At 42.9% G+C, this 144,179-nt stretch overlaps 1 protein-coding gene and 1 pseudogene across 2 annotated transcripts; both read left to right on the top strand.

Annotated features, from left to right (window-relative positions):
* The first annotated feature begins 5,599 nt into the window (after positions 1 to 5,599).
* On the top strand, positions 5,600 to 81,625 carry LOC133510144 (solute carrier family 2, facilitated glucose transporter member 9-like). 2 transcript variants are annotated; one of them, XM_061837870.1, is made up of 12 exons: positions 5,600 to 5,759; positions 6,463 to 6,561; positions 22,788 to 22,948; positions 28,649 to 28,773; positions 30,903 to 31,048; positions 34,875 to 35,007; positions 35,917 to 36,104; positions 39,242 to 39,352; positions 39,440 to 39,541; positions 55,709 to 55,784; positions 70,374 to 70,501; positions 81,008 to 81,625. In XM_061837870.1, the coding sequence occupies exons 1-12, from the start codon at positions 5,715 to 5,717 to the stop codon at positions 81,260 to 81,262; spliced, it is 1,569 nt and encodes a 522-aa protein (XP_061693854.1). In that variant the 5' UTR covers positions 5,600 to 5,714; the 3' UTR covers positions 81,263 to 81,625. The 2 variants fall into 2 exon arrangements, with proteins under 2 accessions (XP_061693854.1, XP_061693855.1); XM_061837871.1 differs by lacking the exon at positions 39,242 to 39,352.
* Positions 81,626 to 131,871: 50,246 nt separating this feature from the next.
* On the top strand, positions 131,872 to 131,990 carry LOC133510308 (5S ribosomal RNA; annotated as a pseudogene).
* The last annotated feature ends 12,189 nt before the right edge of the window (positions 131,991 to 144,179 follow it).

Below are 144,179 nucleotides of genomic sequence, written 5' to 3' on the forward strand. Positions count from 1 at the left end.
GGGTTACAAACTGTTCCTTGAGATGTTTAAAGCTTGGGAAATCTTTTTGTGTCCAAATCCGGCTTTAAACTTCTACACAACAGTATCTCGTAACTGTCTGGTGTGTTCCTTGGTCTTCATGATGCTCTCTGCATCACTCAACATTGGATAATTCAGAGATCCTCATTGAACTTCTGGAGTGAATTTGCTGCACGGAAAGTAAAGTTGCCAAATAATATTGCACGCCCCACTATTCAGTGTTTTGTTTAAAAAAATGATAAAATGTCCAATAAATTTCATCGCACTTCACGATTGTGTCCCAATTGTTGTTGATTCTTCACAAAAAAATTATAATTTCTTTGAAGCCTGAAATCTAATGAAAGATTGAAAAGTTCAAGGGAGCCGAATACTTTCACAAGGCACTGTTTCTGCGATTGGCTGGGAACCAGTTCAGGGTGTATCCCGCCTCCTGCCCATTGACAACACTCCCCACGACCCTTGTGAGGATAAGCGGCTAAGAAAATGGATGGATATACATACAGTGAAGAAAAGATCTATTTGAACACCCTGCTATATTGCAAGTTCTCCACCTTTGAAATCATGCAGAGCTCTGAAATTTTCATCATAGGTGCATGTCCACTGTGAGAGAGAGATAATCTAAAAAGAAAAATGCAGAAATCACAACGTATGATTTTTTTAAATGATTCATTTGTGTGATAAAGCTGCAAATAAGTATTTGAACACCTGTCTATCAGATTGAAATCTGACCCTCAGAGACCTGTTAGTCCGACTATAAAAGTCCACCTCCACTCCATGTATTATCCTGAATCAGATGCACGTGTGTCAGGTCGTTAGTTGCATAAAGACACCTGTCCACCCCATACAATCAGTAAAACTCGAACTTGTAACATGGCCAAGACCAAAGAGCTGTCCAAAGACACCAGAGACAAAATTGTACAACTCCACGTGGCTGGAAAGGGCTATGGAGAAATTATCAAGCAGCTTGGTGAAAAAAAATGTCCACTGTTGGAGCAATCATTAGAAAATGGAAGAAGCTAAACATGACGGTCAATCTCAATCGGAGTGGAGCCCCATAAAAGATATCACCTCGTGGGGTCTCAATGATCCTCTGAAAGGTGAGGAATCAGCCCAGGACTACACGATAGGACTTGGTCAATGACCTGAAAAGAGCTGGGACCACTGTTTCTGTCATGGTCCTGCCGGTCCCAGCCCTGTCCCCTACAAGCCTGCGTAGATTAGGAGGCGCAGACCCACGCTGATAATTAACCCCAGTATATATAAGACCCAGCGGACAGTCTGGCTTTACCAGATCGTTGCCATCCATGCCTCGTTCCCGCACTTCCTCGTTTCCTGATCCTGAACTCCTGTCCTCCAACCAACTCCGTAAACTTGACGCCCTTGAGACTGCTCCTCTCTCTGACTGATCTCCGGTGTACCGATCCCTGCTTTCCCGCTGACCTGCCTTCTACCCCTGACGTCCTGGTTACCCCTGCTGCAGTTGACTGTCTGCCTGATCCCCAACCTTGGAATGAATAAACGCTTTTCCCAAAGTGCCTCTGCGTCTCCGGAGTCCTGCATTTGGGTCCTCTCCCACACAGATGGGTCAGGACAGTTTCCAAGGTGACTGTTAGTAATACACTAAGACATCATGGTTGGAAATCATGCATGGCACGGAAGGTTCCCCTGCTTAAACCAGCACATGTCAAGGCCTGTCTTAAGTTTATGACCATTTGGATGATACAGAGGAGTCATGGGAGAAGGTTTTGTGGTCAGATGATGGAACTTTTTGGTTATAATTCCACGAACCGTGTTTGGAGGAAGACAAATGATGAGTTCCATCTCCAGAACACCATCGCTACAGTGAATCATGGGGGGGGGGGGGATGATAGAATCATGCTTTGGAGGTGTTTTTCAGCACATGGGACCGGATGACGGCACTGCACTGTATTAAGGAGAGGATGACCACGGCCATGTATTGTGAGATTTTGGGCAAAAACCTCTTTCCCTCAATCAGGGCATTGAAGATAGGGCGTGGCTGGCTCTTTCAACATGACAATGCCCCAAAAACACACAGCCAGGAAAACCAAGGAGTGACTCCGTAAGAAGCATATCAAGGTTCTGGCATGGCCGAGCCAGTCTCCAGACTCAAACCCAATAAAAAATCTTTGGAAAGAGCTGAAACTGTACTATGTATATTTATATAAATGTGTATTCTGTGCTTTTTACATACATACATACATACTTCCCAAACACGCCCTTCCAGGTCTCACTTTCATTGCCCACGTGGGCATTGAAGTCCCCCAGGAGAGTGATGGAGTCGCCAGAGGGGGCGCTCCCCAGCACTCCCTCTAAGGACTCCAAAAAGGGTGGGTACTCTGCACTGCTGTTTGGTGCATAAGCACAAATAAGAGTCAGGACCTGTCTCCCTACCTGCAAGCGGAGGGAGGGTACCCTTTCATCCACTGGGGTAAACACCAACGTAGAGGCCCCGAGCCAGGGGGCAATAAGTACACCCACACCTGCTCAGCGTCTCTCCCCAACTCCAGAGTGGAACAGAGTCCAACCCCTCTCAAGAGGAGTGGTCCCAGAGCCCAAGTGGTGGGTAGAGGCGAGTCCAACTATTCCTAGTTGGAACTTCTCAACCTCATGCAGCAACTCTGGCTCCTTCCCTGCCAAAGAGGTGGCATTCCATGTCTTTAGAGCTAGTTTCTGTCGCCGGGGATCGGATCGCCAAGGTCCCGACCTTTGGCCACCACCCAGCTCACATTGCACCTAACCCCGACGGCCCCTCTCACAGGTGGTGAGCCCATAGGAAGGGGGACCAATGTTACCCCTTTTGGGCCCCATGGGTGCAAGCCTGGCCACCAGCCGCTCACCTTCGAGGCCCACCTCCAGGCCTGGCTCCAGAGGGGGGCCCCGGTGACCCGCGTCCGGGCAAGGGAAAGCAAGATCCAATTTTTGCAGTCATCATAAGGGGTTTGGAGTTGTACTGTGTCTGGTCCCTCACCTAGGACCTGTGTGCCATGGGTGACCATACCAGGGGCATGAAGCCCCAGAAAAACTTAGCTCCTAGGATCATCGAGACACACAAACCCCTCCACCACGATAAGGTGATGGCTCAAGGAGGAGTAAAAAGTGTCCTTTTTACTCATTATGCATTAATTACACATATTTGGGGAATTTTCATTTAATTTGATGGATGACGGTAAGGTGAGTACAGTATATACAATATGTCATGGGGCGGACTGAACGAAAAATAGTTTGGGGCGGGTCATGGAAAGACTGGCCTATTTCACGCGCCGTAGAGAAACGGCCTGTCGGCAAGACAAATTTTAGTTGACCTGATGATTTGACTTAAAAAAAATAAAAATTAATGGTGCTCTTTTGGACCACAATTCTTGGATGAGTTAATAACCTCAAAAATGGATGAGTACAGTGTCCACAAAGCCAGGACACACCCATGAGAATTAAATGTGTGAGTACACACCTGAAATGCAACTTGAAACAATGAGCTACAATCCCAGAAAGAAAAAAAAAACGTGTTAAAAACATATATACGGTATATATATACACAGGGTGTCCTTAAAATAAATGCACACTTTAAAAGATTATGATCTAGATGTTTATTATAACTTGAATGTTTTATGTAGGACTAGATGTTTACATCCTTCTATTTTTGCCCATTTCGGCTCCGTGGGATGTTCAAATAAGTGATGGTTATCAGGTTATCAAGTGGGCTTCCTTCTGTCATCAAGTGCTTCGCTGATGGGCCCACGACACTCTCGAGAGGGTTCAGCAGTGAATCCCTAGGTCTCAGGTTCGCCCCCTCGGTGCCATCAATTCTCCTGAAGGTCCAATTGGGGTCTTTCTTCTTTATCCACAGCCACTGGCTGGCCTTTTCCACCGCCTTGGAGAGATCTCTGACTGCCTGCCGATGGGCCTTCCCCTGGATTCCCATTGAAAAGGGTGGCGTGCCCTCTCCAGATTGGGGATGAAATCCTTCGCCAAGTGGAGGAGTTCATGTATCTTGGGGTGTTGTTCATGAGTGAGGGAAAAATGGAACGGGAGATCGACAGAGGGATCGGTGCAGCGTCTGCAGTGATGCGGACTTTGTATCGGTCCGTTGTGGTGAAGAGGAGCTAAGTCGAAAGGCGAAGCTCTCAATTTACCAGTCGATCTACGTTCCTACCCTCACCTATGGGCATGGGCTGTGGGTCGTGACCGAAAGAACAAGGTCCCGGATACAAATGAGTTTCCTCCGCTGGGTGTCCGGGCTTTCTCTTAGAGATAGGGTGAGAAGCTCCGTCATCCAGGAGGGGCTCAGTGTCGAGCCACTACTCCATTGAGAAGAGCCAGATCAGGTGGCTGGGTCATCTGTTTCGGATGCTTCCTGGACGCCTCCCTGGTGAGGCATGTCCCACCAGAAAGAGACCCCGAGGAGGACACAGGACACGGTGGAGAGACCATGTTTCTCGGCTGGCTTGGCAAAGCCTCGGGATCCCTCTAGGAAGAGCTGGAAGAAGTGGCTGGGGAAAGGGACATCTGAGTATTCCTGCTGAAGCTACTTCCCCGCGACCCGACCCGGAAAACCGGTAGATAATGGATGGATGGATGGATGGAGGACTTTTTTTTTTTTTTTAACCCCTTATTCACCTCAGCCAGCCCTCTTGAAGGGCTCCTGCCAGATGTTCTTCAATCTCACATTTTGTTGTGTAAATTAATTGTAGAATAATGTGACTGATGTGCCAATGTATAAGATTTTCTGAATATAAAACTTGTTTCATTACAAAGTACTAAGGTAAAGTCAAAGGAATGTAATTCAGGGCTGGTGATTAATCAGGACTCAATGATCACTTAGTGAAGAACACACTGCCCTCCTTCATAACTGGAAAATGATTTACACATGACTGCTCTGTGATTGCATACACATTGTTGGATTAAGTCCCAAAATGCATTGTGAGTTTTCAGAATGTAATTTGTAGAAGAATAATGAGACTATACAGCTAAATTAATTTTTTTCAGATTGTTGTTGTAGAAACTCAAGTGATAGAAGTACAGTATGTAAAAATGGGCTCCCGGTGGCTTATGTACAGCCAAATTGTCAGAAGTACTTTAAATTATTCAAGATGAGATGAAATGTGTTTTATAGTTTTGACCCAGGATTTGGAGCACCCGAGTTTATCTTCCTAATACTGTATTTGCGTGTCACACAAAACTTACTCACTCCGCGGTTCACAGTGGTGCCCTGCTATAATCCCCCACACCCCAACTTCCCCATTAATGCTATTTTCCGAATCACATTGCATTTGTTTACGTGTGTCCTTGTACCATTTCTATTTTTTCTTTTCTTTGCTTGTCTGTCTTATTATGTTCAATTTTAATGGATTGTCATCCACTGTGCTATTCGTCTCACTTTTTGACCCCCTCTTTTGGCTTCTTCCTCCCCACTTGTTTGAATTCATTTACTCTTAATTGCTTCCCGCAGGTCTTTCAGTTGCGCCGTCACGCTGCAGTCTATCATGTGATGACACTGTTGGCTTGTTTGTGGGATTTTATGCATTTGCCCAGTGGAAGAGAGACCTGATCTGCTGCCTATAAACAGACTTAGTAGCTTTGCAGTTCAAAGCTAGTGTGACTTCTTCAACCATGCTCTTTCTTGAAGTCTAGAATGAAACTGATCTTTACGGTGTGGAAATTTAAAATAAATATCTTAAATGGCAGAAGAGTTTTTAATTCCACCATCTGGCAAAATAATTCCGGTAAGTCAACCTAGTTCCAGACCAGAAATGTAAGATGACAAAAATGGGTTTCCATTTCATGTTTAATGTATCGTTTGTGTGTTTGTGCTTTATTATTTTCAACACAAAAACATGTCTTTAACTGTGGCGAATGGGATTTTGTAGCGACATGGACATTCACCATTGTTGATATTGTGTACCAGTCGTTACTTTGTTGCAGTTTTAAAAAATGCAGCTATTTAATATCTTTTAATACATTATACTAAAAAACTATGTACTGTATTACATGGTTAAATTGCATTTTAACATTGTCAATATCATCTCACTCAGTACTATAGAATTCTGATACTCTAAATAAATTATTACAAAATTTTGATTTAGGTTTCATTTTGTTTAAAACCTACAGTTTATCTTAGTTTATGTTTTTTTAACAATAGGTTCGGTCGTTAGAATGATGAGAAAGTGCCAGTAGTTTACAATTACATTCTTTGGTAGCCCTGAGGAATGCGAATAATGCCAAGATATTTTGAGAACAAAATACTTTACTGTTTCCATTCCAAAATAAAACGAAGAGTATCTGAGCAGAAGTGATCCAGTATGTGAAGCACATGCCCAAGGGCAATGAGCTATCAGTATAGCAATATAGTGAAAACATTTGAACTCTGCTCTGCATATTAATTGGCTTATGACACTTTTCTGTTATTTTCTTTTCTTCCTCCCAAAGAGTCTTACAGGTTCACTGTTGGCTGTGGCTTTTCTTACTTCTTTTGGGAGCTCTATGCTTTATGGATACAATTTAGCTGTGGTCAACTCTCCTGCTATGGTAAGCAAACTACACTCCCCTCTTAAGTATTTGAACAATGGTTTTTTTGTTTTTTGCCAGAAATGCAAAACATTCTAGATTTGAGATCAAAAGAACAAACTTGACACACAACTTGAAACCCCTTGTGTTTAAAACCACCAACTTTTCCATGCGTAAATATCATTTGAATTATGTTTTTGGACCGAGTTGTATCCCGTTATTTTATACTTATTATTTAAAAGATAAATACTGCTAAATATCCATGCTCATACGTTTTATTTTTTTTTTTTTTGTCCGTGACGACTGCATTTATACTATTACATATGTAACCAACATAAAAAAAGATACCAGTCTATTAGGGCAAATCAAACAATTATAGAGCGGAAAGAAAAAATATAAATCTGGGTCATAGGACAAACGTTGGTAGAGGCCAACATATCACCACCAGCAGGTACGGGACAAAGAACAGGTACCTTCATGTGGTGTTCTGCGAGTGGCTCTCCTCCAGGAGAGTCTTACGAAGGCAGATCACATCTTACGAAGGCAGATCACATCACTCTGACTCGCGCGGGAGGTGCCCTTTTCCCTGTAACTTCGCTTCGATCATCTGTACCACCTGCCAACAGGTGTTCCACAGGACCTGCTCCGGCCAGACCCAATATTCAAAGGGACTTCAAGGCTTCGTTTGCAGTTTCTGTTCTGTTCTCCCCCGCTAGCCGAGGTGGCACAGGCTAGTCAAGCACCACTCTCCCTCCATGTCTACCACCCCGTCATCCTTTGCTCCCTACATTCTCTCGTCATCTTCTTCTACTTCTTCATCTTCTCTTCAGAGAACTATGGAACCTCCCACAAGCGAGTCTAGCGCTTCTGGGGACTGTCTTCAGACGCCTCGAAAAACTCAACAACAACACCAGCAGGTCACAAACACAAATGACGCATACACTTATCGATCAGGAACATGTGGCCTGATTACTATTGGCCATAGATCTTCAGAATAGGCAGATTTATCATTGGTGCATTGTCCTTTTTACAGATTACAGCAGTTTCAAGATGAGCATGTGTGACAGAAACAGGGCAAGCGTGTATTCAGTCACTGTATGTAAAGGTCTGGTTGTTGTGAGGAATGTGAACTGCATGGACAGACAGCACAGGATTTTATGTTGACATGTTTTTTCTTGGCTCAGTCAGATTGTGTGGAGGACCCCCTCCCTCCCTAAACAAACATAAAAAAAAAACAAATAAAACAGGACTATAACTACAATAACCCATCCATCTAATCTGAGGTTGGGTCATGGGGGCAGTGGCTTTATCAGGGATACCAGACTTCCCTCTCCCCAGCCACTTCATCCAGCTCTTCCGTGGAGATACCAAGACGTTCCCAGGCCAGTCGGGAGAAATAGTCTCTCCAGCGTGTCGTGGGTCGTCCAGTGGGTCTCCTTCTGGTGCCAATGCCTGTAATACAACACCAAGGAGGTGTCCGGGAGGCAACCGAATCAGGTGCCCAAGACACCTCCTCTGGCTCCTCTCAATGATGAGGAGGAGCAGCTCTCCTCTGAAGTCCTCTCGGATGACCGAGATTCTCACCCTCTCTCTAAGGGAGAGGAGCCCGGACCCCCTGTGTAGGAAACTCATTTTGGCCTCTTGTATCTGGGATCTTGTTCTTTCATTCATGACCCAGAATATGTGAATATGTATATGTGAATACAGGTGATGGTAGGAACATAAAGAGCTACACCTTTTGACTTAGCAACTACTTTACCACAATGAACCGAAACAAAAAGTGCATCATTGCAGGAGCTGCATGGATCCGCCAGTCGATGTTGTGTTCCATTCTTCCTTCACTCGTGAATAAAACCCCAACATACTTGAATTCCCCCACTTGGGGCATTATCTCATCCACACCCTGGGAAGGCACGCCCCAATTTTCCAACTAAGGACAATGGTCTCAGATTTGGTGGTGCTTCACACTGCTGTGAAAAGCTCCAGTGAGAGTTGGAGATCATGGGTTGATGAAGCCAACAGAGACACATTATCTGCAAGAAGCGGGTATGCAAAACTGAATCCTCTGAATGAGACCCACTCTATGCCTTGTTGTACCTACAACTTCTGTCCATAAAAGTTATGAACAGAATCGGTGACACAGGGCAGCCTTAATAGAGTCCAACCCTCACTGGAAATGAGTCTGACTTACTCAGATTTACTTATCAGTCCTCCTTACTCCCGAAGCACCCCCACAGGACACTGCTTTGGCAAAATATTTTTCTGACACCATAAGCAAGGACACAATCTTGTGTTTGTGGATTTTTATTACAAAAAGAAAGTCTTTGCAAAGGGAGGAAAAGGTACAAGCTTGCGAGTTATCACCCCTTTCTAAAGATAAGACCATAAGTCCTTTTGTTATATAAAATTGAGAGTCCGAGACAAAACAAGACAGTTATCTATATCCAGCAGTATTAACATGGAGGGGCCAGAAACAACATCACATGAGGAACAGCCTAATTGAGAAAACTAGAAGCCACAATGGGATAAAACTAAAGTTGAAGGTAGAACAAATAGAGCTAATATTCGGTATATATGTAAAACATAAATCTGACAAGACAGTTTCTCGCCTTTTATTTATCCAACCTAATCAATCCACGACTACATTAGCAGTAGATTTAATAATTTACTGATTAAAATCCAAATGTAAAAAATAGTCATCAAAACACTAAAAACAAAGCCAAACAAAGTAACTAATCATTAATGATCTAAAAGCAAAAGTGAAGCAAAGCAACTAAATACTAAACATTAATGGGCTAGAAGAAAGTAAAACAAAAAGTTTACTTTTTACTCAGGTATAAAAAAAATTAAACACCAAATTACATTATATCAACAAAACAACAACCTCACTGTCATCCAGAAAATCACACTGTTGGTTGAAGAAACTATCATAAGCGGGTCCTCATCAAGTATGTAGCTGATTCAGGATGAGAAAACTGGACAACGGTTGATATCATCCAGGCAGTCTATCTGAGGGAAGAGATAACGAAAATGCGCGGCAGAGATGGAATAGTGAAAACGTGCACCACGAACAAAGGCTGTCAATCATGCAAGAAACCAGAGATTTGATAAAAGGGACAAAACAGCACGACATGAAATGAAAGACAAACAATATGTCACAAGCCATAAGAGCAAAGCGATACAACCATGCTTGCCATCCAAATCCAGCCAACCACAGCAAATCAAGCAGGTCCTTGCATCCCACAATGTTACGAAGTGCCATGAGGTTCTTGATGGCACTAGCCATGATGCCTGCATCGCAAGCATTGTCAGGAATGTAGGTGATTCAAAAGAATATAAACACCACCCTGAAAAGCCAATAACATATCAAGCATAATGCGATTTTGGAGAGCCATTTCACGAATACCGTTAACTTCCATGCGTGAAGCCTCAAGAATGGACAGGGGTGTGTTGACAAAACTAGAAAATTGAAAATTTTGGGTCTCATACTGTAACATCAGTTTACCTGCTCCAATTTAAGAAAAAAGAGAGTATAACATCTGGGTGCTTGTACACCAAACCATGTGATCGGGGGGGACATCTGTGTCCCAGACCGGACCATGTTCCTTAAACTGGGTTTGTCTACAATGAACGGATTGAGACGTAGAGAACTAATGTATGAGTGCTTAATAGGAGTACACCGATATGACCGTTTTGGAATGAGCATAGTGTAGACACTGTGTCCACAAAGCCAGTAGATGCCCACAAACTGCAACATGCCCAACTGATTGGGTGCCGACATATAGGGCAAACAGGAGCCTGAGTAGAGTTCAGAGAGGAATTAGACATAAAAGGCATGCATGGGACAGATATAGATTGGCAATAAGACTTTGGGACATTTCCAACTAATACAGGCTGCCCATACAGAGTTTTGTCCATGGCAAAACAGCAGAATGCTACCCCGGGACATATGTGAATTGGGTTCAATAAAGGTACCCTACCTGAATCATTAGTGGGTTTTAAACCATTAAAATTGTATCCTACATAGATGTAGGGGTGAGGAGAACCTGATTGAATCAAGACAGTATGATTAAGTTTAAGAAGATCTACATGACTGTGTCGCAGACTAACAAAAGAAGCCAAGACACGAGTATAAAGTGATGATTCATTAGGGTATGGAGCAAGCACAATATGTGGATTTGTAGTTGCATGCGGCATGAAAAAACAAACAGCAGTTTAAATGATTTTGAAACTGTGCAACATGAAGGGCTTATTGAAACCAAAGATTCATGGTGTAGGAAGTTCAAGTATGAGAACCGAAAGAAATTGTAAGCAGCCAAGAAAGCTAATCATCGCTGTCACGTCTTGTGTCGATGATTGTGTCCACTGTCGAAGTGGGAGCATCAATAGTCATTTTACTCACAACAACCATGGCAAGAAATGTCAGCCCACTAAGAAAACGAATTGACGATTGCCTTCTCTTCTGCCGATTTATCCAAATGTGTGTGCGAGTGTGTGTGTGTGTGTGTGTCAGTTCAGGCAGAAGATTGCTCGTTGCAGGAATTTATTACCTAATTTCTGCTCCTCTACGACCTATTAACACATAATCATGTCATGATCCTGCCGCTTCAGCATGAGCTGTGCGGGTGCCCGCGCGGCTGTGCTGATTGGGAGGCGCACACCTGCTCCTCATGCGGGCTGATCATCCCCTGTATAGATGGGACCCGGTGACGACTGGTCCTCCGCCAGTTCGTTGAGCTTTATGTCCCGTTCCAGCACTCTCGTATTCCTGACTGAACCTGTGTGTACCGACCTCCATCCGTTCTCCGACCAACCTTGTAAGCCTGACTCCTTGACACTTCTGCCTGCGTTGTTTCCCCGTGTTCCGACTCCTGCCTGTCCGCTCATCTGTTCTCTTCGCCCGACGTCACAACTACCGCTGCTGCACCGGACTGCCTGCTCGATCCCCGAACTCTGCATACAATAAACGTTTCTCTTCTTGAACTACCTTGCGTCTTCCGAGTTCCTGCATTTGGGTCCTACCTCTCGTTCCGATGGGACGTGACAAATCAGTTGCAAGCACTGATTGCAGCTAAACGTGGATGGCAAAAGTATACCCTCTTTCATAGAGGTTACTCTGCCTTTATAGGCTGGCTTTTATGATCATGATGACCTTTATGGTCAATCACTGTAGAAGATGATGAGAGTGGAGGACTCAGGACCATCGGAGGCGTTGGGACTTTCACACAGTGTGATGCGTGAACCCGTGCAACCCTTTCAGCAACCTTCACCACAGTGTTGGTCACAAGGAGAACTTGAAAAGGGCCGAGTCAGCAGTGATGGCGCCACGTTCTCCACCAGATATTCATCAACACAAAGTCACAGGGTTTGGTGTCATACAAGGGTCACGCCCTCGGTAGTGCTGCATGGACTTTCCTGACATCAGGGACCAGGTTTGTTGAAGATGTGCAATACCTGATCATGTTGTCCTCGCAAAGGTGTATTCATTGGCAAGCATGGAGGATGCAGTTCAACATTCGGAGGGCCTGCTCACGACTCAATGCTCAGATTCAATGGACTGGGTCGCTGCTGAGTGTTAAGTGGTTCGGATTAGCATCAACACATCCAAATCTCAGACGATGATCCTCAGTTGGAAAAGGGTTGGGTGATCTCATCAGGTCAGAAATGAGCTCCTGCTTCAAGATTTAAAATATTTTAGGGTATTGTTCATGAGTGAGGGACAAATGTAAAGGGAGATCGACAGGCGTCGAAGTGCAGCGTCCACCATGATGTGGCCTTTGTGTTGGTCTGTTATGGTGAAGAAGGATCTAAACTGAGAGGCAAGGAAAGCAAGGAAGAGAAGCCAAAAAACATTGAGGGAAGGTGGTACAAAAAGCGGGAGTACAAGAGTTTCAAAATATTTAGTTTAAGAAAAGGCCACTAAACAAGGAAACACTTAAATAAACCTAAACCTGGAAACAAAACATCACTGGTGATTTAAGTGATGTACAGGAGTTGACAAGACCAGAAAAAAAAACCCAGTTCTTTTCTTCTGTTTAGTGGTAACTCTACTTTTACTCTGTTACAATGATACTGTACACAGTGCCTTGTATAAGTATTCGCCCCCCTTGAACTTTTCAACCTTTCGCCACATTTCAGGTTTCAAACAATAGCATATTTTTTTTTTTTTGTCAAAAATCAACAACAAGTGGGACACAATCATGAAGTGGAAGGAAATATATTATGTATTATATTTATTTAATATTTTTAAAAACGTTTTTATATTTTCATTTGTTTTGAACTTTTTTTAACAAATAAAAACCTGAAAAGTGGGGCGTGAAATATTATTTGCTCCCTTTACTTTCATTGCAGCAAACTCACTCCAGAAGTTCAGTGAGTATCTCTGAATGATTCAACGTTGACTGATGATGATAAAAAGAATCCACCTGTGTGTAATCAAGTCTCTGTATAAATGCACCTGCTCTGTGATAGTCTCAGGGTTCTGTTTAAAGTGCAGAGAGCATCATGAAGACCAAGGAACACACCAGGCAGGTCCGAGATCAGGCAGGTCCGAGATAGTATTGTGGAGAAGTTTGAAGCCGGATTTGGATACAAAAAGATTTCCAAAACTTTAAACATCTCAAGCAGGATTGTGCAATCAATCATATTGAATTGGAAGGAGTATCAGACCACTGCAAATCTACCGAGACCTGTCCGTCCCTCTAAACCTTCATCTCGAACAAGGAGAAGACTGATCAGAGATGCAGCCAAGAGCCCCATGATCATTCTGGATGAACTGCAGAGATCTACAGCTGAGGTGGGAGAGTCTGTCCATAGGACAACAATCAGTCATACACTGCAAAAATCTGGCCTTTATGGAAAAGTGGCAAGAAGAAAACCATTTCTCAAAGACTTCCATAAAAACCAAACCGTGAACGCACCATCCTCACTGTCAAACATGGTGGTGGCAGCCTCATGGTTTAGGCCTCCTTTTCTTCAGCAGGGACAGGGAAGATGGTTAAAATTGATGGGAAGATGAATGAACCAAAATACAGAACCATTCTGGAAGAAAACCTGTTGGAGTCTGCAAAAGACCTGAGACTGGGACGGAGATCTATCTTCCAACAGGACAATGATCCAAAACATAAAGCCAGATCTGCATTGGAATGGTTCACAAATAAACCTATCCAGGTGTTAGAATGGCCATGTCAAAGTCCAGACCTGAATCCAATCGAGAATCTGTGGGCAGAGCTGAAGACTGGTGTTCACAAATGCTCTCCATCTAACCTCACTGAGCTCGAGTTGTTTCGCAAGGAAGAATGGGCAAAACAGACATACTCTAAGCGACTTGCATCTGTAATTGCAGTAAAAGGTGGCGCTACAAAGTATTAATGCAAGGGGCCAAATAATGGCATGCCCCACTTTAAAAAAGTTTAAAATATCCAATAAAGTTCATTCAACACTGTATACCACTTGTTGATTCTTGACAAAAAATGTTGTTTGAAGCCTGAAATGTGGCGAAAGGTTGAAAAGTTCAAGGGGGCCAAATACTTACACAAGGCACTGTATATTGTAGCTTACTATTTCTATTATTATTCATATTTATTATTGTTACTTATTGCTTTTTTATTAACTATTTCCTATATGAGACTATGACTTCGACTTTTGCATTGAGCATTGTATACACAAACAACACAAATCAAACAACACAAGAAAATTACATGAGTTCTCACATTGTCTTGTATTGGGGGTTCATGGTGATTATTAACACTAGAATAACCAGCCTGGGTGACTGTTGTACCTACGTGGCCTGCCTTTAGATTGTCGTTACCATGACGTCAGTGGGGCACTACTCTTATTTACATTTTTGTCATGACAGCCGCTCCCCTTCCCTCCTCTCCCACCCCGCAGCTTTAAAATGTCAGCAGGAGGACCACTGTTCCTTCTAATTTTTCAATAATTCAAAACCCATTTCAGACATGAGTCCACCAGTAAAAGAGTCCGGGGTAAAATGTTCACCGCATATGACAGACTGCTGACCAGGGAATTCTCGAAATGAATGGGTTTTTCTTTGGCGTAAATACGAAAGGCTCCAGGCTCATGCTAGTCCCGCAACAGGATGTTTACCTGTCGTGAGGTCAGAGGTCAGCCACACAAAAGGAGGCATTTTTCAGACGCAGAAAACTAGGTCAAAGTTCGCGGACTTTAATTCATAAACATTTGGATTTTTGGGTAAAACATTGAAAAGGTTCTGCATTTTATAGTACAGTTGAACATATATTTTCGTCTAGAATGTTTGTGTTAGAAATCAGACATTCCATACTCTTTAAGAAGGACACCCTTCAAACTAGAATCATCTGAAATAGATGAATAGCGTAGCCTTTGAAGGATTGGTTAGCAGCTACAGTAAATATCTTTGGCTTGGAAGACTATTTCGAACTGCATGTATGTTTTTTACAAAAAAATTTTTGTTAAATATTTACGGTGTCCTGGAAGTGCAAAACCATATAACAAATTTTGAAACACTTTCAGAAAACATAAAAACACAAAATAAAACTAACATTTCACAAAATACAAAAACAATAGACAAAGGGACGTAACATTTTACGAAACAAAAACAAATGACAAAAACATAAGAACACAATGCTAAGATGAAATACAAACACAATAGACAAAACAACGTAACATTTTACGAAACAAAAACAAATGACAAAACACAAAAACATAAGAACACAATGCTAAGATGAAATACAAAAACAATAGACAAAACAACCTAACATTTTACGAAAGAAAAACAAAACAAGAAACACAAAAACCAAACAGGAAACGCAAAACCAAAACAGGCAACACTTTCACATTTCATGAAACAAAAAAACAAAATATGAAATACATTACAATTACGGACACTTGGAAGGCATAGGCCTATTTCACAGACATTCTTGGAAATCCTACGGCCAAGAGCTGTTTTCCTTCAACATGATTGGATTATGCATTGCAGCAAAGGTAAGCTATGGTACAGTTCAGAAAATATATTAAGTAAAAAACGGAACTAATAAGTGAAACAACCTGGAAAGGTGATGTGCTGTAGCATTGCTGAAGAGGACAAGAAGATAGGGTAGTAATAGTGTGCTTTATTGTGACATTTTGAGACACGATTGAGTCAAGGTGATGTTTTCCCCATTTTGCAGTCAACAGCAAAGCCGCTTGACGCGGTTTTACTCTTCATATGGTTGCCCTTTAGAGTGTTTGAATGGTATGGAACCTATAAGAGGACGAACTGCAGGAGACTTTTCAAAAGGAACATGCTGAACAATCTATGCGCTGTACCTGTACAGGATCTTGTTCTTTTCCTTTCGGCTTGTCCCATTAGGGCTCAACACAGTGCGTCACCTTTTTCCATGTGAGTGTATCTCCTCCATCTTCCTCTATCACAGCACTAGAGCTGTGATAGAGGAAGGAGTTCCTTCACAACATCCATCAACCTTCTCTTTGGACTTCCTCTTGCTATTTTCCATCCTCATCACCCTTCTACCAATATACTCAGTCTTTCGTTTGTGGACATGCCCAAACCATTGAAGTCTGCTCTCTCAAAAGTTGTCTTCAAAACATTTAACTCAGACTCTCCCTCTAATGAGCTCATTTCTAATCCTATCCAACCTGCTTACTCCGAGCGAGAACCTCAACATCTTCATTTCTGCCACCTCCAGTTCTGCTTCCTGTTGTGTCTTCAGTGTGCCACCGTCTCTAATCCGTACATCACGGCCGGTCTCACCACTGTTTCATAAACTGCCCTTCATCCTAGCAGAGACTCTTCTGTCACATAACACACCAGACACCATCCGCCAGCTGTTACAATGTGCTTGGACCCATTTCTTCACTTCCTTACCAAACTCACCATTGCTCTGGATTGTGTACCCCAAGTATTTGAAGTCGCCCTCTGTCGTTATCTCTTCTTTCCGGAGCTTCACTCTTCCTCCTCCACCTTTCTCATTCGCGCACATGTACTCTGCTTTACTACAGCTAATCTTCATTCCTCTCCTTTCCAGTGCATGCCTCCATCTTTCCAATTGTTTCTCCCCCTGCAAACATCAACGTTCTACCCTCATCTGTCAACCTATCCATTACACCACAGCAAACAGGAAGGGGCTCAGAGCTGATCCCTGATGGAATCCCTCCTCCACCTTAAATTCTTCTGTGACACCTACACCACACCTCACCACTGTTCTGCTGCCCTCATAGATGTCCTGTACTATTCTAATATATTTGTCCGTCACACTAGACTTATGCATGCAGTACCATAGTTCCTCTCTTGGTACTCTGTCATAAGCTGTCTATAGCTCCACAAAGACACAATATGTCCTAAGCATGAGGCAAGGGACTGGACCCAAATGCAGGACTTTGAGGCAACAACATTGTGTTGCGAGTGGTTTTATTGTAAACTGAGGTCATACACGGCAAAGAAGCACAAAAAGGGAGAGGCACAGAAAAACCCAAGGCTTAAAGGCGAGGTCCAAAAAATGTGAAAGAATGTCCGATGATTATTTTCCAAAACTTGGAAATGTGACAAGACTATAGGATCGCTGTGATGAAGGGATGAACTACACAAGGCTTGCGTACTCACACACGATAGTGGAGTATCCAATACACAATGAACTGGAAAATGTAGAACACACACTCAAGGCCTGTAATGCCTGGTCTAGTTAGTGTCCATGCAGTGCACGTGCGGGACTGCTGCCAGAGGCAGCCCCGCAGAGGGCACTGGGTTGGCCATGGGCCTGACACAATGTAGCTCCTTCCGACCTTCTCTGTACTTTTCCACTAGCGTCCTCAAGGAAAATAATGCATTTATGGTAGTTTTCTAGGTATGAAACCATACTGTTGTTCGCATTTCTGTTGTGAGTCTAGCCTCCACTACTCTTTCCCATAACTTCATTGTGTGACTCATCAACTTTATTCCGCTATATTTCCCACAGCTCTGCAAATCGCGTTTGTTCTTGAAAATGGGAACGAGCACCCTTTTCCTCCTTTCTTCAGGCATCCTACAAGACGCTTGCGTACTCACACACGATGTATACAGTGTCATACACAATGAACTGGCCCTGAAAGTGACAAACTCAAGGCTTATATGCCTTGTCTAATTGTGTCCATACGGCGCAGGTGTGGGGCTGCTGCCAGAGGCAGCTCCGCCCTGGGCAGTGGTTTGACCATGCCCCTGACATTGTACACCTCATAGTCCGCCAGACATATTCACTGGGAGACATGTCTGGACTACTACCAAGACTCACTGTTGTAACACATGCAGAATGTGGTTTGACTTTGTCTTGGTGAAATAAGCATGGGTGTCCATGAAAAAGAGGTTGCCTCGATGGTAGCATGTTTCTCCAAAACCTGCATGAACCTACAGATTAATGGTGCCTTCACAGATGTGTAAGTTACCCATGCCATTGGCACGACCATAGGGCCATAGTATCACAGAAGGTGTCCATATCAGTGCTGAATGTTCTTTTCGTCTTTGGCCCAGGGGCACGACGGCCACAATATCAACAAATAATTTAGAACGGCGTCTTGTCGGCCCACAGAACATACTAAAACGGTTAAATTAAAAGCCTATTAAAACATTTACACTGCATCTGATGGCAATGGTAGTTTTATAGTCGATGGTAGATCTTTGCTTTATCATCATCTTTCTGATATTGACAATATTATTCATATAACAGCAAAAATACACAAATACCAATGGATTATTATTATTATTTTTTAACTACTAATCGTTCTGCAAGAAAATATATGAAGGGGACTCCTGCTGTGCAGGTGGTGCTCCTGTAGAAATGATTCCACTTAGGGATGTTTGGGATGATTTTTGGATGCGATTTTGCATTGTATTTGTATAGAACTTTTATGTTATATGTAATGTGAAGAGGTGTTACCTGAGTGAATTCTTGTGATGAAATGACCCAGCATGACCATCTCAGGTGAACCACAACTTCTGCTAACTCCCAGGAATGAACCAGCAAAAAACACCAGAACTGCTGTTTTTACCCCTGTCCCTTTCCTGAAATTTCACCAAAAACATACAATACAAAAAGTAGTATGTGAAGAAAATACAGTAATTCAAAGCACCTAGCATTAAGAACCAACACATTTATAAAAAGTATTATAGTTTTGATCACTGATTTACAAATGAAGTTGGAATGTTGTGTTAAACAAAAACAGAATACATTGATTTGCAAATAACCCATTTTCATTGAATACACTAAAAACACAAGATGTTTCACATTCAAATTCATAAACTTTATTGTTTTTTGCAAATAGTCAGTAACTGAGAATTGTGTGGGTGCAACACATTCTGTCATGGGAGTGACCTCACCTGCTTCTCGTTGCACTGATTACGGTCTAGATATATTGCCACACACTCGGTCTGATCCTTCGCCAGATTGTTGTACTTTCATGTCTCATTCCTGCAACTCGATGCGCTTGTCCTTGATGCTATGTGTACCGAACCCTAACTTCATGACCTTGCGTCTCCACCTAGTGATTCTGACACTGCTACCTGTTTGGACTACCTGCCTGTGTTAGGGTTAGGGATTTTTGTGTGCTTTGTTTGTTGTGTGTTTGTGGCGTGAATGGGAATTGGCCTTGATCCGACCAAACAAGTCAGTATCTCATAGCCTATAAGGATAGTGATGGTTGTACGACATACTTGATCCGCAGTCTTCAATATGAAAGACCCTCCAATAGCACACCTTGACATCGACAAACAGGTATACGTTTTGCAACAGCACAGTGCATCCCTTGCTTGCAGTTGTCAACATTCATTCACGCGCACAGACAATGAATATAGAAGCTTTCCTTAGCCTTCTTGGTAAAGTGTATTCAGGGTTTCTGGAGAGAAGTGTCCATCTGGAAGATGAACCTTAGATTCAGGAAGAGCATTTTTTTTTCCCTGGCCATTGAACAGTAAACCAGCTTTATATCCTCACCAGTATCCTCAAGGGTGCATGAGAGTTTGCTTAATCAGTCTACATGTGCCTTCTGGACTTATATGACATACATCATTCCACTGTGTCACCTGAGTGGTCCTGTGGGTGGGGGCTCCAGGATTATGGCATATTGAAACCCCTCATAATGCCTTTTTGTTCCCAGTGCAAATTACGTCAAAGTGTAATTTGGACTGCTGGTAGTAAATTTTGTATTCTCAATTCATGGTAAGTTGGCTGGGATGAAAAGCAGCACCTCCAAATCTGAAGCAATGATCCTCAGTCGGAAAACAATGGAGTGCACTCTCTGGGTTTAACCTACTGTGGAAGAGTTCAAGTATGTTGGGGTCTTGTCACAAGTAAGGGAAGTATGAAGTGGCACCTGGATCAGGGCAGTGTCTGTATCAGTTTGTCAAAATAAAAAAGAAGCTGTGTGAAAAGGTAAAGCTTCCAATTTACCCATTGTTAAAAGCTGTGCACTCTGACTGAAAGAGTAAGATCATTGTTGCAAGCAGATGTTACCTGGATGCCTCCCTGGTGTGGTGTTCCGTGCACATCCCACCAGGAGAAGACCCTGGGGATGACCGGGAGAGACTATGTCTCCCGAATAGCCATTGATTGCCTCTGGATCCCCCAGGAAGGACTGGATGAAGTGGTTGGGGCGATATTTATTTACTTCACTTTATTTGAACACATAATTCTTTCTTTTTTTTCTTGCTCTTATTTTGAAATTGGCAATCCTAGTTTTTTAGGAAATGGTAAAGCAAACCATTGTGCTCATATGTCTGATTACTCGGGCAGAATTTGTAAGATCAGCACAATTTTTTAAGAAGTCTCACACACTATCACACCTAAGGGCAATTTGGAGTCCCCAATTAATGCATATTTTTGGAATGTTGGAGGGAAACTGGGGTACCTGGAGAAAACGGGTGCAGGCACAGAGAGAACAAGCAAACTTCACAGAGGCGGGGCTAGGATTTGAACTACGGTCTTCAGAACTGTGAGGGCAACACCCTAACCATTTACGGCATCATACCGCCATAAATAAAACAGTAGGTGAAGAAATAGTTGGCACAAAACATGCACGTTAAACGTTATTTACATTCTCCCAGCATGCTCACAAGCATGCTTTGCGGCGGTTCCAGTATGCTTTGCTGCACAAAGGACCTCCTCAGTGCATGCTGAAAGGATTTCAATAACATTTAAAGTGCATATTTTGTGCTGATTGAGGCAGGTGCGTGCCTTTGGGGACCGGCACACCCATGACAGGGACTGGCACGAAAATATGGCACATTGTGAAGAAAATAACTTGGATAGCAAAATCAACATCTATGCAGGGCTGTGAACGGTGTCCCATGAATGGGTAAGGGGACAGTGTACTTTGATTCAGCAATGGTTCGGATCATTAACAAGACTCATATAATGGATTATATTTGTGAATTTGTGAATTGTTAGTACACTGTAAATACATTCATTGAAAGAAATGACGGCATTCAAAACTGAACTAAATCTAACCTTCCGTATATTCGGCACTATAAGGCACACCTAAGAAATTTTAATTTTCTCAAAAGCAAACAGTGCGTCTTATAATACAGTGTGCCTTATCTATGGATCAGTACTGAGCCGCAACAGGTCTCGCAACTACGGTAAGCAGCAGCCGACTCAATTTTCCCCAGTCGAAGAAGTAGCGCACAGTAAAGGCTGGCATATATGACAGCGCGAAGCGTGCTGTTTCATTTCCATTTGTGCGTTAATGGAAAGACCCCAAAATGGCTCCTATTAAGAGACATGCTTATGACGCAGAGTTTAAACTCAAGGCGATCAGTCATGCAGTAGAACACGGGACTAGAGCAGTTGCGAGAGAATTTAACATTAAAGGTCAAGTGTCATCCCTATAAACGTTTTAAAACAGATTTAATGAAAAATACAGATAACATTATTCACTTCAATGTCCATGACAAACAACGCTGCCCGTGAGCGACAACGACACCATGGCCAAACCGCCTCCCCGACCGATCCACCTCCGTGGTGTGATAAATAACGCCACCCGCAAGCGACGACAACGGAGCGGTCAAACTGCCTCCCCATCCAATCCACCTCCGCGGCAGTCATGAGCCACTGCGGGCCGGCCCCGCGACATGCCATCGTATCCGCTGATCACGGCTTTGGTCAGGGTGGCACATCGACACATTTAGCACCCCTGACTTATGGATTACGTCCCCCAACACTATTATTTTTTTTAGTAGTACCAAGAGAATTTTCATGGCGGGAGTTACAAAGTCATATACGTCAAAATCATGTTTTATGGTGAAAAAAAAACAGATGGGTGCATACCGGCTGCCATTTTTTTTCATTAATAACATAAAAAAATTCATTAATTCATGCATTTCATGAGAGTGGCATTTTGGCAACGCTGACTCGGTTAATGACGATTTTGACGAGACGTAGCCGGGCATGTTGGGTGCCATATTCGCCCAACTGTTCAATTCGGAGACTGAAAAAGAATTTCAAAGGATTCATTGATGAGGAATGAACTGATAAAGTGAGTTTTATGTTTCTTTTGAGTGTTTACAGCTGAACAAATTTGGCCATATTGTGAATATTGACATTAACGTTTGAACAACGTTATTTCTTTGAATTATTTCAATGTTACTATATTGTGATTGCACTAACGTTTGGTTTACCGCAGCAGTATCAGACTATTTTTTATGTGTTTACTGAAACGAGGAAAAGTTCCACTCCTCTATGTGAAATAAATGTTGCGCTCCATGTTATACGTTGTTGTCATTAAAAGATAGTGTGTCACGAAAATACTATGTCACTGACTTTACCTGGGGAAAATAATAAAACAGCTGTTTATTCATTTTGGGAGTCAACGGAGTCATCAGAACGCTGGTTTGGAATCTATTAATAAAGTTTGATTGACTTATCTGACTGTTTTGTTGACATTCCCTTTAGCGAAGCTTCATCTAATGGCCTCATAATGTAACAGCCTCTACTGTGGCGTGTATTCTATGCGGTTTATAATCCGGTGTCCCTTATATATGAAATTTTTTTAAAATAGGCCATTCATTGAAGGTGCACCTTATAATGCGGTGCACCTTATAGTGCGGAAAATACCCCAATTTTACATTAATTACTTATTGACTTAGTAAGAAAAAACATTTTTTGGGGGGGGCTGGGATGGGCGAGTTCTGTGAATTCCTCTACTCAAGTAACTAAAAATGTCACCTTTATCATGTCATATTATTTATGAATTCTTGAGCTCATCTTACATCTTTTTTTCCTCAGTATATAAAGAACTTCTACAACAAAACAGCACTGAGCCGCAATCGAACTGGACTCAGCGGGGAGACCCTGACACTGATGTATTCGCTCACTGTGTCTGTATTTGCTATTGGTGGACTAATTGGTTCCTTAATTGTGGGAGTGCTGGTTTCTCGCTTTGGCAGGTAAGAATTTTTTCAAATACATATTGCAAAAAAGTCAAAACATTCAGATAAGCAGAATATTCAACCTAGGTTTAAGTACTAGCGGCACAGTGGCACAGCGGCTTAAAGCATTGGCCTCACAGTTCTGATGTCCGGGGTTCATTCCCGGCCCCACCTCTGTGGAGTTTGCATGTTCTCCCCGTTCCTGCGTGGGTTTTCCCTGGGTATTCCGGTTTCCTCTCGCATCCTAAAAACGTGCAACATTAGTTGGACACTCTAGATTGCCCCAAGGTGTGATTGTGAGTGAGACTGTTGTGTGTCTCTGTCTGCCCTACGATTAGCTGGCAACCAGTTCAGGGTGCACCCTGCCTCCTGCTCCTCCTCCCGCGACCCTTGTGAGGATGAGTGTCTAAGAAAATGGATGAATGGATGGTTTAAGGACTGTATATCAAAAGCCGTAAGCATGCACATTTCCCTATGCCAACTCGCGGTGTTCAAATGTAAGCCTCACTCCCCACCACCTAAAGAGCTGAAATACCTGGTCTGCCGCAAGTCTAAGCTGTGAGTATATCAGAGTAGTGCTGTCAACTGTAAATCAGTGGGGCTCTGTAGTTGCAGGACTGAGCGCTGACTTCGATTGTCACAACAGTTTCTTGAGAGGGGGATTGGGAAGAAACTCCAGCATGACCGTGTATGCAGATGGATAAATACTATCCATCCATTCTTTTATTCAACTTATCTGAAGTTGGGTTGAGGGGTAGGAGCTTTACCAGGGATACCCTGACTTCCCTCAACCCAGCCACTTCATCCAGCTCTTACAGGGGGGTCCCGAGGCATTCCCAGGACAGCCAAGAGATGTATCCTATCCGGATTGTCCTGGGCCAACCCCGGGGTCTCCTCCTGATGGGACGTGTCTGGAACAAATCACCAGTAAGGTGTCCGGTAGGCATCTGAATCAGATGCCTCAGGGACATCATCTGGCCCCTCTCAATGTGCAGGAGCAGTGGGTCTACTCTCAGCTCCTTCCGGATGACCGTGTTTCTCATCCTATCTCTAAGGGAAGAGCCCGGACACTCTGCAGACGAAACTCATGACTTGATTAATAGCAACATTTCACTGGTGTTTTGACAAATTTAATTGACTTCAGTGCAGGCATCATCGGTTCACTTCCGATTCAATGATACTGTGACTGTGAGTCTAAATGGTTGTCTGACTCTGTATGTCCCCTGCTCATGATGTATTTCACTTTTTATCCAAAGTCAGCACCACGCAAACCTGAACAGGATAAGCAGTGTAGAGAATGGATTAATGGATATTTTTGTATGAAGTAAAAATTCACAGCGATGAGTTACGATATTTGTCACTTCAAATCAATTTCTAGCCGTACTACATTTCCACCTGTTCTCTTGGATGTGTAATGTATCAACCTTTCTCCTACTCATCATGTCAACCAACTCCTGGGGTTTTCCAGTCATAGTCCCAACATTCAAAGTCCCTTCACTCATTTTTAGACTCTGTACGTTCTTCTTCTTCTGTCGAACATTCTGCTTTCCTCCTCTTTGTCTTCGACCTAAGAGAGCTGAATTCCTACCAACGTCCGGCATGTTAATGGTGCCAGGGTCGGATGTTGTTAACTCGGGCCATGACAAATCCGGTATGGGATTAGATAAACGCTTGTATTTGTTTGGCAACGTTTTAAGCAAGATACCATTCCTGATGCAACCCTCTGCATTAATCCGGGCTGCAGATTGCACTAGCTTGTGCCGCAAAGGGCTGCATTGAATGCTAACTATTGTAAAGTACCATATATTTGTTTCAATCATGTTGTCTTTGTAACATTTGTGACAGAGGAGTGCACAGATTAATCTGAAACAGATGTCCAACAGCCAAGAACCTTCTTTTGGACCTTCAAAAAAACCTTGAATTAGCAGATATTGACATCAGGAAAAAAATTGAGAAATGCACTCCGCCGCCATAGCCTGTCTGCACACGAGAGTTAAAAGAGAAATTCTGGAAGGAACTCGATGAAGTAGTTCTGAGCATCCAGACAGAGAGAGAGTTGTGGTTGGTGCAGATTGTAATGGACATGTTGGTGAATGAAAAAGGGGCAACGTAGAAGTGATGGGTAAGTACGGCATCCAGGAATGGAACTTTGAGGTATAGCAGGTGGTGGACTTTGCAAAAAGGATGGAAATAGCAGTAGTGAACACTTTTTTCCAAAAGAGGCAGGAACATATAGTGACCGACAAGAGCGGAGGTAGAAGCCCGCAGGTGGATTATATTCTGTGCAGGCAATGTAATCTGAAGGAGGTTACTAACTGCAAAATTGTGGTCGGGGACAGTGTAGAAAACACAGGAAGGTAGTGTGTAGGACGACTCTGGTGGTGGGTAGGAAAATTAATAAGACAAAGGTAGAGCACAGAACCAGGTGGTGGAAGCTGAGAAAGAAAGAATCCAGTATGGCCTTCTGGAAAGAGGACAGACAGGCTCTTGATGGACAGGAGACTGGACTACGACAGCTAAGGTGATCAGAGAGACAGGGAGGAGAGTACTTGTTGTGTCTTCTGGGAGGAAAGGGGAGAGGAGACCTGGTGGTGGAAGCCCAAGATACAGGAAGTCATACAAGGAAAGAGATTAGCGAGAATAAGTGGGACAGTGAGAGGACTGAGAAGAGGTGAAGAATAAATTGAGATGCGATGGAGGGCAAAGGTAGAGGTGGCGAAGGATAAACAAGAGGCATATGACAACATTTAAATTAAGTAGGACACAAAAGTAGGAGAAAAGGATCTCGACAGGTTGGCCAGGCAGAGGGATAAAGATGAGAAGCATGTGCAGCAGGTCAGGCTGATTAAGGATAGACATGGAAATGTGTTGTCTGGTGCTAGTAGTGTACTGAATAGTTGGAAAGAATACTTACTTGAGAAGTTGATGAATGAAGAAAATGAGAGAAAAAGAAGAGTAGAAGAGGCAAGTGTAATGGACCAGGAAGTGGCAATGATTAGCAAGGAGGAAGTTCGAAAGGCATCACAAAGAATGAAAAATGGAAAGGCAGTTTGTCCTGTTGACATACCTGTAGAGTTATGGAAGCAAGTGGGAGAGGTGGCTGTGGAGTTTTTTTTACCAACTTTTTCAACAGAATACTAGCTAGCGAAAAGATGGCTGAAGAATGGAGGAAAAGTGTGTTCCCATTTTTTAAGAACAAAGGGGGCTTGCAGAGCTGTTGCAACTATTGAGGAATAAAGTTGATGACCCACACAAAGAAGTTATGGGAAAGAGTAGTGGAGGATAGACTTAGGTCAGAAATCAGTATGTGAGAGCAACGGTATGGTTTCATGCCGAGAAATAGTATCACAGATGCATAATTTGCTTTGAGGACGCTTATTGAAAAGTACAGAGAAGGTCAGAAGGAGCTACATCGAGTCTCATCGTGACAGAGTACCAAGAGAGGAACTGTGGTACTGCATGCAGAAGTCTGGTGTGGCTGAGAACTATGTTAGACTAGAACAGGACATGTATGAGGGCAGCAGAACAGTGGTGAGATGTGCCAGAGGCGTAACAGCTTAATTTAAGGTGAAGGTGGGATTGCATCAGGGATCAGCTCTGATCCCCTTCCTGTTCGCTGTGGTCATGGATAAGCTGACAGATGAAGTTTGACCAGAATCCCTTTGGAACATGATGTTCGCAGATGACATTGTGATATGCAGTGAAAGCAGGGAGCAGGTGGAGGAACAACTAGAAAGACGGAGGCATGCACTGTAAAGGAGAGAAATGAAGATTAGCAAGTAAAACAGAATATACATGCGTGAATGAGAGGGTTAGAGGGGGAAGAGTGAGGCTAAAGGGAGAAAAGATAGCAAGAGGAAGATGAAAGAAAACGTTTCATGATGTTGTGAGAGAAGACATGAGGACAGTGGGTGTTAGAGAGGAAGATGCACGAGATAAGGTTAGATGGAAAAAGATAAAACGTTGTGGCGACCCCTTACGGGACAAGCTAAAAGGAAAAGAAGAAGAAGAAGGTTTCAGTGGTGATCCTGCCCCTTTATCCACACCTCGGTCTCAACCTTTACTCCCAACATAGTACCAGGTGGAAGCCAAATACACCTACAGCAAAGCTAAAAGCTAGGACCAGTGGCATGCACACTATTTTAATATCTCCGAGGAGTGAGGTTTTAATAATGTATGTTTACATAATGCAAGCTGGCATCCGTTACATATACCATTATGGCTGTCTTACACCGAGCGACTCAGCCAAAGTTTTGGGAACTGTTTTCATGGGTAGCTGCTCAGCCGGCCACTTGTTTTGCCACGAGTTAGTATTTGAAGTACAGTTGCACAAGGCAGTACCTCGCCAATCATAATGGACATAAGAATCGACTCGGTCGCAAAATGCATTTCCTGGTTTTCAGTGACCACCGTGTGGTCCCAATGACATACGGTGAAGAAAATAAGTATTTGAACACCCTGCAATATTGAAAGTTCTCCCACTTAGAAATCATGGAGGGTTCTGAAATTTTCATCGTAGGTGCATGTCCATTATGAGAGAGATAATATCAAAAGAAAAATCTCTGTCGCTGAGAAACACTGAGTTTCAACTCCCTCCAAAGATTTTCTATTGGGTTTAGGTCTGGAGACTTGCTAGGCCATGCCAGAACCTTGATATGCTTCTTACGGAGCCACTCCATGGTATTCTTGTCTGTGTGCTTCAGGTCGTTGTCATGTTGAAAGACCCAGCCACAACACATCTTCAATGCTCTGACTGAGGGAAAGAGGTTGTTCCCCAAAATCTCACAATACATGGCCCCGGTCATCCTCTCCTTTATAGAGTGCAGTCGTCCTGTCCCATGCGCAGAAAAACACCCCCAAAGCATGATGGTACCACCCCCATGCTTCACAGTTGGGATGGTGTTTGTGGGATGGAACTCATCATTCATCTTCCTCTAAACACAGTTCGTTGAATTATGACCAAAAAGTTCCATTTTGGTCTCATCTAACCACAAATGGTATTTACAGGTTTTGGAGAAACATATGCTGCCATCCAAGCAACATCTTTTTAATGGATGTCCCTGCTTGTTTTAGCAAGACAATGCCATACCACATTCTGCATGTCTTACAACAGCAAGGCTTTGTTGTAAAAGAGTGCAGCTACTTGACTGGTCTTCCTGCAGTCTAGACCTGTCTCCCATTGAAAATGTGTTGAGCATTTTGAAGTGTAAAATACAACAATGGAGACATGGACTGTTGAAGAGCTGAAACTGTACATCAAGCAAGAATGGGAAAGAATTCCGCCTACAAAGCTTCAACAATTAATGTCCTCAGTTCTCAAACATTTATTGAATGTTGTTAATAGGTATAATAATAAGGTGATGTAACACAGTGGTAAACATGACTGTCCCAGCTTTTTTGGAATGTATTGCAGACACAAAATTCTCAGCTAATGACTATTTGCTTAAAACAATAAAGTTTGTGAATTTGAACATGAAACATCTTATCTTTTTAATGTATTCAATTAAATGTAGGTTATTTCTAAATCATTCGATTCTGTTTTTGTTTAAACCAACATCCCGACTTCATTGAAATTCGGTTTGGAAATCAGTCTGATCAATACTTTTTCCAAATTACTTTGGAAGAGTAGTGTTTTAGTTCTTCATGATGTGTACTCTGAATTACTGTATTTTGTTCACATACTACTTTTTGTATTGTATGTTTTTTGTGTAATTTCAGAAAAGGCACAGTGGTAAAAACAACAGTTCTGGTGTTTTTTGCTGGTTCACTCATGGGATTTAGCAGAAGTTGTGGTTCACCTGAGATGGTCATACTGGGTCGTTTCATCTCAGGAATTCACTCAGGTATCACCTCTTCACACTACATACAACATAAAAATGCGATGCGAATACGATGAAAATTCATACTACAAACATCCCTAAGTGGAATCCTTTCTGCAGGAGCTCAACCTGCACAACACTTCATAAATTTTCTTGTGGAACAATTACCCTTATTTTCTGCTCTATAAAGCACACCGCATTATAAGGCGCACCTTCAATGAATGGCCTATTTTAAAACTTTTTTTCATATCTAAAGCGCAACACCACTATAAGGCACATAGAATAGATGCCACAGTAGAGGCTGGGGTTATGTTATGCAGCCATTAGATGGAGCTACGGTAAAGGGAATGTCGACAAAACAGTCAGATAAGTCATTCAAACTTTATTCATCGATTCCTGACAACTCTGTTCACTCCCCAAATAAATAAACAGCTTTTTATTATGTTCCCCGAGGTAAAGCCAGTGACATAGTATTTTCGTGACACACTCGCTCTTTTAACAACAGCAAGGTATAACATGTTGCGCAACATTTATTTCACATAGTAGAGTGGAACTTTTCCCCTATTCAGTAAACACGTAAAAAATAGTCTGATACTGTTTCGGTAAATCAAACGTTAGTGCAATCACAATATAGTAATACTTGAAATCAATTCAAAGCAATAACAATCTCGCAATAACTCAACATTGTTCAAAAGTTAATGTCCATATTCACAATAAGACCAACTTTGTTCAGCTGTAATCACACAAAATAAAGTTCAGTTTCATTCCTTTTGTCAATCCACCCGGAATGACGGCGAGCATTGAATTGGTGTGCTTCACTTGTTTTTTGATACCCTCAGTGACATGGGAGCCAATGGAGTCGTAGCTCAATAGAGACAGCTGTGTGAAAAAAGCCACTCTCTTCACTTAAATTTCTCTCAACCACTCAATCATCTTTTCTTCATCCATCCATCCATCCCTTCAAGTTAGCTTTGATGACAACGCTGCCTGGCCGGTTTTCTTTTGGCAATAACCATGGGTGGAAGTTTCTGGCCATTAGTCTGGCAGGCGAGTACTACAGCGCAGGATGACTGCTCATTCCCTGTTGTGTGAACATTAACTGTAGTGCTCCTTTTTTATCCAAATTGTGGTTTACAGGGATATCAAAGGTGACTGGAATCTTGCCCATGTTGATAATGTGTTCTGGACGGATCTTTATTTCAGCAGTCTTGCTTTTCAGCTTTTCTTGGTAGTCTTGAAACAGTAGTTTGTGTGCGGATGGAGAGATGACATCTTTTCAAAAACTGAACCACCCCACAAAGAAGGACCGCCTCTAAATTCATTGATGTTAAGTTTGCATGCTTCCGCTGTTGCCTTCATTCGAATAGCGATTGTACTGACACTTCTACTTGCTGCTTTCTGTTCAACAACCCAATGTTCGAGTTTGTCCTCCAACTGTAGCCATGTCGCTTTGTTGCCTTGGAAACTCTGTTTAGTCTTCTTTACTTGGCACAGATCCTCTTGTTGCTCCCTCCATTTCCACAGCAATGATTCGCTGTTAAATTCTCTCACTGCAGCTCTAGTTTCCTGCATGACTGATCGCCTTAAGTTTAAACTCTGCGTCATAAGGAATGCCTCGTAACAGGAGCCATTTTGGGGTCTTTACACAAACACAAAAATCGAAATGAAACGGCACGCTTCGCACAATCCTATATCCCGGCATGCACCGTGCGCTACTTCTTTTACAGGGGAAAATGGAGCCAGAGGCTACTTACCGTAGTTGCGAGACCTGTTGCGGCTCAATATTGATCCATATATAAGGCGCACTCGATTATAAGACACACTGTCTGCTTTGATAAAATGAAAGCCTCTTAGGTGCGCCTTATTGTGCAGAAAATACGGTCGTAGTTTTTCAAAATAATTAAGGGAATACACTGATATTTGTGTACTTTTACTGTTTGATGAATAATATTGTCAATAGCAGAAAGATAATGATGATAAAGCGAAGCTCTACCACCTACTATGAACCTACACTTGCCATCAGATGCAGTGTAAATGTTTTAATTGGCTCTTAATTTAACCGTCTTTGGTGATTTTACTCATGAGCTGAGCTGCTTTCCATGTACATTTTGTCTGGTCTTTAATTAAGTCATGTGTCTTTCTTTTTACAACAGGAATCTCTTTAAGTGTAGTTCCAATGTACCTTGGTGAGATAGCACCAAAGAACCTCAGGGGGTTTCTGGGTTTAGTGCCAAGCATCTTTATAGGCACAGGAGTCTTCGCTGCCCAAATCCTTGGACTACATGAACTATTAGGAAAGGTATGCGGTAAAACCATATCTCCTTGTTAACATTACCACTTGGATTGTGGAAGTGCCCTCAAGTGTGCTGGCACTTTCTGTCCCATGGGGATGCCAGGAGGCACACAGGATGATGCAGCATGACAGCATGTGTACCTGTTGGAGAAAATATTAATTGATGTATATGCTAACCCTATTCATGACAGTAATTTGGTTTCATCTCAGCCTCATGGACAAAATCGAACAATGTACCAAATAAACAGAGAACTAATCTTAGTCACAGTGCAAACAAAAAGCACAATATGTTACAAATAGATAAAACACCACTCCTACTATTAAAAGGGGAAAAAAATCAGGACTAATGGAATTAATACTATTTATAAGTTTCTGCTAGACATGCTTGGATGCTCAGCGTCAACTTCACAAGCAGCGGCCATTACTAAATATAGTCGTTGTAGGTAATCTTGTTTTTAATTTTAATTATTGTGAGTTGCTGTTTGTGTAAGTGTAGTTGCATACTTGTTCATTTGTTGACCCCTCTTTGAGCCATCACCTTACCTTGATGAAGTGGTTTGTGTGTCTCAATAATCCTAAGAGCTAAATTGTCAGGGGCTTCATGCTCCTGGTAGGGTCACTCACAGCAAAAATGTCCGAGGTGAATAACCAAACAAAGCATGGCTCAATAAACCTCTATCTTCTTCTTCTTTTTCTTTCGGCTTGTCCCGTTAGGGGTCGCCACAGCGTGTCATCTTTTCCATCTAAGCCTATCTCGTGCATCCTCCTCTCTAACACCCACTGTCCTCATGTCCTCCTTCACAACGTCCATCAACCTTTTCTTTGGTCTTCCTCTCACTCTTTTGCCTGGCAGCTCCATCCTCAGCACCCATCTACCAACATACTCACTCTCACCTCTGAACATGTCCAAACCATCGAAGTCTGCTCTCTCTAATCTTCTCTCCAAAACATCCAACTTTGGCTGTCCCTCTCATGACCACACTCGCACTCTCCATTCCTTTGTATTGTTAACCCAAAGTATTTGAAGTCGTCCACCTTCGCTATCTCTTCTCCCTGGAGCTTCACTCTTCTTCCTCCATCCCGCTCATTCACGCACATATTTTCTTTTTTACTTTGGCTAATCTTCATTCCTCTCCTTTCCAGTGCATACCTCTATCTTTCTTGGTGTTCTACTGCCTCTTCCCTGCTTTCACTGCAGATCACAATATCATCTGGAAACATCATGGTCAAGGGCGAATCCAGTCTAACCTCGTCTGTCAGCCTATCCATTACTACCGCAAACAGGAAGGGGATCAGCGTGGAACCCATATGCAGTCCCACCTCCACCTTAAATTCTTCTGACACACCAACAGTACTTCTCACTGCTGTTCTGTTGCCCTCATACATGTCCTGTACTATTCTAACATATTTCTCCACCACACCAAACTTGTGCATGCAGTACCACAGTTCCTCTGTTAGTACTCTGCCATAGGTTTTCTCTAGGTCTACAAAGATACAATGTAGTTCCTTCTGACCTTCTCTGTACTTTTCCTCCAGCATCCTCAAGGCAAATAGTGCATCTGTGGCACTCTTTCTAGGCATGAAACCATACTGTTGCTCGCAGATACTGACTTCTGTCCTGAGTCTAGCCTCCACTACTCTTTCCCATAACTTCATTGTGTGGCTCATCATCATCATTGCTCTGTAGTTTCCACAGTTCAGAACATCGCCTCTGTTCTTAAAAATGGGGACTAGCACACTTTTCCTCCATTCTTCTGGCATTTTCTCTCCTGGTAGTATTCTGTTGAATAAATCGGTCAAAAACTCCACAGCCACCTCACCAAACAAAAAAAAAAACCCAATGACCAGTCCAAAAATCAGATTTACTATACAGTGTTCTGTGCTTAAATTTCTTAGCCGGCAGACTGGAGTTGCAAATGTTTGGACACCAACTTGTGAAGGATACCCTCAAGCTGAAGAAGGAATTTATGGCCTGTGGGACTCCTGAAGCAGCTGATGGGTACTGGCTGGCCTAGCTGAATGCAGCTTTGGTCGTCACTGAAGCAAAAACCTGGGGATGGAGAAGTGTGGTGAGGCTAGAGAAAGATTCCAGATAGCTTCGAGGAAATTCTGGAAATTTGGTGACGAAGGAGGGGGAAGCAGTGCACCGTCAACACTGTGTATTGAGGATCGGTGCTGCTGACCTCAACTAGGGACGTTGTTCATCGGTGGTGAGAATACTTCAAAGGCCTTCTGAATTCCATGGACACACCATGAGAAAGCATAGTCTGGGTTCTCTGACAGGTTCTCCTATCTCTGGGGTTTGGGCCATGGGCTGGATGAGATTCGCCCAGAGTTCCTAAAAACTCTCGATGTTGTGAGGCTGTCCTGGTTGACACCCTTCAGCAACATCACGTGGATATCAGCGACAGTGCCTCTGGATTGGTAGATTTTGTTGTTGGTCCCCCTTTTTAAGCAGGGGGAGGGGGTGTTCCAACTATAGGGGGATCACACTCCTCAGCCTACCAGGGAAGGTCTATTCAGGGGTGCTGAGACAATGGTCCATTAGGAAGTTGAATCTCAGATTCAGCAATGTGGTTTTTGTCCTGGCGGTGAAACAGCGGACCAGGTCTACACCTTCAGCAGGGCCCTTGAGGATGCATGGGAACTCCCCAACCAGTATATATATGTTTTATCGACTTTGAGAAATACCTGATACAGTCTGTTTGGTGACTGGTGTGAGAGTTTGGTCTGCATTGATAGCAGATAGCAGAAGTCGGATTCATTTGAGAGTTGGACTCCACAAAGGCTGCCCTTTGTCACCTCTTCTGTTCATAACTTTTATGGAAACTGAATCATAGAGGGTCTCCGGTTTGCTGACCTTGGTATTACATGCTTTTTGCGAATAAATCTGGCTTCGTCAACCTGTGATCTCCAACTCCCACTGGAGCGGTTCGCACCAGAATGTGAAGGAGCTGGGATGAGAATCAGCACCTCCAAATCTGAGAGAATAGTGCTCAGTCGGAAAAGGGTGGTGTGCTATCTCCAGGTCAGGGCTGAGATGTCGCCCCAAGTGGAGGAGTTCAAGTATCTTGGGGTCTTGTTCACAAGCTCGACGTTCCGACCCTCACCTGTGGTCGCAAGCTGTGGGTCATGACCGAAAGAAGATTCCGAATACAAGCTGCAAAAATGTGTTTCCTTCAGGGTGTTTGGGCTCTCACTTAGAGATAGGGTGAGATGCTCAGTCATCCGGGAGGGGCTCAGCCACTGCTCCTCCAGATTAAGAGGAGCCAGATAAAGCGGTCGGAACATCTGATTCAGAAGCCTCCTGTACGCCTTCCTGGGAAGGTGTTCTGGCCAGGTCCCACCGAAAAGAGAGAAGTGGGAACACTTGGGGATCCCCCCAGAAGAGCTGGATGAAGTGGCTGGGAAAGGAGAAGACTGGGTTTCACTGCTAAAGCTCATGGCCCTGTCTTGGTCAGACATGGGCAGCACTACACGACATACTGTATATTCAGAGATCCCCATGTCCCATCTTCTATACAATTTCACCCTCACATGAGGCAATCCTCAAGGTCCTAATGGTGAACATCAAGGTACGCTTTCGGAGGGTTGCCGTATATAGAGACGACATCTCCCAAAAAAATCAAACATGCTCAACTTTATCTCTTGGCATCGTAGGGCTATTGTAGGGTCAAATCTATGGTCATGGATTATGTCTTTTTAATAGTTTTGTTGCACCCACTCTGGGAGCAAACTAATCCCTCTAATTTAATCTGATCCAGTAAGCAAAATCGTGACCATTTGAAATAAAATTGAGACTTTAACATGTACAAATTATTTTATACTGCAGGAGGAACACTGGCCTCTGTTTCTCTCTGTGGTGGTGGTACCTACATTTATCCAGTTACTTCTGTTGCCTTGGTTCCCAGAAAGCCCCAGATACCTCCTAATCGAGAAGCACAATGTCCATGCTACAATCACAGGTCAGAGGGATACATTCCCATACACTAAACATGCTGACAAGTGATTACAGTAAAAAAGTATTACTTTGCTCCAAGGGCTGAACCTTTGGTTTAAACATTTTCCTTGTAATATATGAAGAGTTCAGACGCAAAAGCAGATATAGCCACTTTTGTTGTTTCTCTAGATTCTTTGATGTACAGTATATATTTTATATATGATTTGATTATTTAATCTAGAGAAACAACAGAAATGGCTACATCTGCTTTTGCGTCTGAACTCTTCATATATTACAACGAAAATGTTTAAACCAAAGGTTCAGCCCTTCCAGCTAAATACTCCTTTGTTACTATAAACACTTCATCCATCCCAGCTGTCAACTGGCAGGAGCCAGGGTACACCCTGAACTGGTTGCCTGTCAATCGCAGGGCACATAGAGACAAACAGTCGCACTCACAATCACACCTAAGGGCAATTTAGAGTGTCCAATTAATGTTGCATGTTGTTGAGATGTGGGAGGAAACCGGAGTGCCCGGAGAAAACCCATGGAGGCACGGGGAGAACATGCAAACTCCACACAGGCGGGGCCAGGATTGAATCCGGGTTCTCAGAACTGTGAGGTCAACACTTGACCAGCTCAGCCACCGTATGAACTTTTCTGTTTGTCTCGATGTGCCCTGCGACTGGCTGGCAACCAGTTCAGGGTGTAGCCTGCTTCCTGCCTGTTGACAGCTGGGATAGGCTCAACTCTAAAATGGCCTTCTCCCACTAAATTGGTGGATATATTGTCCAATTGGACTAATAAATGGCTCATCCCAAATAATATGGCACATTTAAAGCTAAATTTTTACTTGGGATGTGTTCTGTGGTTTATTAATTTTTTTTGTTTGTTTGTGGTATTGTGTTATGATACCCCGTATCTGTTTCCCTAGCTCTGAAGTCGTACAGGGCCAATTGTAACATCCAGGCTGAGATTGAAGAGATGCAGGAAGAGCAACGTTCATTGTCATCTGTGAAGACATTGTCAGTGTGGAATCTGCTCCTTGATGATTCAGTTCGCTGGCAGGTCCTCAGTGTTGTGATCATCAACGTTGGCATGCAGCTCTCTGGCATTGATGCTGTAAGGATTTAAATGGACCCATGGATCTTTTCTTTTTTTTCTTAAGGGAACCAATCCCAAACGGCTAATTGGCAGTTAATTCTTGGAAATTCTACAATGTTTGGGGTTTAAAACTAGACTAAATTTCACTATATACTTATATAACTACCGGTCAGGTCCGCATCACCCCACGATTATGTACTGTATAGACTATAAGTTAGTGGTCAGACTCACATCTTAAAACCCCAATCACTTTTCATATTTACATAAATGAATGACAATCACAATGAAAATATTACTACTTTTCTTGTTTCCCAAAAAATATTCCAACATGAAAAATGTGAAAATAGGAAAATCTCTATTTAACCGTTGAGAGAATATGTTAGTATGTTTTAAGTGATATATTTTTAGATGCTCCTTCTATGTACAGAACATTTCTCATTGTAGTTTCAAATCACTTACTTTACTGAGGATCCCTCACCGTGCTTTGGCCACAGGTAGAATCCCGGGGCTGCTTCTTTTTTTAACGAAACTTTATGGAGATCTCAGTGAAGCGACAATTTGTACATGTGCAAAAGAAATGAGCATGAAGTGAAAATGGCGGTACTGTAGGATGAGTCAGAATGAAGTAAGATGCGTTTTATTCTTTGACTTGTTTTTATTCTAATGCAAATATTTGGTTTCAGGATTTGTTTCTGTCATTGGGATTCACATATCATTCTAAATACACACACACATCCGTAGTATGTATCAAAGTGATTTTTATATAAAGCAATGAAGCGGTAACTAAAGGCTTCAGCTCCTGCTCTAATTTAGGAGCATTCATAAATGACTGCCACATGTGTGTTTCTTTCGGCTTGTCCCTTTCGGGGTCGCCACAGCGTATCATCTCAGATGAACGCATATATATGTTTGGCACAATTTTTACGCCAGATGCCCTTCCTGACGCAACCCTTCTCAGTGAGTGGAGGCCCCATTGGGATACGAACCCACAACCCCTGGTTTACCAAACCAGTGCTCTCACCACTGAGCTACGAGGCCTCCAAATGTTGAATGAATGCCACATACAGTACCATAATTTCTCGAGTATAATTTGTCCTGAATTATGATGCGCACCGCCAACGTTGACCTAAAAAAATCAGGAAAACAGTTCTACCAATGTACAATGCGCACCACCAATTTGCGACTAGCCATATGCTCAAAATATTGCGAATTATCTGTATTTATATTTTGTTAGGTTTGTACTTGTATTGTTTTTCAAAAAACTGAAAAACAACCATTAATAATAATCATTGTGCATGTGCTGATGTAGCTGTACATAATCTTGGGACAGGCCACAGGACACGCTTGTCCTGGTCCCTGTAATTGTCAGAACAGAATCCGTCAACCAACTAAAATAAATGCTCAATGATGGCATATCATTTTATTAATACTCTTAAAAAATATTACAGTCTTAAATAAATATTTAACACTGTTTGACTTAAATATTTTTGGATTAAATATTTGTGCATAAAACATTTGTGCATAGTGAAGTTTATCCTCTACATTACACATCCTTGGCCAAGACTTCAAAAGCAACATCTGACTTATCTCGAATCTGAAAAATATCCATCATAGCTACCTTTGGTGATTGGTCCAGTTCTGTTGCCTCGAGAATTCATGAACAGTGATCCTATTTTGCTCCCACAGCATGTCATCCTCTGTGCCATCCATGGCGTTTGTGGGGATACATTTTTTGAATCCCAAGAGTTTTGGTTCCGCAGCTCAGCCTCTCTCCCACCTGACGTCATAGGAAACCTATGGCGTCAGGTAGCTATCAAAACAACGTGAGCTCAAACTACATAGAAACAAGGGTAATGTGCACATTTAAAAAAAAGCGACCATTTCAATTGTGTGCGCTCTCCTGTTTTTGGGTGCCCATGACGCTCGTATTATGTAGTTTGAGCTCACGTTTTTATACCCACCTGAAGCCATTGAGGCGAGCTATCATTGTTTCGGACTCATTGCAGATGCTCTACCAATTCCCTCGTCAATCTTGGATTCCATTCTTCCCTCACTTGTGAATAACACCCCAAGATAGTTGTACTCCTTCACTTGGGGCCTGATCTGTGGCGATGTGCACTGAGCACCTTACGGCCACAGCTCAGGTCGGCCGCCTCAGCAATGTAGGTGTGGAACATTGTCAACTCGAACATGGTGCATAGACACAAACAACAGTCAGGACACATCCTGATATCCGAAGGCAGATGGATGCTACGCTCATGTTCACTGGTGTGAAACTCTATGTACAGGTGCTGATCCAGCTGGCAATAAGTATACCCACACCTGCTCGTCGCAGGAGGCCTCAGAGCCCAAGTCATGTGCGGAGGCAACTGCAGCTATATCGAGTTGGAACATCTCAACCTCACACACCAGCTCAGGCTCCTTCCCTGCCAGAGAGGTGGCATTCCACATCCCTAGAGCCAGCTTCTGTAGCTGGAGGTCACATTGTCAAGGTCCCTGCCTTCGGCCACTGCCCAGCTCGTACTGGACCTGACCCCTATTGCCTCTCCCACAGGTAGTGAGCCCATGGGAAGGGGGACCCCTGTTACCCTTACGGACTGTGCCCAGTAGGGCCCCAAGGGTAGAAGTGAAGTGTTCAAGCCCCACCTCAGGGCCCAGCTCCAGATTCAGGGCAAGGGAAACTTCAATCCATTTATAGTTATCGTCTTTTTCCTGTGCTTTGTCTGGTCCCTCACCTCGGACCTGTTTGCCATGGGTGACTCTAGCAGGGGCGTGAAGTCCAGACAACTTATCTCCGAGCATCATTGGGAAACACAAACCCCACCACCATGACAAAGTGACAGCTTCCAAGAGGGGTCTCCGCAACTACTGAAATTTAAACCAACAAATGCCATCTTAAAATCTATATAGTCAGTCAATTTGCAAGAAAGTAAAACACTGAAACATGCATGTTGCAATGTAAATTCTCATAAAATTATGAAATCCCATCTAGACTCCTTTTATGGATCCCAAAAAGAGGGCATGTCAACTGAAAAGGAAGGCTCATGGTTAAGAACCAATTTTAATGGATAATCTAAACATCCACAAAAAAATATTAAAATGAAAAAATGCTGGGATTACAAATATATTCACACAAACCCCATGTTTCATTGTAGATCTGGTTCTACACCAATGACATATTTGAAAATGCGGGAATCCCTATGTCAGAGATCCCATACACGACAGCAGGCACAGGAGTTATAGAGATAATTGCTGGACTTATTGGGGTATGTTTAAATTTGTATGCAATTGAAACAAATTTGAAGCATTTAATTCACCGACAAGTCTTCATTAATGGCGTTCTTCTCTTGTAGTGTTTCACCATAGAGAAGCTGGGGAGGAGGCCTCTTTTGGTTGGAGGTTTCACCATGATGGGGATCTGCAGTGCTGGAATAACATTTACCCTAATTTTACAGGTGAGTGTTTCTATACTTTATGCAGCCCGAAGTGGAGCACAATTCCTGTGCATCGGTGGGCCGCTCCAAAGCCCGGATAAATGCAGAGGGTTGCGGCAGGAAGGGCATCCTGCGTAAAATTGCCAAACATATATGAGCGTTCATCAAACGTACACCATAACGGATAGGTCATGGCCTGGGATAACTACGCCTGCCCCTGGCACGGTTAATCTGCAAAGGGTAGGTAGAAATTCAGATATTGTATGTCAAAGACAAAAAGAGAAAAACAGCTTAGTCAGCATAAGAAGAAGAGGCATGCACAGACTCTACAACTATGTGTAGGGACTTTGAATGTTGGGACTATGACAGTAAAAGCTCAGTAGTTAGTTGACATGATGATAAGGAGAAAGGTTGATGTATTGTGAGAGCAAGTGGAAAGGGTGTCAGGCAAAAACCTTAGGAGCAGGGTTTAAACTATTTTATCATGGAGTAGATGGGAAGAGAAATTGAGTAGGGGTTATTTTAAAGGAAGAGCTGGGTAAGAATGTCTTGGAAGTAAAAAGAGTATCACATCGAGTAATGACGATGAAATTTGAAATTGAGGGTATTGTGTTTAATGTGATTAGCAGCTATGCCCCACAGGTAGGATGTGACCTCGAGTTGAAAGCGAAATTCTGGAAGGAACTAGACGAAGTAGTTCTGAGCATCCCAGAGAGAGAGAGTTGTGACTGGTGCAGATTTCAATAGACATGTTGGCAAAGGAAACAGGGGTGATGAAGAAGTGATGGCTAAGTACGGCATTCAGCAAAGGAACCTTGAGGGTCAGATGGCGGTGGACTTTGCAAAAAGGATGGAATTTGCAGTGGTGAACACTTATTTCCAGAAGAGACAGGAACATAGAGTGACCTACAAGAGTGGAGGTAGAAGCACGCAGGTGGATTATATATTGTGCAGACAATGTAATCTGAAGGACGTTACTGATTGTAAGGTAGTGGTGGGGGAGAGTGTAGCTCGACAGCATAGGGTAGTGGTGTGTAGGATGACTCTGGTAGTGGGTAGGAAGATTAAGAAGACAAAGGTAGAGCAGAGAATCAGGTGGTGGAAGTTAAAAATGGAAGAATGATGGATGGTCTTTCAGAAAGAGGTGAGAAATGCTGTAGCTGGACAGGAAGAGCTCCTGGAAGACTGCCAAGGTACTCAGAGAGGCAGGCAGGAGAGAACTTGGGGTGCCTTCTTGTAGGAAAGGCGAGAAGGAGACTCTGTGGTGGAACCCTAAAATATAGGAAGTCATCCAAGGAAAGAGATTAGCGAAGAAGAAGTGGGGCATGGAGAGGACTGAGTAGAGGCGGAAGGTATATTTTGAGTTGCGACTTAGGACACAGGTAGAGGTGGCGAAGGCTAAACAAGTGGCACATGACATGTACAGCAGGTTGGATATGAAAGAAGGAGAAAATGATCTCTCCAGTCTGGCCAGACAGAGGGATGGAGATGGGAAGGATGTGCATCGAGTAAAGGTTATAAAGGATAGCTATGGAAATATGTTGACTGGTGCTAGTAGTGTACTAAGTAGATGTAAAGAGTACTTTGAGAAATTAATGAATGAAGAAAATGAGAGAGAAAGTAGAGTGGAAGAGGCAAGCGTGAATGATCAGGAAGTGGCAATGATTAGTAAGGGAGAAGTTAGTAAGGCACTGAATAGAATGAAAAATGGAAAGGCATTTGGTCCTGGTGACAAACCTCTGGAGGTATGGAAGCAATTTGGAGAGGTGGCTGTGGAGTTTTTGACCAACTTATTCAATAAAATAGCGGGAGAGAAGATGCCAGAAGAATGGAGGAAAAGTGTGGTAGTCCCCATTTTTAAGAACAAAGGGGATGTTCAAAGCAGTGGAAACTAAAGAGGAATAAAGATGATGAGCCACACAATTAAGTTTTGAGAAAAATTAGACTCAGGAAAGAAGTATCTGCGAGCAACAGTATGGTTTCATGCCTAGAAAGTCCCACAGATGCATTATTTGCCTTGAGGATGCTCGTGGAAAAGTTTGAAAAGGTCAGAAGGAGCTACATTGTCTCTTTGTAGACCTAGAGAAAGCCTATGATCAGTTACCAAAAGTGGAACTGTGGTACTGCATGTGCAAATCTGGTGTGGCGGAGAAATATGTTAGAATAGTATGAGGGCAGCAGAACAGCAGTGAGATGTGCTGTAGGTGTGTCAGAAGAATTTAAGGTGGAGGTGTGACTGTATCAGGTATCCACGCTGATCCCCTTCCTGTTTGCGGTAGTAATGGATAGGTTGACAGATGAGGTTCGAGTGGAATCCCCTTGGACTATGACGTTCGCAGATGATATTGTGATCTGCAGTGACAGCAGGGAGCAGGCAAAGAACAATTAGAAAGATGGAGGCACGCACTGGAAGGAGAGGAATGAAGATTAGCCGAAGTAAAACAGAATATATGTGCACGAATATGAGGGGTGGAGGAGTAAGAGTGAAGCTCCAGGGAGAAGAGAAAGCGAGGGTGGATGACTTCAAATACTTGGGGTCAACAATACAGAGCAATGGAGAGTGTGGTAAGGAAGTGAAGAAACGGGTCCAAGTGGGATAGAAGAGTTGGCGTAAGGTGTCTGGTGTTCTATGTGACAGAAGAGTCTCCGCTAGGATGAAGGGCAAAGTTTATAAAACAGTGGTGAGGCCGGTCATGATGTACAGATTAGAGACAGTGGCACTGAAGAAACAACAGGAAGCAGAGCTGGAGATCGCAGAAATGAAGATGCTGAGGTTCTCGCTTGGAGTGAACAGGTTGGATAGGATTAGAATGGTTAGATGACACGCTGTGGTGACCCCTAACGGGACAAGCCGAAAGGAAAAGTCTTTGTGTCCTTTGGTAAAGTAGTCAATCAAACACAATTGACACGTGTTGTTAATTAGTCCAGATTTTAAATATGTAGATTACTCATCTCAAAATTTGAGGTTAGATATTTAATTAAAAAAAAAATAAATGAAGTAAAATATAGAATATATAAACATGTACATAAAGACACACACCCGCACACGCACACACAAAGTATATACAGAATCATTACTAAAATACCTTGAAGCTGATGAGACTGGAATTAGTTGAAATGCATACTTATTAACAAATCACAGTACTTCTCAGACAGATGATTGTGGTCTTTTCTTTCATTAAAAAAAGGGTACAGACAATTTACCTTTGCTCTGTGCACAAAGAAAAAACACTCACTATTGTGTAATCCCACAGGCTTAGTTATTACCCAGACTGCTTTGGGAAATCCAGCACAGCGTGTATTCAACCTTTGCTGTACACAAAGAAATATCAAATCTATGAAAGCATTGTGAATCAAAATGATCCTCACTAGGGTCATGAGTGTGCTGGAGCCTATCTCATGTAATTTTGGGTGAGAGGAGTGGTCTACCCCTGACTCGTTGCCAACTATTGCAGGTCACATACTGTATAAACAAACGGCAGTCTGCTCTCATATTCACAATTAGTGGACAATTTGTACTCTTCAATTAAACTACCATGCATGTTATGGGGATGTGGGAGGAAACTGGAGTACTCTGAGAAAACCCACACGAACATAGGGGAGAACATGAGAACTCCACACAGGTGAGGCCATACAGGGAAGAAAATAATTATTTGAACACCCTGCTATTTGGCAAGTTCTCCCACTTAGAAATCATGGACGGGTCTGAAATTTTCATCAGAGGTACATGCCCACAGTGAGAGAGATAATCTATAAAGAAAAATCCAGAAATCACAATGGAGGATTTTTTTAACAATTTATTTGTGTGCTACAGCTGCAAGTAAGTATTTGAACACATGAGAAAACCAATGTTAATTTTTGATAAAGTTGTTGTTTCCTGTAGTTGTTCAACCAGGTTTTTACACTCTGCAGGAGGGATTTTGGCCCACTCTTCCACACAGACCTTCTCTCGATTAGACAGGTTTCTGGGCTGTTGCTGAGAGACACGGAGTTTCAGCCTCTTCCAAACGTTTAACATTGGGTTTAGGTCTGGAGACTGGTGAGGCCACGCCAGAACCTTGATATGCTTCTTAAGGAGCCACTCCATGGTATTCCTGTCTGTGTGCTTCGGGACGTTGTCATGTTGAAAGACCCAGCCACAACTCATCTTCAGTGCTCTGACTGAGGGAAAGAGGTTGTTCCCCAAAATCTCCCAATACATGGCCGCGGTCATCCTCTCCTTAAAACAGTGCAGTCGTCCTGTCCCATGTGCAGAAAAACACCCCCGAAGCATGATGTTACCACCCCCATGCTTCACAGTAGGGATGGTGTTCTTGGGATGGGACTCATCATTTGTCTTCCTCCAAACTCGGTGAGTAGAATTATCACCAAAAGGTTCAATTTTGGTCTCATCTGATCACAAAACTTTCTCCCATGACTCCTCTGTATCATCCAAATGGTCATTGGCAAACTTAAGACAAGCCTTGACATGTGCTGGTTTAACAAGGGGAATCTTCCATGCCATGCATGATTTCAAACAGTGACATCTTAGTGTATTACCAACAGTCACCTTGGAAACGGCGCTCCCAGCTCTTTTCAGGTCATTGACCACGTCCTGCCGTGTAGTCCTCAGCTGATTCCTCACCTTTCTAAGGATCATTGAGACCCCACGAGGTGATATCTTGCATGGGGCTCCACTCCGATTGAGATTGACCGTCATTTTAGCTGATGCCATTTTCTAATTATTGCTCCCACAGTGGACCTTTTTTCACCAAGCTGCTTGGCAATTTCTCTGTAGCCCTTTCCAGCCATGTGGAGTTGTTTAATTTTGTCTTTGGTATCTTTGGACAGCTCTTTGGTCTTGGCCATGTTCCAAGTTCAAGTCTTACTGATTGTATGGGGTGGACAGGTGTCTTTATGCAGCTAACAACCTCACACAGGTGCATCTAATTCAGGATAATACATGGAGTGGAGGTGGACTTTTAAAGGCGGCCTAACAGGTCTTTGAGGGTCAGAATTCGAGCTGATAGACAGCTGTTCAAATACTTATTTGCAGCTATATCACACAAATAAATTGTTAAAAAATTATTGTGATTTCCAGATTTTTCTTTTTAGATTATCTCTTTCACAGTGGACATGCACATACAATGAAAATTTCAGACCCCTCCATGATTTTTAAGTGGGAGAAGTTGCAATAAAGCCGGGTGTTCAAATACTTATTTTCTTCATTGTGTTTGAACCTCGGTGCTCAGAACTTTGAGGCCAATATATCCATCATGCCACTGCACTGCAATTTAAAATGTTGGTTTTCATGACAGGTCGTTTTTATATGTTGAAATGTAGGGTGTCACAACTATGGACAAAATCATAATCACAATTAGTTTAATAATTCACATGTAAGGGGAAAAACAATACTGTACTAATTTTCAACAAACAATTAACAGTCTTGAGTCCAAAACGAATATCTAAATAAGAAAAAAAAACACTAATAATAGTTAGGTTTATGGTTTGGGTTTAGGTTGGGTCAATAAAAACAGGCTAACTGCATAAATATGCTGTTTTGTAGTGCAAACAAAAAATAACAGCTCAATGGCAACAAATATAGTTTAGACATTAAAGGCAATAATAATAATAAATAAAGGCCATGAGGCTCCAAACACCAACTTTTAATTTGAAAAGGAAGGGCCCGTCTCCATTACCTTGCCTGGCCATTTGACAGTTGTGCACAGTTACAAACTGCAAATACAGTCGTGAGTTCATGCTTTATTTATGCCTGGCATTTTTCACTGTGGTCACACCAGCCTCTGGTCAAAGTCAAGGCAGCTGCTACAATTGTTCATGCGAAGCCAGTGGTTTTCAAACTTTTTGGAGATCAACTTCCCCCCTCGTCCCCCGTTTCAAATTGACAATATTTTTCAGTGGTAGCACTGAAAATTTCACGGGGACCTGAACCAATTTGTGCCCCCCCCCCTCCCTGTCACTGTACTACGCATTAGGGCAGGGGTTTCAAACTCAATTTACCTTGGGGCCGCTGGAGGCAGCGTCCAGCTGAGGCTGGGCTGGAGAGCCGGTGCACATGCACTTGCGGCCAATTTCAATTAGAAATTTAAAAGAAAATTCAATCTTCTCAAAGACCTTTTTTTTTTTTTTAAGTTAAACACATTAATATAAACTAGGAGGTAGCACAGTGGTGCAACTGGTTAGACCATTGGCCTCACAATTCTGAGGTCCAGGATTCAAATTCCAGCCCAGCCTGTGTGGAGATTGCACATTTTCCCCGTGCCTGCGTGGGTTTTCTCCGGGCATTTCAGTTTCCTCCCACATCCCCAAAAACATGCATTAATTAGGGACTCTAAATTGGCCTTTGGTGTGGTTGTCAGTGCGACTGTTGTCTGTCTCTATGTCCCCTGGGATTGGCTGGTAACCAGTTTTGAATTTACCCCACCTCTTGCCTGGGATTGGTGCCAGCACCACCACGACCCTGGTGAGTTTAAGCGGCTTGGAAAATGAATGAATGAAAATAGACAAAGATCCTTGTGTCAACAAGTTGTGTACAAAACTACTTGTAAAACGCTACATCGCATCGTTGCTGTAATTTTAAGAAAAATATTTCTCTGCTTGCACGTGCCCGAAAGCCATATATCCCACCATGATTGGTTGGCTTTGCACACAACACTGTAAAAGTTCCATTCATGTAAAACTTGAGGGCTGCACTAACAAACTTTCATATTAAGGTGGGGGACACAAAACTAGGCCGCCAGTTTGAGACCAATGCATTAGGGTAACATGCTACTTCTGGGTTAACATTGTATAAGGGCCAACTTCAAAATAAAAGCCTCACATTAATAATACATTGTACATAGATGCCATTTGGACACGTATTGTAAAGGATTCATGGCTTGCATTGCCAGTGTGTGACCATAAAGCTTAGCATGAACATCCAGGCTTTCTTTTGCTGAGCCACTTCACCTCACAAGGGTCCATCCCAGCCAACTTCGGGCAGGAGACCAAGCACACTCTGAACTGGTTGCAAGCCAATCACTGAGCACATAGAGAAAACCAGGTTCCTAGTCTTTAAAGTGGTCATAAATCCTCTGTGTCTACTACGTCTTAATTCCTCTGATGCCTTGTGGCAGGTTGGCAGTAGCTCTCCTGAAGCTTACCTCGTTCCAAACTCTGAAGGCAGCTGGGCCTTCAGGAGCCTGTGGACTTCCCCTGTCAACCATGGCTTCTGGTTGGCCCTGATTGAGATGGTTCTGGAGACTGTGACGTCATCCATGCACTTCCACATGTAGTCAGTGACAGGCTCCATGTACTCCTGGAGATCTATGATTTTGTTTAGTGTCTGCCTGTTTGAACATTATTCAGCCTGTGGTGGCAAAACAGTCCTTGGGTGCCTCTGATGACCCCTCTGGCCACACCGTAAATTCTACTTGGCTGGTATGTCACCTTAACCAGTGGTCTGTATCCAGGCATTAGCATGAAAGTAGTGTGGTCTGAGGTTCCCAGGTGGGGGACGGGGAGGGCTTTGTAGGCTCCTTTGTGAGTTGTGCAAACCTTGACCAGGATTTTGTTCCTGTTGTGGGAAATTTAACATGTCCATCAAGTTGTGGGAATGTGGTCTTGGGGTTGGTATAGTTAAAATCCCCACCAAGATGAGAAAGGCATCAGGGCACAATGTCTGCTGGTCATTGATGAGCTGGTGGAGTCTGTACAGCACCTCGCTCCTGTTAGTTGAGCTGGGTGGGATGTAAATGGCCGCCAGCAGAGTCAGAATCAGCTATAATGCCCAAGTATGTAACAAAACAAAATGAATTTGTCTCTGGCAGTCGGTTCCACCCTGGTACGAGATTCATGTTATGTACTGAGAAGAAGAACCAACAACAACAAAAAACAAAATACATTCAATTAATAGAACTATTTCTTATAAGAGTCAGAGTTGTGCCAAGATGCAGATTCATCAAGCGTTTAGAGTAGTCTCAATGCGTCAACCCCTGACCTTATGTTACGGTGAAGAAAATAAATATTTGAACACCCTGCTATTGCAAGTGGTCCCACTTGGAAATCGTGGTATGGTCTGAAATTTTCATCATAGGTGTATGCCCACTGTGAGAGAGCTAATCTAAAAAGAAAATTCCAGAAATCACAATGTATGAATTTTTAACGGTTTATTTGTGTGATGCAGCTGAAAATAAGTATTTGAACACCTGTCTATCAGCTGGAATTGTGACCCTCAAAGACCTGTTAAGTCCACCTTTAAAAGTCCACCACCACTCCATGTATTATCATGAATCAGATGCACGTTTGTGAGGTCATTAGCTGCATAAAGCAAAGCAAAGGAAATTTATTTGTATCGCACATTTCATACACACTCAATGTGCTTTACGTGATTACAGGCATTTGAAAAATAAGAGATTAAAGATTTAAAATGGGATAAAATAATAAAAATGATGTAAAACATTTAAAAAAAAAAAAGACAAAACCGCATACAATGCAAGTAATATGATTAATATGCGGAAATATTTTAAAAAGCATGAGAAAAATGAGAGTTTCCAACCTGGATTTAAAAATATTCACACTTGGGGCTGACCTCACCTCTGTTGGCAACTTATTCCATTTATATGGAGCATAAATGCTGCTTCACCATGCTTTGGACTCTGCGCTCCAGTGTTTGAGCTGAGTCAGTCGATCTCAGAGCTCTACTGGGTTTGTATTCTGAGAGCATTTCTTTCATGTATTTAGAACCTAAATCATTTAGTGATTTATAGACCAGTAGCAGAACTTTGAAATCTATTCGAGAGCTGACTCAAAGCCAGTGCAAGGACTTGAGGATGGGCGTTATATACTCTGACCGGTTTGTTCTGGTCAGAACGCGAGCAGCAGCATTCTGAATGTGCTGCAGCTGTTTAATCCTCTTTTTAGGGAGTCCAGTCAGATGACCATTACAGTAGTCAAGTCTACTTGAGATAAAAGCATGGATGAAATTTTCCTGGTCTGGTTGACACATACAAGGCTTGACTCTTGATATGTTTTTCAGATGGTAGAAGGCAGTTTTTGTGATTGATTTGATACGATTGTTGAAAGTTAAGTTGGAATCAATCAGAACATCAAGGTTTTGGACTTGGTCTTTGGTTTTTAAAGACAGCGAGTCCAGATGTTTACTAACAGCAATTCTCTTTTCTTTATTGCCCAAATCAATTGTCTCAGTTTTTGTCGTGATTTAGTTGAAGAAAAATTTGGCTCATCCAGATAAATAATAATAATAATCCGGATAAATTTAAAGAGTTGTGTCAGGAAGGGCATCCGCCGTAAAACTGTGCCAAACACAAGGAGTGTTCATCAAATTAATCCCATACCGGATCGGTCATGGCCTGGGTTAACAACGTCCGCCCACGACACCATTAACCTGCACGGCATCAGTAGAAATTAAGATACTGTGGGTTGAAGACATAGAAGAGGAGGAAAGCAGGTTAGTCGACAGAAGAAGAGGAAGTCACAGAGCCTATAACTGAATGTAGGGACTTTGAATGTTGAGAATATGTTAGGAAAAGGTCAGGAGTTGGTTTACATGATGATGAGGAGAAAGGTTGATATATTCTGCATCCAAGAGACCAGGTGGAAAAGTAGTACGGCTAGAAGTTTAGGAGCAGGGTTTAAATTATGTTACCATGGAGTAGATGGGAAGTGAAATGGAGTAGGGGTCAGTTTAAAGAAAGAGCTGGCTAAGAACATCTTGGAAGTGAAAATAGTATCAGATAGAGTGATGAGGCTGAAATTTTAAATTGAGGGTGTTATGCAGAATGTGATTTGCGGCTATGCCCTACAGGTAGGATGTGACCGAGAGTTGAAAGAGAAATCCGGGAAGCAACTAGATGAAGTAGTTCTGAGCAGAGATTGAGATTGGTGGAGATTGTAATAGACATGTTGGTGAAGGAAAAAGGGGTGATGAAGAAGTGATTGGTAAGCAGGGCAACCAGGAAAGGAACTTTGAGGGACAGATGATGGTGGACTTTGCATAAAGGATGGAAATAAGCGTAGTGAACATTTTTTTCCAGAAGAGGCAGGAACATATAGTGACATTCAAGAGCGGAGGAAGAAGCACGCAGGTGGATTATATTCTATGCAGGCGATGTAATCTGAAGAAGGTTACTGACTGCAAAGTAGTGGTAGGGGAGAGTGTAGATCGACAACACAGGATGATGGTGTGTAGGATAACTCTGTTGGTGGGGAGGAAAATTAAGAAGACAAAGGTAGAGCAGAGAACCAGGTGGAGGAAGCTGAGAAAGGAAGAATACTGTGCGGCCTTCCGGAAAGAGGTGAGACAGGCGCTCAATAGACAGGAGGAGCTCCTATAAGACTGGACTGCTACAGCCAAGGCGATCAGAGAGACAGGCAGGAGAGTACGTGGTGTGTCTTCTGGTAGTAAAAGGGAGACGGAGACCTGGTTGTGGAACCCCAAAATACAGGAAGTCATACAAGGAAAGAGATTAGTAAAGAAGAATTGGGACAGTAAGAAGACTGAGGCGAGGTGAAAGGAGAACATTGAGATGCAACATAGGGCAAAGTTAGAGGGGGCGAAGGTTAAACAAGAGGCATATGACATGTACACCAAGTTGGACACGAAAGAAGGAGAAAAGGATCTCTACAGGGTGGCCAGACAGAGGGATATATATGGGAAGGATGTGCAGCAGGTAAGGGTGATTAAAGATAGAAATGGAAATGTGTTGGCTGATGCCAGTAGTGTGCTGAATGGATGGAAAGAATACTTTGAGAAATTGATGAATGAAGAAAATGAGAGAGAAGGAAGAGCAGAAGAGGCAAATGTGAAGGACCAGGAAGTGGCAATGATTAGCAAGTTTGAAAGGCACTACAAAGGATGATAAATGGAAAGGCAGTTGGTCCTGGTGACATTCCAGTGGCAGTATAGAAGCAGTTTGGAGAGGTAGTTGTGCAGTTTTTCCACCCAGTTATTCAACAAAATACTAGCGGGTGAGAAGATGCCTGAAGAATGGAGAAAAAGTGTACTATTTCCCATTTTTAAGAACAAAGTGGGCTTGCAGAGCTGTGACAACTATAGAGGAATAAAGTTGATGAGCCATACAATGAAATTATGAGAAATAGTAGTGGAGAGTAGACTCAGGTCAGAAGTCAGTATCTCCAAACAAACAGTATGGTTTCATTCCTAAAAAGAGTACCGAAGATGCATTATTTGTCTTGAGGATGTTAATTGACAAGGTCAGAAGGTACAAAGAGAGGAACTGTGGTACTACATGCGTAAGTACGGTGTGGCAGAGAAATATGTTAGAATAGTTCAGGACATGTATGAGGGTACCAGAACAGTGGTGAGGTCAACGCGTGCTTGAGCTGTCTGGCCAACAAGACCTCTTGCCTGCGACCTATGGGTGGGCTGCAGCCACTCACAATTCCCTCTCGCCCCTGGTCACACATTTCTCTAGACTTCGTTACAGGTCTACCCTGCTCCCAGGGAAACACAGTGGTACTCTCAGTCATCGATCGGTTTTCTAAGATGGTACACTTTTGACCAGCTGATAATATTCCGTCTGCCAAGCAGACTGCGCAACTACTACTAGACAAAGTCGTCCGCTATCATGGCCTGCCAGTGGATGTAGTGTTGGACAGAGGACCGCAATTTGTGTCTCGATTCTGGAAGGAGTTCTGCACCCTCATCGGGGCAAAAGTAAGTCTCACTTCAGGTCATCACCCGGAGTCCAATGGCCAAACAGAAAGAATAAATCAGGACCTGGAGACCAGTCTACGCTGTCTGTCATCGCATGATCACAGCACTTGGAGCCAGCACCTTGGATGGGTGGAATATGCCCACAACTGTCTTCCTTCCACTTCCACGGGTATGGCTCCGTTCCATATCGTTCATGGTTACCCTCCCTCACTGTTTCCATCTGTGGCCGCTGATTCCGTGGTGCCATCCGCATTGGCAGTGGTGACATGCTGCCAGCGGACCTTGAAAATAGCCCAAAAGACGCTACTACGCATGGGCAGCTCCTCCAAATTCACGGCAGACCTCAAGAGAAGAAGGGCACCAGTGTTCAACGTGGTACAACGTGTATGGCTGTCCACAAAGGATCTTCCGGTGCGGACGGAGTCACACAAGCGAGCTCCTTGGTTCGTCGGTCCCTTTCCTATCACCAAGATCATTAACCCTGTCACTGTTTCCTTGAAACTTCCCAGATCGATGAGGGTTCATCCCACGTTCCATGTAAGCCAGCTTCGACCAACTCATCCATCGCCATTAGTCCCCCCCAGTCAAACAACCCCCCCCAGACCCCCGGCATGATCGATGGAGGTCCGGTGTACTCGGTACGCCGACTTTTATCATCCCATCATAGAGGGAGGGGTGTTCAATACCTGATGGATTGGGAAGGGTATGGACCTGAAGAATGTTCCTGGATCCCGTCCCGTTTTATTGTTGACCCTAGCCTTATTGGAGACTTCCATGCATCCCATCCTGAGGCTCCTGGGTCGGCTGGAGCCGGATGTTAAGGGGGGGAGTGGGGGGGTACTGTCATGGTCCTGCCGGTCCCAGCCCTGGCGGTGCAGGTCCCCCTGCACATCTGCACATCATCGGGGTTAATTAACCCCAGTATATTTAGGACCCAGCGGACGGTCTGGCATTGCCAGATCGTTGCCATCCATGCTTCGTTCCCGCACTTCCTCGTTCCTGATCCTGAACCCCTGTGTACCGACCTCCGCCTGTCCTCTGACCAACCCCGTAAGGTTGACACTCTTGATACTGCTGCTTACTGTGACTGACTCTCCGGCTTACGACCTTGGAACGAATAAAGATCTTCCTTTAACTGCCTCCCTGTCTCCCGAGTCGTGCATTTGGGTCTGCCCTGGTGTTCTGATTTTGCCAGTCCTCAGTGTTAACTATTTTATCCTGTAAAAGGGAACATGAAAAAAAAATGCTTTGCGGCCATGAAAACTAATTGAGATTTAGAAATGCAATGACACATCTACCTAAATAATTGAAAAGTTTTGGTATTGGTATTTGTGATGCTGCTACTGTAACCCGAAGTCATGTCATGAGTCTTGCTACTGATGTGTTATTATTTCACTGTGTTTTAATGTATCCTGAAGCAGAGAACTTAAAAAAAATGAAAAAAACACACTTCAACATCTTTGTCATGACAGAGTAACAGACGAAATTCCCACCATGAAAACTAGGTGGCATTCATGGACGCTTCCACCCTCCAAGTAGTTGGCTATTGGAGTTGTTAATTGTATTGCATTATTCACACCTCGAAATGAACTTATTCTCAATTTTTTTGTTTATCAAAATGATGGACTGGTCTTACAGTACTTTGTAACAACACTTTAAATATACAGCTTTGCATACACAGGAACAATATGTACATATTTTTTTCATTTTTGGAATTAATGTGGGAAACATACTTTCCGTTTCAATACGGTTTTAAAAAGTCTTAAATAACTACAGATCAAATGGCAACTAAACTTTTATCCATCAATTATTGGGTGTGCAATCAATTTTAGACTTCATCATCACTACCATTATCATCATCATTATCGACTTTCGTAAAGGGCAACATTGTGCTAAATAACTTGTGTCATTTAACTGAAATTCACCAATCAGACTGCATAAGGATCGCACACAAACCCTTTGTGGACCAATCAAAGGGGCTCATTTTGGAGAATGAAAAAAAAAAAATCCATGAGTCTTTACAGACTCAGAAAAGAAAAGTTTTAGTGTAGTCTGAAATTATGACTGCTCATACATGGATATTTCAGATGACCTTTAACTTCAGGAAACACCTTGCTGTAGGGTACAGTAGTCTCTGTCTTTCTCTCTCGCTCTCTCTTGCATACATTCAGGCTATTCACCTATCCATCCATCCATCCATCCATCCATCCATTTTCTGAGTGGCTTTTTCTCACGAGTCACGGGAGTGCTGGTGTCTATCCCAGTTGTCGTCGGGCAGGAAGCAGGGTTGAGCTTGAACTGTTTGCCACCCAATTGAAGGGCACATGTAGACAGACAACAACAGTCACACTCACAATCACACCAATGGGCAATTTAGAGTCTCCAATTAATACATGTTTTTGAGATCTGGGAGAAAGTCGGGGTGCTTGTGGATTACATGCAAACTCCACACATCTGGGGCCAGGATTTGAACTCTCCATCAGAACTGTGAGGCCAACACTCTATCGCTGCTCCATCATGCCGCCACATGCAGGCTATCAATAATCAATTTGATATCCATGCTATAAAAAATGAAGTTACAACAACAACAAAATCAGAAGTCACAATTTAATCTATTTTAATAAAGACACCCATAAAAAAGAATGGCAGAATAACCAGAATGGCAAAGGCTCAGGCTATGATCAGCCCCGGGATGATCAAAGACATTCTGGAGTTTCCTGTAAGTACTGTGACAGTGAGAAGATGTCTATGTAAAGCTAATCTATTTACAAGAATCCCTGCAATGTCCCTTGGCTTAAAAAAAAAAAAAAAAAAAAAAAAAAAAAAAAAAGCCATGTCCAGAGGAGGCTACAATCTGCCAAAGAACACGGTAACTGGCCTAAAGAGAAATGGAGGAACGTTTTGTGGACCAATGTGAGTAAAATGGTTCTTTTTGGGTCCAGGGGTTGGAAACAGTTTGTGAGACGACCCCCAAACTCTGACTTTGAGCCACAGTACATAATGAAGACAGTGAAGCATGGTGGTGCAAGGATCATATTCTGAGCATGTTTTTCCTACTATTGTGTTGGGCCCATTTATCGCTTACCATGTATCATGGATCAGTTTACATATGTCAAATTACTTGAAAAGTTCAAGTTGCTTAATGCTAAAGAGGACATGCCCTTAAAATGGGTGTTTTAACAAGACAATGACCCTAAAACCAAGAGTAAACATGCAAAGTCTCGGTTCCAAACCAACACAGTTAATGTCACGGAGTGGGCAGACCAATTCCTGAACCCTAATCCAATCAAGATTTTGCGGTGTGACATCCAAAATTCTGTTTCTCGAACAAAACCAAGAAATATAAATTAATTGTGGAATGTCGTTAAGGCATCTTGGAGTGGAATAACAGCTGAAAGTTGCCACAAGTTGGTTGACGCCATGCCAAATAGATGTGAAGCAGTTATAAAAGAAAACTGTGGTCATAAAACGAAATATTAGCTTCGCGATTCAACGGATTGGTAAATCCAACAATCAAAATAGTTTTTTTTACACAATAATTTTGAGTTTGTAGTCAACGGCAGACTTTTTTTTAACACACCCCTTTCAACAAATTGCATTTAATGATTGCTGGGTCTTATTGGTTTTCTGACAATCTATTGCGCCTACCGGTAAGTTGTTCAACATCTAGGAATAAAAAATATTTTGATAATGTGGATTAATCCGTTTAGTCACAAAGGACTGTGTCATGATCCTATCGCTCCAGCCGGGCTGTGCGGGTGCCCGCGTGGTTGCGCTGATTGGGAGGCGCACACCTGCGCCTCATGCGGACTGATTAGCCTGTGTATTTCTATGACCCCGTTGACGACTGGTCGGCGCCAGTTCGTTGAGCTTCATCTCCCGTTCGAGTGCTCCGGTATCCCTGATCGACAACCCGTGTGTACCAACCTTCCCCTGTTCTCCGACCAACCTTGTAAGCCTGACTCCTTTGATACTTCTGCCTGCTTTGATCGTTCTCCTGTGTACCGACTCCTGCCTGCCCGGTCACCTGCTCTCTTCGCCCGACGTCCCAACTACCGCTGCTGCACCTGACTGCCTGCTCGATCCCGGACCACGATATAATAAACGTTTCTCCCTGAACTACCTTGCATCGTCAGATTCCTGCATTTAGGTCCTACTACCGTTCCGATGGGACTTGACAGACTTCTTTTATTTAAACACCGCTGAAATTATTTTGCTCTCAATATTTTATATAAGAAAAAATAGGATTTAAACTTCGATGTTTGTATTTTTTAAATCCACTGTAGATGTAAGTGTACAATGTCAGAAAGTCACAAAAAAAGTCCAACTGTGCAGAAAAACTCATGAATCACAGAAATTGCAAAATTCTACAACGTGTTCATGCTACATTAGTTTTCTATTATTTCGAGCCACACCCCTAGAAGAAATAATGGGTATCTTCCATTGTTTTTCCAACTGAGTCACAATCTATTTCTTTTGTTATCACCTGACATTTTTTTTTCTTTCTGCAGACACGTTTATCTTTCATACATTATGTGAGTGTTTGCTGTGTTGTCGGCATCATCGCTGGATTCTGTATCGGCCCAGGCAAGTTACTTTTCATCATATGTTGATTGACAAGTTTTGAACAAGAACACACATCCCTTTATTCAATTAGAGCCATATTCTTCCAACTGTATAAGAGGACAAGGCATGCTGGTGTGTGCTTTTCTGACAATGCAGATTTTGTCATTTGAAAAATGAGGTTCTGTGAGTGAGCCATAAGCACGTTTTAGTCATGACAATGAAGTGTATTCCAGCTGTGTGGAGGAAGTAACTTGGAGACCAAAGTTTGTTCTAATTATTTTCCATGAGAAGTGTCAGAGCTGCAAGCAACAGGTCAGATGATGCATTGCGTTTGAGAGAGGGAAGACCATTAAACTATGAACTATAATTGGAAGAATCTATTTCATTACAAAATCATAAAATGTATAAAGGCATCTTCTTAACATTAACCATTAAATAGGAAAAACAATTACTCGAATAAGGTCGAAACACCCCCTGCATCCTCTCGTCACCCTGCAAGGCACCACATGAAACACCAGATCGTCAAATAAACCATTGTCAACTCATGCTTAAATCTTAAATTTATTTATTTGACTGGCTAACCTCCTTGGGGGTGTCAATGCTCCGCAGCTTCCCATCAACAAAAACAAGAAGCAACAAAGAGAGGAGAAGTCATTTTTCAACCATCCCCTATGGCCACATACGCAAGGGACCCTAAACTGGAAGACAAAGAATACACAGTAAAATACATAAAGCTTGGGCAAAAGAAATAAATCAGTAAAATAAGAATATAAAATAAAATGGCAAACTTAACATATAGAAAGCAAAGATATTCAAAAACGAGGCTGCTTTCCATATGGTGTATTGTTCGTAACACTTCCAGTCTGTTGCATCGAAATTCCAGAGAAGTCTGCCCAGGGCCTGTTGTCCATAATCACAGTCCATACACCAGTCCAAGAGTTCAACTCCATACACACGGGAACCTGATCAGCTCCAGAACGAATTAAAAAAAAAAAAAAAATAAAAAAAAATATATATATATATATATATATATATATAAATATATATATATTCCAGCATTTTGCAACTAACTAAACATAGATGGCCAAACGGGTCTCCCAGAAAGGATTGGAGGAAGAGGACTTGGATGCACAGGGCAAACGCACTCAGGGCCTGGAAGCAAGGGGCGGCAAAATAATTTGACTGGACTGAACACCGGTAGAGAAAAACCCAAATCAGTCTCCAAGTCAGAATCAGGCAGCCGGTTGTTTAAATTCAGGTCTTCCTCATAATCCAAAAAATCAGAGTCCAGCAAAATATTTGGTAGTGAGCGGGTCATGGTCGGGAAATAATCATGACACCCGGGTGGTGCAGATGGCACAGTAGGCGAGGACAACAAGAAAGATCCCACTCTGATATGGGATACTTGGTCCTCAGGCTGGGAGCGCCAGGAGGCACAAGAGGCGGCATGTGCCGGTGACGCCACGTCTTCTCTGCTTGGTCCTGTTCTGGCCAGTTCGTTCTCTCATGAGCAAGCAGCTCAGGGGTGGCCACAAATGGAGGACTCCGAAACGAGGGCATGATATTGAGCGTGGTTTTATTCCAAACAAAGTTCGAATACCAATAACCAGTCCAAAATAGGTAAAGACGCGAGGCAATAGGCAAGATCCAAAAACATAAAGGAAGGTCCGATGACTATGAGGCAACAATTGACAGGTGAACGAAACATAATAAGACTAAGGAATAACAGATACGCTGTGACAAGTGGATAGTCTGCACAACAATAGTGAATTTCTGCACAGGAGCGGAGTATCCCAAAATGCAGTAATGCAAACGCAATGAACTGGCAAATGCCGATGACACATTCACAACTTAAATGCCTGGTCTAATTAGTGTCCAAAATGTAAGGCAGCTGTGTGACAGCTGTCAGAGATGGTACCGCCCAGGGCAGTTTGGCCATGCCCCTCACAGGAAGCACTGCCCACGGCAGTGGCTTGGCCATGCCCCTGACACGCACACAATTCCACGAAAATTAATCGATTGCGCAAAATATGAATTCAAAAAAAGACATTAACATTAACTTTCAATGTTTCCTGAAGTAACAATCTAAAGATGTTTGCCTGACGGCTTTTGATAATCTTAAATATGCAAGGCAAACGTCATCGAAGTGAGCGATAGCCCGGCGAGTTGATACATTTTCCAAATGATTCTTTTGAATAAATTCAGAAATGCCATGGAACTTTGTCAACATTTTTTTTTATTCTGCCTGACAGAATTGTGGGTGGTGAAAAAAGATGACTATATTTGCGAAAAAGTTGTACAGTACGAGTATGCGCTTGCGTATGACATTGGGTTTGTGATGAAAATACAGGAAGTAGAAAAAAAGAGAAAAAAAAGATTGACGTCATCGGGATGGGTTGCCAGGAAGATGCTACGTGATAGCCGGGGGGGGCTACTCCATTCCGCCACACAAAACAAGAGATCGGATGTGCGTCATAGCTCAAGATGGAGATCCCTCCCAGCCAATGTGATGCCAGGAAGATGCTCGGGTGGTGGCCAATGGGAGGGCAGCTCTATCGTGCCCCTTTCGAACCAAGATACTCTATAGGATGTTTACATTCAGTGGAATACAGCGCCATTTTTTGTTATTTCGTATCCTGAATTTCTATTGTAACTAAAGAAAAATTTTCCAGGGAAGCTTTTCGTAACCTGAATCTTTCATTAGTTGAGACTTTCGTAAGTAGCGGTATCACTTTACTTAATGGAGTAATCTATTATAAAGACATTCTTTTGATGGGTCTTCATGCTGTTCACTATCTTCGACAGATGCTACATGACCTTGATCTGTTTTCCCTTTAGAGGGGCTATGTTTCCGATTTTGGTCTTCTATCATTTCAATTATATGGGTCTTATAATCAAGATTTAACCACTCAATGAGGTCTCCTGTATTAGTTGACATTGTTCTTTAATGTGAATATGTATAATGTCGCTAGTCCGTGTTTTGAATTCTTTGTATAAAAAGTGCATGATCAGGGTATTGAACGGCAAGTAATTCTCATTTAGTTAAATTTAGTAGATTAAGTATTTTCCCTGATTATTTTCCTACTCAGCTCCTTGTTCGCAAAGAATAATATTATACCATGGACAAAAAAATGGCAGAAAATTGGGTTTCCTAAAGTACCTTTAACTGTAACCATCGTAATATTTGGATTTACACCTTTGACACCCTGGTCATAGGTTTCCGGGTTCAAGTGTGGGCGCTGGAGCACTGTCCTTACCGTTCTTGCTGACCTGGGTCCTTTTTGACGTTTTTACAAAAAAATTATAGTGTTTATGAAAGTCTGCAAACTTTGACCTAGATTCCTGTGTCTGAAAAATGTGTGTGGCTGACTCTGATGTCACTACAGGTAAACACATCGTACTGCAGATACAGTGACGAAAATACGGATTTGAACACCCTGCTATATTGCATGTTCTACTACTTGAAATTTTCATTGTAGCTGCATGTCCGCTGTGAGAGAGATAATCTAAAAAGAAAAATCCACAAATCACATTGTATGATTTTTTATTTGTGTGATACAGCTGCAAATACGTATTTGAACACCTGTCTATCTGCTAGAATTCTAACCCTCTAAGACCTGTAAGTCCACCTTTAAAAGTCCACCTCCACTCCATGTATTATCCTGAATCAGATGCACCTGTGTGAGGTCATTCGCTGCATAAAGACACTTGTCTACACCATACAATCAGAAAGACTCAAACTTAAGACCAAAGAGCAGTCCAAAGACACCAGAGACAAAATTATACACCTCCACATGGCTGGAAAGGGCTATGGAGAAATTGCCAAGCAGCTTGGTGAAAAAATGTCCACTGTAGGAGCAATCATTAGAAAATGGAAGAAGCTAAACACGACGGTCAATCTCAATCGGAGTGGAGCCCCATACAAGATATCACCTCGTGGGGTCTCAATGATGATGATGATGAAAGGTGAGGAATCAGCCAAGGACTACACAACAGGACTTGGTCAATGACCTGAAAAGAGCTGGGACCACCATTTCCAAGGTGACTGTTGGTAATACACCAAGACGTCATGGTTTGAAATCATGCATGGCACGGAAGGTTCCCCTGCTTAAACCAGCACATTTCAAGGCCTGTCTCAAGTTTGCCAATGACCATTTGAATGATACAGAGGAGTCATGGGAGAAAAGTCTGTGGTCAGATGAGACCAAAATGGAACTTTTTGGTGATAATTTCACTGACCGTGTTTGGAGGAAGACAAATGATGAGTTCCATCCCAAGAACACCATCCCTACTGTGAAGCATGGAGTGGTAGCATCGTGCTTTGGGGGTGTTTTTCTGCATATGGGACAGGACGACTGCACTGTATTAAGGAGAGGATGACCGCGGCCTTGTACTGTCAGATTTTGAGGAACAACCTCTTTCCCTCTGTCAGAGCATTGAAGATGGGTCGTGGCTGGGTCTTTCAACATGACAATGACTTGAAGCACACAGCCAGGAAAACCAAGGAGTGGCTCCGTAAGAAGCATATCAAAGTTCTGGCATGGCCTAGCCAGTCTCCAGACTTAAACCCAATAGAAAATCTTTGGAGGGAGCTGAAACTCTGTGTTTCTCAGCGACAGCCCAGAAACCTGTTTGATCTAGAGAGGATCTGTGTGGAGGAGTGGGCCAAAATCCCTCCTGCAGTCTGTGCAAGCCTGGTTAACAACTACAGGAAATGTTTGACCTCCGTAATTGCAAACAAAGGCTACCGTACCAAATATTAACATTGGTTTTCTCAAGTGTTAAAATATTTATTTGTTGCTGTATCACACAAATTGCTAAAAAATATCTCACAGTGGACATGTACCTAAGATGACAAGTTTGGACCCCTCCATGATTTCCAAGTGGGAGAACTTGCAATATAGCAGGGTGTTCAAATACTTATTTTCTTCACTGTTTCTCATACAAGCACAAGCAGATACATCGCGGTGTACAATGAGCGTCAGGGTGGTCACGTACCTATTTACTAAATACACGGCGTTTGCAAAATTTTAAAACAAGATCGAAAACTTCGTATATATATATTCGGGATATCGAAGCCTTTACTATTTATCAGTTTATGACTAACCAACCCAAACAAGAACTTCACAAATGCTTACCAGTCTTTGTTTCCGTGGCATATCCTGCTTGGCACTTTCTTCATGGCCAGCTATTTCGTCTGCGTTCGAATATGTATGGTGGCTAACTGGCTCAAATTGATAATCTTTAATGCCTTTACAGAGTTCGTATTCTTCACCGTCTTCATGGGAACATTCAGAATAGTGTTCATCGCTCGAAATATTGGAAAATTCATCATCATTCTGACAATGTATTCCAATCCTCGCCATTGTTGTAATCGGTTCTGACGTCATGTTCCTACTCGGCTGTTTCTGCTTCGTTTCCGTCTTTTTCTGGCGAATCCACCAATGTGCGATAATTTTTTGGCAGATAATAGAAAAATAAAAATAATTCCTTTGTAATGAATTTCAGATTAAAATTCTGCATAAAAAAATGCATAATATTTGCAAAAAGATGCATTGAGGACCTTCCATACACTTTAAAGACCCTCTGATGCTTCTCTCTCTTCTCCTTCGGTAACCTGAAGTGGTCCAGGGGCATCCTTTTTAGGTCCAAATTTTTGTGCGGCTTTGCCATCTGGCACTTTGACACAGTATGACAAATGGTACCAGCTTGGTGACTTTTTAACCTGGACTACTGTGCCAATGCTGCAAACAACTTCATGTAGACCTTCTTGGCATTTGTTGACAAAAACCTCCTCCTGAAAACGTTCACAAACACTTTGTCACACAGTTGCACTGTGTTCTTTTTATGTGTCTTGAGTCCCTCTTCAGAATCAGAGTCAGAATCATCTTTGTTGGCCAAATGTGTAACAACACACAAGGAATTTGACTCTGGTAGTCGGTGCTGGTACGACATTCACATCAATGCCCTACATCATGTTAAGCGTATACAAAGTGCCCTTACCCATTCGCAATTCCTGTTATGGACCAGTGCAATGACAATTGTGCAAAGGGAGCAGTTTAAAGTGATGAGTCATGGGATAGTATACAGAATATAACACTAATACTAATACTGATTCACTAGCAAGATATGAGGGTGTGTCCCAAAAATGGCACAAGGCAGAAAATGGTAGTTAGCTGATCAATAATTTAATGACTGAATATCCAGAAGGAAAAAACAGTTAGAATGCCCGCTAGAGTTGACTTGATTGATCGGTAGTGCCTTCCCATAGAAATGTGCTGGAAGAGAAGGTCGCCAGGATGTGGAGGGTCCGAAAGAATCCTGCCTGCTCTGGACCTAGTTCGAGTTCCGTGCAAGTCTTCAATAGTGGGTAGAGTGGTGCCAACAATCCGTTCAGCGGTTTTGATTGGAGGATCTAAAGAATCACATAGTGGATTGGTCATGGCCTGGGTTACCAACGTCCACCCCCGAAATCGTTAACCTGTACGCCATTGGTGGAAATTCAGCAACTGTGGGTCGAAGACATAGAAGAGGAGGAAAATGGCTACATCATCAGAAGAAGAGGAATGCACAGAGCCTACAACTGGTACAATTGGTTGAGATGATTAGGTTAATATATTGTGCATGCACAAGACCAGGTGGAAAGGTAGTAAGGCTAGAAGTTTAGGGGAAGGGTTATTTTACAATGGAGTATATGGTATTAGAAATGGAGTAAGGGTTATTTTAAAAGAAGAGCTGACTAAGAGTTTCTTGGAGGTAAAAAGAGTATCAGATCTAGTGATGAGGCTGAAACTTGAAATTGAGGCTGTTGTGTATAATCTGATTAGCGGCCATGCCCAGAGATAAGATGTGACCTAGAGTTGAAAGATAAATTCTGGACGGAACTAGATAAAATAGTTCTGATTATCCCAGATACAGAGAGAGTTTTGTTTGGTGCAGATTGTAATGGACATTTTGGTTAAGGAAACAGGGGTGATGAAGAAGTGATGGTAAGTACAGCATCCAGGAAAGGGTCTTTGATGATCTCTTAATGAGATGGTCGTGCAGAAAAACCTGGTAAATGTACCTGCTGAGTACCTCGACTTGTGAAAGGTTTCCATCCTTATGATTGCACGATTAACCTTATACCAGGAATGCCATGACCCAATGCCACACAATTTCACATCTCTCAACCTGAACAGAAAGCCCTTAAGGAATCTAATATATGATCTCCCTGTCTCTTGCCTCGGGTCTTATATGTCCTTCATCCTCTCCTGTGTGGTTTGGATTCTTCACAGTGAAGAAGGATAAGAGTCTCTGTTCATGTGTAGATTACAGTGGCCTTAATGAATTTACCTTTAAGAATAGGTACCCACTCCCACTTTCCATTGTTGGATACAGCTCCCATTTTTACGAAGCTTGACTCCCGCAACGCCTACCATCTGGTGAGAATCAGGAAGGGAGACAACAGCAAGACTTCATTTAACCCCCATTAGGTAACTTCAAGTCCATCCTGGAGAACGAGAAACTTCGAAGAGATCCAGCTAAGATCCAGAGTGTGGTCGACTAGTTTAAAATAAATTCTCCAATGTTTCCAAAGGGCTTGCCAATTTTTATCGGCAGTTTATTCACAGCTTCAGAAGTATGGCGAAACATCTGAACAGGCTTACGTCCTGTAGGGATTTGCGAGTTTGGACCCAATGCGTGTTCACGAGTCGAGGAAGATATGACCAATGATTAAAAAAAGTTAACAGAAAATGGATTGATTACAAAGAAATGTGCAGTACCGACATCCGGGTCTTATCTAGGTATCTGCCGCACACGAGACGTGTGTCTTCTAGCAGGATAGCCAAAAAGGAAGACAAAAGCTGCCCAGTCACACAAGGTTTTTATATGCATGGGTCCATGGTAAAAGTGGCTGCCCCCCCCCCCCCCCCCCCCCCCCGCAGTCTGATCCTGGGCCGGGATGGTAACTTTCCGCTCCTTATCTGGTGTCGTTCGTCTCCACGGCAACGCCCGGTAGGAGGATAGCGCCAGCCGGTTTTCTGCGTACAAAGATCAAGGACAACACAACACATCCTTGTCTGATTAGCAAATGGACAACACTTTATCTGTTGATTAACTGTATAAAATCATATTTCAGCAAATAATGAAAGTGCAATAAAAGTAAAATAGTCTTCAGTCCACAAAGATACCTTTTCGAGTGGATTTGAGACGCTGCTATGCCCTTAGACTCAATAAAGCTATTATTTACCCATGTGCCCATTTTGAGTCACCCCATCCTTAGTTGCAGTTCTGTGTGGAGGTGGATGCCTCTGGTTCAGTTCTAGGGGCAGTCCTGTTCCAGAGATCCCAGGTCAACCAGGGGCCTCTTCTCTGCAGCTTTTTCTCTCCTTGCTTAAGGTCTGACAAAGCAAAATTATGATGTTGGCCATAATTCTCATGCTGCAGGACTGGAGGCACTGGCGAGAGAGGGAAGCAGTTCGGATCCAAGTGTTCACGGACCTTGCCCATCTCCATTTGGCTCACAGACTGAACTCTTGCTGTCCCAAGACTCCACGAATCTTACTCGGAGGGCCATCCGCTAGAAACAATCGCATCCGCAGACCATATTGTGGGAAGACTCCGGTGGGAGGTAGAAAGACAGGTGACCGAGGCCTTGAAGGATATACAAGCCCTGGATAGATTCACGGATGGAAAGCTTTTTGTTCATGAGATGTACTGCGATGGGGGGACCAGTTCAAGTTGGCCTGTTATCCAGACTTCGGTCAGACCTGCTTTTTGTTGTCCCACAGGTGGAAGGATTTGTTGATGCCTGCCTGGCTTATGCCCACTCGAAGACCTCCCATCGGGTTTCCTCTATCCACTTTCTGTTCCTTCGCACCCATGGTAGCAAGCCTTTGACTTTATCACGGGTCTTCCTTTGTCCCGGGATCATCCTGTGATCCTCAACGTGGTGGACTGGTTTTCAAAGATGGCCCATTTTGTTGCCCTTCAGGGGTTGCTTTCCTCCGCGGAGATGGCCAAGCTGATTCTCCTAGCCTAGTTGTTACTCGAGTGTATCTTTCCTCTGTTGCTCCATCCAGCGCTCTACCAGCGATTTAGTTAAGTAGTTTGTCGTTATATGGATCGCTTTGTCCACATATTTTTGTTTGTACTATTTTGGCTGCCACTCGCGAGTTACGCGCACTTTGAATTGTTCCTATTTGTGCTTTTTTTTAATGCGTACTGTTGTCAGTGTATCTATTTCGGTTTGTAAAGCCACAGCTGCTCCTTGCAAATTACGTCCACGTTTAGTTCCCTTTTGTCATTGTATGCTCCGCGGAGACTCTTGTGAATGAATTGAGTGTACGCAACACTATCTCGTGACTGCCTTTTTGGGTCTTCTATTCCTTGTACACATAACATGAATGGGAGATTTGAGATGGGTCTATACCTTGCTAATATAAGGCGTCCAGCGCTCTGTTTTTTAGAAGCTTAAAAAGAACTACTTTAAGAGATTTCGGAAATGCGCCAGACCAAAGTGAAAAATGAATTATTTGCTGCAAATAAGCTAGCATTGACTTACTAATCATTTTGAAAAAGTCAAATGGTATTCAGTCAAGACAGCTAGTTGATGATTTCAGCTACAGTTTTTCGGTCAACTCTATCAAATTCTAATATGGAAAAAGCGTTTTCCCTGAGTGGCTTCAGACATATTATCATTTTATCATTTTACGGATTTGTGCTGATATTTAACCTGATGGATTGTATTTTTTCACTAAAATAACGGGCAAATTCATTGCATTTATCAGGAGTTCTGGAGCAATCTAATTCAGAAGGGGTTGTGAGCTTTTCACCCACAGCAAACAGTGCAAGTATTGTTGAAATTCTTACTGATGATTTCTGAAAAGTGTTCCTGGGTAGCCCTGACTAACTCTTGTTTAAGATTGCAAAGACTGTAGAGATTATAGTTAGTTTGGACTTTAGTTATTCTCGACTTACCTTCTGCTTTACTACACTTTAATTTAGAGCTCTTGACCATCATTGTGCTCCTCTGTCGTGTTCTAAGTCACCTCAATATGGTCTTGGTTGAAACAGGAGCCACAGCATTCATGACAGTTGAGATTTTCCAGATTAAATTGTCTAAAAGTTGATCAATTATCTCAGCATTTACGGTTTTTGGCACAGTTCCAGGCTCCATAAATTTGGTGTCTGTACTCTCTTTAATGTATCTTTTCATAATATACATTGCGGCAGTCTGAAGTTTTGGAAGAATCTGTAATTCAAAAATTACACACAAAAAAAAATCCCCAGAAATAGCCACACCCTCAATGTCAATTAATAGAATTTCAACATCCTTAGAGATGACCAGGTATGTGATGTTACCTTAAGTGTGAGTTGGACTCTCAATATGTTGGGAAAAGTCAAACGTGTCCCGTAGAGTAGTTTTTAGAGTAGTAGTTTAGAGTAGGCGCGGTGGCGAATCCGTTTCCAGGGCGACGTGAACGAGAGTCAGCAGAGAGTCAGTCAAAACGGACACGTGGGGGTGTCTCGGGAGTAGGTCAGTTCCAACTGCCGCGTGAGCTCTGCTCGGAAAAAGCCAAAACCTCGACGTGAGACTGGCGAGGAGGCGGGTCAGTTTCCACAGCTACGTGCGCTTGGTGAGGTGGCGAGTCCACTCCCACTGCGATGTGCACTTGGCAAGGGGGCGAGTCCGTTCCCACTGCAGCGTGCGCTTGACGAGGGGGTGGGTCTGTTTCCACGGCGACGTGAACGAGAGTAGGCAGAGAGTCAGTCGAAACTGACACGTGGGCGTGTCTCGGGAGCGGGTCAGTTCCAACTGCCACGTGAACCTGCGTCAGCAGCGAGTCCGTCGCAGTTGTGACGTCAGCGTAGCTCGGCTGGTTCGCCAATCCTTGCCGGACCTGGGCCGTGAGAGCCGCCAATTCGGTGCTCTGCCGCTCTATCTCCGCCCGCATTTCGCGGTAGAAAGCATCGCGATTTGGCGGCTCCTCCTCCCTCTGGGCTGGAAGGTTCGCCACAAGCTGCGGGTCTGCCGGTTTCACCGTTGCCGGCGAGGAGTGGGAGGACGAGGACGGAGTCTTTGTTGCCGCGCCGCGGGAGGTACATGGGAGCGCCCAACCTGGACGTCTCCTCTGGCCGCCACGCGGAGGTCCCAGGTAGATGGCCAAGCGGGTTCCCTCAAACGTATTGGTGTACTTGTACCCACCCGGAGAAGACGCTCGGGTGCTGGAAACGCGGGGAGGTGAAACAAACTGACTGGGATGAAAGATCGGACGAGCAGATTCATAATCAGAATAATCGGAGTCGTACTCCGGCAGCCGGTCATACAAATCATGGTCCTCCTCATATTCAGAAAAGTCAGAGTCCAGAAGAAAATGAGGAGCCGGACGGGTCGTGGTCGGGACGTATTCATACCTCGGTGGCGGAGCGTAAGACACGGAAGCGGAGGACGTCAAGGAGCCTACCCGGATCAGACAGGCTTGGTCCTCCGACAGACGGTCTACCTTGCGTCGGTCCCGGCGACGCCGGGTCTTTCCTGCTGCGTCCTGTGTTGGCCAGTTCGTTCTGTCACGTCCCATCGGAACGGGAGTAGGACCCAAATGCAGGACTCGGACGATGCAAGGTAGTTCGGGGAGATACGTTTATTATTTCGTGGTCTGGGATTGGGCAGGCAGTCAAATGCAGCAGCGGTAGTTGGGACGTCGGGCGAAGACAAAAGGTGAGCGGGCAAGCAGGAGTCGGTACACAGGAGAACGATCAAAGCAGGCAGAAGTATCAAAGGAGTCAGGCTTACAAGGTTGGTCGGAGAACAGGCGAAGGTCGGTACACACGGGTTGTCGATCAGGGATACCGGAGCACTTGAACGGGACATGAAGCTCAACAAACTGGCGCCAGACTAGTCGTCATTGGGGTCATATATATATGCCGGATAATCAGCCCGCATGAGGCGCAGGTGTGCGCCTCCCAATCAGCGCAACCGCACTGGCACCCGCACAGCCCGGGCTGGAGCGGCAGGATCATGACATATTCGAACCTACGGGTGGGGGGAACCATCAGCTCAAACGCCAGCGTGAGCCAGCCAGTTAAGTGTCCCCCAGGGGTGGGTCATGAATGCCGTTCATGTGCCAGGGGTGGCGGAGTGTCCAAAGGGTGGGGCCGGTGAAGAGCCCTTGCATCCAGAGGGTGATTGGTGTTTTTTGAACATACTCTTCTTTCAGTTGGTTTGATGTCTTGAACTGGGGTCCCCACAGATCAGTGTGTCTTACATCTGTGCATGGTCAGACATGCAAGGGAGCTGGTGGTGGAGAGTTGATTCAGATGGTGAGGAAAGACGGCAGGCACAAACGTATTGTGAGTGTCTTCTAGGAACATCTGGCAGAATTCCCTCTCCGAAGGAGTATCAACTCCCACCTCTGGCAGAACTTCACAGACGTCTTGGGGGAGGCAGGGGACATTCAGTGCAAGTGGGGCATGTTTTGCACCTCTATTGTCAAGACGGCCGACCTGTACTTGAGGGTGCATGGGTGTTCCCCTTAACAGTCAACACATGTTTTGTGGAATTAGAGAAGGCATTTTACAGTGTCCCTCGGGACGTCCTGTTCAGGGTCTTTCTGAACTATTGGATATTTAACCCCCTGATACGAGCTGTTTGGTCCCTGTATGACTGGTCTTAAAGTTTGGTCCGCATTTCTGTCAGTAAATCACACTCGTTTCCCTTGAGGGTTGGACTCCACCAAGGCTGGAGGAGTTCAAATATCTTGGGCTCTTGTTCAGGAGTGAGCAAGTAATTGAACCGGAGATGGTCAGGTGGATTCGTGTCGCTTTCTGCAGTGATTCAGACTTTGTATTGGTCTGTTGTGTTAAAGAAAGCACTAAGGGAAAAGGCGAAGTTCTCTATTTACCGGTCGATCTACTTTCCTACCCTGACCTATGGTCAAGCTGTGGGTCATGACTAAAAGAACAAGATACCACATACAAGCGGCCAAAATGAGTTTCCCCCGCAAGGTAAGGTAAGAATCTTTGTCATCTGGCAGCAGCTCAGAGTAGATCCGCTGCAGCTCTGCATTAGAGAAACCAGATGAGGTGGCGCAAGCATCTGTTTAGGATGCATCCTGGATTCCTCCCTGGTGAAGTGTTCCGGGCATGTCCCACTGGGAGGAGACTCCAGGGGTGCCTCAGGACACACTGGAGAGACTTTCGGCTTGCTTGGGAATGCCTCAGGATCCCCTCGGAGGAATTGGAGGAGGTGGCTAGGGAAAGGGAAGTCTGGGTGTCCCTGATGAAGCTACCTTCCCTGCGACTCGACCCTGAGAAGTGGTAGACAATGGATGAATGGATGGATGTTGATATCACAGACTGAAAATTGAGCGACTGCCACAAGATTCTTGTCTGATGTTAGCTAAACTACGTGTCCTGAAGTAATAAAGTCTGTTTCCAAGGTTTTGGAGACATTTGCAATCAACAGACTGTCTATTATGCATTGGTCACATGGTCATAAATGTTCCATACTGATGTTGAGGATAGGATCATCCAGTTTCTCTTTTGCCCAATGTCATTGAAGAAAAGTGCATACTGGCACTGGACTGAAGAAGGCACAGAGATCATCAGGGGTTGGGGTGACAGATGGCAAGTTTGGTACACCTCCTCAATGAGCAGTCTCTGGACTTCCTGACTGAAGTTACAGGCCCATGACTTGAACTCGGGTAAGTGGAAGACAATGGATGGATGGATAATTATAACTGATTATTTGTAATTGTGTCGAATAGAGAGTGTTGCAAACAAAGGTGCTCACTTCTTAACTATTCATTTAGTTTTGGGAGGGCTGATTTATGCTGGATGTCAAAGTGAAAGTGCAACATCAGGCTGGTTTTACCCGTACCCAAAAATCTGTGAAACTGAAAAGGTGAAAAAGAGTTGAAATATCTCCTTAATTCAAGAGTCAATTGTTCCTGCAATTCACTTCACACTTATCTTTTTCATGCATTTAAATGACTTTCATGAGTCTCAAAAATCGTACCTATTCCAGTATTTCCACACATAATCAGTTCTCAGTGAATTATTAATTTTTGTGTCTGCGTTTATTCCCTGTTTACATACAGTGGTGAGTTTGTCAGAAGTCTGGTCAGGAAATGTGTGGAGAAAAATTTGGAAAGGACTTGCATGTGAATAGTACATGGCTCAAAATCTGGCTGTGATGTCGGGAAACCTGTAAAATGTATAAATGTTGCCCACATAATAATGTCTCAAAATGTGTTATAGTGTGTTTTGTAAGAGTTGTATGAGTTATAGGTATTTGAAAGCCCACAAATATTAAAGACTCTAGATGTTGTGGGAATGTCTTGGCTATACAGTACTGCCCAGCAATGTAGCTAGAACATCAAGGATAATGCCTCTGCATGGGTACCCACTTTTTAGAGGTGGAACTGGAATATATGTTAACTACAGTTTTCCTGCTCAGTCTATTCTGTTGTTCTGGGAAGAAACCCTCTCGGAAGTCCTAGTCAGCTTATATGTCTTTTTTAGTTTGATTTGTTAATTTCAAACAAATATTTTGTATAGTTTGCAAATATATTTATATTGACGATGAAATATGTGATTCCCAGTGCATGTGTTTCTCTCTTGCAGCGGGTGTTCCCTTCTTGGTTACAGCAGAGCTTTTTAAACAATCCCACCGCCCGGCTGCCTACATTGTGGGAGGATCGCTCAACTGGCTTTCCAACTTTACTGTAGGCTTTGTCTTTCCTTTCTTACAGGTGAAAACACTGAAATAACATCCACAGTAACAAAAATATTAGTTGAAGAAAGAGTGAATCAAAATACGTACTAAGTAGAAAAGAAAAAAAATTGGATCCATGGATGAAGTAAAATTATTTGATGAAAGAAAACATTAATTATTTGACATTATCATTGTAATAGCCATCTGTCAATCCATTTGGCTTATCCGAACTCATGCCGTAGGTCCAGTAACCTAAGAGACAAGCCCTAACTTCCCACTCCTCAGCCACTTTGTCCACCTCATAAAAGAGAATGTAGAGGCGTTCCCAGGACAGGAAGACAATATAGTCTCTCTAGCATGTCCTGTATGGAAGTAAATGTGTGCCACCAGGATTTGAGTTAAAATTGCCACAGAAAATTTTATGTTGTAAAATTCACATTGTTATTTTAAAGTAATCATATTTTCAATAGCTGTGTTTCTGTTTAACTTTTCAATGTTAACACATTCACCAATATAAAAAAATTCAACCTTTAAAATTCAAATGCGATATTTTCAGTCTCCTGAGATTCAACAGGCTACAATTCGCTTTCTGAATTTCAACTTGCTACTATTCAGTGTTAAGAAGGCAGGGTTACTTCAGGTCAGAACCAACACCCTGTAGCCAGTAGAATTTCACACAGCGAATTGTAGCCAGTTGAATCTCAGGAGAGAATATCAGATATCAGAGTATCGCGTTTGAATTTTCAAGGTTGAATTTTTTTATATGCCGAATTTGTTAATATTGAAAAGAGAAACTGAAAAACAGCTATTGAAAATATGATCACTTTGAAAATGTGAATTTTACAATGTAAAAATGTTCACTGCCACACATAAAATTTTCCAAAGGTATTTAAATCCTGGTGGGACTATTTTACTTCCATAGTCCTGGATCTTCCCTGCAATCTTGTCTCGGTGGAATGTGCTTGTATCACCTCACCAAAAAGGTGTTGAGGAGGTATCCTAACTAGATTCCCAAGCCACCTCTTCTGCTGTTCTCAATGTGGAGTAGTAGAGCCTCTATTCCAACCTATGTCTTAGGGAATGCACACACCCTATGAAGGAAAACCATTAGGACTGTGTGTGTCTCATTCTTCATTATTCATATCCATCCATCCATTCATCCATTTTCTTAGCCACTTACCTTTAAAATTCAAACGCGATATTTTCAGTCTCCTGAGATTCAACAGGCTACAATTCGCTGTTCTAATTTCAACTGGCTACTATTGGGTGTTAAGAAGGCAGGTTTACTTCAGGTAAGAAGCAACACCAAGCCAATTACGAGTTACGCGTTCTTATTATGTGACGTCACGTGACTAAAAAGCATACAGATACTTGAATTCCTTTAGTAATTATAAGACCCCAAGAGCTTCAAACGAGATGATACCAGATGATGCAAGAGCTTTGTAACCATAGCAGTACAAACAATGTAAAAATTGTAAAATATCAGTGAAAGCAGTGGAAAGAAAACTGAAAAAAAACACTTCAAATACTTATCTTTTATTCATTAGTCTTTCGTCACTAGGGTCACGGATGTGCTGGAGCCCATTCCGGCGAAAGTATCTTTGGGTGAATACACACTGAACTGGTCGTCAGGCAATCAAAATCAAAATCTTTATTAATATATATCCATCCAGCCAGCCATTTTCTTAGCCGCTTATCCTCACAAGGGTCATGGGGACAGTGGAGCCTATCCCAGCTGTCAACGAGCAGGAAGCAGGGTACACTCTGAACGTGTTGCCAGCCACGACCAGGGCACATAGACACCAGAGAACAGTCGCAGTCACAATCACACCCATTGGAAATTTAGAGTATCCAATTAATGTTGCATATTTTTAGGATGTGGGAAAAAAACAGAGTTACTAAATAAAACCCATGCTGGCACGGGAAGAACATCCAAACACCACAAAGGTGAGGCTGAGATTGAACCCTGAAACTCAGAACTGTAAGAACAATGCTTTACAGCTGCGTGTTGCCAAAGCAATATAGATATAAATATATATAAAAACGCACACAACAAGGAAATACATATACACACGGCGGCACGGTGGCTCGGCTGGTAGAGCATTGTAATCACAGTTCTGAGGTCCCGGGTTCAATCCTGGTCTGTGTGGAGTTTGCATGTTCTCCCCGTGCCTGCATGGGTTTCCTCCAGGCACTCCGGTTTCCTCCCACATCCCAAAAACATGCAACATTAAATGGATCCTCAATGGGTGTGATTGTGAGAGATAATCTAAAAAGAAAAATCCAGAAATCACTTTGCAACGTATGATTTTTTTAAATGATTCATTTGTGTGATACAGCTGCAAATACGTATTTGAACACTTGTCTATCAGCTAGAATTCTAACCCTCAAAGACCTGTAAGTCCACCTTTAAAAGTCCACATCCACTCCATATATTATCCTGAATCAGGTGCACCTGTGTGAGGCCATTCACTGCATAAAGACACCTGTTTACCCCATACAATCAGTAAGACTCAAACTTTTAACATGGTCAAGACCAAAGAGCTGTCCAAAGACACCAGAGACAAAACTTCACTTAGCTGGTAAGAGCTACGGAGAAATTGCCAAGCAGCTTTGTGAAAAAAGGTCCACTGTGGGAGCAATCATTAGAAAATGGAAGAAGCTAAACACGACGGTCAATCTCAATCGGAGTGGAGCCCCATGCAAGATATCACCTCGTGGGGTGTCAATGATCCTTAGAAAGGTGAGGAATCAGCTGAGGACTACACGGCAGGACGTGGTCAATGACCTGAAAAGAGCTGGGAGCGCCGTTTCCAAGGTGACTGTTGGTAATACACTAAGACGTCACTGTTTGAAATCATGCATGGCATGGAAGATTCCCTGCTTAAACCAGCACATGTCAAGGCCTGTCTTAAGTTTGCCAATGACCATTTGGATGATACAGAGGAGTCATGGGAGAAAGTTTTGTGATCAGATGAGACCAAAATTGAACCTTTTGGTGATAATTCTACTCACCGAGTTTGGAGGAAGACAAATGATGAGTCCCATCCCAAGAACACCATCCCTACTGTGAAGCATGGGGGTGGTAACATCATGCTTCGGGGGTGTTTTTCTGCACATGGGACAGGACGACTGCACTGTTTTAAGGAGAGGATAACCGAGGCCATGTATTGTGAGATTTTGGGGAACAACCTCTTTCCCTCAGTCAGAGCATTGACGATGGGTCGTGGCTGGGTCTTTCAACATGACAACGACCCGAAACACATAGCCAAGAATACCAAGGAGTGGCTCCGTAAGAAGCATATCAACGTTCTGGCGTGGCCTAGCCAGTCTCCAGACTTAAACCCAATAGAAAATCTTTGGAGGGAGCTGAAACTCTGTGTTTCTCAGCGACAGCCCAGAAACCTGTTTGATCTAGAGAGGATCTGTGTGGAGGAGTGGGCCAAAATCCCTCCTGCAGTCTGTCCAAACCTGTGCAAACAAAGGCTAATGTACCAAATATTAACATTGGTTTTCTCAGGTATTCAAATACTTATTTGCAGCGGTATCACACAAATAAATCGTTAAAAAAATCATACATTGTAATTTCTGGATTTTCTTTTTAGATTAGCTCTCTCACAGTGGACATGCAGCTACGATGAAAATTTCAGACCCCTCCATGATTTCTAAGTGGGAAAACTTGCAGTATTGCAGGGTGTTCAAATAATTATTTTTTTCTCTGTATATATATATATATATATATAATATATATATATATATATATATATATATATGTGTACTTTGTACTTCCTTGAAAATAAATTTGACCAGCCTTGTTTTTTCAACTTCTTGTTAATTTAATGCGAATTTGATAATTATCATGAACACATTGAAAAGTGCTGGATATCAGCTCTTAAATCAAACGTATGAGCTATTGTTATTGTCATCATTATGATGAATAAATGTGCTCTTGCTTATACAAGGCTGTCACGAGCAAGCAGCATGGGGGAGGACCCAAATTCAGGACTCTAAGGTGAGGAAGTAGTTTTACAAGGGTACTTTAATTCAGGCAGAAATCGGTACACAGGTAGCAGCCCAAAAAGGCAAAAGCACAAAAAACACGTGGCAAAAGGCAAGTTCCCAAAAACATGAAATGAGGGTCAGGTAATGGCAAGGAAAAAACACGAGGACTGCAAACTGCGAGGCCAAGGTGACCTGCTGCTCTCTAAGCTGAAGAGAAAGGGCAGCAAGTTTTCTGTGCGCTCGAAGGACAAAATTCTGCTGCATCCATGTCTTGCCAGTTCACGGCTCCCGCAGTGCAGAACATCTCGGTTTGACCAGCAATATGGCGCCATGCAAACTGTGACATCACGTGCACGAGCTCTGTAAAGGCTCGAGAAAGCCACAGTATGGACCTTTCCAACTGGCGATCTGAAGCTGCACCCCCTTAACTACAGTTGCCATGTCCCACAAGATTCCAAAATGGCAAGTGAACAGAACAAGTTTAAAGTCGATTCTCTGTTGCGTATTCCAGATAATATTGTGGTATGCTTTTGCCAAATGCGAGCAGCAGGAAGGGCATTTGGCGTAAAAGTGTGCCAAACATATATGAGCGTTCATCAAACAAATTCCATAACGGATTGGTAGTAGCCCGGGCTAACTACACCCGCCCCTGGCACTGTTAATCTGCAAGGCATGGGTAGAAAGTCAGATAATTTAGGTCAAAGACAAAAATGAGGAAAGCGGCTGCGTCGACAGAAGAAGAGGGATGCACAACCCTACAACTGTGTCTAGGGACTTAGAATTTTGAGTCTATGACAGGAAAAGCTCAGGAGTTAGTTGACATAATGATTAGGAGAAGGGTTGATGTATTGTGCATCCAAGAGAGCAAGTGGAAAGGGAGTAAGGCTAGAATCTTGGGAGCAGGGTTTAAATTATTTTACCATGGAGTAGATGGGAAGAGAAATAGAGTAGGGGTTATTTCAAAGGAAGAGCTGGCTAAGAATGTTTTGGAGGTGAAAAGAGTATTAGATCGAGTGATGACACTGAAATTTGAAATTGAGTGTATTGTGTATAATGGGATAAAGCGGCTATGCCCCATAGGTAGGATGTGACCTCGAGTTGAAAGAGAAATTCTCGAAGGAACGAGGCGAAGTAAGCCTGAGCATCCTAGCGAGATAGAGAGAGAGAGTTGTGATTGGTGCAGATTTCAATGGACATTTTGGCACAGGAAACAGGGGCGATGAAGAAGTGAGGGGTAAGTACGGCATTCAGAAAAGGAACTTTGAGGGTCAGATGGTGGTGGATTAGCAGTGGTGAACACTTATTTTCAGAAGAGACAGTAGCAGTAGAAGCATGCAGGTGGATTATATATTGTGGAGACGATGTTGATTGATGTTGATGATATTCAAAAGAGCTAAAGTCACTCAGTATAATTTCTTTACAATGAAATAATGATTTAAAAATAACAGCAATACCACCACCTTTTTTTCCCTGTCCGACCCTTGTTCATAAAATTTAAATCTGTTGGTGTTGCCTCATTTAAAATTGTACTACAGCTACTTTCTGTAAACCATATTTAATTTAATAATGAAAATTCCAGACCATAGGTTGTAATGATGTCATTGATTAACATTGATTTGTTACCCAATGACCTGATATTAAGAAGACGCAGGAACATAGAGTGACCTACAAGAGTGGAAGAAGAAGCACACAGGTGGATTATATTTTGTGCAGATGATGGAGGAGGAGGTTATCCATTGTAAAGTAGTGGTGGAGGAGAGTGTAGCTCGACAACATAGGATGGTGGTGTGTAGGATGACTCTGGTAGCGGGTAGGAAGATTAAGAAGTCAAAGGTAGACCAGAGAATCAGATCGTGGAAGTTGAGAAAGGAAGAATGTTGTGTGGCCTTTCAGAAAGAGGTAAGACAGGCTCTAGATGGACAGGAAGAGCTCCTGGAAGACTGGAATACTACTGCCAAGGTACTCAGAGAGGGAGGCAGGAGAGTACTTGGGGTGCCTTCTGTTAGGAAAGTGGAGAAGGAGACTTGGTGGTGGAACCCCAAAATCCAGGAAGTCATCCAAGGAAAGAGTGAAATGTTGGCGATCGATGCAAAAAAGTTTGACGCCTCACAAACTTCATATTGAAGTCCAACAAGGATAAAATAGTGGAATCGTACTATACATGTAAAGCAGGGTGAGTGTTTTTTACTTGGAAAGATCATGAGTAATAACATTGTTGTCTTTATAAGTGAGTTAGGTTTGATTTGCTACAATGGTGATTAACTCAGTCAGTACCGTAGTCACCAGATGAAAAAGTTTGACATGGTTCGTAACTGAACCCTGTGCTCTGTCTTAAAAGTCTGATGTGATACAAAGGCAAAGAGACATTTCTCTTCCATGACATCGCGCATTTACGTATCACTAACCCGACTCTTCGGCATAAAACATTACAAACTTCATTCAGTGGGTCGGTCATACACTAACAAAGTGAAAGTTCTTCTCCTGCAATGTTTAAAGCACTTCAAACATACAGCTCTGTTTGTTGATATTGTTCACCTCTAGTTGTACATGCGGTCTTCCGCAAGCCTTAATCTATCATAGACACTTCGTCAACTGTGTGTTGGGCTTTAGAAAATGAATTAACCGTGCTTCTTGTAACCTAGCAGGATATCTTTCACCAGAATTCCACGTTCCCCAAGCACATCTGAGGACTATTTTCTTCGTAATATTAATTTGTCCAAGCGCACGCTACTGACAACCAGTATTGCTTGTGGGACAACTTGGTGGCAGGGACGTGTCAAGCCAGGGGTTAAGACAATGGTGGCAATCTGATTGGCTATTATTGTACAAGTGATTGACAGGTCAGAAAGGTCCATTGTCAGTGCGGTCGCCACACAGTACAGAGGCGTACCATGCTCCCACCTGGACCATCTTAGTGAGTAACAGGAAGTGTAGTTGCCTCACCGTCTGTCATGGTCCTGCCGATTCAGCCCTGGCTGTGCGGGTCCCTGCACACCTGCACTGATTAGGAGGCGCACACCTGCGCCTCATAGGCAGTGATTAACCCCTGTATTTATAGGACCCAGCGGACGATCTGTCTTTGCCAGATCGTTGCCACCCATGCCTCGTTCCCACACTCCTGCATTCCTGACGCCAACCTCCCGTGTACCGACCAACACCTGTTTCCTGACTAACCCCGTAAGCCTGTCACTTAGTCTGTTCCTGCTGTTTGTGCTGACTGACTCCCCGGTTACCGACTTTGGAACGAATAAAGACTTTCTTCTAACTGCCTTCCTGTCCACCGAGGCGTGCATTTAGGGTCGAGTCCTGGTTATGACAGAACGATCTGGCCAAGACATGTACCCAGCCAACTTCAAAGCTATCTGCCGCTTGTTACAATTCCAGGGCAGAAGCCTGGCTGAGCAGGAAGCTGCCCTCCAGGCAACAAACCAAAGGATCCTTGAGATCTGTGCCCGGCTGGAGCCATGGCTAGCCTCTCAGGCTAGCGCCACTACTACCATGCCAACGGCGGCCACTCCGGCTTCTATCCCTGCCCAGCTCGCTCAGACTACCCCGCCAGCCGCGGAGATTTAGCGTACCATAGTAACACCTCTCTCCCGACCTGAATGTTTCTCTGGCGACTCAGGGAACGTCAGACCCTTGCTCACTCAGTGTGACCTCCACTTCGAGCAACAGGCTTCCGCCTTCCCGACTGACCGCGCACTGATCGCCTTTGTCATCTCCCACAAGAGGGGAAGAGCGGAGGCATGGGCCACGGCTGAGTGAAGTCGCAACTCTGAAACGTGTCACGCCATGATGCAGGTGTTTCAGTACTCCGTGCCAGAGAAGGTTCTGCTGTGTTGTTAAATTATGACAAAAATTCAACAATGAAATATTCAAATATAAAGTGGCACTTTGACACGTGCCATACTTTGTTTGCATAAAATTATCCTGCTGGGGCAGCACGCAGAAAGCATGTCAAGAGCTACTTTCCAGAGTCTAAGTTAGTCAACAGAAAATCTATTTGGACCCAACAAGGTGAATGGAATTCAGATAGCTTTGCTGGTGCTTTAAGCAATTGTGAGAAATGGAAAGCCATTCACAGTTGGGGCGTTTGCCAAAACATTCAGACTTGATATTTCCAGTAAACATTTTGACAACTTCTCATGAAGACATGCCTTTGTCAGCAGGAACTGTTCACCATCATACCATAAAGATAGCAAATCAAATTGAGTTACGTTCATGATTAATGTTTGCAAGTCTCAACACCTGCATGAAGCTTAATCTAACGACGTATGAAGCACCAGAAGTTGAATTTATGGTAAGAGGTACTTTTGTCATCATTGGTTAGCAACAGTATAACAATTTTACTTAAAATAATTCAAAGAATAATTGTACTGTAAAACTGCTGGTCTTACATACATGTGCAAATACACCCGTATTTAGTTTTTAAAATATTGTATGGCTCTTTTGAAGTCACATTTTAAAATATTTGGCATTTAAGCCTCTGTCCATCGAAAAGGTTCCCAACCCCTGGCCTAGGGTGTACTGGTGCCAAGTACATATATGGACACCATTGTACTTGAACATGATCCTACCTTATGGACAATCAATGATAACCAGACCCATCAAGTAGATAAACACCACTCAGGTTCAAATTGTGAGGAGTGGGTGCATTCCTTACAATCATGCCCTTGCGGCTCTTACTGTCATTTCACATAAGCAGAAAGAGGGAAGTCCCAGTTGGAACACTCTCCACCACTCTCTCATAAAAGGTGGATACTCTAAGCTTCTGTTGGGCACAAAAAACACTCAGCACCTATCCCTCCCAAATGAGGGCATGGAGGAAGGCTACTCACTTGTCCACTGGGGTGAACCCTAAGGTACAGACAATGAGTAAGTTGACAAGTAGTATGCTCACAACTGTTAAGTCTCTCTACCCATGGGCAACTCCAAATAGAAGCAAGTCCAACCGCTCTCAAAAAGGTTGGTCCAACTATTTCTTCCCAGAAACTCTCTAGTTAGAGAGGTATGTAGTAGTTGTTCGACAACAGCTATGGCTCCTTCACTGCAAGAGAGGTGATTTTTAACATCCCTCGAGCCAGCTTCTGTAGCCAGGGAGCGGACCATAAAAGCCTTTGACTATTACTGAATTACAACTGAATGTTATCGACAATGTATGAAAAAGTTGTTTAATATTTGCTGATTTTGAAGCTTGAAAAGGTCAAGTCTGGAGTCCAGTAAGTCCTCAAAAATTCGGCATGCTCTTTCTTTCATTGCCTCTTTCTTAGTTGCTACAGCATGCAAGTCATCAAGAGTGAATAGGGGGATATCAGTCATCCTCTCATCAGTCCTGTGTTCTAGTCACATTTTTCCTTCTTCGTAGTGCTACCAAACCTGGCCGTGGTTGGTAAACACAGAACTGTTTCAATGACTGCTGTCCAAAAATGCCTCAACAGCTCCTTTGGCAGGCTGTAGTTTGTCAGCAGCTCCAGGAAATACATCCTCTGCTGGGCCATTTTTAGGATAGTATTGAAGTTGTCCTCTCGGTTTAGGTCTTGAAGATTATAGTTCCCAGGAACCTGAGGCTCTCAAAGGTTGACACAGGACTATTTGAAATATCAGGGGTGGTGGTGGTGATGATTTTTTTTCCATGTCTGCAATCATCTCAAAGACAACTACAGATTGAACTGGCTGAACCACAGTACCAGCCGCTCAACTTCTCGTTGATATGCAGTCTCATCTACACCATCAATTGGACTGAGTTGTTGTCTACAAACTTCAGAATCCAGTTCCAATAGTTCAAGCAGAAAGAGAAGAGCAGTGGAGTGGAGGGCCTAGGTACTAATGGTGTGTGTGGATGAGGCTGTTTCCTCGAGCCTTGGCTGCTGTGCTTTGCATGTCTGGAAGCAGTAAATCCAGTGATAGATAACAGGAGGTATGCTGAGCTGTAGGATTTCGGGGATGATGGTGTTGAATGCAGGGTTGGAGTCCATAAACAGGATCCTAGAATACATCAGTGCATCATTGAGGTGTTACAGGATGAAGTGGAAACCCATTCAGACAAAGTACCAGGGGGAATGAATGAATCATCACACTTCTCCATCAAGGTTAGTACAGTAGTCAGTCGTTAACATATTCTCATCACATTTGAGAGACTGGATTTCCCTAAGAGGTTGGACTTAAACTCAACAAAAAATCATTATCTTGCAATGTGGCTAAGAATAGGCAGCTCTGAATCAGTGTTGCTGGTTGACTCCAACACACCCGTGTCCACTCTAAACTTGCAATAACGCTGAAACATGTATTCACAAACACACACACACACAGGAAGGGGACTGAAGTCACCCCGCAGAGGCACCAGACCTGACAATTTGTTTCAGACAAGTCAATTTCATGATTTTTGTAATGACAATTGTATAGTTTTGAGTACCCTGATTTACCAAATTACTTACATCTCACTGCTAAACCTTCCATAGCATTACTTTGCAACCCAAGTTTTTTTGTTTGTAATTAACTTAGTGTAATTATAACTCAGTTTTCTGTCTCATCCAATTATTAGATGTCAGCTGGGTCTTACTGCTACTTGGTCTTCGCCAGCATTTGTCTGTCAGTGGCTGTTTATGTCTACACAATCATACCAGAGACCAAAAACAAGACGTTCATGGAGATAAGTCGATTGTTCTCCAAGAAGGAGCCCGTTCTAGAGACCCGGTGCCTTCTACTGGTGGATCAGCGGAAGCTGAAGAAGATTAATGGCTATGGAGGCCTGGAACATCATTCACTAGCATTTGAGAGTTCTTCCTCTGTATCTTAACAAAGATTTAAAGTTTTACTCAGACTCTAGATAGACTCTACTACTTGTGGAATGCTCTTTATACTGAATTAGATTTTTGCTGCAAAAATATGATTGGGGCAAACATCCTTAGCTTTTAAAACTGACGCTACACTATGCATAGAATTGAACCTCTGATTTATTGCTTTCCTGAAATAGACCTCGGCTTCTGTGACATTGAATGTGTGCAATATAAATCTAGAAACAAATTAATACCTTTAATAAATATTCTATATGACACATTTCAACCTAAACCAGTTATGTGGGACCCAGTTATAGTGTTATTGATGTGACACTATTTGACGTGTTTTTATGCAATTATACAGTATATCTTAATATGATCTTATTTGTTGAATTTTAATACATCTTGGTATTGAATCCATATATTAAAACATGTGAATTTGTTTTCAAGTTTTGGAAGAATCCAAGATGAAATTGTTTAACAGTGCTACTCATTTTGTCTCGCAATTTAAAATATGTGGAAGGATTTTATTGTTTTTAATTATACTAATTAACTACCCCCACCCCAAAAAAACTTTGTCATATACTACATAAAAAAGTCTGTATTACCTGAAAGTAGAATATTGCTAAAGTAATCTTTTTTAAAATGATCTCTCTATGGCTCCATGTTATGCCTGAATTTTACAATTATTTTTATTATCCATCCATCAATTTTCTGAGCCACTTATCCTTACAATTGTTGTGGGAGTGGTGGATTGTAGCCTCCTGGCAGCAATCTGCAGGCAGGAGGCAGGGTACACCCTGAACTGGCTGCCAGACAATGGATCAATCTGTGAAAATGATTGACAGCTCCCTTTTGACCAATCAGTGAGCGTCATTTTCTGAACTTCGCCCTTGCTATCCACATCCAGGATCTTATACCCACAAACAAAGAGAGAGTGTTTTTACTTTACGCCTCTGAATTGTGAGTGTATAGTTCTGCTTATATTCGAATCGGAAATGTGGTGCTTCGATGTGGCTGGGGAACGTGTAATGGAGACGAGCACTCTCCAGAGAGATTAGTGGGAGCATATCTTGTGCACTTTCCCACCCCAAAGCGTAATTTAGATAAATGCAAATGGTGGATTAAGGCTTGTGGCTAACCTCACGACCAGCTGAACTTCCACCCATCCATCCCTTTTCTTGCCGCTTATCCTCACTAGGGTCGTGGGGTGTGCTGGAGCTTATCCCAGCTGTCAAGGGGCAGGTACACCCTGAACTGGCTGCCAGCCAATTGCAGGGCACATAGAGAAACTGCCAGACTCACAATCACACTTAGAGGCAATTTAGAGTCTCCAATTAATGTTGCATGTTTTTGGGACGTGGGAGGAAACCGTAGAGCCCGGAGAAAACCCACGCAGGTACTCCACACACAGGTCCTCGGAACTGTGAGGCCAACGCTTTACCAGCTGAGCCACCGTGCCGCCCCAGCTGAACGTATCGAAGTTGAATCAGCACAAAGCCGTCTGTTCCAAGGTAAGTTACTCAGTTACTCGGTGTAGCAGTTATAAAGTACAATTATGATTAACCTCTCCTGGAATGTGACAAGGGGCTTGGACTACAAATTGACAAAGACCAATATTATTCATTATTTATTTCATTATTTTAACCTGTAGTTCATATCTGTCTGACAAAGAATCAATTTTCTTTTCCTCCTTTCTGTTGGTCCAGCTACAACTACTTCACTCATCTGCAGTGGTTTGATTTTGGACCCTATAGGTTTATTCCACTGCTGTGGCAGAGACCTGCAGCTTTGCTCACACAGCATGTGAGAAAAGTTATGGAGTTTGAGGCCTTGTAGAGTTTTAATCAAACCAATAATAGGGGAGCACACCAACACACACCCAACGGCCAACACATTGCAGAAACTTTAACTAGTGTATCTGTTTGGAAAACCTTGACATTATGAATATATCCCTGTTGAAAGTAATTCAGGTTTTACTGGTCCTGAGAACTGTCAGGCAGACACGCTAATCAGTCGTGCCACCTCAACCAGCCAAATTGTTTTCACAAGACATAGGAAACCTGGTTTATATCATCTGACACTCCATAAAACTGGTTGCACATCTCATTACTTGCACAGCATTGTGGGAGGGGGGGCTCATTGATGACTGTTAAACAATGGGACCCAATAAACATGACTCCCCTCCTTTCCACCCGTAGTGGGGGGGGGGGGGGTCGAAACATCCTACATGAAAGCCTGAGTTTGTATCAAACCTCCTGGAATATTATAAATGTATGCCTTGATTTCAGTATTGTTAGTATGTCAGTTTAAAGGTTAGGCTACGAGAATTTTGGAACCCAAACAGTTTGAAATGTGTCAAATAATTTGTTGATTTGTCATGACTAAAGTTTTGACCAGTCAATCGCAGAGGTTGTGTTGGTTGAACTCATGACCGTGTGACAACCCAGCCCACAAAAAAAGTCTTTCATTCATCCCGTCCCTTGATTGATAAACAATTATAATTGATGACATCTGAATTTTTCAACACTGGTCACACATTTGCAAACAACAGTGCTAAAAGGTAACTGCGGCTGATTCTGATTCAAACTACGCTAAGTATATCAAAACGAGCTCGTCAGTGAGTTGCCTCCAATTTAATTAATCTGTTTCCTTAAACTTAAGGAATGCGAGGAGTATTTTACCATTTCACACTAACTGATGAACATTTGGAAATGAGCTTGAGGCTGGCTGTAAGAATCTGCTGTACAGACAATATTCATCCCCAAATGATTCACTTCAGTGCAAGTCATTGGAGTAAAGTCAGGTAATTACAAAAAAATGAACATTATTAATCAGGTTGTGTTGTGCAAGATTTGCTCGTGTGGTGGGGGATGCAAGGTACAGTACATTAACATAAAATACATTGGTGCTGAGTTGTGTCAGCAGCCCAGAATTTTAGTTCATTGGTATTTCTCTGACCTGGTCGTGACCCCCCCGCCACCCAAAAAATGACAGGTAGATCACAGTAAGTTAGCTGGTTGAGAAATAGATCTTGGAGCAAAAAGTTTGGCCACCTATGGATTAGACAATTACTTTATTTGCTTGATCCATAAATAAAAGTACAAAGTTGGAGTATTTTTGAATAATGTGATGGGATTTTTAAACCCATTCTCTTTATAGTTCAAATTATTGATTAAATTCCAGTCAATGGCCATGGTCTTCTCCAATTCCCCTGTCCTTTAGACATGCTCCCTGGATATTTAACCCTTGGCTTCTGCCTTTTTTTATTCTCTTGGCTCTTTGTTCCTGGCACTCTGTTCCTTCTGGCAAACATCTTCAGCTACAGGGCTGCTTCAGCTAGATCTCACCACTACATTTTCTTTTTTCAAACCCCACGGTTCGGAAACCTGGGATGGTGACTCCGATTCTTGGCTTCAACTTGTCCACTGCTAGTTAATCAGAGAAGCTGCTGTTAAAAATGCAAGTTACGCTTAGAGCCAAGTGTAAGCTTTCTGATTTAGCAGCAGGCTCATAAAAAAGGAGAGGGATAAACATCATTCTCCCACTGAACACATGAAGAACAACTCCCATTTTTCCCATTTTCACCTGTTTTAGTTTTCTTTTTTCATCCTTTATCCTCAGCTGGAGCTGTTTTTTATTCCTCTTGAGATGCTCAGAGGCAATGAAGACATGTGTGGCTGGTCAGGGCTATACGAGAATGGCAGTCTCTCCTGCATCCAGGACTGATAAGTGTAGTTGTTTGTCTATATGCCTGGGTTGAAGCCTTTCTTCTTTGTCTCCTTGCCTCTGACAGTCAATCAAGTGTCCCCTAAAAGTGTGAAAGCTCCTCTTTCACTGGCTCCTCCAGACCAATCAGTCAATGGCAGTGTCATCATTAATTTCAAGGGTTTTCATGGCCTCTCTTGTAGGCATCCTTAAACTGGAGTTTGGGACTGCCAATGTTCTTTGTGTCAGTTCAAAGTAGATCCTTTGGAATTCTTCTGTCCTCCATACGCACTACATGGCCAAGCCAGCGGAGATGCCTCTGCTTAAGCAAACTGTAAATGCTGGGAACCATGGCTCTGTCCAGTATGCTGATGCTTGTCACCTTATCTTGTCAGGTGATGCCAGGATGTGGCGGAGACAGTGCATGTGGAAGGTACTAAGATTGTGCTCAGGTACTTAAAGTCGTGACCAACTTCCAGTGCTTGGTTGGTGATTTTGGGTGGAGAGCCTGGATCCTGCCCCATGACTTGTGTTTTCTTACAACTCACTGTCAACCCAAAGGCCTTGAATGTCTGGCTGAGGTGGTACATAAGCAATTCAAGCTCATCCACTGTATGGGTCTTGATTGCTGTGTCATCCGCAAAAAGAGACCACAAAGGCATTTCTGCTGGACCTTGAATTTGGCCCTAAGCAGGAGAGGTTATAGAGTTTGTCATCTAATCTAGTTTGACGATAGATGCCCTCGGTGGCTGATCCGAAGGTGTGCATCAGGGGGACAGTGAAAAATCTCTCGGATCATCCAGGGTTTTTGGTTGGGGAAAATCCGAGTATCTACTGTATGTAGTTTTTGATATAAGACAGAACAGTATCTGTGTTCTTGAAGATTCTGGTGTTTAAATTCCCAATCAGTGCCTGAAAAACAGTCCTGCAGCTGAGAGGTGCATTCTCAGGCCATGTTGTAAATGTCTTTGTTTGAGGCCTTGTTTGTGTTTATGGGGGTGATGTATGTGGGCATAAGAGTGACGCAAACATGATTGGATCTAGCAAGATTGGGGAGGGGTGTGGCCCTGTATGCATGTTTAATGTTGGAGTAAACATGGTCGAGGGGGATTTGTCTCCTCTGGTGTACACCTCACATACTGGATGAAAATCTTTAAACACACTTGATTGAAGTCACCAGCAACAATAAATACACTGCTGAGGTGGGTGAGCTGCTGTTTGTTTACAGTTGCGAGGGGACGGCTAAGTTCTGTGCTAACATTAGCATCCAGTGGGATATAGACAACTACCATAATGACAACCACTATCTCCCTCTGTAGAATAAATGGTCTGCATGAGACTACAAGGAACTCTAAGTCAGAAGAGTAGTGGGTGTCGATGATCCTGCTATTAGAACACTAGTCGTTGTGCACATAAATACAAAGTCCTCCTCCTCTGCTTTTACCGGAGACTTTGATTCTGTCCAGTCAATGTAGCGTACAGTCCGGTAGTAAAACTGCAGCATCTGAGATTTGCGTATGTAACCACGTCTCTATGATGAAAATAAGACTGCAGTTCCGGACAAAACTGCTTTGAACTAATTGTAATTCCAATTCATCCATTTTGCGGGGAATGGATCTTGCATTGATCACAAAGATGCTTGGTAGCGGTGGTCTGTGAGGTTGCTTCCTTACCTTAGCACCCAGGCCCGAAAGACATCCTCACTTTTGTTTATGCTCTCCGCACCTTCTCCGTCACTTGCTGGGTAGACCGGCTATCCACGGAGATCCAGGGGGTGTCGCAATGTCCTCCGGAACATTGTTTTTCTTTTGATATTCGTTTGTGATTGATAAAATTATGCTTCAGTCCCAGATCAATGAGGTCCTGGAAGCTATAGGTGAACGTTGCAAAAATCCACAAATAGCGCCAAAGTAATGAAAAAGAAAGAACCAGTGCACACTGCCATCCTAAAGTTGACTTTGATCCAGGCTTACTGTAGACTCAGCTGGTTCTGTTCACTGGGGCTACTTTTATAGGCAGTGTCTCACCACTCTGGTCGCTGCGGGTGAGCTTGATGCATGGTAGGCTGGGACATTTGATGAGAACCACATCAAGTTGGTGACAGTACTTGGACCCGGGGTGTCTCTGGGAGACTCAGTGTTACAGCAGAGTTCCATCACATGCTATCCATTTTCATTCATGTGTCCAACACCGAAGGGATGCAGACAGGACGGCCAAGCTGTGTTACATCATTACATGATGATCGTAATCATCATCATGTTTTGATTTTAAACCATTATTTTAAGTATGAATCAGAACCTACTCCTACAACAGCAATATGGCTGCTCATGTACAAGTCACTATTGACATTATTATTACCATCCATCCACTCATCTTCAATCATTTATCCATGGTCCACACAGAACCCGCCTAACTTTTTTTTTGTGCTGTGGGAGTTGAAACTTCTTCTGAGAGGGGATTTTGCCAGACAGTCCCACCAGACAATCAAAATGTCGGACTGGCATCTTCCTAACAGTCAGAGCCTACTCACCAGAAGGTGGTTATCTGTTAATACCTCCGCCGAGCATCCAAGACATGCGGTCGCAAATCTGATGACACAACCACAAAGTCGATCATCAAACTGTGGTCAAGGGTGTTCTGGTGCCAAGTGCACATGTAGACACCCTTGTGCTTGAACATGGTATACGTTATTTACAATCCGTGATAAGTATGGGAGTCCCAATAAGACCCACTCTCCAGAACTCTCTCTAAAGACTCCAAAAAATGCGGGTAGTCTGAGCTGTTGTTTGTTGCATAGGCACACACAACAGTCACTAACCGTCCCCCAACTGAAGGCGCAGGGAGGCTCCCAAAAGCAAGGAGCACCCAAAAAGTTTTATAACCGCTGCTCTATATTCAAAAGTTTGCCCCTTTCTGCATTTGGTTTATCCAAAATACAACTACTGTATCAGCTCTATTTTCACTATTTGCTTTTCGGCCAAAGTCTCTATCTCCTGTGACGACTGGAGTTCCACTCAAGTCCACGTCCCATCATACACATACATTTTGTGATCCTGCTCTCTTTGCACCTCCAAATTACGGAAAATGATATTTTATTGTCTCAGTACTTGGACAACAATAAAATTTAATCTAATATATGGGTACAGTCTTCTTCTTCTTTTCCTTTCGGCTTGTCCCGTTAGGGGTCGCCACAGCGTGTCATCTTTTGCCATCTTAGCCTATCTCCTGCATCTTCCTCTCTAACCCCAACTGCCCTCATGTCTTCCCTCACCACATCCATAAACCTTCTCTTTGGTCTTCCTCTCGCTCTTTTGCCTGGGAGCGCCATCCTCAGCATCCTTCTACCAATATACTCACTCTCTCGCCTCTGAACATGTCCAAACCATCGAAGTCTGCTCTCTCGAATCTTGTCTCCAAAACATCCAGCTTTGGCCGTCCCTCAAATGAGCTCATGAGCGAGAACCTCAACATCTTCATTTCTGCCACCTCCAGTTCAGCTTCCTGTTGTTTCTTCAGTGCCACCGTCTCTAATCCGTACATCATGGCCGGCCTCACCACTGTTTTGTAAACTTTGCCCTTCATCCTAGCAGACACTCTTCTGTCACATAACACACCAGACACCTTTCGCCAGCTGTTCCAACCTGCTTGGAGCCGTTTCTTCACTTCCTTACCACACTCACCATTGCTCTGGATTGTTGACCCTAAATATTTGAAGTCGTCCACCCTCACTATTTCTTCTCCCTGTAGCCTCACTCTTCCCCTTCCACTTTTCTCATTCACGCACATATATTCTGTTTTACTTCGGCTAATCTTCATTCCTCTCCTTTCCAGTGCATGTCTCCATCTTTCCAATTGTTCCTCTGCATGCTCCCTGCTTTCACTGCATATGACAATATCATCTGCGAACATCATGGTCCAAGGGGATTCCAGTCTAACCTCATCTGTCAGCCTATCCATTACCACTGCAAACAGGAAGGGGCTCAGAGCTGATCCCTGATGCAGTCCCACCTCCACCTTAAATTCCTCTGTCACACCTAAGGCACACCTCACCATTGTTCTGCTACCATCATACATGTCCTGTACTATTTTAACATACTTCTCTGCCACACCAGACTTACGCATGCAGTACCACAGTTCCTCTCTTGGTACTCTGTCATTGGCTTTCTCTAGATCCACAAAGACACAATGTAGCTCCTTCTGACCTTCTCTGTACTTTTCCACGAGCATCCTCAAGGCAAATAATGCATCTGTGGTACTCTTTCTAGGCATGAAACCATACTGTTGCTCGCAGATACTTACTTCTGTCCTGAGTCTAGCCTCCACTACTCTTTCCCATAACTTCATTGTGTGGCTCATCAACTTTATTCCTCTATAGTTCCCACAGCTCTGAACATCCCCTTTGTTCTTAAAAATGGGAACTAGAACACATTTCCTCCATTCTTCAGGCATCTTTTCGCCCGCTAGTATTCTGTTGAATAAGTTGGTCAAAAACTCCACAGCCATCTCTCCAAATTGCTTCCATACCTCTACCGGTATGTCATCAGGACCAACTGCCTTTCCATTTTTCATCCTTTGTAGTGCCTTTCTGACTTCCCCCTTAGTAATCATTTCCACTTCCTGGTCCTTCACTCTTGCCTCTTCAACTCTTCCTTCTCTCTCATTTTCTTCATTCATCAACTTCTCAAAGTATTCTTTCCATCTATTTAGTACACTACCGGCACCAGTCAACACATTTCCATCTCTATCCTTAATCACCCTTACCTGCTGCACATCCTTCCCATCTCTATCCCTCTGTCTGGCCAACCTGTAGAGATCCTTTTCTCCTTCTTTCGTGTCCAACCTGGTGTACATGTCTTCATATGCCTCTTGTTTAGCCTTTGCCACCTCTACCTTTGCCCTACGTCGCATCTCGATGTACTCCTTTCGCCTCTCCTCAGTCCTCTCAGTATGCCACTTCTTCTTCGCTAATCTCTTTCCTTGTATGACTCCCTGTATTTTGGGGTTCCACCACCAAGTCTCCTTCTCCCCTTTCCTACCAGATGACACACCAAGTACTCTCCTGCCTGTCTCTCTGATCACCTTGGCTGTCGTCGTCCAGTCTTCCGGGATCTTCGGTTGTCCATCGAGAGCCTGTCTCACCTCTTTCCGGAAGGCCGCACAACATTCTTCCTTTCTCAGCTTCCACCACATGGTTCTCTGCTCTACCTTTGTCTTCTTAATCTTCCTACCCACCACCAGAATCATCCTACATACTACCATCCTATGCTGTCGAGCTACACTCTCCCCTACCACTACTTTACAGTCAGTAACCTCCTTCAGATTACATCGTCTGCACAAAATATAATCTACCTGCGTGGTTCTACCTCCGCTCTTGTAGGCCACTATATGTTCCTCCCTCTTCTGGAAATAAGTGTTCACTACAGCCATCTCCATCCTTTTTGCAAAGTCCACCACCATCTGCCCTTCAAAGTTCCTTTCATGGATGCCGTACTTACCCATCACTTCTTCATCGCCCCTGTTTCCTTTACCAATATGTCCATTACAATCTGCACCAATCACAACTCTCTCGCTGTCTGGGATGCTCAGAACTACTTCATCTAGTTCCTTCCAGAATTTCTCTTTCAACTCTAGGTCACATCCTACCTGTGGTGCATAGCCGCTAACCACATTATACATAACACCCTCAATTTCAAATTTTAGTCTCATCACTCGATCTGATACTCTTTTCACCTCCAAGACATTCTTAGCCAGCTCTTCCTTTAAAATAACTCAATTTCTTTTCCCATCTACTCCGTGGTAGAATAATTTAAACCCTGCTCCCAAACTTCTAGCCTTACTACCTTTCCACCTGCTCTCTTGGATGCACAGAATATCAACCTTTCTCCTAATCATCATGTCAACTAACTCCTGTGCTTTTCCTGTCATAGTCCCAACATTCAAAGTCCCTACACTCAGTTGTAGGCTCTGTGCATTCCTCTTTTTCTTCTGACGCTGGATCCGGTTTCCTCCTCTTCTTTGTCTTCGACCCACAGTAGCTGAATTTCCACCGACGCCCTGCAGGTTAGCAGTGCCGGGGGCGGGCGTTGTTAACCCAGGCCACGACCGATCCGGTATGGGATTCTTTAGATGAACGCTCATATTTGTTTGGCACAGTTTTTACGCCGGATGCCCTTCCTGACGCAACCCTCTGCATTTATCCGGGCTTGGGACCGGCCTACAGATTGCACTGGTTTGTGCCCCCATAGGGCTGCATTAATATATGGGTACAGTAATCTACTATATCAGTCATATGTCCATTTAAACAGAAGAAGATGACAGTATGTAGCTTTTTAATGACGCCTCAAGTTGTGAACCTCTTGCAGAAGCAATGGGATGGTGAGACGCAGTCTTTCATGGGACTTCATCTACTCATCACCACAGGGAGGAAAAAAACTCACTGTAAAATATGGTGCAAGGCAAAAAGCAAAACAAAGCACCACAACAAAATTTGAAAACAGAAAAAAAAAATGTGGGTTTCTGTAGATGATGGGAAGAGGGGTCTAAAACTTTCATCGTAGGTGCATATCCACAGTGAGAGAGATAATCTAAAAAAGAATAATCCAGAAATCCAAAAATCCGTGAGGTCGTGCTGCATAAAGACCCCTGTCCACCCCATACAATCAGTAAGACTTGTAACATGGCCAAGACCAAAGACCTGTCCAAAGACACCAGAGACTAAATTGTACAACTCCACATGGCTGTCAAGGGCTACGGAGAAAATTTCAAGCAGCTTGGTGAAAAAAGGTCCACTGTCAGAGCAATCATTAGAAAATGGAAGAAGCTGAACATGACAGTCAATCTCAATCAGAGTGGAGCCCCATGCAAGATATCACTTCATGGGGCTTCAATGATCCTTCCAAAGGTGAGGAATCAGCCCAGGACTACAAGACAGGACTTGGTCAATGACCTGAAAAGAGCTGGGACCACCGTTTCCAAGGTGACTGTTGGAAATACACTCAGACATCATGGTTTGACAGCAAATGTCAAGACCCTTCCTAAGTTTGCCAATGACTATTTGGATGATACAGAGGAGTCGTGGGAGAAAGTTTTGTGGTCAGATGAGACCAAAATTGAACTTTTTGGTGATAATTCCACTAACTGTGTTTGGAGGAACACAAATGATGAGTTCCATCCCAAGAACACCATCCCGGACTGTGAAGCATGGGGGTGGTAGCATCATGCTTTGGGGGTGTTTTTCTGCACATGGGACAGGACCACTGCACTGTATTAAGGAGAGGATGACCACGGTTATGTATTGTGAGATTTTGGGGAACAACCTCTTTCCCTCAAGTCAGAGCATTGAAGTTGGGTTGTGGCTGGGTCTTTCAACATGACAATGACTCGAAACACACAGCCAGAAAAACCAAGGAGTGGCTCCGTAAGAAGCATATAATGGTTCTGGTGTGACCTAGCCAGGCTCCAGACCTAAACCCAATACAAAATCTTTGGAGGGAGCTGAACCTCAGTGTTTCTCAGGATTTTTCTTTTTAGATTATTTCTCTCACAGTGGACATGCACCTATTATGATAATTTCAGACCCCTCCATGATTTCTAAGTAGGAGCTCTTGCAATATAGCAGGGTGTTCAAATACTTATTTTCTTCACTGTATGTTGACCAAAAAGATAGGAAGATGCCAAAGTACTAAGAACTGGGACAAGAAACAAAGAACTAATTCTAAAATATATTGCTTGACCAAGCGTTCGGCGGTCACAGATTCATAGTCAAGTCAGTGTGGCTGAGTTTCTGCGCCCGTGGCGGCATATAAGGAGGAGGTGGACCCCAGCTATGTTGCTTTTAGGGGTATGTTCAAAGTTGCCGCAGTACTCGATGAACACTATTGAGACGTTGTTGGCTGGGCGACGCGCACATCGACACATTTCATCCGGGGATCTTTTGTTACGTTATGACAGAGACCGATTACGTGGTCCGCCCCACACTATTATTTTTTTTAGTAGCTGTATGCATCAACACATTTCATACGCGGATCTTTTGCTACGTCATGAGAGAGACCGCTTAAGTGGTCCGCCCCAAACATTTTTTTTTATTTTTTTTTTGGGCGCTGTATACACACCTACCTGTTATTTGGAACCCACGAAGCTCTCGTCCTCTGCACACGTGCAATCCATTTTTCACAACAAACAGGGTCTCTTTCAAACTTATGAAGGGTAATTCCATTCTCCCAAGTGTTTAAGCAATGTCCAGCAATGCAACGAGCCGGCATTTTGGCTAACACGAAGGTACAACGAGCTACTTTCCGGAAGTAAAACTAATGGAAACAAACGAGTCCACTAGGGGTCGCCTCTGTCCTGTATGTCACTTCCTACTTCTCGAAAACAAATCCCTCGAGAGGATTTTCATGGCGGGAGTTACAAAAAGCTGTACACATCAAAATTATGTTTTGTGGTGAAAAAACACATGGGACCATATTGACTGTGGGGTTTTCATTCATAATATACCAAAAATCATCCGTTTGACAACACTTGAGCTTTAAAGCCCAAGTGTCATCCCTATAAACATTCTAAAATAATGGTTTAGGTCCTACCTGGAGGAAAGGAGCTACTTTGTGACCATTGGAGGTGCTAAGTGTCAGCAAATGCCAATGAACTATAGGGTCCCTCAAGGGTCAGTTGTTGGACCTCTCCTGTTCAGCCTGTATATGCTACCGTTGGGTCAAATTCTTCAAAACTTCAATTTTGACTAGCATAGCTATGCAGATGACCCACAGTTATATTTAGCAGTGTCTCCATATGACTACAGTTCAATTGAGGTATTGTGCGACTGTCTAAATCAGATAAACAACTGGATGTGCCAAAATGTTCTTCAACTAAATCACAACAAAACTGAGACAATTGTTTTTGACAGTAAAGAAAAGAGAATTGCTGTTAGTAAACACCTGTACTCTCTATATTAAAAAAAAAAGGACCAAATCCGAAACCTTGGTATTCTGATTGACTCAATCACAAAAACGGCCTTCTATCATCTGAAAAACATATCTAGAGTGAAGTCTTGTATGTGTGTGTACTGCAATCCTGAAGTCCTGGCACTGGCTTCCAGTCAGCTTTAGAATATATTTTAAAGTTCTGCTACTGGTCTATGAATCACTCAATGATTTAGGTCCTGAATACATGAAAGAAATGCTCACAGAATACAAACCCAGTACAGCTCTGAGATCGACTGACTCGGGTCAAATAGTGGTGCACAGAGTCCAAAGCAAACATGGTGAAGGAGCATTTAGCTATTATGTTGCACACAAATGGAATAAGTTGCCAACAGAGGTGAGGTCAGCTCCAAGTGTGAATGTTTTTAAATCCAGGTTGAAAACTGTTCTTTTTCCGCATGCTTTTTAGAATATATCCACTTTTTGATCATATTACTTGCACTCTATGTGGTTTTAATTCTTTTTTTAAATATTTTTTTTGTCGTTCTTATTGTTTTAATGCCATTTTAAATGTTTTATCTCTGTGTTTTCAAATACCTTTAATCATGTAAAGCACATTGAGTTATCTCGTGTTTGAAATACGCTAAACAAATAAATTTGCTTTACTTTTCTCTTCTGGAAAAACAATGTTCACTTCTGGCATTTTAATCATTTTTGCAAAGTTCACAACAATCTGCCCCTCAAAGTTCCTTTCCTGGATGCCATACTTACCCATCATTTCTTCATCACCCCTATTTCCTTCACCAACCCGTCCATTACAATCTGCACCACTCTCAACTCTTTATGTCTAGCATGTTCAGAACTACTTTCCATATTTTCTCTTTCAACTCGAGGTCACATTCTACCTGTGGTGCATCGCCGCTAATCACATAATACGGGACACCTACAATTTCAGATTTCAGCCTCATCACTCAATCTGATACTCTTTTCCAATCCAAGACATTGCTAGCCAGTTCTTCCTTTAAAATAACCCTGACTCCATTTTTATTTCTATCTAGTCCATGGTAAAATAATTTAAACCCTGCTCCTAAACATCTGGCCTTACTGCCTTTCAACCTGCTCTCTTGAATGCACAATATATCAACCTTTCTCCTCATCATCATGTCACCCAACTCCTGAATTTTTCCTGTCAAAGTCCCAACATTCAAAGTCCCTACACTCAGTTGTAGACTCTGTGAATTCCTCTTCTTCTTCTGCTAATGAATCCACTTTCCTCCTCTTATTTGTCTTCGACCCAGAGTAGCTGAATTTCCACTGATGCCCTTTCAGGTTAATTGTGCCTGGGGTGGGCACTGTAACCCAAGCCACGACCAATCCGGTATGGGATTCTTTCAATGAACTTATTTGCTTGGCACAGTTTTACACTAGATGCCCTTCCTGACGCAACCCTTTGCATTTATCTGGGCTTGGGACCCGTTTACAAATTGCACTGGCTTGCGCCCCCATAGGGCTGCATTGATGGATTGCTATATATATATATATATATATATATATATATATATATATATTGTATGTAAATAGGCAGCAAGGTGGGGCAGCTTTTTCGCATTGGCCCTACAGTTCTGATGACCCAGATTCAATCCCGGCCCTGCCTGTGTGGAGTTTGCATGTTCTTCCCATGCCTGGGTGGGTTTTTTCCAGGTACTCTGGTTTCCTCTGACATCCCAAAAACATGCAACATTAATTGGACACTCTAAATTGCCCCTAGGTGTGATTGTGAGTGTGGCTGTGTGTCTCAATGTGCCCTGCGAATGGCTGGCAACCAGTTCAGAATGTACCCCGCCTCCTGCCCGTTGACACCTGGGATAGGCTCCAGCACTTCCCGCAACCCTTGTGAGAATAAGCAGCAAAGAAAATTGATGGTTGGATATATATATAATATATATATATAGATTGTTTTTGTTGTTTTTGATAATTGTGCAAACTGTTGCAGACTCCTCTCGCAGTTAGAGCAGTTTGAAATGATATTTGAAATAGAATAATCTCATGGAGTGACTATTTTGCAAATGGCACAGAGACTTCAAGATATGTATGCAGTTTAAAGTGACGAGTAGTTACATAATATGGGTTGATGTCAATTGTGCAAATTGTGCCGATATCTCTAGAGCAAATAAGCGGCCAGTATTGGTTAACAGATATACAAGTAGTCTGTCATTTGCCCGACAGAGACAACAATGTCAACAAAAAAAATTCCCCATGTTGCAATGAAATGATAAGATTCCTTTTAAGGATTTAATGGGAAGATGGAAGGAGCTGTTCGAATGTCTGTTAGTTTTCTCTCATATTGAAGCGCCTACATGAGAGAAGGAACTGGAAGAAGTGATGATGACCAGGATGTGGCGAATCCAAGAGATTTTGGGGTAGTCTTAGTTATGGCATCCAAGACGGATGTGTGTTTCTTTATTTGGACTTTTGAGGCATCTTGTAACCTCATGCCCCGGGAACATGTAATGTCATACAGCACATTTTGATCAAGTTAACTGCTCCTATGCTCCCACAGCCAGTGATAGCCCATCTGGCATGGTGGATGATTCTCCCTGACGGTAGGGAAGCCTGGCCCAGTCATCGACAACCCCAAGGGCTCAATGTAGCCCTACCACATTACACCGATGGACAAATGTTTCTACAATATATTGTATTAATTGGCAGAACATAATTCTTTTTTTTTTTCTTTTTTAGCCTGCAAGAAGCATTTGGCCTTCCTTGCGGCTGTTGGCTTGGAGTTTATCATTTGTCTAAAATCTTTCTCCATAAAAAAATACATAAAAAACAAAATGAAAAAATAGCTTCATCTTAAAGGTCAATGCAGCCTTATGGGGGACACAAGACAGTGCAAACTGTAAACCCAGATAAATGTAGAGGATTGCGTCAGGAAGGGTATTCATCTTAAAATTTTCAAAACAAATATGAGTGTTAATTTGAATCATCCCATACTGGATCGGTCATGACCCGGGTTAAAAACTCTGCCCCCGGGACCGTTAACCCTGCAGGGCGCTGGTGGAAATTCAGCTACTGTGGGTTAAAGATGAAGGAGAGGAGGATAGTGGGTTGTTTGGCAGAAAGAAAAGGGGAAAGCACAGAGCCTACCACTGAGTGTGGGGACTATACATTTTGGGACAATGACAGGATAATCTCAGTAGTTGGTTGACATGACGATTGGGAGAAAGGTTGATATATTGTGCATCCAAAAGAGCAGGTGGAAATGTAGTAAGGCAAGAAGTTTAGGGGCAGGGTTTAAATTATTTTATCATGGAGTAGGTGGGAATAGAAATGGAGTAGGAGTTATTTTAAAGGAAGAGTTAGATAAGAATCTCTTTGAGGTGAAAAGAGTATCAGATAGAGTGATAAGTGATGAATTTGAAATTGATGGTGTTATGTCTAATGTGCCCCTAAGGTATGATTTGACCTAGAAAGATGTGACCTGGAAAGAACTAGAAGTAGTTCTGAGCATCCCAGACACAGCAAGAGTTGTGGTTAGGTCAGATTTTAATGGGCATGTTCGTGATGGAAAAGGGGGTGATGAAAAATTTTTGAGTATTTCTGGCATCCAGAAAAGGAACTGTGAGGGACACATCGTGGTAGACTTTGTTAAAAGCATGGAAATGGCAGTCGTGAAAGGTAGCATCATATGGTGACCTACAAGAGCAGATGTAGAAGCAAGCAGGTAGATTAAATTTTGTCAAGACGATGTATTCTGAAAGAGGTTACTGACTGCAATGATGGAGAGAGTTTAGATCAGGGGCGGGAAAATATTTTGGTTCAGGGGCCACATTGACTTTTAAATTTGAAAGGGGGCCAAGTCACAAGCAGATCCTTATATCCATCCATCTATTTTCTTAGCTGCTTATCCTCACAAGGGTCACGGGGAGTGCTGGAGCCTATCCCAGCACTCAACGGGCAGGGGGTGGGGTACACCCTGAACTGGTTGCCAGTCAATTACATGGCACATCAAGACAAACAGCTGCACTCACAATCACTCCTAGGGGCAATTTAGAGTGTCCAATTAATGTTGCATGTTTTTGGGATCTGGGAGGAAACCGGAGTGCCCGGAGAAAAACCACACAGGCACGGGGAGACCATGAAAACTCCACACAGGCGGGTCCGGGATTGAACCTGAAACCTCAGAACTGTGAGGCCAACGCTTTCAAGCACCAACTCCGTGCAGCCAGATTCTTACATATGAAAAATAAAATAACTCATTGTAGTGTTAATGCTTGGATTTACTTATAATGGGAACTGTGTTATTTTGTTGATTATTCTTTTTTTTTTTTTTGCCAGTGCATCAAAGTCTGGTGCTAGTTTTGTGGTGGCAATCCTAAAACAGCAACTGGCAAGTTGCAGGAAGATCACCTATCCACAACGAAAAAAAAAAAACAGCTTAATTGCACCCATTCCTTGAAAATGTACACCGTAAGAGATACAGTTGCATCAACTTGAACCAATAAATGAAATATTAGTGTTAAAGCAGTAACTTGGTGCAGAATTGACATTGACACAACCATACTGTAATTTTGATCTAAAGAACGAAAAAAGGTGACCACATTATGCAACTGTTTACAAAAAGCTCTGGGTGATAGTAGGCGGAGAGAATCACTTACATGCATGACATCACCCATGCAGAGCCTCAAACCAGCTCACGGTCAGGACTACAAGGAAACAGAAAGTTCTCACTTTGAATTGGAAATATTATATAAGATAAATATCTTAAATTTTTCAGTGAGACAGTCCTTTACCTCCATGACAGAGGTTATGACAGCCCACGTCGAGATGACCCACAATGCATTGCACACTTAACACGCCAATAGAACTGTAGTTTTTATGTGTAAATAATAAAAAAATACTTAAAAATAGACATTTTACAAATCAAAATAAAAATAGTGTGGTGATAGTAAAATTGTGCATTGCTTTACACTTTTAAGGTACTGCTCCATCACTATGCATACAAATCCCTGTCTCGGCATGCTATTTATCTCTGCAGCTTATGTGTCGATGAATGTTAAGGCGATGATCCTTCTAATTGTCAGGATACCCTCATGTTTTAATGAGAGACATTATAAACCCATTAGTAATTGGATTCTAGTTACATTGTTCACTTCACTTATTTCAAAATTACTGCCCAGCATTCACTGTTGTGTTTTCTTCTCTTTGTTCTACCCTTGGTGGTTGAAGTCTTCAGAACAGAAGCAGTGTAGAAACAGAATAGCCAAATTCATTCAATGAATCACTGGACCTGCCACCTGGTGGAACCAGGAGTATCACAGCACAACCTGGTGGAACCAGTCAAAATTACAGACAAAGTCCAATGAATGTAGCCATGATTTTGGTACGATTCTGGTAATTCTGTACCAATATTTTTGGGGCCCAATTGAATTGGTCAACGGGCTGTACTTTGCCCACCCCTGAGCTTGACAGCATAGGATGGTGGTGTGTTGGATGACTATGGTGGTGGGGAGAAAGGTTAATAAGACAAAGGTGGAGCCAAGAACCATATGGTGGAAGCTGAGAAAGGAAGAGTGTTGTGTGGCATTTTGGAAAGAGGTGAGGTAAGCTATTGATGAACAGGAGGAGCTCCCCAAAGAGTGGACAATAGCCAATATAATGAGAGAGACAGGCAGGAGAGTACTTGGTGTGTCTTCTGGTCAGAAAGAGGAGAGGGAGATTTGGTGGTGGAATTACAGGAAGTAATACAAGGAAAGAGTTTAGCAAAAAAAGAACTGGGACACAAAGAGGAAAAAGCAAAATACTGATATGCAATGTAGAGCAAAGTTAGGTGTGACAAAGGCTAAACAAGTGGCCATATGAGGACATGTACTCGTACGTTAGCTTGGACACTAATGAAGGAGAGAAAGATCTCTACAGGTTGGGCAAACATGAATAGAGATGGGAAGGATAGGCAGCAGTTTAGGGTGATTAAGGATAGAGATAGAAATGTGTTGACTGGTGACACTAGTGTTCTCGATAGATGGAAAAAATGCTTTGGGGAGTTGATGTCATGTCCCATCGGAACGAGAGTAGGACCCTAATGCAGGAACTCGGAAGACGCAAGGTAGTTCAAGAAGAGACGCGTTTATTATATGCCGAGGTCGGGGATCGAGCAGGCAGTCCGGTGCAGCAGCGGTAGTTGGGACGTCAGGCGAAGAGAGTAGGTGAGCGGGCAGGCAGAAGAATCAAAGGAGTCAGGCTTACAAGGTTGGTCGGAGAACATGCGAAGGTCGATACACACAGGGATACCGGAACACACGAACGGGACATGAAGATCATCCGAACTGGCCCGGCCAGTTGTCATCGCGGTCATATAAATCCACAGCATAATCAGGCTGCATGAGGCGCAGGTGTGCACCTTCCAATCAGCGCACCTGTGCGGACATCCGCACAGCTCGTGGTGAAGCGGCAGGATCATGACAGTACCCCCTCCCCCTCAAAGGCACGGCTCCCAGACGTGCCTAAACGAAAAAACAGACAATAAGGGGTGGGTGGAAGGGGTGTCCGGAGGAGGGCACGCCCCCCCCCCCCCCGAACCCCAAACACAAGGCGTCCGGGTGGACAGGTCAGGAGGACGACCCGGACGCCAAGCACCAGGGTCCCCAAGGGGCGATTCGGGCAGACGACCTCCGTGAGGAACCAAACGGCGAAGCAGGAACCAGAACGAGGCAGGCCACTGCTCCGGACGAGAACCTCCCACGCCGTCGTTGCAAGATGACCAGGGATTGGTCGCCTCCGAGGCTTGGTCAGTAGGCAGCCGTGGATTGGTCACCAACGAGGCCAGGTCATGAAGCGACTGGGAGCCATCTGGAGCGAATAGGATGATGGAGAGAAGGACCAGAGCAATGACCGCCAGCATCCCGAAGTCTCTCCAGCTCCAGGGTGCCTCCACAGAACTCCCCAGCTCCTCCTGGACAGGAACGTTAGAAGGCGGCGACACCATCGCCCCCTCCTGGACAGGAACGTGAGAAGGCGGCGACACCATCGCCCCCTCCTGGACGGGAACGTGAGAAGGCGGCGACACCATTGCCCCCTCCTGGAGAGGAACGTGAGAAGGCGGCGACACCATCGCCCCCTCCTGGACAGGAACAGGAGAAGGCGGCGACACCATCACCCCCTCCTGGACGGCAACGTGAGAAGGCGGCGACACCATGAACCCCTCCTGGACAGCAACGTGAGAAGGCAACGTCAGTGTCACCATCGCCCCCTCCTGGACAGCAACGTGAGAAGGCAGCGACACCATCGCCCCCTCCTGGACAGCAACGTGAGAAGTTAGTGTCACCGTTGCCACCTCCTGGACGGGAACGTATAGGCGTGCTCGTCGCCGACAGAGTAGGACTGTGGAGCGTCCGCGGGATGGTCACCGATGAAGCAGGAGTGTGGAGCGTCCGCGGGCCGGTCGCCATTGGTACTCCAGAGCACGGACGAGAAGCGGCTGTGGAGACGTCGCCACCTCCTGGACAGCAACGTGTGGCGGCATCGGGTCGGTCCCCACTGCCACGTGAGCTTGCAGTGCATCCGTTGAAACAGCAACGTGGGCGTGCCGCGGTGGCGAATCCGTTTCCAGGGCAACGTGAACGAGAGTCGGCAGAGAGTCAGTCGAAACTGACACGTGGGCGTGTCTCGGGAGTGGGTCAGTTCCGACTGTCGCGTGAACTCTGCTTGGAACAGCCAAAACCTCGACGTGGGAATGGCGAGGAGGCGGGTCAGTTTCCACACCTACATGCGCTTGGCGAGGTGGCGAGCTCGTACCCACTGCGACGTGCACTTGAGGTGGCGAGTCCGTTCCCACTGCGGCGTGCACTTGGCAAGGGGGCGAGTCGGTTTCCACGGCAACGTGAACCTGAGCAGGCAGAGATTCAGTCGAAACTGACACGTGAGCGTGTCTCGGGAGCGGGTCAGTTCCAACTGCCACGTGAACCTGCATCAGCAGCGAGTCCGTCGCCGTTGCGACGTCAGAGTAGCTCGGCTGGTTCGCCAATTCTTGCCGGACCTGGGCCGTGAGAGCCGCCAATTCGGCGGTCTGCCGCTCTAAATTGAGAGAGAAGGAAGAGTAGAAGAGGCAAGTGTAAAAGACCAGGAAGTGGCAATGATTCGTAAGGGGGACGTTAGGAAGGCACTACAAAGGATGAAAAATGGAAAAGCAGTTCATCCTTATGACATACCAGTGGATGGATAGAACCATTTTGCTGAAGTGCCTGTGAAGTTTTTGACCAACTTGTTCCACGGAATACTACTGGCTGCCTGAGAAGTGTAGGAAAAGTACAGTATGCCAGGTCCCATTTTTAAGAACAAAGGCAATGTGCAGAGCTGCGGGAACTTTAGAGCAATAAAGTTGATGAGCCGCACATTAAAGTCATTGGAAAGATGAATGGAGGCTAGATTCAGGACAGAAGTGAGTATTTATGAGAAACACTTTGGTTTATGTTATGAGAAAGGCCTGGCCACTGCCAAGAGGTCATCTCTGACACTTGTCATCATCATAGGCCGACACAAGTATAGAATAGCTGTCATCTCTGGCAGACAGAGACCTTTCAGATATTTCCTGAGTCTAAATAAGAGAAGGTCAATAGCAAGACTATACAATAGATCTGAGATCTGCCATCCATAGGAGACAGGTCCTAAGGGAGTGACCAGAAAAAAAAATATGGCTCCAGAAAACCTATATGATGTACAAAAATAATAGATTTAGGTTTCCCTTGCACAGACGAGCCCCTCTGAAGACAGGCCTGGAGATGGGTCGCGAAAGACAACTGCCTGATAGCTGGGCCTGCTGTCATGAGGGCCGGAAGATTGGGAGAATACTTCAAACACCTCCTCAATTCCACCAACATGCCTTCCCATGAGGAAACAGAGTCTGGGGTCTCTGAGCCCAAATGGGTAACATGAGTCCCCCTTCCGATAGTTTCACCACTTGTAGGAGAGACCATAGGGCCGGATGTAGTGTGAGCTGGGCAGTGGTTGAAGGGGTGGGGGGCATTTTGGCAATCCAATACCCATCGGCAGGGATGTGGAATGTCACCTCTCTGGTGGGGAAGGAGCCCTAGCTGGTTTGTGAGGTTGAGTATTTTCAACTAGATATAGTCTGGCTGTCCTAAATATGTCTTGGCCTCTGGTACGACTCCTCTTGAGAGGGGGTGGATTATGCTACTATGGAGTTGCCCATGGTGAGAGGCGTCAAGTGATGTGGATGTACGTATTGCTCTCTAGTTCGGCGCATGTACATAAAGGTTTACCTGGTGGACAAGAGGGTAGCCTCCCTCCACCTTCAGGTGAAGGGACGGGTCCTGACTGGCTTTAGAGCTTTGCAGCAAACAGAAGTCCACCTTGGAGGGAATGCTGGAATGCACGATCACTGGGGACTCCATCGTTATGATGGCTGTCGTCAATGCTCACGTGGGTAATGACAGTAAAACCTACAAGGGCATGATTGGGAAGAATGGCCCGCTCTACTAGAACCCAAGCCATGTTCTGTTACTGGACTTTTGTGCTCATCACAGATTGTCCATAATGAACACTGTGTTCAAGCATGGGTGTCCACATATGCACTTAGCACCAGAACACCCTTTGTTGCCATTAGGTGACGTCAACTGATCACCACGTGGTGGTGAGTTGTCTCCGATGGTGGGTGGGGGAAGATGCCCATCACACCGCGCAGGCCCAAACATATTCTGAGTGAGGATCTGCTTCGAATGTCTGGCAGAATCTCCTGGCAGTAGGATTTTCACCTCCCACATCCGGCAGAACTTCATCTATGTGTCTAGGAAGGCAGGTATAGCACTGAGTCCAAGTGGGAGTCCAACCAGAACTGTGGTTATTAGGTAGTTAGTGCCTGTCATGACAGTAATCCCTGAACCTGTTGGTGGAGACCAGGGGTGTCTGGAATGTATACCAATCACATTCATCTTTGCAGGAAAGGAGAGAACCATGACAATACAGGACATTGTAGCAAACCTGTCATGTCTTATTGACCACACAAAAGTCAGCAGGTTTAATTTGTCAAGGGGTAATTTTTGGGATGGAGCCATCTCAATGGAGAAAACATCATGTTTCCTTGATTGCTAATAAAAATAACGCGCTAAAGCACTTTATCACTACCGTCCCTGTCTCTTCCTGTCGGATAAGACTCTATGGTTCTTCCCCTTTCCGAGTTGTGTCACTTATTATTTGTTGCAGTTGTTTATTTTCTGAAATGTTGCGTGGTTTAGCTTTCGCGCAGTGCGGATCGGGACGGTCTTGCTGAGAAAGGCCATGGGATTTCCAAAAATATATGTGAAATAGGCCCTTCCCTTTCTGGACAATTAGAAAATTTGGACAATTAGCGTAGCACAGAAAATCATTGGCTGCCATCTCTGTGTGGCAGACATCCTCCTCTATTTGCCTCAGCACAGCTCTGAACATTATTCAGGACACTACACAACTTTTTGAGCTTCAGCCATTTTTTCTGAGAGCATCACCACCTTGATCTCTCGCCGGGTGATAAATGCAAAGGCACATTGATTTGAACATCATGAGTAATTCATTGTATGCATTCCATTTTAAACATCGGTTATTATTTATTTTTGTTCCTAAATTGCTTTTATGTATGCACTGACACAGGAGAAGCTCTCCAATTTCATTATCCACAGTATAATGACAATAAATGGCATTCATTCATCATTCATTCATTAATTCTTGATGATGCCTATGTAAATACCCAGGCACTTTCCTACTACAGGCTATAAGTATTATATGACAATTTCTGACAACCTAGCCATTTTATTCTTTCCGTGTTAGGTCATCTGGCCACAGAGACACGTGGTTACATATGGTAGATGTTTCCCAGTCACATAAATGAACCAGGATGAAATGGCTACAAATTAGCAGGGAAATTCTTTATCGCCACAGAAGCTGTGACTGATGCACATTCTATTTCATAGCTTTGTACACACAAACGCGCACACACATGCATGCGCACACACGCATGCACACACACACATTATATGACACAATAATGGGCTTCCATTTTTTCTCTGATCATCCTAATCAGTCTTCGAAATGCATTTTCCACCGCGCTCCTTTATGCAGTTGCATACATTTCAGTGAAGTGAATGGTAAATGTGATTAAGTATTGTTGCATGAATATAGTTTATAATAACAAGCAAATAATGTAACACTGTAGGAATGTGGCGGCAAGGTGGAGCAACTGTTTAGAGCGTCTGTCTCAAAGTTCTGAAGACTGGGGTTTCAATCCTGCCCCAACCTGTGTGGAGTTTTCATGTTCTCCCTGTTCCAGCATGAGTTTTCTCCAGGCATTCTGGTTTCCTCCCACATCCCCAAAACATTAATTGGAGACTCTAAATTGCCCTTGGGCTCCAGTACTCCCACGACCCTTGTGAGGAGAAGCGGGTCAAATAATGAATGGATGGAAATATTCGTAAGGGACAGCATGTTGGTTTGAATATCTTGTCTTGAGCATACTTTGTGAGAAAGTGTTCTTGTCCTTCTTCTATTCCAACATAACTTTTCTTGAGTGTGCAAGTTGTTCTTGTTGAGTGTGCATAGTGACATGCTTGGATAAGTTTGGTGTGGAAACCAGACAGCACAGGACGCAGACCTCCACTTCTTCAAACTGGTTTAGGGTAATCTAAAACAATATTGGCAAGCCAGGAGTTTTCTCCTTGGACCGCTGACCTCATAAATCTTCTATTGATATGTAGACACAATTGTGTGAAATAGTCAATCACCCATTGGAGATACATCACAATTGTAAATGTTTTTTTTACCCATTAGTTAACAAAGTCAAGAGAGCTTAGGGTATTAAATTGATTGGAATCGTTGGTCCTTTTTAAAATTTTAATCACTGCTCTCTTTCCCTAAGGACATGAGCCAAGACGCAAATACATTAATATAGAGGGCCAATAAGCATCTGTGTTTATTCCAGAGCTGAATTTCTCAGTTACTCACATTTATCCTCCCACATAATTAAAGTCACATGTTAATTGGTGCCTGTTATTCCTCAGGGTCGATGCATGCCATTTTCCACACTGGCTTTGATGTGTGTAGTTTAAGTGGAAATGTAAGGTGGTTTTGAAGGTCTGAAATTAATGATTAACAAATTAATAGCCCCTTTACTAAATTGAGGCATAGGGGACTTTTTTGGTACTTAGTTGTACTGCGCACATGGATTATGATCTCGCTCAAGTTTGTCACCACAATTATTTTTTTTATCTGCATAGGACGGCAGAAAAAAAAAAAACATTTTACAGCCTAAATTTCTTTATTAGTCCTTAGTGATTGAGATATTCTAGCTGTACACAGCAAAAGTAATGTTCAGCAATACACTGTAATTATTGAAGAAGCATTTTGGAAAGTCATAAAACATAACCAGAGGATCTATAGTGGTTGAATTTAACCCCTACTGTCTGGAGAGAATTGACACAATTTTTATTTAATTTTATCACATCCTAACTTTATCTTACCTAACCCAAAACTTCAAATTGCCATTAAATGGTGTAACTGTGCAGCTAACCATGCATTTTTTTTAAACAAATACACTTCCTTCCATGTGCGTGCTAGTGTGTTATGGCGGGCGATCAAATATAATTTATGTACAGAGTTCCAAATCGATGTTTGATCTGTGTTAAAATATTAAATATAAGATGGATAAACAGCGTTTCATGGAAAATTACAAGAAAAATGTCTGCTATCTCGTTAATAGTATTACTTTACTATTTTACAATGTATACAGTATTTCACTAGTCCTCTAAATTCTAACAACAACAATAATAACAATAAAACCATATCAAAATTATTCATTAGTTGATATATGTACAGGAAATAGAACAGTTTGATTGCTGTCTTGCTTTTTCTATTGTTCCTCTTCCTTTTTTGTGTGTCATTAATCTTAATATTCCATCCACTCATCCATTTTATTTGCTGCTTATCCTCACTAGGTTCGCGGGGAGTGCTGTAGCCTACACCCTGAACTAGTTGCCAGCCAATCGCAGTAATCGTAATATTCAATTTTAGAAATGATTTGTTTATAGGCTATTTTTCGTCCTGTCTACTGTTGTACCTGTCCTTGTCCAAGGTATCATATTCTGCTCAGCCTCGCCTCACTACATTGTCAGTCAGTCATTCAAAGATTTATTTACCTACAGTAGCACCTTACTTACCTAAGGAGCCCGACATAGTGCTTCATTAAAATAACTATAAAGGAGAGGAATGCATTAAGTCCACCAACCCGGAGTCTCTGGGCACCTCCGGAACCCAACACCCAAGTGTAAAATTAGTTGTAGTTTACAAAGATGAAATACAAAATACTGCTGCTGACACATGACTGAGGACAGTCCAGTGAGTCATCTGCACAAAACACAGCCACTAGAGGCCACTAACGATGCATTCAATCAATCTGTTTCTGGATATAGTTTAAAATTCAAGCCTCGGGGATCTTGGGTGAGTGAATGGTGCAGAAGTCTCAGTATAAGTTAATTGAAGTTACATTTTTCTTTCAGTGGCCCTTCCACACTCTTAGACTGCTTCTCAGTGACTCTCTCTTTGATTACACCATTAATCCTCCATCAGCTCATGATCTTCTTTCACCCAAGCACTCATCTATGCACTCTTCTTTTACTGGAGAAAATGACACAGACTTGTCATTGCTCGCGTCATTTACGATTCTTGAAAACCAGAAACAACAAATAACCAATACACAGCTCAATACACAAAGTAGCCTAGTGAGTCTGAGCCTTGATTGTCTTGGGCCTTTATATGCAACATGGGCAGTTTACTTTGAAACTTATTTGAAGTCATTGTAACTCACTGTGGTTCATTGTATACTAGACCCTCACCTTAACAAGAACCAGCACTTCGCAACTACCTGAAATGATGGATCACACACAGCACTCAAAAGAAAAACCTGAGTGTCTGCCACTACGTATAACAATACAACCATTTCCCAGTTGTAACTCATGTTTTTGGTCGTTGCTAACCCTGTGAATGGCCTTTATAGCCATAAATATACAAAACACTGCAGTAGCAAGGTTACCAGGTGCTACCCATCCATCCATCCATCCATCCATTTTCTTTACCGCTTATCCTCACAAGAGAGTGCTGGAACCTATCCCAGCTGTCAACCGGCAGAAGGCGGGGGGACACCCTGAACTGGTTGCCAGCCAATCGCAGGGCACAAAGAGACAAACAGCCGCACTCACAATCACACCAAGGGGCAATTTAGAGTGTCCAATTAATGTTGCATGTTTTGGGATGTGGGAGGAAACAGGAGTGTCTGGAGAAAACCCACGTAATCATGGGGAGAACATGCAAAATCCACACAGGCAGGTTCGGGAATGAACCGGGGACCTCAGAAGATTGAGACCAACGCTTTCCAGCTGATCCACTGTGCTACCTCAGGTGCTGCCATAATTGACCACTCCGTGGATGTTGCGCAATCCGCGTAACTGACCAATCAGAAGCCAGAGATCTGGATAATCTCAGACTCAAATCTCAGACAACGCTGGCTGGATGGTCCAGTATAGCTTCTGTTGGCGTTTTATCGCGTATTTGGGTTCTTTAACAAAAGATATGGTTAGGAGGTGTAGTCAGGGATAATAGTGACGACAGGTATCCTGAAAGGCTAGTTGGTGGAGTTCAATTCGTACCCTTTCCAAAACCGAAGACCCAGTACGAAAAATGTCTTTGATGGATCAAACTTTGTGTAAGACCGCATCATCAACTGAATCCATCTAAAATCAAACAGAACAGAAGACCGAGTACAAAAAATGTCTTTGATGGATAAAACTTTGAGGAAGACCGCATGATCAACTGAATCCATCAACCGGAACAGATATGTTTGCACGAAGGTAAGTCCTATGTTTGATTTTCAATACATGTCTCATCTAAATGAATTAGCAGTTCTTCGCTTGCATAATTTAGCTATGTGTGAATGATTGTCACACTTGATCTGTGTTGAGCGATATTTTGCGATGATCTGACTGCACAAACGTGTCCCATTGTTCGCGGCTAATTAGCTAAGCTAAACCGGACTAGCAGTCCTAAAAGCCTTTGACGTGCACCGAGACACCAAGACTGAAGGAAGGATGTTTGAGGACACTAAAGTAGTGATTGTCATACTCGGTTGGGACTTGCGTAGGTTCGGCACTAATTCAAGAATAATTATTGAGGGGAGAGCGTGACGTTACACAAAGAAAACGAGAGAAACAACTCGTAAATCAAGCCTCGCCATCTTTTCCTTCATACAGTGGTTGACAAACGGCTATACAGATACATATACATATTCTGCACACAAGTGTGATATGTAACACGAAAATTGGAAACTGTCAATGACGAATTCGTCTTTGGGTTATAATATATTATATTATGTGGCTTCTTGGTCTTCCTCTGACTCTGGAAAGATCTCGCGCTAATATCATAATGGTTTCTCCGTCGATATGCATGTAAATACCATTGAAATACCGCTCGCTGAAATACTTGAAGCCCTGCTGTATGCTTTTCAACAATATTTCACTGTTAGCTAAGAATGCGAGTGAGAAATCAGCCGGTAAATCGGACAGTTTCGCTCTATTCCTTTCTTGCTGCGCCGATATTTTTGCCAATTGTTTGTCTGATGTCAGCGCACGTGGCGTGATGTCACTTCAGGAGGCGTGGTTAAGTGCCCTGTACGGAGGGGTCAATTTGCATTATTGGGTGAGTCAGCAGATCGATTGAGTCTCTATGCGTTGATATAATGTATTCCAGGCTAGTATGCGTACTGTAGTCGTCAGAGTCAACCTGCAAGTCTTGTTGCTTCAATAAACAAAACTAAAATGAAACAGGTCAAGTACATGCGGATATAGTATTTGATGTTGTCAATTGGGACAAGTGTAGTGAACCAGTCAGTCCTTGGATTGGGCATTTCTTTGGTGTTGGAATAGTTTCACTGTGCCTCCATAAATTATCTCTGAGGTCATGAAGACTTACAAGATGTATGTAACCTAATTACAAATGTGCATCTTGCTCGAGACTCCAGTTTACTCAAACATATCTATTTTATAGCTACAGCAACAATAAAAAAAAACAGTATAAATTATTTATATTTTTTCTGGACCATACTGAATTTATGAAGAAAAATGAAAAGCAAAAACCCTTCACAGAAAAAGGGTGTGGTGATGAGATAATCAGGATACAGCCTAAAAAATCGAATTTCCCCTGACAATCATAATGAAAAAAAAATGACCAGGCTGCCACTACATTTCTCTCCAGAAGCAAAGGTTTTAATCACTTTATTTAAAAAAAAAAGAATAATTAGATATCTATTGTTAATTGACACAAATCATTGGTAATAATCATTAGGTTCTCAATGTTGACAATATCTGGCTGACCCCAAAGGCTAAGAAACCAAGTGGTTAAGAATGCTCCTTTTCCTTTTTTCCCCCAGCACTCACATCTGATGTGCTCTCAAACAAGGCACCATGCAATTCTTTCATCATGTGCGTTGCTATGTTCACTTTAGCTATTGATTAAATTAATCCATCCATTATCTGTACTGCTTATTCTCACTAGCGTCATCAGGGTCCTCAAGCCCATCTCAGGTGACTCTGGCCCAGAGGCAGAGTAGATCCTGAATTGCTCACCACCCAAACTGAGGCACAACCATAGATAAAAAAACATTCACACTCACATTCACACCTACTGGCAATTTAGTCTTCAATTAACCTACTTAATCTACCACAAGTGAAGTACCTGGAGAAAGCCCAGACAGGTACACGGAGAACATGCAAACTCCACACAGGGGTGGGGGGGATTTAAACCCAGGCCGTCAGAACTGTAAGGCAGAAACAGTCGTCCACCGAAATGCAGTTACTGAAAAAATACTGAAGAAATTTAAACAATCCTTGAGGGATGTAAAGAAGGCCTTGAATCTCACTTAATAGCATTATAATTCTGGCACACCAACAAATGAGCCATTAATGATTTCACACTCCAACCCACTGGTGTCAACTCAATGGCAGGGGTCCAGATCCGGCCTGCCAAATGCTTTTTTTTGGCTGGCGAAGACAAATCATGTGTATCAACTTCCATGATTTTATTTCCAATCTGTGCCAGATTTCAAATTGTCGTGTCATAAATGATAACCTTGAGATATGACCAGCATTTTCTGGGTTACTAAGCAACAATCGGTGAAAAACCCATTACCCTTGATTTCTGATTCCAAAACTAGTTCATAAATTTTATGTGTCGGTATGATGAGGCAGTTAAAGATTTTTATGATTTCAGTCATAACGGCCCTCTGGACGAAACCGTAACTACAATGTGGGCTGTGAAAAACTGTAGTTTGACACCCCTAACCAGTCATGCCACTGTGCCCCCAGAGTTTCTTATGTGCAACTTTGTTTTCCAGGGAGCATGTTTTCAGTTTATGATACGCTTACTAAAAAAAAAAAAAAAAAAACACACACACACACACACAATCAATGTTAATAGCGTTATCCTTGAAGCATGGCTTAAAACTATATATAAAGTGTCTTGAATTTCCTTGGAAGAATGAACAACCACTGTCCAAAACTTGAGTTTTCTGCTTTTTTTTTTTTTACCAGCCATAAATATATACTAGCTTCATTTCTTCCCTCCGGGGTGTGTTTTATAATACAATGGAGCTAGATGTCTATTATTGGATCTAGAGGCGCCTGTCTTATAGAGGGCGCTAAGGTTCTCCTTCACCATAAAACACATTAATGGGCTGCGTAAGTACTGTAACATTCATAATTATGGGTGTATGTCTTTAAGAGCAGGGACGGGCGGGTGTAAGGTATTCTAGGAAAAGAGAGTAAGGCGGAGCAGGTCGTTGTTAGAGAAAGTTCTGTGTGCTGCCTAAAAGAAACTAGTGGCTTCTTTTCATTTTTTACAGAATGTATGTGAATTGTGCCATTGGATGTAACAACCAGTCATCCCTCACTCATTGAACCACATTGCAAAATGCCACAAACTGAATAGCTGTATGTTATACTTCAATTTTGCATTGGATTATTTATTTATTCATTTTTGCGTGCAATGCAGAATATCTGCGAGACTGCATCAGCGGTGCATAATTGCGCACGCGGACAGTTTAGAGGGACCATTGGCTTTTTTTTTCTTTCTTTTTTTGGGCTCGCAGTCTCGCGATCGACTGGTCGAGCTCATGTGCTTTCCTGGCTTTGGGGAGTCGTGCATCAGGAGGGACAAGACCTAATACCTCTTGGAGCTGGATTAAAACATGTTTTATTTAACACGGCAATGCATGTTTGAAGTATCGATGATCAATGTGTCCTGCAATTTCCATCAGTTCTCCCAACTCCCAAGCTGCCTGATCACTGCACAACCCGTTAATCACATTTTAGTTGTCCTACCGAACAGCAGCAGCTGCAGTGTGTCTAGTCATTTGGGGGCCCATGGAAAACAGTCTCATCCCCCATATGTAAATAACTAATGTAATCTTTAATAACTTTGAATTTGAGAAAATTCTGAATTAAGGTTATTCATGTTTTACTCTGGATGGAGACCATCTGAGAGACACTGGTCAAGTGTAAATGTAAGAAGTGTTTGAGGAGGAGGAGAAGAGACAGCTGAGATAAGAAAAAGAAAAATTAGATATCTTAAGTTAAATACGAGTAACTTTCATGGACCATGTTCTTGTCAACACCTTGCCAATGAGGGTAACAGGACTGCAGCAATTGCAGCCAAACCCACAAGGATATGTCTGCATTAGAAAGAATGGGGGCGGATACGAGTCAAACCCATCAGGTTATGTGAAAGATGTTGACAGAAGCAGTTGTTCAAAGGTTCTCATGCAGAAGATTATGATGCTCAACAAACTAAATTCAATTTTCAACCTCTTAATTAGTTCTGCGATGCTACTCTGATGTCATTTGGTAACCCTATATATATATATATATATATAATTATTCGAATTATAATAAACATCAAGTTTACAATTATTTAAAGTGTGTATACATTTTTTTGGGACACCCTGTATCCCTAAAGCCATTCATTTTCTGAGCCGTTTATCCACACGAGGGTCGCGGGAGTGCTGGAGCCTATCCCAGCTGTCAACGAGCAGGAGGCAGGGTGCACCCTGAACTAGTTGCCAGCTGATCGCAGGGCACATAGAGACAAACAGCCGCACTCACAATCACACATCGGGGTAATTTTAGAGTCCAATAAATGTTGCATATTTTTAGGATGTGGGAGGAAACCAGAGGGCCTGGAGAAAACCCACGCAGGCTCAGTGAGAACATGCAAACTCCACAAATGCGGGTCCGGGATTGAACCTGGGACCTCAGAACTGTGCGGCCAACGGTTTGCAGCTGCCCCACCGTGCTGCCATATATACAGAGAGCGAGAGAGGGAGACAGAGAGAGAGAGAGAGAGGCTGACAGAGGAGACAAAAAGAGAAAGATGGAGAGAGAGCGAGACAGGGAGTGTTAGGTAAAGCAGTGACGCTCACCATAGATGGATTGGTCTTCTGTGATTGATCAGTTAACAACTATTTCCTATACAAACCCTTGTCTGTGTTCTGCTTGTCTTTTTCCTGAAAGAGCCTGTATACTTGTGTGCATGTGTGTGTGCGCCTGACTGAGATTGTGATGAGAGGCAAACGAAAAGGTGCCTCAGCTTGGGGTCTTTCAGTTCCCTATGAGTTTTTCCCTTACATATTCATTATGGTACTACAAAGGCCATGCATTTCAGACTCTGTGGTACTGATGTGTGTGCTCGGGGGTTTGTGAACATTTCTTTTACTGTTGTGGGGACCATCACGATTTAGGCACAGTCAGGCATTATCATGACAGAAAGGAAATCTCAACACAAACAAATGAATTTGATTTATTGTATGTAGGTTAATATTATGTATTTTTTGTAGCTGCAGTGGCAACCAGATGGCATGGATGACAACATGCTGGCCTCATGCATCCAAACACCAGGCATCGAATTAAACAGAGAAATAAGATAGTGGTTTGGAAATGTCAGGTGTGAATTAATATTTGGGTGTTAACCACATCACACCGGCAGTGGTGAACCCTTTCTGTAAAGAGAAAATGTTAACCACCTGACACAAATGGCGTACGGTATGGGACGGTTACTGTGGCACTGTATCCATAAATCAAAAACAACAAACACATGGTACAATAGGTGCAACTATGTTTTTGTTGTCGTTGTTGTTATTGAGTCATATCTAATGAAATATTTACTTGGGAAAATACTATTACAGGTAACTTGTAATATAGGTAGGTAGTATAGGTACTTCTGGGACAATTGCCAAAAAATGTCGGTGGGCACATCATTGCGGTCTTCTACTTACATATTGTTAACTACATGAATGTGTTCTGTTCGGTGTTTACAATGTATTTCAGTGTACATCGTCAGCCAAATGAATATCTAGTGGGACTTTGCTGACTGCTGGGCTACACGTGATCACAAATAAATAAATAAAAATCTAGCATGTTTGGCTATATACACTAAGAATCTGTGTGATTGAGTGAAGATATACACAGTACAATAAAGTCTAACCTTGATTTAACAGACTTCAATTTAACAGACCTAATATGGAGTTCAGTGTGGAAAATTACTCCACCCATGCACCACTGAGCTAAGTTTGGATAAACATTAAAAGTTTTGAAACATTTTTGGACAGGCTCATCAGCTCTCGCGTGAGGGGAGCGGGGCAACCACGGGCCTCACATTTGATTGGTAAAGAGAAGCCTGGAGGCTGGGGAAGTTCCTCTCTCTATGCCTGGGTAGCCCACAGAGACCAGTCATGGTGCTTCTTGGCACCAAAATGAAGCATATACAATAACCGCAAGGAATGTTTGAAGTGTAGTGCACCTAGCGCACTAGCTAGGTATCTTCTTAATCAAAGAACAAGTGAGTGATCCACCCTTACACTATCACAGCTTGGTGATGTAGGATGGTCATCACTCCATACATGCATATTTTTCATAGAAATAATAAGAAATACTCACTGAGATGAAGTGTTTTTTTGTTTTGACAAGAGGAGATATCATTTGGTGAGAAAAAAAACCCATTACATTTTGTTAACTCATATTTTAATCAAATTTGTTAATTCATGTTTGTCTCTGTTTACATATTCAAAATTTTTCTGTTCTCAAAATATTTCTCAGAGCAGTGAAAAAACTGTACTGACAGGGGATAGGTACAAGCCCATCCACAAATAGCAAAAATCTGTGCATAATGGACACCGACCCAAAATGGTTTGTATTTGCCTATATATGTCACACTTACACAAGTCTATGAATGTCCTTAATAAATGAAACTCTCCCTCTAAATTCAACAGAGTTGATTGCCATCAAAGTGGCACAAGATGATGCAAATCTTTTTTTTTTTTTTTCATTAAAAAGTGCCTTAGCTTGGCAACAGAAAAGCAAATAGGTGAGTTTCCCAGGAAATAATAAAGGATAGGCTCCCACAGAAAGCCAAATGGGGGAAATTCTGAGTTTTCCTGCAAATGAAAAAAGTTCAAAGGAAAATTATCGCCCATGGAATATCTTGACATCGGACACATGTCAAACTCAAGGTCAGATCGGGCCATACACATCATTTTGTGTAGCAACCTGTTTCAAATCGTGGGAATGAATGTCCATGATTCTTTTTTCAAATTGTCATATCTGATGAATAACAAGCTTGAGATATTGCAAATATATTTTTCATTACCAAACCCCTTTTTAGAGTACCCCTTTTTATAGTACAGTAGTGAATACATTATCGTCCTTTACTTTTGATTTTAAATGGTTCTCTCTGCATTTATGTCTATGAGGTAATATGAGAAGGTGATTAAATAAATGGTGGCGCATCTGGTTCGATCCTTGGCCACACAGTTTTGAGAATCTGGGTTCAAATTTCGGCTCTACCTGTTTGGAGTATGCATGTTTTCCCGTGCCTGCGAAGATTTCCTCTGGGCACTCTACTTTCCTCCGATTGACTAGCAATCAGTTCAGGGTGTACCCCCCTCCCCTCCAGCCCGATGATAACTGGGACAGGCTCCAGCACTCTCATGACGCCTGAGAGTATAAGCAGGTCAGAAAATGGATGGATAAAACATATTTGAGTTCACAGTCATAAGGACTTTCTAAGAGAGAACTACAGTTTGGCCCATGACAAAAATGAGTTTGAGACCCCTAACTAGTATGTTTCTTTTGGGTTGTACCATTATGGGTCGCTACAGCGTGTCATCTCAGATGAACACACCTATTTGTTTGGCACAGTTTTTACACCGGATGCCCTTCCTGATGCAACCCCTGTCAGGGAGTGAAGGCTCCAGTGGGATACGAATTCATGACCCCTGGTTTTCTAAAACAATGGTTTAACCCATGAGCTACGGGGCCTCCACCCCTGACATACAGACTAAGTGTGATAAATTAAACCTGTTTTAACTAATATGAACCCATACATTTGTAGAAAGACTTCTTATGAGATTTCTGAGTGTCTCTGTGAGAACCCTGTCTATTCAGAAGAAGAACAACATTAGACTCTCATGTTAAGAAAGGATGCATGGCCTTTGATCGCAGTCTTAGTTCCATTATAAAAAATGTTTTGATGGGGTCAGTGCTCTGTGTGGACTGATTAGGTTAGACCACACATGTTTCAACCAACCATAAACTCTTTATCGACACTGAACAGAAAAGAGACTTCTGCAAATTTGGGAGCATATAATTATTCACAATGTAAAAAAAAAATTAACAACTCAGATCTAGGAGCCCCTGATTTGTTACAGAGGGTTACTTCAAGACTCATAGTATAGTTCGGATGCATTTATTTGAAGTTCAATCACACTTAATAAATACTAACATTCGAAATCGGATTTGGACACACAACACATTAGCTAATTCTGAGTGCTTAATGAATCACCTGACCTATATGTCCATATTGGTACAAAGTAAATGTTGGACACAGTTCAGGATTCAAAGAATGTTCCATTTTGTTGATAATGCCCTGATTTATTCTACCGGTGAGGAAGCGCAATTAATGTGTCATTTTGGTTGTAGACCATGATTCAATGAGAGATCAAGCCGACAGCGCTGAAGATTACAAGCCCAGGTTGCTAGAGTTGGAGGATTTGATTGGCGGTTGGGGAGTTGATTGATAAGGACCCCCCTGCTATTTCAGTGACAGCTCCTGTCAGAGAGCCACCTCATGTCACATCGGATGAATTAACTGCTACAGCCCGCTCCCACCCCCAACATACACACTCACAAAGTCTGAGAAAGGTCACTTTTGCCTGAGGAATAGGGAAATAAATACAGTACACTATGCTGGAATAATCATTATCACATACAGTATTTCACAAAGAAAAATACATCAATGCATTTATAATCAATAATATCATGTTTATGTTGTTTATGTTTATGTGTTTAGCAGTACACATAACTTCAATTGCACTTATAATCAATACACACATTTCAAAAAAGATTAACGGAACATTTCAATATACTGTACTAAAGTAATTCTGTTCTGAAGACATTTGTGTTGATTTAACATCAGACAAAAGTATCACACTTAAAAGAGCTGTGTGATTTTTTTTAAATTCAACTTCTGCATTGGCACCAATTGGTAAGAAAATGGGTCAGTTATACCAAACATTAGACGACATTATTAAACAATCTGTTGGGCAAGAAATGAGACTGGGACATCCTATTGTGGACTGGACGATTTCTTAAAATATTATTCATGCAAACTAGAAAATATTTTTCCAGAAGAACCCTTTAGATGCACAGAATTACATATAATTGCAATTTAGACCAGAAGAACGGTGGAAATTAGTTAGTACACTTGAGTTCAAACCCAGGGCTTGCTGTATGGAGTTTACATTTTCTCCCTGTGCCAGCATTTTTTTTCTGAGTGCTTCAGTTTCCTCCTACATTCCCCCCTCAAAAAATCATGGAAGGAAAGCAGAGCAAATCATATTTATTTGTATATAGTATTTCATATGCAACAATGATATTATATGCAATACGTATATGCAATGTTAAAGGTATTTGAAAACCAAGAGATAAAACATTTAAAACAGGATAAAAACATTAAAAATGTCAACAAAATATATATAATAAAAAATTACAATTAAAGCTGTGTCCAGTGCAAGAAATATGACTAAAAAATGAAAATAATCTGAAAAGTATGACAAAAAAGAAGAGTTTTCAACCTGGATTTAAAAACATTCACACTTGGGGGTGATGTGACCTTTTTTAGCAAGTTATTCCATCCATATTCCAGCATAATAACTAATTGCTACTTCACCATGTTTGCTTTGGATTCTGCACTCCTCTATTTGGCGTGAGTCCCTCGATCTCAGAGATCAACTGGGTTTGTATTTCTTTCATGTATTCAGGACCTAAATCATTTAGTGATTGATAGACCAGTAGCAGAAGTTTAAAATCTATTCTTAAGATGACTGGAAGCCAGTGCAAGGACTTTAGGATTGGAGTTATCTGCTCTGACCGCTTTGTTCTGGTCAGAACGCAAGCTACAGCATTCTGAATGAGCTGCATCTGTTTAATGATCTTTTTGTGGAGTCCTGTCAGAAGACCACTATGGTAGTCAAGTCTACTTGAGATAAAAGCATGGATGAGCTTTTCCTGGTCTGCTTGACACATACAAGCCTTCACTGTTGATATGTTCTTCAGATGCTAAAAGGCAGTTTTGTCACGTCAGAATTAATCAGAACACCAAGAGAGTCCAGGTGTTTACTAACAGCAAGTCACTTTTCTTTATAGCCAAAAACAATTGTCTTAGTTTTGTTGTAGCTAAATTGAAGAAATTTTTCTGCTCATCTCATTTATTTCAGTTAGACTGCATCAACCCCCCTACATTATGTTAAGCTAATACAGTGTGCATGTTCGCAGTTCACGGTTATAGACTAGTGCAATGACAAGTGAAAAAAGGGTGCAGTTTAAAGTGATGAATTGTCCGAAAGTCAACATTATTTATTACTAATACTAGGCCAATATTGTGTCATTTGTGCTTCAAATTGGTATTCTAATAAATCCATATGGTGCTATTTTTAATCCAACATCTTTAAAAGTGCAGAAATGGGAAGATAATTCAAAGGGCCCAGGACTCACTATTACAAAACAATTTGCAGCATTGAAGAGATATAATTTGCATTACAAAATTCTTGGAAGCCTTCATCTTAACGTCGTGGAGGGGTTTGTGTGTCCCAATGATGTTAAGGGACCAGACAAAGCACGGCTGTGAGACTCCTGTGATGAAAGATTTAAATGGATTGAGGTTTCCCCTGCCCGGACGCGGGTCACTGGGGCCCCCTCTGGAACCAACTCTGGAAGTGGGACTCGAAGGCAAGTGATGTTGCCCAGGTCTGCACCCTTGGGACCCATCTGGACACATCCTGAAAGGGGAGGATGGGGCCCTTTTCCCATGTGGGAGACACCATAGGGAAAGGGTGCAGTGCAAGCTGGACGGTGGCCGAAGGCAGGGACCTTGGGGATCCAATCCCCTGCAACAGAAACTGGCTTTAGGGATCTGGAATGTCACCTCTGTGGCAGGGAAGGACTGAATAGACTTACTTGGACTCACCTTCACATTCCTCTCTCGTGAGAGGAGTTGAACTCTCTCCCACTCATGAGTTACTCATTGGTGAGAGTCCCAAAGCAGGTGTGGGTATACTTATTGCCCCCCGACTCAGTGCTCGTGCTTTGGGGTTCACGTTGGAGATGAGAGGGTGGCCTTCCTCTGCCTTGGGATGGGGGCGGGTCCTAGCTGTTGTTTGTGGCTATGCACCAAACAGCAGTTCAGAGTACCCACCCTTTTTGGTGTCCTTACAAGCAGTCCTAAAGAGCCCTCCCACTTGGGACTCCATCGTTCTGATGGGGGAATTCAATGCTCATGTGGGCAATAACAATGAGACCTGGAAGGCTGAGAATGTTTTTTGTCGGCTTTCAAGCTTTTTGCAAGGAAAATAGACCAAATTATACCGGAATTTGAGACCAGGCCACACAACATTCTTCTTTTCTCAACTTCCACCACCTGATTTCCTGTTCTACCTTTGTCTTCTTAATCTTCCTAATCTCTACCAGAGTCATCCTACACACCACCAAACTATGCTGTCAACCTACACTCTCCCCTACCACTACAGTCAGTAACATCCTTCAGATTACACCGTCTGCAGAAAATATAATCCACTTGCGTGCTTCTACCACCGCTCTTGTAGGTCACAACCACAAGGGTCACCACACACACACATCCCATAAACCCGCAACGCTAATTGAACACTCTAAATTGCCCCTAGATGTGATTGTGAGTGCAGCTGTTTGTCTTGATGTGCCCTGCAATTGACTGGCAACCAGTTCAGGGTAGACCCTGCCTCTTCCTCGATAACAGCTGGAATAGGCTCCAGCACTCTTACAACCCTTGTTAGGATAAGAGTCTAAGAAAATGGATGGATAGAAAGAAAAAAGTAGATTTTACGTAATCAAAAAAACCTCAAAGTCTATAAAGGCTGGAGACCCATTCAGTATGTAATCTTATGCCATCTTTGTGTAGTGAGTGAGAACAGTGGTTAAGATGTCGGATTGGGCTTTTATGTACAATCAAAAAGATTCTAGCAACAATATACACAGCAATAATATAAATAATTATGTGCTATTTCACAATGCATCTTCATAAAAATGAGTGTGTAAGTTGGAGTGCACATGCTGCCAGTAGATCTAGTTGGACACTGACTGTCTCTGTGAGTTCTCAGGGTTATCACTCCTTCTCAGATATGAGTAAACTTCTCTGTTGCCACCCACTGTGTTAGGTCCTCTGACATTGTGTAGCAGAGATAACTACAATTGACACCCTTGTCTTTCCCCACGAAACTCACATACTCAACCTCCTCAGCTCCCAGACCATCTACAGTATAATGCATACAACATTCATCTGCCTGGCTGTGTGCTTTCTGAAGAAGAGGGCCTCCTTGGAAATAATGGAAAATGTGACTGATCTGATTAAAGGAATTAATATTGTAACTGAAGGCACCAAATGTGGACTTTGTTGAAAACCCTTGGTATATTTGACCTTTAACAAACACACTTTCAGAACAATAGCTTCTCATAATAATTGAAAACGGCATGACCACATTCTTAAATTAATATGAGTGACTGACACGGGGTACACTGTGGGGGAACAATAAGGATCTTGCAATTTCAAAATAGTACAAATAAAACATTTACCTGAAATTAAATGAAGAAACAATAGAAATATAAAAAAGCTTGGTAACCACTGATAATTGGGTGATGACATCACTTCAAATATGGAATGTTTTCTGATGAAAGATTTTATGGACTTATTTATATATACAGGGTGTCCCCAAAAAATTGTATACACTTTAAATATTGATATTTTTACATTATTTTACATGTTAAGAATTATTTGAATTATAATATACATCGTGTCTACAATTATTTAAAGTGTGTATACACCCTGTATCATATATATATATATATATATATATATATATATATATATATATATATATATATATATATATATATATATATATATATCGCGGCACAGTGGATCAGCTGGAAAACATTGGCCTCACAGTTATGAAGTCCCAGGTTCAATCCTGGACCCACCTGTGTGGAGTTTGCATGTTCTCCCCATGCTTGCGTAGGTTGTCTTCGGGCACTCGGGTTTCCTCCCACATCCCAAAAAATATGCAACATTAATTGGACACTCCACATTGCCCTTAGGTATGTTTGTGAGTGCGGCTGTCTATGTGCCCTGTGATTGGCTAGCAACCAGTTCAAGGTGCACCCCACCTCCTGCCCGTTGGCAGCTGCAGTAGGCTCCAGCATTCCCTGTGACCCTAATGAGAATAAGCAGCTAAGAAAATGGATGGATATCTCTATATATACATATATAAGACATTTTTGTTACATCAGGGGTCCCCACACTTTTGCGATGTAATCGCAATCTACTGTGCGGGGATGGTGGATGCTGAGTCTCTTGTCGCTGTGACTGGGGGCCGCATTGCAGCCACAGCCATAGAGAAAGGGAGAAAGCATGAGACAAACGGTAAATAGGGAGCCAACTTGCTTGAACCCGCCTTTATGTGCATATGTGAAGTGACATGTCAGAAGAGGACAGGATTGGTCAAACTGAATGTCAATCAATCTACCTGCATGATCAACGTCTCAGGCACACCTGAATCAAGCAATGAGATTTTTTTTTAATGCTTGCTGTCACAATAGACCATAACTGCCTCGAAGATAAACCAGTAGATCGTAATCAGAGATCGACTGGTGGATCGCAATCGACACATTGGGTACCCCCCTGTGTTAGCTCATGTAAATAACCTCTACTAACATCAGCATCCTCCAGTGATGGTTCTATGAGTGGAGAAAAATATTAACACTATGGATTGCCACTTTGTCATCAATTGGCAGACTGGTAAGAGTTCTATGTCTGCAAATATACCTGAGATCAATGTCAGATGTCATAAGCATCATTCTGGTTCTGTGGTCCAGCTCTAAACCCCAAGAGGGACATGTGGGAAAGTCATTACAGCCAGTATCTCTTTGATGAAGGGGTGGCAGAGGGAAACACAACAGCATTGAACATGATGATATGCATCGCTTTTCAACCCTTTTTTTGGTTCTTCCCCACCCTCCGGTTTTTCAATTTATTTCTGTCTATCACTCCTGCTGCAAAGAATTGTCTCTTGGACAGAAAATTATCTAAAATTGGACGAACCGCTCCTGAATGTTCGGTCAGAGGGCACACATGGTAATTATTTATTTGATTGTATGCTTTGGTTCCATTTTTGTTTGTTTCACTGATGTAAATGTATACTTGTCTTTATTTTTTCACAGTTACTTGTTGGTCATATCTCAAGATATAATAAGATTTGCTAATTGCTGTGACAATAAATACCAAATTAAGCACGAGGTGGCGCGTGGCTTTCTCTGAACCAAACGAAAAACTTAGGGAGCAGTTACAAAAATGGCTGCCGGATGCCTATAAAATGTAGAGGAAACTCCACCGTGTGGTGTCCTTTCCGTAGCGACACCCCTGACTTGGAGCACATTTTCAAAACACTCACATGAGTTGCTAGTGTATAAAAGAAATATATTGTATAAAATCCAAGAACTTCGGATCCTCATTTGCCCGCACCCTCTGGCTGTTGGATTATGGGTGGTAGCCAAAAGACAAAATCGCTGCTGAACCTGAAGCCCTGCGATTGGCTGGTAACCAGTTCTGGGTGTACCCTACAGCTGACAGCTGGGATTTGCTCCAGCACTTCCGTGACCCTCATGAGGATAAGCAACTCAAAAAATGGATGGAATGATAATATTTTTCTTTTTATAGGAACACACTTAACATATAAGAAATTAAAAAAATACTGCAAACAAAAGAACATGCACTGTAAAAAAATGTAAATGAAAAAACATACCCTGTCAACGAAAAAAATATATAATGAATGAAAAACGTGAAAAATGAGAGAAAAACTCTACGCGGATTTCACTTGAGTATTTTTTTGGAACATAACCCCAGTGTTAAACGAGGGAACACTGTACATGTAAACACTGTACATGACAAGAACAACGCATATAATGCTTCGGTGAATATGTTGAGTGAACATTAACCTCAGGGCCGGATCATTAATGGAATGAGGAAGCACTTCTAGTATTTTATGAAAAAGAATTGAATGATTTGTTGAACAAATCTTTTGAATGCATCTTTTGAAGGAACTGACTTGAGTGAGTCAGTACACTCAAAAGATCTGCCGTGCCCATCACTAGTTTTCTGTGAAGGTTGACGAAGTGGAGGATGAAAAGGTTAGTGGTCTTTAGAGCAGAAGGTAACTTTGGGAAGGAGCAAATAGTAAACGTGCAGAAATTATGTAAGTAGGGTAAGAATAGACAGCGGTAGCTTCAGGGGGGAGGGAGGGCGTAACGAAGCCCATGGTAATGTGGGACCAGGGCTGGCTTGTAATAGAAAAGATGTGTTTGGGGATGGGGGGGGGGAGTCAAATGGGGGCTAATCTGAGGCTTTTTGCTGGGTACAGTCAGAGCAGGTCAGGATGAACTCCCGGGTGTCTTTCACCATGCTGGGACGCCAGAAGTGCTGCTTGAGAAATTGGACGGTATGGGTTATTACGGGATGATAGGTAAGTTTAGAGTTGGGTGCCCACTAAGTTCTCTGAAGCAGAAAGAATCAGGTACGAAGGGTTGTCACTTACAGCAGCGAATTACAAGGACTAATGGGGTCTGGGGAGGGGATGACGAATTGTTGTAGAGTTTCCAAGTGATTGCCAGACATGGGGAGGGTGAACGATGCTGTCTGGTGGGGGAGGCCTGTGGAAGTAAGGAACATGCTGGAGATGGGAGCGAGAGCAGGTGAGGAAGCTTGATGGTATGGTTGGGTCAGGGTGCAGAGCTGGAGGAGGAGAATATGAGAGAATAATGGAATGCCCAGGTAAAGTAATAATCTGATTCCAAAAGCAAAAATGGGATCAAAGAATCAGCTGGTGTACCATGAAGTTGCGAGACTACTGTTACGCTGCAACATGGGGTCTGCCAGACTTAAGTACAGGTTGTAATTAGTGGAGGTAGGAGGTACAGTGAAGAAAATGAGTATTTGAACAGCCTGTTATATTGCAAATTCTCGCACTTAGAAATCATGGAGGGGTCTGAAATTTTCATCGTAGGTGCATGTCCACTGTGAGAGAGATAATCTAAAAAGAAAATCTAGAAATCACAATATATGATTTTTTAAACGATTTATTTGTGTGATACAGCTGCAAATAAGTATTTGAACACTTTCCTATCAACGAGAAATCTGACCCTCAAAGACCTCTTAGTCCTCCTTTTAAAGTCCACCCCCACTCCATGTATTATCCTGAATCAGATGCACCTGTGTGAGGTCGTAAGTTGCTTAAAGACCCCTGTCCACCCCATACAATCAGTAAGACTCAAACTTGTAACATGGCCAAGATCAAAGACCTGTCCAAAGACACCAGAGACAAAATCGTACAACTTCACATGGCTGTAAAGGGCTACGGAGAAAATGCCAAGCAGCTTGGTGAAAAAAGGTCCACTCTTGGAGCAATCATTAGAAAATGAAAGAAGCTAAACATGACGGTCACTCTCCATGAGAGTGGAGGCTCATGCAAGATATCACTGTGGGGTTTCAATGATCCTTAGAAAGATGAGGAATCAGCCCAGGACTACACGACAGGACTTTCACCATGACAATGACCTGAAGCACACAGCCAGGAAAACCAAGGAGTGGGTCCGTAAGAAGCATATCAAGGTTCTGGCGTGACCGAGGCAGGCTCCAGGCCTAATCCCAATCCAAAATCTTTGGAGGTATCTGAAAGTCAGTGTTTCTCAGGATTTTTCTTTTTAGATTATCTCTATCACAGCGTTCATGCATGATGGAAATTTCAGAATCCTCCATGATTTCTAAGTGGTAACTCTTGCAATATAGGAAGGTGTTCAAATACCTATTACTGTATTGAAATCCTGAGAAAACCAATGATAATATTTTCTAGAGTCGACTTTGTTTGAAATTACAGAGGTCAAACATTTCCTGTAGTTTTTCACCAGATGCTTCACAGTAGAAATGGTCTTCTTGGGATGGAACTCATCATTCATCCTCCAATCATGATTAGTGGAATTACGACCAAAAAATTCAATTTGGTCTCATCTGACCACAAATCATTCTCCCATGACTCCTCTGTATCATCCAAATGGTCATTGGCATACTTAAGACGGGCCTTGACATGTGGTGGTTTAAGCAGTGGAACCTTCCGTGCATGCATGATTTCAAAACATGATGTCTTGGTGTATTACTAACGGTTACCTTGGAAGTGGTGCTCCCAGCTCTTTTCAGGTCATTGACCAAGTCCTGTCCTGTAGTCCTGGGCTTATTCCTCACCTTTCTAAGGATCATTGAGACCCCACTACGTGATATCTTGCATGGAGCTCCACTACAATTGAGATTGACCGTCATGTTTAGCATCTTCCATTTTCTAATGATTGCTCCAACAGTGGACCTTTTTTCAATAAATTGCTTGGCAATTTTTCCGTAGCCCTTTCCAGCCATGTGGAGTTGTAAAATTTTGTTTCTGGTGTCTTTGGACAGCCCTTAGGTCTTGGCCATGTGACAAGTTTGAGTCTTACTGATTGCATGGGGTGGATATGTGTCTTTATGCAGCTAACAACCTCACACAGGTGTATCTGATTCAGGATAATACATGGAGTGGAAGTGGACTTTTAAAAGCGGAGTAACATGTCTCTGAGAGTCAGAATTCTAGCTGATGGACAGGTGTTCAAATACTTATTTGCAGCTGTATCACACAAATAAATCGTTAAAAAAAATCATACATTGTGATTTCTGGATTTTTCTTTTTAGATTATCTCTCTCACAGTGGACATACACCTACGGTCCATCGTTCTAATTGTTCCTCCACTTGCTCCCTGCTTTCACTGCATAAAACGATATAATCTGCGAACATCATTGTCCAAGGGGATTCCATTCTAACCTCCTCTGTCAGCCTATCCATTACCACAGGAAACAGGAAGGTGCTAAGAGGTGATCCCTGATGCAGTCCCACCTCCACCTTAATTTCTTCTGTCACACCTACAGCACACCTCACCACTGTTCTGCAGCCCTCATACATGTCTTGTACTATTCTAACATATTTCTCCACCACACCAGACTTACGCATGCAGTACCACAGTTTTTCCCTCGGGACTCTGTCATAGGCTTTCTCTAGATCCACAAAGACACAATGTAGCTCCTTCGGACCTTCTCTGTACTTTTCCACTAGCATCCTTAAGGCAAATAATGCATCTGTGGCTATTTCTTAGAATGAAACCATACTGTTGCTTGCAGGTACTTCTGTTGTGAGTCAATCCTCCACTAGTCTTTCCCATAACTTCATTGTGTGGCTCATCAACTTTATTCTTCTATAGTTCCCACAGCTCTGCACATCGCCGATGTTGTTAAAAATGGGAACGAGCACACTTTCCCTCCATTCTTCAGGCTACTTCTCACCTGCTAATTTTCTTTTGAATAAATTGGTCAAAATCTCCACAGCCGCCTCTCCAAATTGCTTGCATACCTCCACAGGTATGTCAAAAGGACCAACTGCCTTTCCATTTTTCATCCTCTTTCCTGCCTTTCTAACTTTCCCCTTGCTAATCATTGCCACTTCCTGGTCCTTCACACTTGCCTCTTCTACTCTTCCTTCTCTCTTATGGCCCCGTCACACCATGACGTTCTGGTCAGGGTTCTATAGGGTTTGAGGAAACGTTGGTAGTCGCCCATGGTCGCCGGGATAGCTCCAGAAGGGTGTTGTTTGAACGCTAGTGAACGTCAATGATTGCTGGGAATCGGTGACGAACGCCGGTCCGGAAGAAAAGTTTTGAACATGCACAAAAATTCTCACCGAGACCAGTGTTCATCACCGTTAAATTTTAAACGCTGCAGAACGTTCAAGAACGTCCGTGGAACGTTTTACTAAGGTTCGCCGAGCATTGCACGCGTTGGGCTATCCTAAGTCAGTCGTAACTCTAGCTTTACTTGGTTGTTACTTGATCATTTCCTTTGCAGTGAACGACTCACTGGCGACCTGTCAACGCCCACTGAACAATCCCGTAGTGCACACAGCGTGTAACTAAAGTGAAACGAACGTCGTTTGCCGTCCATTGACCGTCATTCAAGCGTTTCCCGAACTTCCATGCATATGGGTATATAAACCGATGCTTTGTAAGCAAGGTCCATTAAATATTAAGCTACAGTAGAGAGCACATACTATGGAAGATCCAGAAAGCAGCAGTTCGTTTTCGCGGAAAAACTCCACCAGACTATCTTCAACAGTCCAGTCCAGGATCCTGCAATCCTTTCTCTGCTTCTTTTGTCTCTTAGTCGGACCGTCCTCACTGGGGTTTGCAAGGTGTTTAGGGTCCCCAGGGGGTGTCACATGGTGCGTGACTTCGCGGACGTGCTCTTCCTCCTGCTGTTGTTTTTCCTCCAAACACATTGCTCATGATGAAAGAGGCTTAGCTTTCTTACGAGCAGCGCTAGTTGCTGAAGTCCGCGCCCTAAAATTTTTTTTCTCGGCGGCATGATCCTCACTGTTCTAACTCACGACAACAACTGAAGTGACTATGAACTTTCCAATGTTTTAGTGCCGGTTCCACTGTAAAAATTACAGGCCAGCAAAATGCTTTTCTGTCGTTATTAACCCATTGGTCACACGCTCAACACGCTCGTATTATTTTGACTAATCGCTCATCGCGCCCCAATGACGCGTTTGCACATGCTAATGGTTTTTAGGGGTATCTTATTTGGTCGCTGTTACACGCTTTTCATGCGTTAGACACACGTTAAGTCATGCGTTACACACACGTTAATCACACGCCAGATGTGTCATCCGTGTTTGAGAACACTGAAAAATAGAACAATTGAAATGTTCAGAGGACGTTGACCAGAACGTCATGATGTGACGGAGCCTTTACTTTCTTCATTCTTCAACTTCTCAAAGTATTCTTTCCATCTATTGAGCACACTACTGGCATATGTCCCTGCCCCTTCTGGAAAAAAAAAGTGTTCACTACTGCCATTTCCATCCTTTTTACAAAGTCCGCCGCCATCTGTCCCTCAAAGTTCCTTTCCTTGATGCCGTATATCAACCTTTCCCTGAATCATCAGGTCAACCAACACCTGAGCTTTTCCTGTCATAGTCCCAACATTCAAAGTCCCTACACTGAGTTGTAAGCTCTGTTCATTCCTCTTCTTCTTCCACCAACGAATCCGGTTTCCTCCTCTTCTTTGTCTTCAACCCACAGTACCTGAATTTCCACCGACGCCCTGCAGGTTCACGTTGCCGTTGTTAACCTGGGCTATGACCGATCCGGTAGGGTATTCTTTAGATGAACGCTCATATTTGTTTGGCACATTTTTATCCAGTATGCACTTCCTGATGCAACCCTCTGCATTTATCCAGGCATGGGACCAGCCTACAGATTGCACTGGCTTGTGCCCCAATAGGGCTGCATTTACATTGTCTTTTTACTATATAAAAATCCAGTAAGAACTGACTGATATGCTGGTTGAGAAAATTATAGCATCTCACCTTGTCTGAATGAAGTGAGTCTTCATCTAGTCCACTAAAAAATATTGAATGTTACTTGGATTGTGAATTGGCAATGTGCGTGTAAAATGCCTTATCAGAACATTTGCAACCATACATCAGATTGTTTTTATGTCTCAATGTATTTGCAATAGTGGACATTTTTGGGTAGGCCATGGACAGCTAGTTTATAACAACAGACTAAGGCAGACTACACCCTGAACTGGTCGGCAGCTTGTCGCAGTGCAGATCTTGACACCAACACTGAGCCGGAATTGATCCCATGTGGCCTGCACCAAAGGCAGTGTACCACTACACCATCAGTGACGTTGCTCTTGCACTGAATATATTAGGTACATAAGAGGAAGTGTAACTGCTATGTGCTCTGGTAATGATTTGCTTCATAAAAAAATACACTGCAGATCATCCTCTGGCTACTAGACTTTACAGCCAGCAATCAGCCTTTGTTGGAAGATCATACTACGCATTGAAATGTAACATATAGTACATGTATTTCAGAAGTCATTTAACAAAAACATTTCTTTAATTGTTTTTATCATGGCAATAATGGGAAAATGTGTTTTTTTTTCCAGGCAATCCCGTTTCCTCCCTACACACTACACTCTAAATTGCCCCGAGGTGTGATTGTGTATGCGGCTGTTTGTCTCGATGTGCCCTGCAATTTGCTGGCAACCAGTTCAGGGTGTACCCCGCTCCCTGCCCGTTGACCCCTGGGATAGGCTCCAGCACTCCCGCGACCATCATGAGGATAAGCAGCTAAGAAAATGTATTGATGGATGGATTATACAGTTGTATTAGTGTTTTAAGTGCGCAATGCATTGTGGGTGATCTCAACGTGTGATGTCATAAATCGGTCATGGAGGTTAAGGAATGTCTGAAGGATTTACAATTCTTATCTTAAATAATATTTACAATGAAAAATGAGAACTTTCAACTTCATTGTAGTCCGTCTGTGAGCTGATTTGCACGGCTGACGTCTTGTAAGTAAATGATTCTCGCCGCCTTCAATCACCCACACCTTTGGTAGTTAAACAGTTGCGTAATCTTGTCACCTTTTCTTGCGCTCCATATCAAAATTATGGTGGTGGGAGAAACGGTGTGTGTTTGTATGCAGTCCAATGTGACTAACCAGATTAATCCACATTTTCAGTATTTTTTATTGCTACATGTCAAATAAATTACCAACAAGACCAGTATTCATGATATACACACTCTAAAGGCTGCGCAATTGGGCAATTTGTTGAAAGGAGTATGTTGAAAAAAAAAGCATATATACAGTCAGTGAGGTCATAAATTTTGTGAAAAACAGGTGTGAATCAGGTGGCCCCTATTTAAGGATGAAGCCACCACCTTTTGAGCATGCATTTCTCCTAGAAAGCCTGAAGAAATGGGTCAGCATACTTTGATTAAAAGTTCAATTGGAGAGGGGAAACCTTATAAAGAGGTACAGAAAATGCTGTTCAGGTAAAATTATCTCTAATGCCTTAAAATGGAGAGCAAAACCAGAGACACGTGGCAGAAAATGGAAGAGATCCATCAAAATGGATCTCAGAATAACCAAAATGACATCGCCTCAGTCAATGATCAGCTAGAGGATAATCAAAGACAATCTAGAGTTACCTGTAAATACTGTGACAGCGAGAAGACGTCAGTGTGGAGGTAATCTATTTACGCGAATTCCCGCAAGGTCCCTCTATTAAAAAAGAAAAAAAAAGGGGCACGTGCATGGGCAAGTCACCATTTCACCACCAATACTCCCCAGGATGTAACGGCAGTTATCCCCCCCAATCCCCGACATTGTGAAGGAAGTCCTCTTCCATAGAATCCGGAACCACAAACACAGGGTCAAGAGATGAAAATCCCCACTCAGTGCTTGTGTCCTCTCACCTTGCAAACCGATCTGAAGGAAATATGCTTGAATTCATGCATACACACAGATTCATACATCTGGATATTTTTGTGCTTATGACAGGTATTGGATTTGAGTGTGTGGCATTTTTCAGAAGTAAATCCATCTTTCCACAGGTAATGTACTCTGCTGCCAGGGCCTGTATGCACGCTCAACAAGTAAGGCCCCATTGCTGAAAAAAAAGCAACAGTTGTTGAAGGATTGATGAACAACATCTGGACAAGCCATTTAAATACTGGGAGACTTTTGTTGTTGAGACAAGAGTAATATTGAACTTTTTAGTTGCCATAATACACACCATGTTTGGAGGACAAATGGCACTGCACATCACCCTAAAACACCATGACAACAGTGAAGTTTGGAGGTGAGAATGTGATGGTGTGGGGTTGCTTTTCCGCAAATGCTACTGGTAAATGTCTCATTATTGTAGGAAGGATGAATGGGCATACTGTATGTCCCGAGACATTCATGACAAAATCTGCTGCCATCTTCGAGTATGGTTGAAATAAAACGATGGTGGACATTTCATGATCCAGATTATACTACCAAGGATACTCTTCTTCTTGTAGTTTTCCTTTCGACTTGTCCCGTTAGGGGTCCCCACAGCATGTCATTTCAGATGAACGCATATTTGTTTGGCACAGTTTTGCAAACACAGGCTGTTGTATAAAGTATTTTAAAAAGTACCAATTGATGTGTTCAATACTGTTGCCTTTTGTCATTACACAAAATTAAACACAACTTAATTTCTCAGCTATTTGTCCTGCTTTCTTTGTGTGTATGTAACTTTGTAGGTAATTGAGTTGTAACTAACACGTGGTGAAATATTCAAGTCAATAGCACCTTTGGAAATATATTTCATGAGAACCATGGTGATGTGTTAAATACTTTTTTCAGTCATTGAATATGACAACAAGTGCTTACAGCCATGCTACTCTGAGAACGCCCGATCTCATCGGATCTCGGAAGCTAAATGGGTTTGGCCCTGGTTAGTACTTGAATGGGAGACTGCCTGGGAATACTTGGTGCTGTAAGTTTCTCTTCCCAGCTAGATGCTGAGGGGTTGCATCAGGAAGGGCATCCGGCGTAAAACTGTGCCAAACAAATATGCGTTCATCTAAGATGACACGCTGTGGCGACCCCAAATGGGACACACTCCCACACTCATGAGGAATGAGTGAATGCGTGTCTGGGTGACTGCAGCAGAACCAAGCCTTGAGAATACTAGTACCTATCGAGTAGACTAATTAGTCTATAAAACCGAGAAAAGGGCAAGGTGTGTCCTTTATGTGAGCTCCGTGAAACGTGTGCATGTGTAAAAGTGTGAGTGGAGGTTCACTACCTTATTTGAACAGGAAATTGAGTGGCAACTGTTTGATGATGCAGAGGTAAGAATTCCCCGCCACTTGTAGTAGAAGCTTGATAATTACCTCAAACAGAACGTAATTGTCACCCTATTCAGGGGGAAGTCAGTATAGTCACCCTAGGTGAACCACTGACTCCAACAGGGGAAAAACAAATAGCAAAATAGTTGATAAATAGCAAAATAGTTAAAACAGAACATCTGGGGAAAAAAATTAATGTGTAAGGACTAGAAGATTGTAAAAAGCCAATGTCCTACTAAAATAAAGCATCTAAATTTATGGATAACACAATATGACTTTGCTGGCCAGCTCAACATACACAAAAAAAATATATAGTTAACCTGCAGGATAAAATAAGAGAAACACACACACACACAAAACAACAACAACAAAACTGGATTTAAGATTATGTGAAAATGGCCATAAAAGGTATCACATCTCATAAAGTTGATGGAACATAATTCGTCCAGGTAACGGAAGACTTGAGAAAATCTTACCACTTAAATGGTGTGGAAGTACAACAAATTTGGATGACAAATTACTTTCTCACAGCAGCAGGGAGTCCAAGGGTTAATATTGCGCAATTCTGCTAGATTTAGACAAAAAGCACATTTTTCTCCCATTGAAAGAGCAAAATAAAACAACAATGAACCATTTGAAGAATATAGAATTGGAATGACTGCATGTTTTAAAGCAAACAGCAGCATTTCTGGAGATCCCACTCCAGGGAGTGTGCATCAAGGGCAATTAAAAAATGCTCTTCATGCGAATTCAAATAATCCTAGAAAACAATGGATTGAAAAACATTGGGTTGACAAACCGACTGGCAGCCTGTAACAATACGTTAACCAAGCACCACACACAGAAAGAGTGCTCCAAAATAAGAAAAAGAAAGTTGGCACCTTTCTGACAGAGGAAGGAGAAATTTATGGAGCTTTATGCGAAACATTTAATAATTTTGGCCGCAGATGAGGAAGAGAGCAGCCATCTCCCCATCAAAAGTGTCACAACTCATGCTCCCAAAATGCAACTTTTTAATTTGCCCCATACATTTGTTGGGAAGAGATGGCTTGCTGAAACTAGGACTGGGCTTAATTCCCTCTCTGACGGGAAATATAGCAGTTAAAAGAAAAAAAAGAATTACTGGGAGGACAGTATCTGAGATGACACGCTGTGGCGACCCCGATAGGGAAGAGCCGAAAGAAACTTACTTACTGGGAGGACAGTTAAATATCTTACAAAATAGGAATCCAGCACTCTATTATTACACCTTAGATATTCCAAACAAACCTCCCACAAGAACAGGAGATTTCTTGCTGCAAACAGCTTGAGACATGTTTGAACAACCACAAAATGACTTAGGAAGTGACTCATTGCATGTGACTATGTAGTATAAGATACTGTAAACTTATAACAGCCCACACCAGGCAAAATCATGATTGATTATCTGTACTCAGAAGGTATATCAGTCGTGGTGGCAGGAACAAGATGTTTTAAAAAAAAGTCAATAGAGCGCATTATATTTAGGTATGGATGAAAAGTATAGTTGTATACAGGTACATAGAGTGGTAAAAAAAATCACCATTTCGATAAGATATTCGATGTCCTATGTTACACATTTATACATCTTACGGTAATGTGCGCCACCAACCTGAGCTCTGGCTTTTTACAATGGTTAGAGTAGCATATTTGTTGCTACTGCACCAAACATCAGAAACGACTGCCCGTGAGTTTGTTTTCACCTAAACTATGACAAAAAATGTCAACTGCAACGGCTAGTTATGCAGCTGCTTTGAAAAGAAATGTGTCATCACTCCTGCCGATGACGTGGGCAACCCGGAGTAGCGCGTCAGTCCAAAACAATGAGGGTTTAATGTCTTCAGATGGCTAACAAAACAACCTGAGATCAATCTAGTAGGAGCGTAATGGCACATTAAAAAAAAATGGTATTGCGCACACAATTGAAATGCTCCCTTTTTTTTTAAATGTGGCCATATTGCCTGCGACGGCATTTGCAGATGTCACACTGGGACAGTCGCCATAGAAAACATGCTGTGCCACCTGCTATGGCAGATGAACAAGAGAGATTTTCGGATTTTTATGACACTACCTTCTGAGACTGAAGATCTTTTTGAAGAAGTGAACATCTCAGAATCGAGTGAAGGTGACCATGGCCATTTTACCATCTCATTTCGAGCCATATTTAGACGATATGCGGATCACTTTTAACTGACAACAGACTCCCCGACAGACAGACGAGGAGGACCAGGAACCCGATCAAATATTCAAAATGACTGGCTCATAACTGTTTAAATTCCTAGCCCTTTCACACATCTTGTGTATGTAATGTACCCGGGAGGACCCATGCCGGGCGAAGTAAGTACGTCAGGGGTGCCCAGACACTGGTGGCTGGTGGTGGGGAGAGGTCCTTTCTCCTCCCCACATGTTGCCAGCTCATGTGCCGGCCCGTGCACATCAACACATTTAGCAGCCTTGACTTATATACTTCATTAAGTTATGATGCGGACCTTTTGTTGCATTATGAGAGAAGGACGCGGGCGGAGCTTTTTAATAATACTACTGCTTTCAGACAAGTAGACAGACACCACACTGCCTTGCTGGAACATTTGATCGAAATAACATTTATTCAAGTTTGGCTACTATACGTTGTTGGGCTAGTTAGCTCGTGTTACACGCTACTAAACTGTCTTTGTACTTCTATTTTGTTGTTGTTTTGTATTTTATTGTATCGTGTGTGATTAAATTGTCTTAAACGCAATACAAGTGCTTTGTTATATTTTGCTGGTTTGACCAAGGGGAGTTATTCTAAAATTATCACTTAATATATGCTATAAACTGTGAGACAAATTAGACCCCCGTAACTATTTTTTTAATAGCTCTATACACACCTACCTGTCTTTTAGAACCCACAAAGCTCTCGTCCTTTGCACCCGTGCCATTACACTGGTCCATAATGGGAATCACAAATTGGGAAGGGCACGCTCTACACGCTGAACATAATGTGGGGCATTGACGAACTCTTAACTGTTCTGTCATTATCCTGCCGCTCCAGACGGGCTGTGCGGGTGCCCGCGCGCTCGCGCTAATTGACCCCTCCGTGGATGTTGCGCAATCCGCGTCACTGACCAATCAGAGGCCAGAGATCTGCATAATCTCGGACTCAAATCTCAGACAGCGCTGGCTGGATGATCCAGTATAGCTTCTGTTGGCGTTTTATCGCATATTTGGGTTCTTTAACAATAGATATGGTTAAGAGGTGTGATGTACAGATTAGAGATAGTGGCACTGAAGAAACAACAGTAAGCAGAACTGGAGATGGCAGTTGAGGTTCTCGCTCGGAGTGACCAGGTTGGATAGGATTAGAAATGAGCTCATTAGAGGGACAGCCAAAGTTGGATGTTTTGGAGACAAGATTCGAGAGAGCAGACTTCGATGGTTTGGACATGTTCAGAGGCGAGAGAGTGAGTTTATTGGTAGAAGGATGCTGAGGATGGAGCTCCCAGGCAAAAGAGCGAGAGGAAGACCAAAGAGAAAGTTTATGGATGTGGTGAGGGAAGACATGAGGGCAGTTGGGGTGAGAGAGGAAGATGCAGGAGATAGGCTAAGATGGCAAAAGATGACACGCTGTGGCGACCCCTAACAGGACAAGCCGAAAGGAAAAGAAGAAGAAGATGGTTAAGAGTTGTAGTCACGGACTTTATAATAGTGACGACAGGTATCCTGAAAAGCTAGTTGGTGGAGTTCAATTCGTACCTTTTCCAAAACCGAAGACCCAGTACGAAAAATGTCTTTGATGGATCAAATTTTGTGTAAGACCGCATCATCAACTGAATCCATCTAAAATCAACCGGAACAGAAGACCGAGTACGAAAAATGTCTTTGATGGATAAAACTTTGAGGATGACCGCATGATCAACTGAATCCATCAACCGGAACAGATATATTTGCACAAATGTAAGCCGTATATTTGATTTTCAATACATGTCTCATATAAATGAATTAGCAGTTCTTCGCTTGCATAATATAGCTACGTGTGAATGGTTGTCACACTTGATCTGTGTTGAGCGATATTTTGCGATGATCTGACTGCACAAACGTGTCCCATTGTTCGCGGCTAATTAGCAAAGCTAAACCGGACTAGCGAGTCCTAAAAGCCTTCGACGTGCACCGAGACACCAAGACTGAAGGAAGGATGTTTGAGGACACTAAAGTAGTGATTGTCGTACTCGGTCGGGACTTACGTAGGTTCGGCACTAATTCAAGAATAATTATTGAGGGGAGCGCGTGACGTTACACATAGAAAACGAGAGAAACAACTCGTAAATCAAGCCTCGCCTTCTTTTCCTTCATACGGTGGTTCACAAATGGATATACATATTCTGCACACAAGTGTGATATGTAACATGAAAATTGGAAACTGTCAATCACGAATTCGTCTTTGGGTTATAATATATTATATTATGTGGCTTCTCGGTCTTCCTCTGACTCTGCAAAGATCTCGCGCTAATATCAATGGTTTCTCCGTCGATATGCATGTAAATACCATTGAAATACCGCTCGCTGAAATACTTGAAGCCCTGCTGTATGCTTTTCAATGATATTTCACTGTTAGCTAAGAATGCGAGTGAGAAATCAGCCGGTAAATTGGACAGTTTCGCTCTATTCCTTTCTTGCTGCGCCGAAACTTTTTGCTAATTGTTTGTCTTACGTCAGCGCACATGGCGTGACGTCACTCAGGAGGTGTGGTTACGTGCCCTGTACGGAGGGGTCAATTGGGAGGCACACACCTGCGCCTCATGCGGGCTGATTCTCCCATGTATATATAGGACCCCAATGACGACTGGTGCTCTGCCAGATCATTGAGGTTCATGTCCCGTTCCAGCACTCTCGTATCCCTGATCATCAACCCGTGTGTACCGACCTCCGCCTGTTCTCTGACCAACCCCATAAGCCTGACTCCCTTGACACTTCTGCCTTCCTTGATTGAGCTCCCGTGTACCGACTCCTCCCTGCCCGCTCATCTGCTCTCTTCGCCCGACTTCCCAACTACCGCTGCTGCACCTGACTGCCTCCCCAATCTCCGACCTTCAAATAATAAACGTTTTTCCCCGAACTACCTTGCATCTGACGAATCCTGCATTTGGGTCCTACCTCCGTTCCGATGGGTTGTGACATGTTCTAAATGAAGAAGACTCTGCATCTTGCACATCTGTGACTCTTATAAGGAATAATTCCTATTAACTGAATGTCTCTTGTTCTTTGTTCTTGTTAGTTTGTTTGTTTTTTGTTCTGAAGGTCATACCAGGGCAGCACCGACTGCTAGAGACAAATACCTTCTGTGTTGTTACACACTTGCCCAATAAAGTTGATTCTGTTTTTAATTCAAATATGAGACTCTGGTCCTAAGTCAGAAAATGTTGACATGCCCTCTCCAGGTCAGATATGAGATCCTGCCTCAAGTGGATTTCAAGTATCGAGGGTTCTTGTTCATGGGTGAGGGGAAATGGAACGTGAAATCGACAGGTGGCTCGATGCAGCGTCTGCAGTGATGTGGATCTTGTATTGGCCGTTGTGGTAAAGAAGGAGCTAAGCAGCAAAGCGGTGCTCTCAATTTACCGGTCAATCCATGATCCTCCCGTCACCTGTTGTCACAAGCTGGGGGTTGTGACTGAAAGAAAAATATAGGGTGAGAAGCTCGATCATCCGGTAGGAGCTCAGAGTAGGGCTGCTGCTCCTTCGCATTGAGAGCAGCCAGATGAAGTGGATGGAGCATGTAATTCGGATGCCTCCCAAACGCCTTCCTGTTGAAGTGTTCCGGGCCAGTGGCTGGGAGAGGTCCTTACTCCTCCCCGCAAATTGCCAGCCCACCTCAGTGGAAAGAGACCTTGGGGACGACACAGAACATGCTGGAGAGACGACATCTCTCAGCTGGCCTTGGAATGTCATGGGATCCCACCAGAAGAGAGAGATTAAATGGTTGGGGAAAGCGAAATCTGGGCATCCCTGCTTAAGCTACTGCCCGCGACCCAACCTTGAATAAGTGGTACAAAATGAATGGTTGTAATGACAGTTGTTTTACAGACGTGACAAGTGCAGATCCACGGAAACACAAGTGATTTATCACAATTTAGGACACACATCTATTCAGCACAGTAGTTGTCTTCACACATTTATTAAGCAACAGCTTGATGAATACAAGGTATAAATTGTTAAAACCATCTCCATGACAGACCAGCTCTTGTAAAAAGCTGCCTTGCTTTCACACAGCACATTTGCGTCAAGACAGAGCATGTTTAAATAGAGCAGAGTCCAACACGAAACCGATTCACTGTTTACACAATGAAAATATACCATTGGTTTGGCAAAAGGAACTCAGTGTGCATATAAGGTGCACCACATTGTAAAGTGCCATGTCTAATGTGGCGCCTCATCTATTCAGAAAATAATTTAAGACCTCTATGATTGTGAAAATACGGTCTTAAAAAAAAAAAAAAAACTTGGATGGCAATATCCACGAATATGCAGGGCCGAGAATTGTTAACTGTGAATGGGCATAATTACTCTGAGGGTCCTGAGAAAAACAAGACAATACTCTATACTGGTGGCCACAGTTAGATGGATGATGCTGCACAATCTGTGTAAAAGGAGGCAGCGTAGCAAAGAGCAAGCCAGTCTGAGAGAGAGAAAGAACAGAGGGAGGTGGCAGATGGCATATTGGTATGAAGCAAGGGGTAGGTAGCAAATGAAAAAGATGGCAGAAAAGCCAATTATTAAAATGTGCAGCACATTTTCAAATGCTGTTTGTATTTGTTTTATTTATTATGTCATTTTACTGGACTTGCTTTACTAACACTGGGGTTTTACTTTCATTAAAAAGGATCGATTCAGTTTTGGATTTACTACCTGCATAGTAGGAAAAGGACACAACAGAAAGACACCCGAGAAAATGCAATGGTTTATACAGAGGAGCATAGCTCCTCAGTTTTCAGGTAAGTCAATGTGAAACTGAAGATCTGAAAATTTGATCGATAAATGCTTGTAGTGTTGCTGAGTACATGTATATTTATATACAGTTAATGTAGCCATCTGTCCTCAAAAATATTTACAATATTCGTAAAAAAAATATTTTAAATATTTAATCAGCTTCGTACTCATGATTTTAAAATAAATGACATTTAAATGTTGTAATGTATTCCATCCTTCAATAAACCTAAACGTTCATGATAAACACACCACCAGAGAACATTCAAGCTGAGGAAGTACACATTTTATGGTGGGCCTTAGCATAGATATTTCATCAAAATATAAAGATTCCTAGGTTCTTAATTTTGTCCCCAAAATAAATCTACCATTATCTATCTAAAGTACATTATCTTTGTCACCTCCAGCTCTATAGAAACATCACTAAGTGGTACCTGATTCTTTGTTTTCTGTTTTGTCTGTCAACTATAAATAAATCAATAATTTATTTCCATAACTCTGTTGGAGGTTTCTGGTCAGGCGTGGAGAGACCATAAAGTACCGAGAGAGCAGTAGCAGAGGGGGAAGGGTATTTGCCCCCCTGCCGGGCTGCTGATGGATGCAGGGCTCTGGGGGTTAAGGGGAGGGCAGCCAGTCCCCGAGCAAGGCTACAGAGTGGCAGCTACCTGCTGCTCATCACAGGCATGCACACAAAGTTGCACACACACACACACAGACACACAAACACTCACACAGTTTGTCTTAAATTGACTCTCCCACGCATTGCCCCATCTCATGTCGCACACTGACTTTTAACTTGCAACATGCTGTCCAAGACACATACAGTACAATACTGGGCCACACAGTATACTGTATGGGTCGTTTTCATATAATTTGATCAATAACAATAAATTTTCAATGCTCTGAATTTCCTTTTGGAAATGCATTCATTTTACCGATATGAGGACAGTATTTGAGTTATTGACATATGCGACCACCCATCAAAATGTCAATTGTTCTAAGAAACCAACATTTTTTAAGTGACATTTTTTCAAACTTTTAATGGCAAAATGGAGTGACCATTTGGTGTTTGAAATGAAGTTTCATTATTTCCTACATTTTCTGAAGAAAATAATTACATTTTTCGATATGTAGGATACTCTCATACTGCTCAATATGCATTTTCCATGCAAATGAATACAAATGCTTCTTCCTGCCTTCAGAGATCCTTTTTTTATTTGTTTGTTTTTACAAACAGTCCTTCTATGTCACTCACGCTGTCTTGCCACTAGCGAGAGCCTCTTTGTTGTATGCTGTTACAATACACCAGAAGGATCTGTGAGCTGAAGTACCAGGATGATGGATCCATTTCACATTTACACAATAGCAGACCGAAAAATAAGTTCCGCTATTTCTGAGATAAATGAATGAATATGTAAAAATTTTTGACAATGTTGGAAGTATTGCACATTTTAACACTATTATTACTGTATAAATTTATTTTCATGGGTTTAGTGTGCGATACGGCTCATTTAAATACTTGTACCCAATTTGAAGGGCAACATACGTAATTGCACAACTTGCTTGATTTTATGGTACTGTTAATGTATTTAAGGTTATGCAGCATATAAAAACAAGGTGGCATCAAAAACTGCGAAATTAGAATTACAAATGATCATTCATGCTATTGATTAAATTATATGAAACTCCTCCATAAATGGAGAGAGATAGACACCTGAATGAGAGGTACAAAATATTGATAGCCAAATAAGGAGTTGGTCCCTGTTTTGAAACTGTGCCTGGTGCGAAAATATGTATCCATTTCTCCAGATAAAAAACATGAGTGAGACCAAACATCACTTATTCTGGAAAAGAGCCCTGGCATGTAATCTCCATTCTATTTTATCCCTGTCAAGTCCAGTTCTGTGGATCAATCAAGTATTGTACACCAATCTCCTCTATCCATGAATTTGTATGCTGGGGGAGAGTCAAGGTGAAACAGAAAAAGGTCTTCCTCAAATTGTCCCCAAAAGTTGAAAGTATGGATTTGTCCAAAAGTTCTTTGTAAACTGAGCAAACTTTGATTCTGGGACAACCGAAAGGCTGCTTATCCTCACAAGGGTCGCGGGTGTCCTGGAGCCTATCCCAAATAACTCTATGCAAGAGGTGGGGTGCACCCTGAACTGGTCGCCAGCCAATCACACAGCATATAATGCCGAAACAACCAACCATTCACAGTCAAACTCACATTCAGGGAAATTTTGAGTTTTCAATTAAACTAACATGCATGTTTTGGGAAGACTGTAGGAGGAAACCAAAGTAACAGAAGAAAACCCACGCAGGCACGGCGAGAACATACAAACTCCATACAGGTGAGGCCAGATTTCAACCCAGGTCCTCAGAACTGTCATCCACTGTTCCACCAGTAAAGTAATATAGTTCTTCAGAGCAAATTATATTGGTTAATAGATAAGTATGGGAAAGGGGTGTGTTTCAACAATTTTGGCCAGGGTTATCATACACCAACAGGTCACTCACAGAACAGATATCCACCCCCCCCCCTCCTCCCCATCCTCACCCCACAACAAACACACAGAAATAATATTGGGATGAAAACAAAAAAGCACTGTCTCCAATAAAAATGCCCTCTCCCCCCATCCATGTGTAGACAGATTACTTTACAGAAGCATGTCTACACTGCATCGCTGTGTCACAAGGGTTTAGGGTTAATGTTAGCTGTGCTCTCACCAGCCCCCACTGGTGGCCACCCCCTGTATAAAACACTCAGTGGAGCCTCAGCAGAGGCAGAGTCCTGCAAAAGGAAATGATTTGAAACATGTTGCGTTCATCATGCAGATCAGTTATGATCAGACAGTAGTGCACTGTTGTGTGCTACTGTTTCCATTTGCATTTTGATTGCTGACGACTTTCATGACGGCCAGTATTTTAGTCTGGAACGATGTAGCTCCTTATTCCACATTAAACAGACCATAACGATGTTCTCCGATTTCACGTATTTAGGCTGATGTAATTTTAAAATGATATTTGTCAAGCACCGATGTGCTTGGTTTCCTTGATTCAGATGAAGTAAGTACTCTGTCTAATCAAACAAGCAAACCGCTCAATCTTCTTCTTTTCCTTTCGGCTTGTCCCGTTAGGGGTCGCCACAGCGTGTCATCTTTTGCCATCTTAGCCTATCTCCTGCATCTTCCTCTCTAACCCCAACTGCCCTCATGTCTTCCCTCACCACATCCATAAACCTTCTCTTTGGTCTTCCTCTCGCTCTTTTGCCTGGGAGCTCCATCCTCAGCATCCTTCTACCAATATACTCACTCTCTTGCCTCTGAACATGTCCAAACCATCGAAGTCTGCTCTCTCGAATCTTGTCTCCAAAACATCCAGCTTTGGCTGTCCCTCTAATGAGCTCATTTCTAATCCTATCCAACCTGGTCACTCCGAGCGAGAACCTCAACATCTTCATTTCTGCCACCTCCAGTTCAGATTCCTGTTGTTTCTTCAGTGCCACCGTCTCTAATCCGTACATCATGGCCGGCCTCACCACTGTTTTGTAAACTTTGCCCTTCATCCTAGCAGACACTCTTCTGTCACATAACACACCAGACACCTTTCGCCAGCTGTTCCAACCTGCTTGGACACGTTTCTTCACTTCCTGACCACACTCTCCATTGCTCTGTATTGTTGACCCCAAGTATTTGAAGTCGTCGACCCTCGCTATCTCTTCTCCCTGTAGCCTCACTCTTCCCCCTCCACTTTTCTCATTCACGCACATATATTCTGTTTTACTTCGGCTAATCTTCATTCCTCTCCTTTCCAGTGCATGTCTCCATCTTTGTAATTGTTCCTCTGCATGCTCCCTGCTTTCACTGCATATCACAATATCATCTGCGAACATCATGGTCCAAGGGGATTCCAGTCTAACCTCATCTGTCAGCCTATCCATTACCACTGCAAACAGGAAGGGGCTCAGAGCTGGTCCCTGATGCAGTCCCACCTCCACCTTAAATTCCTCTGTCACACCTAAGGCACACCTCACCATTGTTCTGCTGCCATCATACATGTCCTGTACTATTTTAACATACTTCTCTGCCACACCAGACTTACGCATGCAGTACCACAGTTCCTCTCTTGGTACTCTGTCATAGGCTTTCTCTAGATCCACAAAGACGCAATGTAGCTCCTTCTGACCTTCTCTGTACTTTTCCACGAGCATCCTCAAGGCAAATAATGCATCTGTGGTACTCTTTCTAGGCATGAAACCATACTGTTGCTCGCAGATACTTACTTCTGTCCTGAGTCTAGCCTCCACTACTCTTTCCCATAACTTCATTGTGTGGGTCATCAACTTTATTCCTCTATAGTTCCCACAGCTCTGAACATCCCCTTTGTTCTTAAAAATGGGAACTACAACACTTTTCCTCCATTCTTCAGGCATCTTTTCGCCCGCTAGTATTCTGTTGAATAAGTTGGTCAAAAACTCCACAGCCATCTCTCCAAATTGCTTCCATACCTCTACCGGTATGTCATCAGGACCAACTGCCTTTCCAGTTTTCATCCTTTGTAGTGCCTTTCTGACTTCCCCCTTAGTAATCATTTCCACTTCCTGGTCCTTCACTCTTGCCTCTTCAACTCTTCCTTCTCTCTCATTTTCTTCATTCATCAACTTCTCAAAGTATTCTTTCCATCTATTTAGTACACTACCTGCACCAGTCAACACATTTCCATCTCTATCCTTAATCACCCTGACCTGCTGCACATCCTTCCCATCTCTATCCCTCTGTCTGGCCAACCTGTAGAGATCCTTTTCTCCTTCTTTCGTGTCCAACCTGGTGTACATGTCTTCATATGCCTCTTGTTTAGCCT

This window comes from Syngnathoides biaculeatus, chromosome 12, assembly GCF_019802595.1.
Source record: "Syngnathoides biaculeatus isolate LvHL_M chromosome 12, ASM1980259v1, whole genome shotgun sequence".
In the NCBI taxonomy this organism is placed as follows: Eukaryota; Metazoa; Chordata; class Actinopteri; order Syngnathiformes; family Syngnathidae; genus Syngnathoides; species Syngnathoides biaculeatus.

Excerpts from the sequence above, each read along its gene's own strand:
- LOC133510144 (XM_061837870.1), top strand. The coding sequence starts at position 5,715 with ATGGCAGAAGAGTTTTTAATTCCACCATCTGGCAAAATAATTCCG. Across the intron at positions 22,949-28,648 it reads CTGGTTTCTCGCTTTGGCAG|AAAAGGCACAGTGGTAAAAA; the intron begins GTAAGAATTTTT and ends GTGTAATTTCAG. Across the intron at positions 39,542-55,708 it reads CATTTACCCTAATTTTACAG|ACACGTTTATCTTTCATACA; the intron begins GTGAGTGTTTCT and ends TTCTTTCTGCAG.